We start from the raw sequence: 143644 nt of genomic DNA, 5'->3' as shown, positions 1-143644 counted from the left end.
TCACTGATGGGGACAGCAGGAAATGAATGGGAAGGTTACATCGGCATTGATTGCAAAACTCATGGGTTCCTAATCTGGGCAACCCTAGAGGCCAGAGCTAAACCCCAGGGAGGAAGTTACAAGGAATCAGGTTCCAGCAGCCCCCCACTAGGCTGTGCAACATGAGCTAAGGATGGGGAATTCTCAACACAGGCAAGGCCCCAAGGGATTCTTACCTGTCCACTCTTGGTTCCACAGATTCCAGACCAAAAAGGGCAGGCAGGTCTGCGCCAACCCCAGTGAGCCCTGGGTCCAGGAGTACATGGATGACCTCGAACTGAACTGAGCTGCTCCGAGCCCCAGGGCAGGTGTTCCGCAGGAAAGGTCACCTGAACCCGATGCTTCCCAGCGAGATGCACCCTCTCCATGCTCACGACTCCCCTCAGCAGACCCTGTTCCTTCTCTTAATTTAAGTTTACAATTCTGTGCTGTGTTATTACTGTATTCGGTACTGTTCCCCGTTATTTATGTTTGTTTTACCAAAGGACACTTGTCCCCCATGGGGATGGCCCGCCATCACTGTTCCTCTGCTATTGTGAATACATGGGTAATGCAACGGATTTCAAGCGTTTTTGTAATAAAACTTTTTAAAAAATGTAGACCGTTTCTTTGTGCTTTGATTTGTAATAAAGGGAATTGCCTGGTATTATGAGTAGGGACAAACTGCAATTTCCAAACACAATAAGAATGAACAATGACTGAGGATGGAATATGGGGTAAAAATGTCTAAAGACACAAACCTCACTTAATACTTTTAGCAAGGAGGATTTTAATACCCTTATGAAGTAGGGACTATTACTCTCAATTTTACCGATGACGGCATAGAGGCTCAAAGGTGCGGTGACTTGTTGAGGCTTGCATGTCTGCTTGGGGAGCACGGTGAAAGGATGACTCAAAAAGATATCTGTGCTGCTGCAGGACGTCTTGCGGGAAAGTCATAAATAGGAAGACGAAGTCGTTCAGAGTCAGAAAAATGGGCCTCCACTCCTCACTAGGGTTAAGAAAGTTATTTTGTTGAAGCAGAAACTGCTAGACAGTACAGGACTCTGAGACCTCGGTTCCTTTTATCTTTTAATTTCAATTTTTTTTCTTCTCAAGTAAACATCTCACTTCTTTAACATAAAGCTAAACTCTTTGTACCAGTTTCTAGGCATTCAGAGGAAGGCCTCCCTGGTCTGGAGGGTTATAAAACATTCAGACCCAGGACAAGACAATCATTAACTGCTTATCCAGTTTATCAAGGAAAAAAACCTCCAGGTGGACCATTAACTCTTAAATATACTTCTGGTCCCTAAATAATGGTCTAGGGTCTTGGAAAAGGGTCGAGGGATAGCAATGTGTGGGAAGACTGGGACGCCAAAGAAAGCTGTAAAAATGACAAACTGGACATTCCAACTTTCAAACTGATTGGTCAGAAATTACATATGTCTGGCCCCAAGCCAACCAAAAATGAATAGATCAATTCTAATAAAGACATAAACGGCTGTTTTTCCCACTTTTGGGGGGCTCTTCACACCCTCCTCTCAGTGTCTATGCTGAGAGTTTTGTATTTCTATCCTCTAAAATAAACTTTGCCTGTGTGAGTGTTTGTGGATTTGTGAAGTTCAATTTTCAACTCCACGAATAAGAACTCAGTTTCCTGTTTCATTGTCTTATTGGACCTCAGTTTTCACACCTGTAAAATGGGAGTGATATTATTCACTTTGAAGGGCTGTTATGAAGTGATGTGCAAAGTGCTCATTAGGCAGCCTGGTACCTAGAAGATTCTCTTTCCCTCTCTGAATCTCAGATTTTTCACTTAAAAAGGGCCATGATGTCTCTCCTTCCAGGGTCATCAGGCAGATTAAATTAGTGGACCTAGAGCCAAAGCAAATGCCAACTGTTGTCACGAGGACAAAAGAATAAATGTCAGATTTGTTTCTGGAGTGTGGTGGGAATAATCCAAGGCCATTTCTCCTTGACAGTCCTTCAATCAAGCATTCCTATGACATGAGTCAGAGAGATCATGGGCTGAAATAGAATTATATGCACAATTAAGTCTTGATCCATAAGCTGGGAGGAAACTCTCAGACCATCTGGTCCAGCCCTATCATATTATGGAAACTGAGGAATAGGAAATGAGAAGTGACCTGTCAAGGCCACCCAGAAAGTGTCAGGGCCAAGTCCCAGGTTAGTTCCCTTTTCTGAGCTCTGTGATATGCCCCTGTGGTCCCCAAAAGGACAACTCATTGTATAAGTAGGGTAAAGAGGGGGCTACCTCAAAATTGCTTGTGTTCTTTCTTACTGAACTATAGTTGACTCGTAGCATTGTGTTTCAGGTGTACAGCAAAGTGATTCAGATTATACATATATATACATATAGGTATATATATAATTTGTTATATATATATAATTCTATTTTCCATCATCAGTTATTACAAGATAATGAATATAATTTCTTATCTTATATAGTAAATCCTTGTTGTTTAGACATTTGATATATAGTAGTGTATATCTGTTAATTCCATACTCCTAATTTATCCCTCCTCTCTCTCCCCTAACCTTTTGGTAACCATAAGTTTGTTTTCTATGTCTGGTGAGTCTGTTTCTGTTTTATAAATAAGTTCATTTGTATTATTATTTTTTTTAGATTCCACATATACGTGATCACATGGAGTATTTGTCTTTCTCCATCTGACTTCACTTAGTGTGATAATTTCTAGGTCTATCCACGTTGTTGCAAATGGCAATATTTCATTCTTTTTATGGCTGAGTAGTATTCTATTGTATATATGCACCGCATCTTCTTTTTCCATTCAACTGTTGATGGACATTTAGGTTGCGCCCACGTCTTGGCTATTGTAAATAGCCATGGTAGGCTGAATAATGTCCCCCAAGATGTTCTTATCCTCTTCTGCAGAACCTGTAAATAGTGTTGCTGTGAACCCTGGGATGCATGTATCTTTTCAAATTAAGCTTTTCATCTTTCCCAGACACACACCCAGGAGTGGGATTGCTAGGTCATACAGCAATTCTATCTTTAGCTTTTTGAGAAACCTCCGTACTGTACTCCATAGTGTCTGTACTGATTTACATCCCCACTAACAGTGTAAGAGGGTCTGCTTTTCTCCACATCCTCTCCAGCATTTATTTGTAGACTTCAGGATGATGGTCATTCTGACCAGTGTAAGGGGATACCTCATTGTGGTTTTGATTTGCATTTCTTGTTTGAGTGTTCTTAGTGTGATGGAAAAGCAGAACTGAGACTGTGTATCTCTCTGGGGCCAACAGACACGATTCTCTGCCTTGCCTGCCCTTAGTCACTCCCATCATCCCAGAGTTCCTGTAGAAACCTCCTTCGGATTCTGCAGGGACTGAGAGAAGGATGTTGGGGGCTGAATTGATCTGGTCTTGCCTTCTACTTTTGATCTTCCTACATCTGAGCTGTCTGATATGTAACCACGAGCTGCAAGTGACTATTTAAATGTCAATTAAATGTAATTTCAATTAAAAGAAAACTAAAGTTCTGGACTTTCCTATGGTAGAGTGGATGGGAGTATGCCTGCCAATGCAGAAGGCATGGTTTGAGCGCTGGTCCAGGAGGATTCCCCGTGCCACGGAGCAGCTAGGCCAGAGAGCCACAGCTATGGAAGGCTGCGTGCACAGAGCCCATGCTCTGCCACAGGAGAAGCCACTGCAATGAGAAGCCTGCACACCACAACTAGAGAGTAGCCCCCGCTCGTTGCAACTAGAGAAAGCCCGCGCTCGGCAATGACAACCCAGCACAACCAAAAATTCAAATAGTGAATAAAGTTCGGTGCCTCAGTTACAGTTGTCACATTTTTAAACATGAATTACTTAATTTCGTTTTCGGCTGTTCTGGGTCTTCCTTGCTGGTGTAGATGTTCTCTAGTTGTGGTGAGTAGGGGTTACTCTGCGGTGGTGGTATGCGGGCTTCTCATTGTGGCGGCTTCTCTTGCTGTGGGCCTTGGGTTCTAAGGAGTGCAGCCTCAGCAGTTGTGGCTCATGAGCCCAGCTGCTGCACAGCATGTGAAATCCTCTTGGACTAGGAGTCGAACCCGTGTCCCCTGCACTGACAGGTGAATTCTTAACCACTGGACCACCAGGGAAGTCTGCACTAGTCACCTCTCAAGGGCTCGCCAACACTTGAGCTGTGTGCCTTATGGCTGCCATGTCGCATGGTACAGATATAGAGCGTTCCCTTCATCATAGAAATTTCCACTGGACAGATATTCTCAGGGCCTAAAGGGAATGAAAAGAGAAGTTGGGGTGGCCTGGAAGGAAAGGACGTGGTCTTTGGCAAAAGATACCCAACACTAGTCTGAGGGAAGGGGTCGGGAGAGAGAATCCATGATCCCCAAGCCCAAGACAAGGTCTAGATCACCATGGTAGGCTGAATGATGGTCCCCAAGATGTTCACTTCCTAATCCCAGAACCTGTGAATACTGCCTCACATGGCAAAAAGGACTTTGTAGATGTGAACAAGTTAAAAATCTTGAAATGAGGAGGTTATCCTGGGTCATTTGTCTGGACTTTAAATCTAGTCTTATGTGTCCTTATAGAAGGGACAGAAGATCTGACTACAGAAGAGAAGGAATATGAAAACAAAAGCAAGAAACCATGCCGCTGACTTTGAAGAAGGAGGGAGAGACCATGAGCCAAAGACTACAAAAAGAATACAATTCTAGAAGGGGGAAAAGGGAGGAAAAAGGTTTTTCTCCTAAAACTCCCCAAAGGAGCACAGCCCCCTTGGTTTCAGCTCAGTGAATCAGATTGTGGACTTCTGACTTCCAGAAGCTTAAGAGAATAACTGTGTGTTGTTTTAGAACACTGAGTGTATATGGTTTGTTACAGCAGCAGTAGGAAGCTAATACAATCACCAATATCCGAGTCATTCACAATGACCCCCCCACCCCCGCCCCAGCTCAGTGTGGAAGGAAATGGAACATTTATATAACATTTATATAATTTAATTAATTTATATAATTAAACATTCTTTATAGAATTATAAAGAAGCAATGGTTTTCCCAGTAGTCATGTACGGATGTGAGAATTGGACCATAAAGAAGACAGAACGCCAAAGAATTGATGCTTTTGAACTGTGGTGCTGGAGAAGACTCTTGAGAGTCCCTTGGACTGCAAGGAGATCAAATCAGTCTATCCTAAAGGAGATCAACCCTGAATATTCAATGGAATGACTGATGCTGAAGTTGAAGCTCCAATACTTTGGTCACCTGATGTGAAGAGCCATCTCACTGGAAAAGACCCTGATACGGGGAACGATTGAGGGCAAGAGGAGAAGGGGGCAGCAGAGGATGAGATGGTAAGATGGCATCATTGACTCAATGGACATGAGTCTGAGCAAACTCTGGGAGATAGTGAGGACAGGGAAGCCTGGTGTGCTGCAGCCCATGGGGTCGCAAAGAGTCAGACACAACAGAGCGACTGAACAACAAGCTTCAAGTTTGTTTGAAGTTTGAAGACTGAAAGTGAGTCAGACTTCCCCACAGGAGAAACCCAGGGTAAAGTGGACACATTCCAGGGTGAAGAGCTATAATGAGGTGAGGCATCTAAAAAAAAAAGTGCTGCTTCAGCAGCTGAGTATGAGTGCCAAAGCTTCACCAATGACTCCACACCCATCACATTAAGAGAAGTTTTTATTCTTCTTCAGACTCCGGGGGGGCCTCTGGGTGTCTTGCATTCCTAACTGGGAGGAATCCACCCTCTCTGTCTACTGAAGCCCAGAGCAGAGCCATGGCTCATCACGGTTTCATTATTAGACAGAAGGCAGGGTTAGGGCCAGGATACGGATTTCCTCCCTCCCTTTGGAGCCCTTTCCCCACACCTCCCTGGCCCTGAGCAAGGTGGAAGGGAGGAGACTCCACTCCACTGACGCCGGATCAGCAGGGAAGATGGCAGAAAGCCTGAACACCCTCGTGAAGAAATGCTTTACCAGGGAATTATAGATGAGAGCACGGACTCCTTGTGCTGGGGCAACGTGGGACTTCACCTGTTGTGCAATATCAGACTTGGATTTTCCCCCCTCTTTTTGTACAACTTCCTTTTCTCATCCAGAGGCCAGGGAGCTTGTATCAGCTTTCAAGACTGTCTGGTGGAGGTTTCTCTGGGTTTCTGGGTAGGGGCCAGAACAGATGAGGCAGGATGGGGGTGGGGAGCCACTGCCTGCCTCGCCTGTGCCTTCTGCTTTCCTGCAGTGACTGCCCCCTCTCACCCCTGTCTCCCTCTCTAGACGGCAGGAAGGCTGTTATCTCCTGTTCTTATTTAGGCAAATTTTGTGTCCCCTCACTACCTCACCCCAGTCCCCAGAATCTCCTATAATCTTCTATGTTCTCATGACACAGGCATTTTCCTCCTAGGAGGCCAGGAGCTGAGCTCGCAGGAGCCAAGGATGTGACTTGAACTGCGGAGGGTGAAAGAAACCACAGCTCTTCCCAGTGACAGGGCCAGCAGCCACAGGGCTGTCCTGAATTTGCACAGTTATCTTTTGCATATTCACCCTTCACAGACCCAGGAGTCTGGGTCCGGTCCGGGACTCTGCCCCATTTGACACTAAAAAGCCTCTTGATGAAAGTGAAAGAGGAGAGTAGAAAAGTTGGCTTAAAGCTCAACATTCAGAAAATGAAGATCATGGCATCTGGTCCCATCACCCCATGGGAAATAGATGGGGAAACAGTGGAAATGGTGTCAGTCTTTATTTTTCTGGGCTCCAAAATCACTGCAGATGGTGACTGCAGCCATGAAAATAAAAGATGCTTACTCCTTGGAAGAAAAGTTATGACCAACCTAGATAGTATATTCAAAAGCAGAGACATAACTTTGCCAACTAAGGTCCATCTAGTCAAGGCTATGGTTTTTCCAGTGGTCATGCATGGATGTGAGAGTTGGACTGTGAAGAAGGCTGAGCGCCAAAGAATTGATGCTTTTGAACTGTGGTGTTGGAGAAGACTCTTGAGAGTCCCTTGGACTGCAAGGAGATCCAACCAGTCCATTCTGAAGGAGATCAGCCCTGGGATTTCTTTGGAAGGAATGATGCTAAAGCTGAAACTCCAATACTTAGGCCACCTCATGCGAAGAGTTGACTCATTGGAAAAGACCCTGATGCTGGGAGGGATTGCGGGCAGGAGGAGAAGGGGATGACAGAGGATGAGATGGCTTGATGGCATCACTGACTCGATGGACGTGAGTCTGAGCGAACTCCGGGAGTTGGTGATGGACAGGGAGGCCTGGCGTGCTGCGATTCGTGGGGTCGCAAAGAGTCAGACATGACTGAGCGACTGAACTGCACTGAACTGAAGCTCCTCTGAGCCCAGCAGGCTTCTTGGAAATGCTGGCAGCCTTCCTGGGTTGTTCCTTCGCCCTGCCAGGTCTGTCTATAGTCCACCCTCTTTCCACGCAGGGATGAGACCTATTAAGGCTATTCTCAGATGTCTCATTTTTCAGCTCACATCTTTCCTTTATCCTCTCACTAGTGTACATCTTATTTTTCTCTCCCAATATGTGGGAGGAAAGCTAGCTCTGAAATCATGAATTTTAAAAACACATCTATCATTTATGCTATCAACCCTATGTCTGGTTTCTTTCAGGGCTTGGCGTTATTCCCATTCTCCTACCTCCATCCAAATCCTATTCTCCCACCAGAGCCCAGATCTTGAAATAGGAAACCTGTGCTTTCAGAACTAGTGAGTCCAGTCTGAAGGAAAATCCCCTGAGGAATTCAGCTGACTTGCTTCTCTGAGCTGTGTCCACCCTCCCCCCAAGGCCAGGGAGTCTAGCTTATAATTGACTGCTTGCAACACAGGGAAATGGGTATGAGAATAAGGAAGTAGGGAGGGAGGGAAGGCACCTTGCAAATTCCTCCAAATATGATCTGCTCCACACTTAAAGTTATGCAGAAAGGCAGCAGGCCCACAGGTGTTGAGAAAATGTCTTTGGTCAGATCTGTGCCATCTGACTTTAAATTTCATCATCTCTGACTTAACAAGGTCTCACGCTCTGTTACACAATGCCTTGGTGTTCATTCTCGGCTCTTCATGAAACAGGATAAAGATGACAAAGATATAACATGAAGAAGATCTGGGGCTGGGGGGCTGAGTGTGCAGTTGGGTGTTTAAAGGATTTGGCAGCATTGGGAAATGACTCTCTGGAATATGTAATTGCAGGAAAAAATAGAATTCCAGGAAATTCAGGAAGACTGAACAGAGAAGCTGCTGCAGTCTCAAGGTCTCTCATGTCATCCTGAAAAAAAAAGAAAAATGAAATATGACTTTGATAGCTGCAAGTACAACAGGTGGATTTGTTGCTGGAAGGGCAGACTGATTTCAGGGCCTGACATTGGGCTCTTGTCTAACACTCAGAAATGCACTATCTAAGGAGACACCTACTGACAAAGTGAGAGATTTTGAGGGGCAGAGAGCAGCAGGGTAAGGGACCCAGGAGAATTTCTCTGCCACATGGCTCGAAGTCTCAAGGTTTTATGGTAATTGCATTAGTTTCTGCGTTGTCGCGGGCCAATCACTCTGACTCAAGGTCTGTAGTGGCATGCATGTCATTCAGCCAAGATGGATTCCAGTGAGAAGGATTCTGGGAAGTTGGCAGGACATTTAGACTGACATCTCCTCCCTTCCTTTACTGTTCTTAAATGTTTCTGTTTGGTGGTAACTTGTTAGTTCCACATTCCTCATCAAGATCTCCTGTTTAAGATAACTCACACAGCATGGTTACAAGTATATGACTGACTGAGTCCCCTTGCTGTTCACCTGAAACTATCACAGCGTTGTTAATCGGCTATAGCCCAGTACAAAATAAAAAGTTCAAAAAAATAAAAATAAAATCACTTATGTAAGTGGTTACTGTGGTGCCTGGCCAGGGCAGTGGTTTCAGTCAGTGGTTCCCCAAACATGTTTTACAGACTGAGAGTAAGTGAACCAAAACTTGGGTGGCTCCTTTGCATGTAGTAAAGCCAATCTACAGACACCAGGTTAGGGGAAGGAAAGTGCAGTGTTCAATGTGAGGCACCATACAAGGACGGGACAACAAGTGCTCAAAAAGTCTGAACTCCCTGATGGATGTCAGCAAAGCCTTTTAAAAGGAGGGGAGTCCCAGGAGTGGGGTTGTGATCAGCTCGTGCACAATTCATTGGTTAATGTGAGGGTGTTACAGAGGTTAATATTATCAACCCTGAGGCTCCCATAGGCCTGGGGACTATGTGCTCATGGTCATTAAGTAGCTAATTTATTCCCATTGGTAGTGATTTTAGCATGTGTACAGCAACTCAGCAAATGTGCGTCAGATACTATATCTGTGTACTTTGAAGAGGAGATGGGGCTTCCCAGGTGGCGCAGCAGTAAAGAATCTGCCTGCCAATGAAGGAGACACAGGTCTGATCCCTGAGTTGGGGAGATCCCCAGGAGAAGGAAATGGCAACCTTACTCCAGTATTCTTGCCTGGGAAATCCCATGGACAGAGGAGCCTGGTGGGCTACAGTCCATGGGGTCGCAAAGAGTCGGACATGACTAAGCACTCACTCACTTGGAGACGAGCTAAAGCAGAGGATATGGGGGAAGGGTTTGTCTTGGGAAGCCCCCATGGGGTCCTGGCTCAGGCACAGGAGGACACCTAGGAATTCCCAAGGTTTCCACTCAGTCTTCTCCTTTAATTGTTCATTTGTGTCTTACGAAGGCTGCAGACACCTGGTCTTTTCAAATGACAATATGTCATGAGAACTTAGCAAATCCCCAAATTTGTGACTGTCACTTGAGTACTAGAAATCCACTTTTTACAGGAACATCATTTTGTTTTGTTTTTCACAAAGAAATCAAGATTTTAATCGGGTAGGTAAAGTGCTCCTCATTTTCAGGCTCATGAACAGCATCTGGAGTTTTCTGGACCCCACCCTCGGAGATTCCACAGCAGTGAGTCTGGGGAGGATTTGAAGTGTTCACAAGGCATCATTTCTTCAAGTCTCATTTCTTCACCTGGGACATGGAGATATCAGTGGAAGCAACCCCACAGGCGTGTGAGCCTTCATGGCGATTATGGGTATAAAGTATAAGCTCAGGACCTGCCAGACAGTCATGTGCTTAATAAAGGTCAAGTATTGTTATAATTCTCAGAGAAAGTCCCTCCTTCACAACATTGCAACATCTGTTATTACAATGAGTAGTCAACAAGTCATTATAGACCATGATTATCCTTTGCTTCATACTGGGAACTTGACGTGCTAGAGTGGCAGGCAAATTATGTTGTGTTATATAATTTCTGCCAATTAAGTTCTTTTACCGTAGTGAGGATTCTTGGCCTCATATTCCCAATTTGGATATATCCCAAGAGGAGTATAGGACTACACAGCTTGAGATAGTCCATTAAAAATTTAAGGGAGGAGGGGTAAATTAGGACTTTGATAATTACTACTATATAGAAAATAGATAAATAACAAAGACCTACTGTATAGCACAGGGAACTATATTCCATATCTTGTAATAACCTATCATGGAAAAGCATTTGAAAAGAACAGATATGTATGTATATGTATAACGGCTTGCCTGATGGCTTAGCAGGCACGGGTTCAATCCCTGGGTCAGAAAGACCCCTGGAGGAAGAAATGGCAACCCACTCCTGTAGTCTTTCTTGGGAAATCCCAAGGACAGAGAAGCACGGCAGGCTACAATCCATGGGGTCACAAAGAGTTGGACAGTACCTGGGGACTAAAACAACAGCAATGTATAACTAAATCACTTTGCTGTGATTCAGCAAAGTAATGCAACATTATAAATCACCTGTACTTAAGCCTTCCCTGATGGCTCAGTTGGTCAAGAATCCACCTGCAATGCAGGAGACCCCAGTTCGATTCCTGGGTTGGGAAGATCCTCTGGAGAAGGGATAGGCTACCCACTCAGTATTCTTGGGCTTTCCCCCTGGCTCAGCTGGTAAAGAATCCACCTGCAATGCAGGAGACCTGGGTTCGATTCCTGGGTTGGGAAGATCCCCTGGAGAAGGGAAAGGTTACCCACTCCCGTATTCTGATCTGGAGAATTCCATGGACTGTATAGTTCATGGGGTCGCAAAGAGTCAGACACGACTGAACGACTTTCAGCTTCACATACTTAAGAAAAGCATAAACAGGACTTCCCTGGTGGCTCAGTGGTAAAGAATCCATGAGACGTGGGTTCAAAACCTGATCTGGGAGGATCCCACGTGCCACAGAGCAGCTATCCATGGGCCACAACTATGGAGCCTGAGCTTAGAGCCCATGGGCTGCAGCTCCTGAAGTCCATCGCCTGGAGCCCAAGCTCTGCGACAAGAGAGTAGCCCCCACTTGCTGCAACTAGAGAAAAGCCTGAGTAGAAACGCAGACCTGGAAGAACCAAAAATAAATAGTAAGTTGCAAGTAGGTAAATGAAATCTGAAAAACTTCAACTCGGAGAAGAAAGACGACGAATGTCCTGGGTCAGTGTGTGAGAAATCCACGTCTCCTTCGCTGTAGGAGAAAGTGTAAATGGTACGGTCTTTTTTTTTTTTCCCCTTTCAGTTATATTAAGATATAATTGACATACAGCACTGTATACATTTAAAGTGTAAAACAATGATTTAACTTACATCCGTTGTGAGACAATTATCACCAGAAGGCTAGTGGACATCCATCATCTCCAGAGATACAATAGTAAAGGAGTAGAAAGAAATATTTTCCCTTCTGATAAGAACTCTTAAGATCCACTCTCTTATCCTTTGTGTGTAAAGTGTAGCTCTGTTAATTATTTTTATCATGTTGTTTGGTCACTAAGTCATGCTCCACTCTTTGTGACTCCATGGACTGCAATACCCCAGGCCTCCCTGTCCCTCACCATCTCCTGGAATTCACCCACATTCACGCCCATTGAATTGGTGATGCCAACAAACCATCTCATCCTCTGCTGCCCTCTTCTCCTTTTGCCTTCAATCTTGCCCAGCATCACGTTGTATATTATTATATATCTCTAATAGTTACTTAAAACTGAAAATTTGTACCTTTTGACTACCCTTATCTAATACTCCCAACGCCTTGCCTCTGGTAGCTACAAATCTGAATACTTTTTCAATGAATTTGTTTGTTTTTGAAGTATAATTGGCCTACAATACTATGTTAGTTCCTGAGACAAGACAGTGATTCAATATTTCTATATGCTTCAAAATGACATCAGGAAAAGTCTAGTTGTCACCTGTCACCATACAAAAAAAATTACATAATTATTGACTATATTCTCCACTCTGTATATTTCATATCTGCAAAGAAACTTAGGTGCCCATCAATAGTGGAATAAAGTGTGAGATACACATATATGTGCATTACTGAACCATAAATTGTGTGGTCTTTTTGGAGGACAATTTGGCAAATATCTTGTATCTTTTCAGTAGATGGCTCCTTTGCATCCTTTGTATTTTCATGTTTAGGCATCTATTCTGGAGAAATACTGATATATAATTGTGTATATAATTATACATATATGTGTGTGATATATAATTGTATATATATATATATATATATATATATATGCATTGCAAAGTGTATGATACATATCCACAAGAAATTGTTTGATGACAAAAAACCCCAAACCTGCTAAATGTCTTAGCAATTAAAGTTTGGCCAAATAAATTATAAACTATTCATAAAATGGAATTTTAGATAGTAGCTATTATTATTTTTTTTAAAGAGAAGATACTCACCTGGAAAGCTCTTCAAGATATCACATTAACTGCATAAAGCAAAATAATACATATAACTTAATTTCTACAAAAAAAGTATGTGTTTATATACACACATTAATATATGCAAAAGCATAGGAAAAGAGCTTTGAAGAATACAAAGCAAACTGGTAATATTGATTACTTCCTGAAAGGTTACTCGGGATATATCTGTATTGTTGGCATTATTTACCACAATCATGTGTTTGTTGTGTGAAAATGAACTTTGACAGATTATGTTAACTCAGGGATAGTCATTGTATCTCGGTCACTTTTGGGGAGATATTCTCGGCAAGTCCTCTCCTTGCCAACAGTGCTGCTCCAGAGAATACTCCTGCAAGCTCTTTGGAGCTGTCCAGCCCGGGCCCCACGATCAAGGCCACAATACATAGCAGCCTGGGGTCCAGCCAGCCGTCATGGGTTTGGATCTGGGCTTGCCCTTTGCTATGATCTGTGCTGCGTGGCACCATTGACCTCCAACCTGGACTTAGCTTTCTCTCTAGGGACCCTGGTCCCTCCTTCAGACTAAGGAGTCATTCCTGGGTGCTTGTGCCCTTTGAGCCTACAGAGATTCTGAGATGCTAATGTGAGCTCACTGCCTGAGATGGACAGGCTGAGCCCCCTCTTGGCTGACTTAGTCTTTCTCTGCCCAGGCCTCCCCACAGGAGGTCTTAAGGTGCTTGTCTGACCTCTGACCACCAAGGACAAAGCAGACTTTCTCTTCACTCTCACTGTCATTGTGGGTGTATCTGCACACACCTTTCTCAGAGATTTTGTAATTGAGATGGGAAAGTGGGCTAGGCTCCTTGCACAAGCCCCTGAGGACCCTTTCGTGTCTTTCTGCTGTAGTTCTGTTCATGTAGGGCAACCACACAACCTTCTCTCCAGAAACTTCTTGGTATGGAGCAGGGTAGCCTCAGAGACCACCAGACACCAAGATCGACCGTGCCTCTCAGCTCTCAAGGGCCCTGCCCAGCTCGTGGTCTTGAATATCCATCCCCTTAGATGAGTGACTTTTTCACTCTCACTGTGGTTCCACCCTCAGCCATGGGGGCAGCTCCAAGGCACACATTCACCTTCCTTGTGTAACTGGAGCTGCAAGAGATCCCAGAAGGGCCCTGACAAACAGCACCTAGCTTAAGCTCTTACTCTGATAATATAATTTACGCGGAGAAAATTCTTTTATTTGGCTATGGTTCCTAGAGACACTGGGGAAATCAGGGCTAAGAAGTAATGGAGTAATAACTGAAGAGCTAAAACGTGTTCCTGAGCTTTCCAGTTTACTATTTGCCTCTCTTAGAACCCATTACCCAGTCTGAGAAACCAGTTGTGAAATAGAACAAGGGAATTAGAACAAGGACACTCCCTTGAGAGCTTACATTTTAATACTCCTCCTGCTCTGCTGCCTCCCACCCCACCCTCCTTTCTGGTGACACCAAGAGTATAAATTATAGCTGCGCTCTGCCCCTGCACCACACCAGAGGCCAACATGAAGACAGGCACCGTCTTTGTTCTGCTGGCTTTCATCATCATGGGGCTGGAGGTGACCTGGGCTCAGAAGTCTCCTGCCAAAGGTGAGGGTGCTGAGGGGACCCTAGCCAACAGCAGAGAAGGCTCAGAGCCCAGTGCTAAATGTGGGAATGGTTTGGCCTGGAAGCAACTGCATCCCCTCACGCATTTCCTTTGATCTAAATGAGAGTTCACCCTGCGTTTCCCATGGTTGGGTCTGATTGGAAGTCATGGGCCAAGTGTGGCATTCTCTCTATTAGGACCCTTGCCCAGATGTGGGACTCCACACAGGGCTATGGGACAAACTCATACGGACTCACACAATTGAGCGGGGAGCTGGAGACCTCTGTGAGCAGAGACTTCTCTAAGATCTGCTTATGAGGCAGGAAAAAGAGGGTTATGACTGGGAAGGTATCTTGTCCTCTGAGACCATGCAGACTTTGGAGCAGGGAGAACTTTCTGCTGAGGCCAGACCGTGGGCTGAAGAGTAAGAGTGGAGAAGTCAAGGCTGAGGGAGGAGTCTTGCCAGCGATGAGGGCTTCAGGGCTCCAGCAGCCGTTCTCAAGCCTGTCTTGGTGACTATTCCAGACTGCACAAAACCACCCTGTGTTTCAGGATGACAGAGACCTGGATTCTGCCCAGAGGTGCCCAAAGGTACTCTGGGAGCTTGTGCTGAAATGTGCTCAGGAGATGAGTCCTGTCCCAGGGGAATGAAATGCTGCAACAATGGGTGTGGTCACGTCTGCAAAACTGCTGTCTTCAGAGTGAGTACAAATCAACCATGCACTGGCCAAGGACTCCCCAGGGCACTTTGCTGGTGCAGAGGGCTGCTCACATGTTTGCTGCATGTGAGAGTCTGGAAGATTCTGGGAGAAAGGGGCTAGAAATATGGCAAAAGGACAGCTGGTTGCACTATCTGAGGTCTTCTCTTAGAAGAGGAGCCCTATCCCAAGACAGCCCTGATGGGTTCAGTTGAGAAAAGTATCCGTGAGCCTAGATGCACAGGTCACTCTTTACCAGGAGTTTCTCACTTTCCTTCTCCTCCCTCACCAAAGCGGCTTAACGCGTCCTGGAAAATAGGTCATCCTGGGAGGAGGAAGACGAAAGGGAAAAGGAAGCCCAGGTATCTCCTGTGTCGGATACACATTGTGCTGGAATTGAAGTAAAAAGACAGGAACAACATGGGTCAGGAGAGAGATCTCGATAAATAATTGCAACCTAGTGTGAGGAGTGCCCCAAAGAGAGTTCGCCTGAGATCTGCGGGATCAAAGAGAGGAGTTATTGGCTTTGCTTGGGAGGAGAGAGATTGGGAAAGTTGTCAGAGAGCAGAGAACCTCAAGGGAGAGCATAAAGGATGCATGAAGTCAGCAGGAGGAAGGCGGGGCAGCTGAGAGAGTGGGAGGAGTGTCGACCTGCCCCAGGGGAGAAGAGAAAGCCACGGTGGTAGGAAGGGATTGTAATATCTCAGAGGGTGGGGGAGGGAAATCCATACCAGAGCCCTGAGAGGAGTGAGCTTCCTGCTGAAGAGTTTGGTAAACTGCTGGATGCTTCTAATGAATGTCATGATCAAATTTGTATTTTAGAAGGGTGGCTCTGGTGGCCACGGGAAAGTTGGACAGAAGGTTTATTGAGCATGCCTGGAGACCAGCCTCAGAAGATTTCTCATGAATCCATGAATTCGAAGCTTGTCATAACTACAAGACTTTCACATCCATTCCCGACTCTTTTCCATGCCTGGAATTGTAGCCCTGGAAGATGAAGATCTAAAATGGTGGGACGACTGCTCTCTAAAGAGCCTGTGTGGAAAATAAACTAAATCTGTGGCATAGTTTGGGCTGTGTCCTTCTTTCCATGCAGGCATTCTGGTGGCCCGTCCGTGGCTTAACAGGACCACATGCGTATTCTGCAGTGAGCCCATGAATACAGGACACTCAGGATACAAATGGACCAGAGGCAAGTCCCCGCCCCCCACTCCCCGCCTAATTTCAGTCCCCTCCCACTTAGCTTCATTCCTCCAGAGGAGCCTGGTGAGCCACAGTCCACAGGGTTGCGATGAGTTAGACATGACTGAGCACCAAACACTTTCACTTTTATCTCTATGTACCTAGACAGGGTAGAAGGTTTGAGAATACTTTTTCAAGTGTTCTGTGAAAATGATTTTGGTCAAGCATAAAAAATAAATAACTATGACTATGTAGCAGGCCTGTTAGAGCAGACTTTATTAGGGCAAGACTTGGAAGGAACAGTGCAGGGGATACCCTATTCTAAGGCAAGGCACCAACATCTATCGGGACTTGATGCCTAATTCTAGGAGAGTAAGCCTGATCTTTGGCCTGTGGAACGTGGGCTGACATGAGTTGGGAAATGCCCGCTCTTGTCTTGGAGTGATATGAGGTCAGGATACAGTTATGAGAAAGGCTTTGTGGATGGGGCTTTGGATTCAGACTTTTCCTGAGGAAAGGGATAAAACTTGGTCTCCCACAGATTCTGGCAAAAATGATAGTCTGGACTGCCTGCTTGCAAGCTTTCTCTCTTCCAGCTTTCTGTTCCCTTATTCCCACTGAGATCCCCCTACTTTGCGCACCGAGTCTGCTCTTCCATATCTGTATGTCCCTGTCACCAACTCTGCTCCTGCTTCTCATATAGCACATCTTAGAACCCCAATGCCCCATGGCCTCACCAGTCTGTGCATTGGAATGAGGGCATAATAGCCCTGAAATCATCTTTCAGTGGCTGGCCATTCCCATTTCAAAGGATTCCATGCTCGTGTCTCCCTTGGTCATTCATGGGGGTTCATGACCATACCACTAAAATGTTCTCAAACATTTATCTGCCATACTGACTGACCTTCCCCTGCAAAGATATTTGAGGATGGTGTCCTATAACTTCCACTTAGGTTTCTCCCTTTCAGGTAGTCCAGATGTGCCTAGAAAGTTTTTTGTTTTTAGTAAACTTCTCATTTTTCTCACCTGCATTTACTTTTTCCTTTTCGGCAGGGGCTGGGGGTGTGTGCCCTGCAGCATGTGAGATTTTAGTTCCCCTACTATGGGTTGACTTGCTCCCCCTGCACTGCAGGCATGAAGACTTAACCATGGGACCACCAGAAAAGTCCCTCACCTGCATTTAAACTGCCTTAATATTTAAGAGAAACTGTGTTTCTCCCTCTGGAGATTGACAAGGCCCAGATACTTCCTTCCTACTCCCTGACAAATGGGGCTTGGAATTATATTGCTTCTCTCTAATGATGTGGATCTATAGGGAATGGCACTGTGACTTAGGGATCAGTTCAGTTCAGTTCAGTCGCTCAGTTGTGTCCGACTCATTGCAACCCCATGAATCACAGCACGCCAGGCCTCCCTGTCCATCACCAACTCCCGGAGTTCACTCACTCTCATGCCCATTGAGTCAGTGATGCCATCCAGCCATCTCATCCTCTGTCGTCCCCTTCTCCTCCAGCCCCCAATCTCTCCCAGCATCAGACTCTTTTTCAACGAGTCAACTCTTTGCATGAGGTGGCCAAAGTATTGGAGTTTCAGCTTCAGCATCAGTCCTTCCAAAGAACACCCAGGACGGATCTCCTTTAGAATGGACTTGTTGGATCTCCTTGCAGTCCAAGGGACTCTCAAGAGTCTTCTCCAACAACACAGTTCAAAAGTATCAGTTCTTTGGCACTCAGCTTTCTTCACAGTCCAACTCTCACATCCATGCATGACCACTGGAAAAACCATAGCCTTGACTAGACAGACCTTTGTTGGCAAAGTAATGCCTCTGCTTTGAATATGCTATCTAGGTTGGTTATAACTTTCCTTCTAAGGAGTAAGCGACTTTTAATTTCATGGCTGCAGTCACCATCCGCAGTGATTTTGGAGCCCAGAAAAATAAAATCTGACACTGTTTCCACTGTTTCCCCATCTACTTCCCATGAAGTGATGGGACCGGATGCCATGATCTTCATTTTCTGAATGTTGAGCTTTAAGCCAAATTTTTCACTCTCCTCTTTCACTTTCATCAAGAGGCTTTTTAGTTCCTCTTTACTTTCTGCCATAAGGGTGGTGTCATCTGCATATCTGAGGTTATTGATATTTCTCCTGGCCATCTTGATTCCAGCTTGTGCTTCTTGCAGCCCAGCGTTTCTCATGATGTACTCTGCATATAAGTTAAATAAGCAAGGTGACAATATACAGATTTGACATACTCGTTTTCCTATTTGGAACCAGTCTGTTGTTCCATGTCCAGTTCTAACTGTTGCTTCCTGAACTGCATATAGGTTTCTCAAGAGGCAGGTCAGGTGGTCTGGTATTCCCATCTCTTTCAGAATTTTCCACAGTGTATTGTGATCCACATGGTCAAAGGCTTTTGGCGTAGTCAATAAAGCAGAAATAGATGTTTTTCTGGAACTCTCTTGCTTTTTCCATGATCCAGCGGATGCTGGCAATTTGATCTCTGGTTCCTCTGCCTTTTCAAAAACCAGCTTAAACATCTGGAAGTTCACGGTTCACGTATTGCTGAAGCCTGGCTTGGAGAATTTTGAGCATTACTTTACTAGCACATGAAATTAGTGCAATTGTGCAGTAGTTTGAACATTCTTTGGCATTGCCCTTCTTTGGGATTGGAATGAAAACTGACCTTTTCCAGTCCTGTGGCCACTGCTGAGTTTTCCAAATTTGCTGGCATATTGAGTGCAACACTTTCACAGCATCATCTTTCAGGATTTGAAAGAGCTCAACTGGAATTCCATCACCTCCACTAGCTTTGTTCGTAGTGATGCTTTCTAAGGCCCACTTGACTTCACATTCCAGGATGTCTGGCTCTAGGAGAGTGATCACACCATTGTGATTATCTTGGTTGTGAAGATCTTTTTTGTACAGTTCTTCTGTGTTGACTTTTTAAGCATTATTAATGTTTGCACCTTTTCCAGAACAAGGGCATTCATTACCTTAGCTTGCCCTCATTTCTCTGTGTGCTTGTACCCACAACCCCATCCTACTCAATAGCCACGTAGATAACATATAGAATTTTAGTTCTGGATTTTATGCTTGTACTTATAAAAAATTTCCATTTATTAGTAAGCTTTAAACTCATTGCAGATGGTGATTGCAGCCATGAAATTAAAAGACACTTACTCCTGGAAGGAAAGTTATGACCAACCTAGATAGCATATTCAAAGCAGAGGCATTACTTTGCCAACAAAGGTCCATCTAGTCAAGGCTATGGTTTTTCCAGTGGTCATGCATGGATGTGAGAGTTGGACTGTGAAGAAGGCTGAGTGCCAAAGAATTGATGCTTTTGAACTGTGCTGTTGAAGAAGACTCTTGAGAGTCCCTTGGACTGCAAGGAGATCCAACCAGTCCATTCTGAAGGAGATCAGCCCTGGGATTTCTTTGGAAGGAATGATGCTAAAGCTGAAACTCCAGTACTTTGGCCACCTCATGCGAAGAGTTGACTCATTGGAAAAGACTCTGATGCTGGGAGGGATTGGGGGCAGGAGGAGAAGGGGACGACAGAGGATGAGATGGCTGGATGGCATCACTGACTCGATGGACGTGAATCTGAGTGAACTCCGGGAGTTGGTGACGGACAGGGAAGCCTGGCGTGTTGCGATTCATGGAGTCACAGAGTCAGACACAACTGAGCAACTGAACTGAAACTCACCCTTACTCCCCATAAATCTGATTCATCCTTCCGACTTTTTCTCCTTTCCTTGTTGAAATATTTACTGCCAGAGTGTTTTCAAAAAAGGACTTTTTGGCCTCAGATGCCTGAAGATGACCATAAATTTGTTCTCACATTTAAGTGATCACTTAACTGGATATAATATTCTATCCATAAATATTTTCTTTATGCTTTGAGAATATATTTTCATTATCTTGATGGTTAGAATTGCTGCTGAGAATTCTGAACTTCATCTGATTGTTTCATAGGCAGTCGTGGTTTTCTCTCTGAAACTTTTAAAACTTACTGTTTTTTTTTTTTATCATTGTTGTATTTCTCTATGTGTGTCCATGTGTGACTATTTATTTTTCATTAATTTATTCTATTGACACTTTATGGACCACCGATCTAAGAAAGATGTACAACTTGAGAGTTGTGAGTTAGGTTTTATTTGGGACAAAATGAGGACTGCAGCCTGGGAGACAGCACCTCAGACAGCTCTGAGAAACTGCTGCAGGGAAGTAGAGGGGGAAGCTCAATATATATGATTTTGGCGAAGGGGCGTTCATGCAATCAAGCACTTACTTTACATAAAGCTTTCTGCTAGTCATCAGGGGCTGATGTCACCATAAAGGGTGAGGAGATGCAAGGATTGAAATCATAAAATTCGGTTCCTGAAAATATCTAATTATCTAAAGAGCTGTTCCACCAGTTTTCCTGGAGTCCAAAGTGCCTCATTCCTGTGCTCCACCCTAAACTCCCTTCAGGGCATGTCGAAGATCAACAGCTGCAGCAGCGTGGGATTCATTCCTGCAAGAGGCAGATGGCAAATGCCCTTGAGCGTGTGCATATGTGTGCTCAGTCATGCCCAGCTGTTTGCCACCCCAAGGACCGTAGCCTGCCAGGTTCTTCTGTCTGTGGAGTTTTCTAGGCAAGAATATTGGAGTGGGTTGCTATTTTCTACTCTAGGGGATCTTCCAGACCTAAGGATCAAACCCGTGTCTCTTGAGTCTCCTGCATTGGCAGGCAGACACTTTACCACCTGCGCTGGTTTGTAGTTGACAGGACCTTCAAACTATCTTTGGGGGCTCGGCATTATTCCCATCCCCTCACCTCCACCCAAATCCTTTTCTACCCCAAATCCAAGACCTTAAAATGGAAAACCTGTGCGTTCGGAACTAGTATGCAGACTCACAAGGAAATCCTGCTGAGGAACTCAGTTGATTTGCTTCTCTAAGCTGAGTCCACCCTCCCTCAAGGCCAGTGAGTCTTGGTTCATAATTGATTGCTTGAGTGAGTGAGTGAAAGCTCACTCAGTCCTGTCTGACTCTTTGTGACCCCACAGACTAGTCTGTCCATGGAATTCTCCAGGCCAGAATACTGGAGCGGGTAGCTGTTCCCTTCTCCAGGGGATCTTTCCAACCCAGGGATCGAATCCAGGTCTCCCGCATTGCAGGTGGATTCTACACCAGCTGAGTTACCAGGGAAGCCCAACTGATTGCCAGTTACAAACTGGCACTTGCCTAGAGCATTGCCAGTGACTGAACAACAGCAACAAGGGCATTTGCCATCTGCCTCTGCCTCTGAGGAGGTGGAACCCTGCGCTGCTGCAGCTGCTGACCCTCCATAGCCACTGAGGGAGTTCAGGGTGGAGTGAGGCACTCTGTGCTCCAGGGAATCTGGTGGAACAAGTCTTTAGGTAGAGTTAGATATTTTCAGGAACTGATTTCATGATCCCAACATTTGCATCTTTTCATATCTAAGTTGCCGGGAGCCAGCACGAGCAGTCTCCCCCGTGGCAAAGGTCATGATGTTAAGGGATCAGACAGGCAAAGGCAAGTCGGGCCTTAAGGGAGCCTCGCTGAATTTTCTTGAGCATCTACCCAAAAAAACCAGAGTCTGCCTGCCTTACTGCATTATGCTTTCCACCTACTCTTCTGACATTACAGAGGTGGGGGTGGGGCTATCCCCCGAGCACCTTTCTCTGGAGAAACTTAACTTAGAGCTCCAGTTAACAGTCTCCTGCATATAAAAGGAGTGTTTCAGCTCAAACCCCTCTGATGGCTCTCTAACTTGCCTTACCGGACTTTTACAACTACGCGTGTGATTGTTTACAGCCCCCCAACTGTGAGAGGCAGGGGAAGCCTAAAACATAGAGCCTTTCAAAGAGTTAAAAAGTTAGAGCAGTGCTGGTGTAAGATTTCACTGTTGAGCCAATGCTTGTTGCTAAGTTCCCATATCTCTTATCCACTGTGCACCTGGGAGTGCGTTAGTTAACATAGTTAGAATGTAAGAAAAATAAGTGTAGCCTTGAAACTAACCTCATCAGACTTTTGAGCTATACCCAGCAAACAACAGGGGACACAGAAAAGACTTGTACTCTGGACCCTCAAAGAGTTCTTCTCAGTTTCAGTTCAGAGTACTGGGAGGAGATGGCTCTGGCCACCTTCTGCTAAAATGGGGCAGAGTTCTTCCCCAATTTGGAGAATTGACACTGAATTGGAAATATTGCTGAGTTTCAAATCTGGAATGTGAATCTTGTATTATCTGGGCCTTATCAATTTCTATAGGGAGAAATAGAGTTTTCCCTTAGATATAAAGGCAGTTTATATCTAAGGTGAGAAAAAGGAGAAGTTTACTAAAAAGCACAAACAACTTTCTAGGGATATCTGCACTACCTGAGGGGAGAAACATAAGTGGAAGTTGTAGGAGGCCATCCTCCAGTATCTTTGCCAGGGAAGGTCATACTTTGGCAATCAGAAATAGCAGGTAAATGGTGAAATTGATTGGAAACTTTTTAGAGGTATGCTCATGAACCCCCATAAATGACCAAAGGGAAGGGTTTGGGATGAGGATGACCAGACAGTGACAGAAGATTTCAGTGCTAATATGCTTTCGTTCCTCTGCAGAGACAGGTGAGGACACATGACATAACGCTTATGAGATGTACAAGAGCAGTGTTGATGACAGGGAGACACAGACACAGAAGACCACATTTCACACTCATCAGGCTAACTGGAGGAATCTTGATGGAAAGAAGTGAACAGAGAACTCGATTCTCGGGAGAGATAAAGTCAGTCCCGTCCATCATTTTTGTCAGAATCTTTGGGAGAGTAAGATTTAGCTTACGTCTCAGGGAAGTCTGAATGGAAGGTTACATCCTCAGAGTTTATCTCCTAACCGTATCCTAACTTCAAATCACTTTAAGATAGCAGCTGGTACTTTCCAATTCATGTCACCCACATCCCAGGGAACAGGATGACTCTCCCGGAGTTAGGCATCCTGCTAGATGTCGGTGTGCTGCCTTAGAATGGGGTATCCCCACCCTTGCTTCCGCTCCTATTCCTCTGGAGTCTTGCCCTAATACAAGCTGCTGCAATCGGCCTACTAGGTGCTACATACTCATTCATTTTGTTGTTTGACAAAATCATCTTCACAGGACGCTTGAGAAAATATTCTCGAGCCTTCTGCCCTGTCTAGAGACAGAGATGTGGAAGGAGGAAAGGAGCTAGCTGGGAGGAACTTGAGTCTGGTTTATTGGTTTTCTGAGTGCCTTATATTCATGGGCCCACTGCAGAGCACACACATGGTCCTTCTAGCCAAAGAAGATCCACCAGAATGCCTAAATGGAAAGACAGACATAGCCCAAACTATGCCACAGATTTAGTTTATTTTGAACACAAGTTTTTTAAGAAAGCAGCCCCTGCACCATTTTAGATCTTTATCCCCCAGGGCTACAATTCCAGGCAAAGGAAAGAGCAAGCAATGGATATGGAAGTCTTGTTATGCCAAGCATCGAATTCATGGATTCATAAGAAATCTTCAGGTGCTGTTGTTCAGGCATGCTCAATAACTGTCCAGTCCAGCTTTCCCACGGCCACCAGAGCCAACCTTCTAAAAATACAGATTTGATCATGACATTAATGGTGCTTAGAAACATCCAGCAGTTTACCAAACCCTTCAGCGGGAAGCTGTCTCTCCTCACTGGACTCTGGCATGGATGACCCTCCACCATCCCCCTGAGATGCTGCAACCCCTTCCTACTACCACCACTTCCCCGTCTCCAATGGAAGACCCATACTCCTCCCACCCTCTCAACTGCCCTGCCTTCCTCCTGCTAACTTTCTGCACCCTGTATTCGCTCGCTCAATGTTCTCTACTGTCTGACAACCTTCCCAATCTCTCTCCCTCTAGGCAAAGCCCATAACCCTTCTCTTTCTCCCACAGATTGTACAAGAAATCTGTGCAAAGCACTGGTCACCCTACATTTAGATTGTTTATCTATGTCTGTCTCATTTATCCAGTTGTATCTGTCTTTTTGTTTCAATTTCTGCACAATGCATGCCTGACACAGGAGATACTCAATCCCTAGGGATTCCCTTTCCCTTCCTTCCTCCTCCCCGGTTGTTCCATTTTCCAGGAAGAGTTAAATCCCTTTGGTGAGGAAGGAGAAATAAAGTGAGAAAACCTTGGTTAAGAATGACCTGTGAATGTGTATCATGGATACTTGTCTCAACTGAACCCGTCAGCGTTGTCCTGGGAGAGGGCTCCTCTTTTAGGACGAGGCCTCAGGTAGTGTGGCCAGCCGTCCTTCTGCCGTGTTTCGAGCCCCTTTCTCTGGGAGTTTTCCAGACTCTCCTGTGCGGTGGACATGTGAGCAAAGCCCACTGGAGAGTTGTGTGCACCCCTTGGCCAGCTCTTGCCCGCCTTGTACTCACTCTGAAGACAGCAGTTTTGCAGACGTGACCACACCCATTGCTGCAGCATTTCGCTCCCTCAGGACAGGAATCATCTCCTGAGCACAGTTCAGCACAAATTCCCACAGTACCTTTGGGCACCTCTGGGCAGAATCCAGGTCTCTGTCGTCCTGAAACACAGGAGGGTGTTTGGCGTGTGGCGCAGTCGCTGAGACAGGCCTGAGGTCGGACGCCGGAGGCCTGAAGCCTCCATCACAGGCAGGACTGCTGCCTCTTCCCTTGCTTCCTTTGTGCTCTGGACTCCTCCCCGAGCCTCCACTGCTCCTCTCTCATGAAGCCCACAGTCTGGGCCTTAGGAGAATGCTCTCCTTTCTCTGAAGGCTGCAGGGTCTCAGAAGATAAGAAACCTGCACAGTCACAACTCTCTTTTTCCCACCTTAATAGAAGATTCTAGAAAAAGCCTCTGCTTACAGAGATCACCATCCCCTGCCTCACACATTCCGTTTGTCCCCCAACTTCCTCTGGGGTCCCATACACAAGGCACAGGTCCTAACTAGAGAGAAAACTTACCCTTTACCCCTGGTTTCTAATCAGACCCAACCCAGTCTGATAGGGAGAATGGGACACACAGGATGAGTGCCCATTTAGATCAAAGAAAATGCATCTAATCAATGCCAACTCCCCACTCTGTGAGGGGACCTGGTTGCTTCCAGGCAAAACCACCCTCAGGTCTAACACGGGGCTCTGAGCCTTCTCTGCTGTCAGTTAGGGTCCCCTCAGCACCCTCACCTTTGGCAAGAGATCCCTGAGCCCAGGCGACCTCCAGCCCCATGACGACGAAAGCCAGCAGAACAAAGACGGTGCCTGTCTTCATGTTGGCCTCTGGTGTGGTGCAGGGGCAGAGCCCAGCTATAATTTATACTCTTGGTGTCACCAGAAAGGAGGGTGAGGTGAGAGGCAATAGAACAAGAAGAGTATTAAAATGTAAGCTTTCAAGGGAGTGTCCCAGGATATTCTAGTTTCCTTGTTCTATTTCACAACTGTTTTCTCAGACTAGGGAATGGTTTCTTGGATATGCAAATACCAAACCGGAGAGTTGGGGAACATTTTTTAGCCTTTCTTTCATTGCTCCATCACAACTTGGCTCTGGTTTCCCTGGTGCCTTTAGGAGCCACGGTCAAAGAAAATAATTTTCTCCATGTAACTTAGAATTTCACAGTGAGAGCTGAAATTTTGAAGCTAGGCATTTTCAGGGCCCATCTGGGGTCTCCAGCAGGTCCAGTTACACAGGATGGTAAATGTGTGCTTTGGAGCCCCTGCTAGGCATGAGGGTGGAATCATAATGGTAGTGAAATCAGTCATCTAAGGGGATGGATGTTGTGAGATCACAAGCTGGCTGGAGCCCTTGAGAGTTGAGAGACATGGTCTATCTTGATGACTGGTGGTCTCTGAGGCTACCCTGGTCCATACCAAGAAGTTCCTGGAGAGAAGGCTGTGTGGGTGACCTACATGAGCAGAACTACAGGAGAAAGACACAAAAGCCTCCTCAGGGGCCTGTGGAAGGAGCCCGCTTATTTTCCCATCCCAATTACAAAATCTTTGAGAGAGGTATATGCAGGTAAAAGCTGAATGACGGTGGGAATGAAGAGAAAGCAACTTAATCCTTGGTGGTCAGAGCTCAGATAAGCACCTTAGGACCTCCTGTGGGGAAGCCTGCTACCCAAGAGCAGAGAAAGGCTAAGCCAGCCAAGAAAGGAGGACTCAGCCTGTCCGTTCCAGGCAGAGAGCTCACATTAGCATCTGGGAATCTCAGCACGTTCAAAAGGTACAAGCCCCCAGGAATGACTCCTGGGTCTGAAGGAGGGACTAGGATTCCCAGGGACGGAGCTCAGTCTGGGGTGGAGATCGATGGCCCCATGCAGCACAGCAAAGGGGAAGCCCTGATCCAAACCCAAGATGGCTGGCTGGACCCCAGGATGCTGTATTCTGTAGCCGTGACTGTGGGGCCAGGGCTGGACAGCTCCAAACAGCTTGCAGGAGAGTTTGGAGCCGCACTGTTGGCAAGAGAGGGCTCTCGAATCCCTCTCAAAAAGTGAGCTGGACTTGATCACTACCGCCGAGTTAACATAATCTGTCAAATTTCATTTTCACACAACAAACACCTGATTGTGGTCAATAATTCTAACAATACAGATATAGCCCAAGTAATCTTCCAGGAAGTAACAATATTACCAATTTGCTATGTATTTTTCCATGTCCTTTTCCTATGCTTTTATGTACACATATATGTATATATATAAATATACTTATTTTGCAGAAATATTTATATGCATTGTTTTCCTTTCTTCATGTAATGTTATGTCTTGGAGCATTTTCTAGGATAGTAACCTCTTTTTCTTTTAAAAAATAACCGCTATCTAAAATTCTGTTATATGAATGGTTTATAATTTATTTAACCAAACTTCAATTTTTGACATTTAGCAGATTTGGGGATTTCTTTGTTATCAAATAATTTGCTGTGAATGTGTATCATATACATTGTAATGCTTCTATATATAATATACAATATGTAAAGATAACTAAGACCACTACATGTAAACAGTGAAAGTGGTTAAGACAGACAATCTTAAGAGTTCTCATCACAAGCAGAAACATTTTCTTATATTTCTTCACTGTTATATCTCTATGAGAGGATAGATGTCCACTCAACTTATCATGATGATCATTTCACAATGGATGTAAGTCACATTACTAAGTTTTATACCTTTAACATGTACAGTGCTGTATGTCAATTATATATCAATAAAGCTGAAAGGAAGAAAAAAGAGACCATACACTCTACACTTCCTTCCACAGCAAAGGAGACATGGATTTCTCACATACTGATCAAGTACATTTGTAGCCTTGCTTCCCAAGTTAAATTTTCTAAGAATTTTATTTATTTATGTTTTTCTTGAAGTATAGTTGATTTACAATGCTGCATTAGTTTTAGGTGTACAGCAAAGTGATTCAGTTATTCATGTATACAAATGTCTATTCTCTTTCAGTTTCTTTTCCTTTATAGATGTTGCCTCAAATGGTAAAGAATCCACCCACAATGCAGGAGACCAGGGTTTGATCCCTGGGTCAGGAAGGTTCCCTGGAGAAGGGATTAGCCACCCACTTCAGTATTCTTGCCTGGAGAGTTCCATGGGCAGAGGAGCCTGGTAGGCTACAGTCCATGGGGTTGCAAAGAGTTGGACATGACTAAGTGACTAATACAGGTGTTGCAAGGCATGGAATAGAGTTCCCTGTGCTATACAGTAGGTCTTTGCTGTTTATCTGTTTTATATACAGTAGTGTGCATCTGTTAATTTTAACCTCCTAATGTATCCCTCCCCTCTTAAGTTTTTAATGGACTAGTTGTAGCTTCTAGTCCCATCCTCCCCTTGGGATGTATCTCAGTTGGGAATATGAGGCAGTGAATACTCAGCACAGAAAAGGAATTTAACTAGAGAAATTGTATAACACAATACAATTGGCTTGTTATTGTAGTACTTTGAGTTTCCAATATGAAGCAAAGCATAATTAAGGCCTGTAATGTCTTGCTGAATAGGCATTGCAAGAACAGATGCTGCAAGATTATTAAAGAGAGACTCTGTACAATAATAATGGCAATACTTGACCTTTATTAAGCGTGAAATTGTCTGGCAGGTCCTGTGCTTGTACTTTATATGAATCATCTCACTGAAGGCTCACAAGCCTGTGGAGCTGCTTCCATGGGCATCCCCATGTCACAGAGGAAGAAACTGAAATTCAAAGAATGTCATTCCTTGTAAACACTCCAAACCCACAATGGAGCACTGATGTGGAATTTCCAATGGCAGTGTTAGAGGACTTGGCCGACTTGGCCAGGCAAAACAGTAGTCCCTTGCATGAGTTATCTTACAACAGGAGGTACTGGTAAGGAACTCAGAACTACAAGCTACCACTAACTGGAAGAATTCAGGAAAGTTCAAAAGGAGAGATGACATGCCAGTCCAAATGTCCTGCTAACCTCCCAGAACCCTTTTCACTGGAATCCATCCTGGCTGTGCGAGGCACACACCACCAGGAAGGACTCTGAGTCAGAATGATTAGCCAGAGACAACCCAGAAACTAACCCCATTACCATAAAATCCGAGATTGGGAGCCAGTTCCCTGGGTTCTCTTGCCCTTTGGCTCTGTATCTGGGTGTCCGTTTCCAGTAAAGACTCTTGCTTTGTCAGCATTTGTGCCTCCTCAGATAATTTGTTTCTGAATGTTAAATAAGAGCCCACTCTCAGACCCTGGAAGAGATTTCCCTTCCTGCAACAAACGGCGACTCTGGTGGGATCTCTTCTTCACTACAGCTGACGTCCTGACCACTTGGGGCACTTGTAGACCAGCTCACCCACTGGTGGACCAGACCCAGGGGCCACAGCTGGGGCCATTTTGTCCCTGGTCTCCTCCTGATGTGGATGACTGGCCAGGGTGCCTTGACCAGGGAAGGGACAGGAGATTTTATTGACCTCTTTCCCCTTCCCTCTCTCTTCCTCATTTCATTCCCTCCTATCCTCCTATTTTTCATTCTGTCCTGGTCCTGGACACAGGAGTCTGGTTGAAGGGCCTCCGCCTGATCTGAGGGTTGACACCTGATCACCTCTGGTGGGCAGAGAACTCTGACTCTGGTTCAGGTCTGGTATCTGGCCTCTAGTTTCTGGTAGGGTTGGGTTCCCATCCTCCCTTCCTGGAAGCCCAGGGGAAAGTCTCATAACACCTGGGCACCTGCAAGTGACCAACAGGTGTCTGTAAGGGCACCCCCTTAGTTCCTCCACCACCCCCCTCTTCTTTCAACGTGGCCTCCTCTCCTCCCTTTGAAATCTTGAAGACCTGAGATATTTCCATATACTCTGTTCATACTTGGATCTGAAGTTCTTGTCTCTGAAGGAGGTTTCCTGAGAGACTGCAATCTCTCATTTTAGGAAATGTTTGATGAGGACAGCCGGATCTGTGTGTATTTTATACTTTGAGTTCTGTGTTGTGATTTGTGATGGCCATTCTGCCTTGTGACATGGGGTAACATTGTGTGGTCACCAATTTTGTTTTGACATAAGATAAAGTTAGTTTAGATAAAACTCTTAAAAACTGGTTTCAAAACTAGTTTTTCTGCATATACAGGTAGTAAAAGCAAGCTTGATCAAACGACTTTCTGACCCTGAGGGAACAAGTTCTAGTAGATTGAGGAATGAAAAAGTACTAAAAAGAGTTGTGTATGTTCAGGATTTTCTAAGATTGGATTGAATTTAGCTGGGTAAATGGATTTTGTTAGGAATGGGCTAGAACAAGACTGGATTTGGTTTCTCCCTCCAAAGTGTTCTAGAAATACTGCTTTTGACAACAGATAATGTGTTTATTTGCCTCTAAATGATTTGCTTTGCTTTTGCAATCTCTTATTACTTTCAATAAGGAATAAGTATTGTCTCACAGTGACTAAAGATCTTATTTGACCATGTGCTTTGAAAACTTTTTGACAAGTGTCCCAAATACCAAATTTCAATTAAAGTTCTTTTGATTTCCAAGTAAATTTGGGATAATTTAGAAGGCCTCTGAAGTATCTTGCATACTGGGCTGGATGTATCACAAGCAGGAACCAGTATTGCCAGGAAAAATCACTCTAAAGGCAGAAAGTGAAGAGGAACTAAAGGACCTCTTGATGAGAATCAAAGAGGAGAGTGAAAAAGCTCGCTTGAAACACAATATTAAAAAAAAATAAGATCATGGCATCCAGTTTCATTCAGTTCAGTTCAGTCGCTCAGTCGTGTCCGACTCTTTGTGACCCCATGAGTCACAGCACGCCAGGCCTCCTGTCCATCACAACTCCCAGAGTTCACTCAAACTCATGTCCATAGAGTCGGTGATGCCATCCAGCCATCTCATCCTTGGTCGTCCCCTTCTCCTCCTGCCCCCAATCTCTCCCAGCATCAGAGTCTTTTCCAATGAGTCAACTCTTCTCATGAGGTGGCCAAAGTACTGGAGTTTCAGCTTCAGCATCAGTCCTTCCAATGAACACCCAGGACTGATCTCCTTCAGAATGGACTGGTTGGATCTCCTTGCAGTCCAAGGGACTCTCAAGAGTCTTCTCCAACACCACAGCTCAAAAGCATCAATTTTTCGGTCCTCAGCTTTCTTCACAGTCCAACTCTCACATCCATGCATGACCACTGGAAAAACCATAGCCTTGACTAGACAGACCTTTGTTGGCAAAGTGATATCTCTGCTTTTGAATATGCTATCTAGGTTGCTCATAACTTTCCTTCCAAGGAGCAAAAGTCTTTTAATTTCATGGCTGCAATCATCATCTGCAGTGATTTTGGAGCCCCCCAAAATAAAGCCTGACACTGTTTCCACTGTTTCCCATCTATTTCCCATGAAGTGATGGGATCAGATGCCATGATCTTCGTTTTCTGAATGTTGAGCTTTAAGCCAACTTTTTTACTCTCCTCTTTCACTTTCATCAAGAGGCTTTTTAGTTCCTCTTCACTTTCTGCCATAAGGGTGGTATCATCTGCATATCTGAGGTTATTGATCTTTTTCCCGGCTATCTCATGGCAAATAGAAGGGGAAGAAATGGAAGCAGTGACAAATTTTATTTTCTTGGGCTCCACAATCACTGCAGACAGTGACTGCAGCCATGAATTTAAAAGACACTTGTTCCTTGGAAGAAAAGCTATGACAAACCTAGACAGCATATTAAAAAGCAGAGACATCACTTTACTGACAAAGGCTAGGAATGGTCTTGGGGATGGAGTGGTAGCACCCAGAGGCAGGTACACAAAAATTTTGTGAGTTACACTTTAAAATTCATTTTCCCTTTTAGATCTTGAATTTTCGTGAACTGATCAATGATACCAAGTATAGAACTAATCATAGTCTAAACTATGATTTTTTTCAGTAGTCAAGTACAGATGTGAGAGTTGGACCATAAAGAAGGCTCAGCACTGAAGAATTAATGCTTTCAAGTTGTGGTGCTGGAGAAGGCTCCTGAGAGTACCTTGGACAGCAAGGAAATCAAACCAGCCAATCCTAAAGGAAATAAATCCTGAATATTCATCGGAAGGACTGATGCTGATGCTGATGCAAAGGGCCAACACATTGGAGAAGACCCTGATGGTGGGAAAGGTTGAGGGCATGAGGAGAAAGGGTGACAGAGGATGAGATGATTGGGTGACATCACTGACTCAACGGACATGAGTTTGAGCAAACTCCGGGAGGTAGTGAAGGAGAAGGAAGCCTGGTGTGCTGTGGTCCATGGGATCACAGAGTCAGACACAGCTTAGCAGCTGAAAAACAACAACAAGTTGTAAAGAGGAGTATTTAACTAGGATTATTTGGTTCTTGTGCTTGTGGTTGCTTGAGCTCAGTTGTGTCTGACTCTTTGCGACCCCATGAACTGTAGCCTGTCAGGCTCCTCTGACCATGGGATTTCCCAGGCAAGAATACTGGAGTGGGTTTCCATTTCCTACTCTAGGGATTTTCTGGACCCAGGGATTGAACCCACATCTCTTGTGTCTCCCCATTGTGCCAATAGGTTAAGTTAAATATAATCATTCATAATTCTGGTTACTATAACCAAGTTTCTTTATTGATTACACTGTAATCAGATGTTTAACCATGCCTTTTAAGTCTTTTATCCTGTATAGACACTTTTGTGGGCTTCCCTGGTGGCTCAGATGGTAAAGAATCTGCCTGCAATGCGGGAGACTCAGGTTTGATCCCTGCGTTGGAAAGATCCCCTGGAGAAGGGAATGGCAACCCACTCCAGTGTTCTTGCCTGGAGAATTCCATGGATGGAGGAGCCTGGTGGGCTCAAGTCCATGGACTCGCAAAGAGTTGGACACGACTGAGCAACTAACACATTCACATTCACATTCATACTCTGATGCTGTTTCAAAAAGCACTTCTTCATTAAGAGATTCATAGAAAGGTTATGGAAGCACTTCCAACAGTTCCACATCAAGATGATGGCTACATGAAAACTCCAGCCCATACAGATTAAAACAAGCAGCTGTCCTACCCCTGGGGCCCCTAGATCAGGCACCCAGATTTCACTCCTTCACAGGCAGTGTTGATGCCCTTCTGCTTCCCGTGAGAGTACGGGAGTAAAGTTTCTGAGGGGGGAATGAAACAGGAGAGAAGGGGGCAGGGCACAATGTTTAAAAGGACATCCACAGGATATGATGATACTGGTAGAACCAACTAGGGCCAAGATGGCAGAGTTGACTTCCACTAGACCTTGAGCCTCTGGAGAAAGGGATGGCACCCTACTCCAGTACTCTAGCCTGGAAAATCCCATGGACGGAGGAGCCTGGTAGGCTGCAGTCCATTGGGTTGCGAAGAGTCAGATACGACTGAGTGACTTCACTTTCAATTTTCACTTTCCTGCATTAGAGAAGGAAATGGCAACCCACTCCAGTGTTCTTGCCTGGAGAATCCCAGGGACGGGGGAGCCTGTTGGGCTGCCGTCTAAGGGGTGGCACAGAGTTGGACACGACTGAAGCGACTTAGCAGCAGCAGCAGCAGCAGCAGCAGCAGCAGACCTTCAGCCTCAGTTTATGCTCACTGTAACATATCAGCAAGCTAACTTACATATCCACCAGCGCTGGCTAAGTGAATAACCACAGTTTCACAGTGGTTATGATTCTATCTGACAGTGTTCTAAACTCTTGGGATATTTTTAACAAAACTTCCTGAATCAAATTCTAATGAAGTCCTCTTGACTTCTAGATAACTTTGGGATGCTTTGACAGGCCCCTGAAGCATCCCAAAGAGATGTATTAAATTAATTAGGTTCATTTGGTATGTTAAGTTACATGGAAAGTATTACCAAATGAGTAATAAATAGCCTTAGGTTATATTGTATGGCAAATGTTACTAATATAAACATTCTAAAAATTATATGAAGTTCCAAAAATTCTGACATGTCCTGGTAAAATGTTATTGGTCATAATTCTAGTTATTATCTGCAAGTGTTGTCACAGAAGTAATCAATTTACTTTGCCAATTGCATTGTAATCAGATTTTAAAGATGCCTTCTTCAGTCTTTTGTCATTATAGACAGTTATGATTTTATTCTGATGCTTTTGAAAAAGTGCCTCTTTGTCAAGAAGATTTATAGAAAGGACTTCTGGATAAATACAACTTTCAGACCATAGTGCTAAACTGTATCAGATGCCCCACGACTTGCAACCAGGGAAGTATGCACACTGGAAAAGACATAATTTAAAGGACTACCTCCAACTTGGATGGAAGGACCCTTATCTGTCTCTAAGGCACTCTTATCTCATGCACAGTGAAACTGAAGGAAATTGACTCTTGAATTAATTTTCACTCACAATGGGCCCTTGCACTGGACTTGCCTATAGAAAGACTGATTTCAAAATTACTTTAAAGTGACTCTCAAACAGAGGAGAAACTCCACTCACACCAGGACGAGAAGAAGACACTCTCAGAAGTAGACAGCTCCCCCAAGATCCTCAGCCTGACTTGCATGATCATTTTTAAGGTTTTCTTGACTTCTGGACCTTTGTATATGAATCAAATGTTTTTCTATCATAGGCCTGATCCCATGCTAGTTTTAGACATCAATCCAACTGTTGGGTTTCTGCCCAATTACTTATGTCTAGTACTTCTGGGTTTCCTTGGTGAATTTCTCCACTCCAAGGCTTTAATTGGCTGGCCCTGATGAAATTTACCTGAAAAAATTATAGTCATGTTCAGATCACTTTGATATTACTAGATGGAATCATTTCACCTAGCCAATTAATAATGTCTGCTCTGACCCTGGCCATAAATATGAATTTTCTTCTGTCTGATTTCTCAAATTAAATCAGAGCAACAAGCAAAGTTTCAGCCAAGGAATAAAATCTCTCACAATTATGGGAAGGGTTTATGTAGATAACACCAGGTTATGTAATTTAAGTGTAAAGTCTCCTCTATGTTGGGAGGAATTAAATCATATTAAAGATAATCAGTGTAGAACACTAGAAAACTGGCTTGTGTGTCTTATGGACAATGCCAAAATACAATTTGCCTGAAAGGTAAGGATTGGTACAGAACAGACTAAGTCAAACGACCTGGGATACACTCAGTTCAATTCAGTTCAGTTCAGTCTCTCAGTGGTGTCCGACTCTTTGTGACCTCATGAATTGCAGCACGCCAGGCCTCCCTGTCCATCACCAACTCCCAGAGTTTACCCAAACTCATGTCCATAGAGTCGGTGATACCATCCAGCCATCTCATCCTCTGTCGTCCCCTTCTCCTCCTGCCCCCAATCTCTCCCAGCATCAAGGTCTTTTCCAATGAGTCAACTCTTCTCATGAGGTGGCCAAAGTATTGGAGTTTCAGCTTCAGCATCAGTCCTTCCAGTGAACACCCAGGACTGATCTCCTTTAGGATGGACTGGTTGGATCTCCTTGCAGTCCAAAGGACTCTCAAGAGTCTTCTCCAACACCACAGCTCAAAAGCATCAATTCTTTGGTGCTCAACCTTCTTCACAGTCCAACTCTCACATCCATGCATGACCACTGGAAAAACCATAGCCTTGATTAAACGGACCTTTGTTGACAAAGTAATGTCTCTGCTTTTTAATATGCTGTCTGGGTTGGTCATAACTTTCCTTCCAAGGAGTAACCATCTTTTACTTTCATGGCTGCAATCACCATCTGCAGTGATTTTGGAGCCCCCAAAATAAAGTCTGACTCTGTTTCCACTGTTTCCCCATCTATTTGCCATGAAGTGATGGGACCAGATGCCATGATCTTCGTTTTCTGAATGTTGAGCTTTAAGCCAACGTTTTCACTCTCCTCTTTCACTTTCATCAAGAGGCGTTTTAGTTCCTCTTCACTTTCTGCCATAAGGGTGGTGTCATCTGCATATCTGACGTTATTGATATTTCTTCCGGCAATCTTGATTCCAGCTTGTGATTTTCCAGCCCAGCATTTCTCATGATGTACTCTGCATAGAAGTTAAATAAGCAGGGTGACAGTATACAGCCTTGACGCACTCCTTTTCCTATTTGGAACCAGTCAGTTGTTCCATGTCCAGTTCTAACTGTTGCTTCAGGGACTACACCTAATGGAAGTTCTTGGCTTAATTCTTACTTATGACTTTAATAAAACTGCTAGCTATGTTATTTGTATTTTACCCATTTTACAAAATTGCTGCTTCTTACATTATCAAATGTGTGACAGAGCTTCTGATAAAATAATAAATAGTTTTGTAAAATCAGTAGTTATAATTGTGTATTAATAGATATGAGAAGAAGGAACAAGAGAGAATATTTTCCTGGATCATAAGAGGCTAATATAGACAGGTGGTCTAGAGAATTTAGGGTACTGTTTTATAGTAAAAGTGCATTGAGTGGCCTATCAGGGAAATCTTTGCCAGACCTGGGAATGAGCATTCTCAACACCATGGGAGAAAATAGTCACGAAAGGCACTCCCCCAAATTTATGATCATGAAGGGGTCCTGCCAGCTGGAAACTGGCACTTGCCATCTACCTCTGCAAAGATTAAATTATGATCATTGCAGCTTCTGACCTTCTACACCCCTGAAAGGAGTTCAGTGTGGAGATCAGGAATGAGGCCCTCTGTGCTCTGGGAAAAGCCAGCAGAATTGGCCTTCAGATAGTTAGACATTTTCAGGAGGCTATTTTTTGGGTCCTACTTCTTGCATCTTCTCATACCCAGAGAAACACCAACATTGTTAATAGTGACATCTGCTTTGGCTATTAAGGATAATATTACAATTGAAAGTCAAAATGGAGTAGCTATAGCTCAGACATCCAAGGAAATTTCTAGGTGACACTATGAGTGCAATTTCAGAAAAGTTCTTGTATTGCTAAGAACCTGAGTTTTCTAAGCTATGTCAGTCTTGGGTGCCACCAGACATTCTCAGAATGATGTCTGCTGGCAGCTAGCAACTTTACTTTTTAAAGTTTTCCTCTTGTAACTATTACATTTCTGCTGCTGCTAAGTTGCTTCAGTCATATCTGACTCTGTGTGACCCCACAGACAGCAGCCCACCAGGCTTCCCTGTCCCTGGGATTCTCCAGGCAAGAAATTACATTTCTATATAAAGGAAATTGCTTTAGATTGTACATTAAGGAAAACAAGAGACATATATGATGACCAAAAGCACCTGTTATCTATATGTTGATACCACGTTAAAAGTTGAAACCTACTTCGATAAAACTAGATAACTGGTTACTTGGCTACAAGTGCCCCCAAAGTGCCAGGTCCAGACTGGGTTTCAGGCTTAGTCTTCTGGAAAGGAAGGAGATTTATTTTGTCTATTAAAATTCTAGGTATTACTCCTCCAACTACTTCTGATTGGGTCTGTTACATCAAAATGGCAGACCAAGGGACTGAGATTTTAATTAAACAAGACTCAGATCTGGGACTTGGAACTCAGACATATTTTCAATTCAGTGTCTATTCTCCAAATTGAGGCAGAACTGTGCTCCATTTTGACAGGAAGTTATCAGAACTATAGTTGCTCAGTTCTCTGAATTAAAACTGAGCAGGACTCTGGGACTCTGGAGTACAAATCCTTTCTGTGTCCCATTTCTTGTTTGTAGGATATAAGCTTTATTCTGCCTCCTTGGCACCCCACTCCAGCACTCTTGCCTGGAAAATCCAATGGATAGAGGAGCCTGGTGGGCTGCAGTCCATGGGGTCGAGAGAGTCGGACATGACTGAGCGACTTCACTTTCACTTTCCACTTTCATGCATTGGAGAAGGAAATGGCAACCCACTCCAGTGTTCTTGCCTGGAGAATCCCAGGGACAGGGGAGCCTGGTGGGCTGCTGTCTATGGGATCGCATAGAGTCGGACACGACTGAAGCGACTTAGCAGCAGCACTAGCAGTGACCTTCTCTGAGTTCCAAAGGGCAGATTCAGACAATTACTAATCAGGGAAGGGAGGGAATGCAGAAACAGGAGGAGCAGTCAGGTGGTTCTTACTTGGGGGCAGGTCCTGGTTCCTACTCAAGGAATATGCATGACAATATCTTTGAGCTTTTCTGCTGAACTTGAGCCCCCACCCAGGTGGGGGATGGTAACTTTAGGCTGAATGCAAGATTCCTGGGGCACCAACCTGTTACCTCACCAGCAACCAATCAGAAGAAAGTCACACATCCTGCAGTCCTCACCCCAAATTTTGCCTTCTTTTTCTGGGCCCAGTGATGACTATCCTGTTAGCCCTCCTGTTTGGCCCCTGTTTCATCTCCGACAGTTTCAGGCTAAATTGCAATTACTATGAGGGTGAATGCTAGTTTTTAGGCAGGACTATACCCATTCTTCAGAGAAAGCAATGGCACCCCCCTCCAGTACTCTTGCCTGGAAAATCCCATGGGCGGAGGATCCTGGTAGGCTGCAGTCCATGGGGTCGCTAAGAGTCGGAAACGACTGAGTGACTTCAATTTCACTTTTCACTTTCATGCATTGGAGGAGGCAATGGCAACCCACTCCAGTGTTCTTGCCTGGAGAATCCCAGGGACAGACAGCAGCCTGGGCCGCCGTCTATGGGGTCGCACGGAGTCAGACACGACTGACGTGACTTAGCAGCAGCAGCAGCAACAGCAGCATACCCATTCTCAGCTGCAAGTAGTTACGGAAGAAAGAAACCTCCACCCCAATTCCTAAGAAGTATCTTGAGTATGAAGTCTCTCAGGGAAGAGTCATTAGGGAAATGTTGGCTGAAATCACCCACCCTAGCCATGCACTATAGTGACCATTTGCATGACTTGTTTTATGACAGGAGGTCCTGGTAAGGAACAGGGAACTAACACACCATCGCCAACAGGGCGAATTCGGGAAAAGACCCCGAGGCACCACAAGTCCTACCTGCCTCCCAGAATCCTCCTCACTGAAATTCATCTTGTGTCACCAGGAAGAAGCTAGAGTCAGAATGATTGGCCAGACCATCTGGAAACTCACCCCACCACCACAGATCCCAGGACTGTGAGTCAAGTGGCAGAGCAGAGATCCTGGGTTCCCTTACCCTCTTGCTCTACACCTGGGCATCACTTGCCCATAAAGTCTCTTGCTTTGCCAGCATGTGTGTCTCCTCAGACAATTCATTTTCAAGTATTAGACCAGAGTTCACTTTCGGACCCTGGAAGTGGTCCCCCTTCCTGCAACACTTGAACCACAGTTCCTCAAAGGCACCGGGGAAACCAGGGCCAAGTTGGGATGGAGTAATAAATGACGGGTTGAAAAGTATTCCCAAACTCTCCACTTTGGTATTTGCATATCCAAGAAACCATTCCCAAGTCTAAGAAACCAGTTGTGCAATAGAACAATGAATTAGAGCTTCTGAGGGCACTCTCTGGAGAGCTTCTGTTTGATTCTCTTCCTGCTTTACTGCCTCCTGCCCCACCCTCCTTTCTGATGACACTGAGAGTATAAACTGGGGCTGGGATCTGCCCCTATACCACACCAGAGGCCAACATGAAAACAGGCACCATTTTCGTTCTGGTGGCTTTCATCATCATGGGGCTGGAGGGGGCCTGTGCTCAGAGACCTCCTATCAAAGGTAAGGGTGCTGAAGTGAATCCTTCCTGGCAGCAGAGAAGGCTCCGAGCCCAGTGTTAGACTTGGAGATGGTTTGGCCTGGAAGCATCCGTGCCCCCACTGCAGAGGGGAGAGTCAACATTGATCAGACTCATTTCTTTTCATCTAAATGAGCATTTACCCTGTTTCCAATTCTCTTTATCAGATTGGGTTGGATTTGATTACCAACCCATCTGTTGGTAAAACAGATAAATAGATAGTCAATGGGAATTCGATCTATGACTCAGGGAATTCAAACCAGGCTCTGTTAGAATCTAGAGGGGTGGGGACAGGTAGGGAGGTTCAAGACGGAGCGGGCATAGGTATACCTATTGCTAACTCATGTTGATTTTTGGCAGAAACCAACATGATACTGTAAAGCAATTATCCTTCAATCAAAAATAAATAATTTAAATAAAAAAAAGTTGTGGGTAAAGTGTAAGGTTCTCTCTAGTTAGGACACATGCCTGGAAGTGGGACTCCATAGCAACCTGCAGAAAAACACAGGGTGTGTGAGTGGAGAGAGAAATCTCTGTAAGCAGGGACTTCTCTAAGATCTTCTTACGAAGCAAGAAAAAGAGGGCTATGACTGTACAGGTTTGTTGTCTTCTGAGTCTGTGTAGCTTTGGGAGCAGGAAGAACTCCCTCTGAAGGCACAGGCTCTGGCCTTACGAGTGAGAGAGGAGCAGTGGAGGCTGAAGGAGTCCAGAGCACAAAGGAAGCAACGGAAGAGGCGGGAGTCCTGCCAGTGACGACCTAACCCTCGTCAGGTTTCAGATTCTCAGCCCCAGTTCTCAAACATGTCTTAGTCTGCATTCCAGGCTCCACAAAAACCACCCTGTTTTTTGTTTCAGGACAGCAGAGACCTGGATTCTGCCCAGAGGTGCCCAAAGATTCTCCGGGGATTTGTCTTCATGGGTGCTCAGGAGATGATTCCTGTCCCAAGGGAATGAAATGCTGCAGCAATGGATGTGGCTACATCTGCAAAAAGCCTGTCTTCAAGGTGAGTACAGATCAGCCAAGAGCTGGCCAAGGCTGCCAACAGCACCCCAGCGGACTTTTCTGGAACAGAGGGCTGCTCACATGTCCACTGCACATGGGAATCTGGAAAACTCCAAGAGAAAGAGGCTGGAGACAGCTGGCTGCATCATCTAAGGCCTCCTCCTTGAAGAGGAGCCCTATCCCAGGAGAGCCCTGATGAGTTCAGATGAGATATGTATCCATGACCCTAGATGCACAGGTCATTTTAAAAATACATATTTATTTATTTATTTTGGCTGCATTGAGTCAATTACCACATGTAGGATTTTTGTTGCGGTGTTTGGGCTTCTCTCTTGTAGCATGCCAGCGTAGTTTCCCCCAGGCATGTGGGATCTTAGTTCCCCAACCAGAGATCAAACCTTGGTCCCCTCCATTGGAAGTTGGATTCTTAACCACTGAACCACCAGGGAAGTCTTTCACAAGTTACTCGTAACCAAGGGCATCCCACTTTCCTTCTCTCCCCACCTCCTGCAAAGGGGCTAAAGTTTTCCTGGAAATGGGTCATCCTTGGAGGAGGAAGGAAGGGAAGGGGAACCCCATGGGACAGAGTATCTCCTGTGTCAGGCAGGTGTGGTGCTAGAGTTGCAACAAAAAGACAAGAACAACAGGGTGAGAGAGATACAGCTAGATAAATAATTACAGCCTAGTGTGCAGAGTGCTTTAGGTACGGCTTGCCTAAGATCTGTGGGAGCAAAGAGAGAAGTCATTGGCTTTGCCTCAAAGAAGAGGATTGGGAAAGTTGTCGGAGAGTGGAGAACACTGAGGGAGCAAAAAGGATGCAGAAATTAGGTGGAGGAAGACAGGGCAGTTGAGAGGGTGGAAGGAGTGTGGGTCCTCCACTGGAGATGGGGAGGTGATGGTGGTAGAAAGAGGTTGTACATCTCAGGGGAATGGTGGAGGGCCATCCATGCCAGAGTCCAGTGAGGAGAGAGAGCTTCCTGCTCAAGGGTTTGGTAAACTTCTGGTTGTTTCTAAGCACAGTTAAGCGAACATGAAAGTCGCTCAGTCGTGTCTGACTCTTTGCGACCCCATGGAATAGTCTATGGAATTCTCCAGGCCAGAATAATAGAGGGGGTAGCGGTTCGCTTCTTCAGGGGATTTTCCCAACCCAGGTATCAAATCCAGGGATCCCACATTGCAGGCAGATTCTTTACCAGCTGAGCCACCAGGGAAGCCCAAGAATACTGGAGTGGGTAGCCTATCCCTTCTCCAGTGGCTCTTCCCAACCCAGGAATCAAACTGGGGTCTCCTCCATTGCAGGCAGATTCTTTACCAGCTGAGCTCCCAGGGAAGCCCATGCATAGTTAACATCATGATAAAATCTGTATTTTAGAAGGGTGACTCTGGCGGCCGTGGGAAAGCTGGACTGGAGGTTTACTGAGCATGCCTGGAGACCAGCGCCAGAAGATTTCTCATGAATCCATGGATTCGATGCTTGGCATGGTGACAGAATATTCCTGGATATTTCCTATTCCTGGAATTGGAGCCCTGGAAGATGAAGATCTAAAATGGTGGAATGATTGCTTTCTAAAGAGCTTGTGTCCAAAATAAACTGTCTCTATGGCATTATTCAGGCTGTGTCCTTCTTTCCATTTAGGCATTCTGGTGGCCCTTCTTGGGCTAGCAGGACCATATGTGTACGTTGCAGTGGGTCCATGAATACAGGACACTTAGGAAACCAACAGATCAGAGGCAAATTCCTCCCAGCCAGCTCCTTTCCTCCTTGCATGTCTCTGTGTCTAGACAGGGCAGAAGGCACAAGAATATTTTCTCAAGCATTCTGTGAATATGATTTTGGTCAAGCAAAAAAAAAAAAAAGAATGACTGTGTAGCACATAGGAGGCCTGTTGCAGTAGCCTTTATTAGGGCAAGGCTCCAAAGGAGCAGGAGCAAGGGTGGGGATACCCCATTCCAAGGCAGCACACAGACATCTAGCAGGACCGGATGTCTAACTCCGGGGGAGTGACCCTGATCCTTGGGGTGTGGGTGACATGAGTTGGGAAATGCCAACTGCTGTCCCGGAATGATGAGCAGTTAGTATACAGTTAGGAGACGGGCTCTGGGGCTGGAACCTTCGATTCAGACTTTGCCTGAGGAAGAGGATAAAACTTCGTCTCTCAAAGATTCTGGCAAAAATTATGACCTGGACTTGACTGCTGCGTGTTTTATCTCTTCTTTCCACCGAGACCCTTGCGCTTACTTGCTCAGTGTGGGCCTTAGTATCTGTGTGTCCTGCTCACCAGCACTGCTCTTGTGCATCTTATAGCCCCAGTGGCCTGTGGCCTCACTTGTCCATGCATCAGAATGAGGGCAAATCCGCATTGAAATCCTCTTTCACTGGCTGGTCATCCCCATCCCAGACCATTCCAGGCTCCTGTCTCCCTTGGTCATTTATGTGGGTTCATGAGAATATCAATCAGTTTCACCTGTTATCTGCCGTTCTGAACGCCAAGGTATGACCTACCCCTGCAAAGACACTTGAGGATGGCATCCTACAACTTCCACTTACATTTCTGCCCCCCAGACAGTCCAGATGTCCCTGGAAATTTGTTTGTACTTTTTAGGAAACACATTTTTCTCATCTGCATTTACTTTTTCTTTTTTTGTTTGTTTGTTTTTTGGCCGTACTGCTTGGCATGTGGGATCTTAGCTCCCCACCCAGGGATCAACCCTGTGCCTCCTGCCCTGGAAGTGTGGAGCACACGTGCACCACCAGGAAAGTCCCTCACCTGCACTTAAACTGCCTTTATATTTAAGGGAAAATTCTATTGCTCCCTATGGAAACTGATAAGACAGTTCTTATAAGAAATGCAAATGTATATTAATTTTTGACCTTATCTATTCTGTTTTGTTTTAAACTCTATTTTTATAGTAACAAAAAGTGAGATTTTTGATAGTCAGGGTCTTAGAAGAGTAATGACACAGTTTCTACTGTTGTTTAGTTAGTAAGTCATGCCCAGCTCTTTGCAGCCCCATTGACTGTAGCCCCTCAGGATCCTCTGTTCCTGGGATTTCCCAGGCAAGAATACTGGAGTGCACCTAGTGTATAATCTGTGCTTTAGGTAAATTAATTCTTGATATATATTCATGCATTCATGCATTGAAATCTATTTTTCTCCTAAATCATGCTTTCTTAAGAACTACGTATTGTTCTCTAAGTTCTAACAATTTCACTAAGACCTAAGTATCCCCATTTGAGAGAAGCAAAAATGTTAGCTCAGAGAGTTAAAACAACTCACTCACAGTCTTACAGCTAATAAATAGTATAACTAAAATGCAAGCTGATATCAGCATTCCTCCAAGCAGCCCAGAACCATTTGGCAGAGTTGTTTAAAATGGGCACAATTGAATTTCTTAGGATCTGGGAAATATAGATTTCCCCCCACTAATTCCCAAGTGATTTACATGAAACCAAAAGACCAAAAACCATGAAATCAGTCAATAAGGATTTACCACTCTTCTTAATACGATCCATGTGGCAATAAGCGTGATACCTGGATATCATTTTCCTATAATTCATGACTCAACAAAATCAGCAGCTAACATTAGAGAAGAAAATGATAATCAGCCAATACAAGCGATAAGACTGCTATGGTGAAGGACAAATGATCTATTAGATCAGTTATCTTGATCAGGGTTAGCAAACTACAGTCCTCAGAACAAATCCAGCACAATACTGTGACTTCTCTGGCGATCCAGTGGTTAAGACTCCAAGCTTTCACTGCAGGGGCCACCACTTTCATCCCTGGTTGGGGAACTAAGATCCCAATACATCACGTGGCACTGCCAAAAATTTTTTTTAAAATCCAACACAATTCCTGATTTTGTAAATAAAATTTCAGAGGAACACAGCCTTGCCCATTCCATTCCATATGGTATGTCTGTGACTGCTTTCCCATTACTATGACAGAGTTAAATACTTGCGGCTGAGTCTGTATGACGGCAAAGCCCCAAACATTTACTATCTGACCCTTTGTGGAAAACTTTCCTGAGTCCTGGCCTAGATTATGTTTTTAAGAATAAGAAAGTTAGACTAGATCAGAGTCGCTGTTGTAAAACTCAAGAGGGAGAAATTCTACATGCTTATGAGAAATGCAAGTGTGTATTAATTTTTCTTAAGCCATACTTACTTTGTTTTGTTTGAAACTCTATTTCCCAGGTGACATTAGTAGTAAAGAACCCATCTGCCAATGCAGGAGACATAAGAGATGAGGGTTTGATCCCTGGGTCAGGAAGGTCCCTGGAAGAGGGCATGGCAACCCACTCCAGTGTTCTTGCCTGGAAAATCCCATGGACAGAGGAGTCGTGTGGGCTACATTCCACAGGGTTGCAAAGAGTTGGGTAGGACTGAAGCTACTTAGCACTAGCACTCTATTTTTTTAGTATTTAAAAGCGGAATTTTGATGTTAAGCATTTTTGAAGCGTAGTGATAGTTTTTAGCAAATTTTAAAATGTACATACTCTTCAATCTACCTTATTTTGAGGAATTTATTTCAAGAAACACTATGTAAAGACATAAAGGTGTAGGCACACAGATGTTCTTTGCAGCCTAACTTGCGAAAACAATGAAAGAAAAATATATTCATCAAAAAGAGAGAGAGAGAAAGAGGGTAGTTTAAAACATCACAGCACATGCACTTCCCTGGTGGCACAGTGGATAAGAATCTGCTTACCAATGCAGGGGACAAGGGTTCGATCCCGGTCTGGGAGGAGCCCGCATGCCAAGGAGCAACTAAGCCTGCGGGCACAACTCCTGAGAGCCTGTGTGCTACACCTACTGGAGCCCATGAGCTTCACCCATAAGCCTAGAGCCCACGCTCTGCAACAGGAGAAGCCACTGCAATGAGGAGCCTGTGCACCGTGATGAGGAGAAGCCCCCGACGGCTCCAGCTAGAGAAAGCCTGCTCTCAGCAACAGCGCAGCCAAAATCAGACTCACAAAGAAACAGTGCACGAGCGTTCTAAATTTAAAAATATCATAGTACACCCACATAATAAATATGAAACCACTGAAAAGGAAGAAGCATTGATATGAATGTGCTGAGATGAAAAGATGTCAATGAGATTAATTTAAAACTCTGAATATCGAATATACCTTTCATATGGGCAGCTGTAAGTACCTGCATAGACTGCAAGTTCACGTTGGTCAGCAATTCCCTGGTGGCCCAGTGGTTGGGATTCAGTTCTTACTGCCAAGAATAAAGGTTCAATTCCCTGGTTGGGGAACTAAGATCCTGCTAGCTACCTGGTGTGGTCAAAAAAAAGTTCACCTTGGACTGCCCGCTTTCATTGGTAAACCTCTTGTTGACAATAACTGGCAGGGATATTAGTGCTCCCTAAATATTAGTAGCCCATATGTTTCCTTACATGGCAGATGGATTTTGTCTCTTGTGACTAATTCTGAATGGACTGCAAGCAGAGGTGATGTGTGTCACTTCTGGGCCAGGACAGTTAAAAACAGTATGACTTTTCTGTCTCCTTTCTCATTCCAGAATCGAGAGCCACAGGACGGAAGCAGCCTGGATTCCTGAGTCGGCACCTAGCAAGCTGCTCTGGGGTCAGTACTACTCGAAGTGTGGTTCATGGACCAGCACCATCAGCATCACCTGAAAGCCCAGAGCTGAGCCAGACCCCAGACACGCAGCATCAGAGTCTCTCGCGTGGGGCCCAGGACTCTGTGCTTAGACAGGCCCTCCAGGTGGCTCTGGTGCACACTCAGTTTTGAGAACCAGCAATCTGACCTATGTCAGATCTGGTGCCAGTGAGAAATTTTTATTTTGTTAATCCATTGAGGGGTTGTTTGTTACTCAGCTATAGCCTGTCCTATCCTGATGCTTCAGAAAATAAACATAAAATGCTGAACTCTTCCCCCACCACTGGTTTCACCTTAACAGCATTTTGGGCAGATCCACAACTTTCTGGTCACATTCAGTAATAAAAACTCTTTCAGTTCATAATTTCAGTCTCAAACTTGATCTCATCTCCACTTCTTGCCTCCTCCACAACCCCACTGCTGCAAATTAGGCTCAGGGGGTTTGCAGGAAGAGGAGGCTTTCGTCCTGGATGCCTTCTCTTCTTCTCTTTTAAAGGCCTACTTCTTCTGGGGTCCTGGGGAGAGGGTGGTCTATGTGGCATGATAATAGAGTAAAGAGAACTTTTCTTAACTGCACACAGATGTAGTCCCTGTTGCATTTGGCTTGTTAATGCTGCCTCTTTTTTTTAATACCAACAAGCCACTGATGCTCTCTTGGGCAGCACATGCATTTCTTTGCATGGAGGGGGTTCTGGGGGTCCTTTCTTTGCCTAGTTCCCTGATGTCGACACCCCACTTTTGCCTGCATCCTTCTCCTCTCCCTCCACCCACCCCACTGGTAGCACACCTGGGCCTTTGCTAGCCTGAGGACATTAAGAAAAGGCTCCTTCTTGGCGCACATCTGGCTCTGTGTTTGGAGTAAGACTGTAGAGGTGACATGCAGACTGGATTTCAGCATCCTTGGCCCACACAGTCAGGGACCTCTGTGTACATCAATCCTGAGACCATCTCACCAGCTCCTGCTGTTAGAGACCCTTGAAGCAGTAGACCTACTATGGATACAATGACCATTTTGAGAGTCCAAGAGGATACTATTATTAATAATATGCTGGCACACTGGCAAAAACTGGGTCTTCCCCAGACAAGGTAGGATATATAACTCCCCAATCTGTGCAGTGTCACTGAGAAGAAGGCTCAAGCTCCAGAACCTTCCACAGGGTGGTCTGGCCACGAGAAAACTCACTCCATGTGGTGAGAGCCCAGTTGCCCCCACACTCCTTTCTCTGCCCTGCCTCTTATCTTGATTTCTTCTCTGTTGCTCAGTCTGGCTCAGAAAGTCGACATCTACAGGAAGAAGAAAGAGTGGCCCACCTGGTGGGTTCCACCTTTGTGCGGAGAGGTCATTACTTTTTCTCCTGAAACCCCATGAAGGGGTCTCAAGGCGGGTGGGGACTGCAAGCAAGCTGACTCACTCTACAGTGGAAGTTCTAAGATGAAGCTTCCAAATTGAATGGAGATCAAAAATGTATATAGAAACATGGTTTATGGTGATACTTTATGGACCACAGGATCAAGCTTTGCCTGAAGGTAATCCATTTCTTGAAACTTCAATTATGTGAACTAACAAGCTCCCTTTATCGGTTAAGCCAGATTGAGCCAGCTTTTCTGATACAGCAACTCAAAATACCCTGAACTGACAGAGACTGCAGTGCTGCAGGCAGCAGACCCCAAAAGTGGCCTTGGCTGAGGGCAGTAGCTGAGGCCAAAGTCAGGGAGGACGTCTCTAACCAGCATGACAGCTGGTCATCCCCATGACTTCTTATATATTCTCACCAAGGCCATCTGCGTCACCAAGGTTACATCAACAAGGAAAATTCAGGGTGTTGAAGAATGGTTACTTCTTGCATAAATCAGCAAAGCCCTCTAAGAAAGAGATTAGCTCACCTTGAAATTGGCTCCTCCGATAGCAGAGAAGGAAGAAAAATATAGTTTGCTTAAGAGAAACCCTTTCTGCTTGCTGGTTGAGAATCAGTCATCTGGAAAAGCAGAATTCTCCCTTCCAAGTTAATGTTAGTATAAGCAGAAATGACAGGATGGGAGACTAGAAAGGACAAAAAATGGAATCCATAAACAGCCCGGTTCATCCTGTTCTCAGACTCCTCCTTTAAGAAATTCATCCTGTTCTCAGACTCCTCCTTTAAGAAATTCATCCTGTGAACAAAACCAACCCTCGTGTTCCCTGTGAGGAGGTGGGCTGGTGGGATGCGTTTGGAGGCAGGGAGCTGATCAGGGCAACCTCCCCGCCTGTGGCATCGTTTCATCAGCAGAGGGCAGTTACATGGGGGAGAGGCTGTGGTGGGGAAAGGGGAGGCCCAGAGCTCCCAGCACTGTGCTATGAGAGAGGAGGAGTCCTAAATCTCTGTTCTAAAAGTAACAGTAGCCGACAGATTTTCTGCTCATTAACCATCCAATGGACTTGACCAAAAACCAGATCAGAAGTCTTGAAAAACTGGAAGAGAGTTGTATCACCTCTGAAATCCCAAGACCAGCCAAAAACAGGCTAGGACTATACCCCAACGTCGCTTCTCAAACTAGCTGTGCGTTAGTAACATTTTAAAATTACTGATGCCCAGGTTTCACTTAGACGTCATTAGAGCCTTGACTTTGGAGGCGAGCTCCTGGGAATGAAGTTTTCAAAAAGCTCTCCCAAGTGATTCTGAGGCTTCCCTGGTGACTCAGCAGTAAAGAATCTGTCTGCCATGCAGGAGACGTGGGTTTGATCACTGGGAAGATCCCCTGGAGAAGGGCATGGCAACCCACTCCAGTATTCTTGCCTGGTGAATCCCATGGACAGAGGAGCCTGGCAGGCTACAGTCCATGGGGTTGAAACAGTCAGTCATGACTTAGCAACTAAACAACCACCACCAAGTGATTCTAATGTGAATTCAATGTTGAAAAGTACTTGCTTTCAAGCCAATCCTTAGGTACCCAACTTCAACAGGAAACAGGCAGCCTTAATGAGAGGTGTGCACCCCAAGTGGGGTCACCGGGTAGAATACAGTAATCCTAGTTAAAATTGAAATTCAGATACCCAACAAATAATTTTTGTATAAGTATGTCCCAACAATTGCATGGGACATCCTTCTGCTAAAGAATTCTTCATCCCATATTTTAAAACTTAACTCTGGCCACTCTAGCCCCCAAGTCTCAGCTCAGATATAGCCATGAAGAATATTCCCCCAAAAAGCAGAGTGCAGAACAATGGAGAAGGTGAGCAAGGCTCTCCATCAACTGGTGGGTAGGGTATTCTTGTTAGACTGCAGGCAGGGTTGGCTTACCTGTCACCAAGGCAAGCACTCAGCACAGCACTACTATAAGCACTGATTGTAACACCAAGCACTCGATAAGACCTCAACAAGTGTGAGCCACTATTTTGAGGAAATCATATACAAAAATGCAATTGTGTGCACAAATACACACCACCTTGGTTTTCATAAGTAGGTAAATTATGATTTGGTTATCAAATAACATGTCAGGACTTCCCTGGCAGTTCAGTGGTGAAGAATCCACCTTCCAATACAGGGAACACAGGTTCAATCCCCGGTCGGGGAACTAAGATCCCACATGGTATGGAACAAACAAGTCCTTGTGTTGTAACTACTGAGCCCACACACTGCAACTAAGACCCCGCACAACCAAAAATAAACAAACAAAGAAATATTTTTTAAAAATAAAAATAAAATTTAAAAATTAATGTGCCAGTTTTAACTTTCCTGGACAGTATCTCCAGAGGAATGTCTGGTGTTCTTTTTCTAGGATGTTTTTCCTTGCTCGTGGTCGGCCCCTTTTCGTATTTCCCTATTCCTCCCCCGTCACCCCGTATTAGTCTCTACCCATGATTCCAGCCGCTAGAAAAGCAAAATCAAGAGAGTCACCACAGGAAAAGGCTGGTTTACCTTTTATAGAAGAGCCTTTGATATTGTGAATCACAGTCCTGGGCAAAACCACTCAACCAGCATTTGTTGTTTGGCATGTATGATACGACTGCTGCCAGGAGAGCGCCAGTCACACTGATTGATCCACCTACTGAGAGTGAGGACAGTTACAGACGAAGGGGGAGGGGTGGGTGGGGAAGAGGGGGTCAGAGCAGATATTCACGGCATCACGCACTTCCATGGTGGAAATAAATGACAAACGTTAAATAGGAGACATTAAAGTGAAGGAGGGCCCCGGTGAGTGGCTGGGGATGGGGTGTGACCCACAGAAGAGGTGCCTTTCGGAGTCCCAGGATCATTGCCCTGCCTCCCCGACTGTCCATAGAGGGAACTTCTTCCCTGCAGCTCCCAGGCCACTCAGGGATTCAGCTCCAGGTCGGTGATGTATTCCTGGACCCAGTCCTCACTGGGGTCGGCACAGACCTGTCGGCCTTTTTTGGTCCAGAAGCTGTGGAGAACAGAAGGGTTACACACTGGTGAGTGCAATTGGGCGGGGGGGGGCGGGGGGATCCTGGGCCCCCAGGGACCCCTCCCTCCTTCTGCCCTGGACATCTCAGGGCCTGTCCACATTCTCAAATCATGTCCCCTTCACCCTGGGGTTCACAGACCTTCCTGGGTCTCCTATGGGGGTCCCCTCGGAAAGCCAGCATTGTTGTTTGCCAAATGAGAGAGAGGACAGCTTCCTGCTATCACCCCTTCCCTCTCCTCCCTCTGCCCAGGGGCAGACCCCTAGGACCCTCTGCAGGCCCCAAACCGGTGAGAAAACATGGCAGGGGCCCCCCTGGTGTCCTGAGCTCCAAGGAGGTGCCTAAGACCCCCAGGCTCCTTCTCCAGGGCGGGCAGGAAGGCTGGCCCTTACATGACTCCGGGCTTGGAGCACTGGCTGCTGGTCACATAATAGTCGTCCACGAATTTGCGCGGGATCTGCCGGGAGACGAAGGAGAAGCAGCAGTCGGCCGGGGTGATGGCACCAGCTGTGAGAGACGGGACAGACCGTGGTAAGTCCTTGTTTAGGGGAAAGGCAGCCAGCAGCCCCTCGAGGGTCAGGCAGACCTGCAGGAGGCAGCGCGGGGGGGTGGAGGTGGGGGCATTTCTTCTTTCCCGTTACATTTTTATTTCTGAGTCTCTCTTGTGGCATTTCACATGCTTTGTCTGTCTTGATTTGGTGTTTCTATGTCTCTCTGTGAAGAATTTAGTTTTCCGAACAAACGTTCTTTTTCTCTCTCTCTCCCTGGGTACCCCTCACTGGCTTCTTGAGGAGAACAAAGGCCACATCAGTGGGAGCCCACTGGACACAGATTCCACCTATGTAAGAATCCCACCTGGGCCTCATCTTCCCAGGAATCCATAAAATGGGCCTCCCCACCACTGTCTCTCAGAGCCAGAGAATAGAACTGCTAAAATCCCCCCTGGGAAGGAAAGTTCTGCTCAGGAAATAGTGTCTGCAGTCTCTCTGAAGCTCTCTGCTTAAGGGCTCAGGTGAGACTTCGGCACTGCGGCCCAAGCCCTGGCCAAGTGTTGGGGACAGGCCTAAAGGAGGGGAAGACGGACTCACGGCTGGCAGAGCAGGTGTGGGCAGAGAGGGCCGCGGTGAACAGCAGGACAGCCAGGGCGGCCCCGGGGACCTCCATGATGCCGGGCGGGTGCGAGAGTCAGGTGGGGCCAGTGGAGCTGGACTCGGAGACTTGAAGCTGCAGCCTCCTGCTGGGGTCTGAGCTGTGTCCTGTCTTTATAGGCAGCCTTGGGACACTAGAGGATGGAAACTTGTGGAGACTGGCGGGGCGGGGGTGGGGGGCGGTATTTTTTATCACAGTGTTGGTATCGTGTTGTGAGTGGCAGAAGCCAGCAAAGCTTTGGGTCACCACAAAGGCTCAGCGTATTTGCAGGAACGGTCGTGTTGCTTACTTGATGGGGAAATGGTTTCCCCAGTGAGAGGAGGTGAGAGGCTGGTGTGACCCTGTGACAAGCTTATGCGCTGCTTTCTCATAAGAGCAGGTCTGTACACCAAGCATCTCCCCACAGAACTGAACCTTCTGTCCCGACAACACAGCTCTGACCTAGATGATAAGACCACGGGGTCTTGAGAAGGCCTCCCCAAGCTAAAACCACACCCTGGGTGGGGACAGCAGATCTGGGGAATACTCAGCTGCAGAAGGGGCCGGAGTTGAGGCTGGCCTTTCAGACTTTGGCTCATTCCTCAAACATTCTACCTTAAGCTTTTGATTGTGAGGCATCCATTTCAAAGATATCCATCTTGAATAAGCACGTCCCCCGATACAGAACTAGATAATGGGCCAGGCTGCCCTACCCATGAAGTTCCCCTTTTAGAAAGTTCTGGATGACCATTTGAGTGGCTTCCCTTTTCCCTTCCACACTTTCTCTCTTATCTGCTAAACTCACCAATGAAGAGTGAACCTACAATACCCTGGGCACCCCACCCTCACCCCAGCAAAGGCAGAGCCCCAGGTCTGAACTCACTCTCTCTGAGACCTCACTGTGCAGCCACAGCCATGCTGTCTACCCTCTGGGACTCCAAGTAACACACCTTGTCTTTCAAAGTCCCCTGATGGTTGTTGAGGTTCATCTTACAATAATAATAAGAACCTTACTGGCTGGTCCAGCTTCAACACTGGCCCCAGTTGGCGAAATATCTGTGGGGCCCCCACAAAAAGTACAGTCCAGGTAAGTTCCTGCAGACATCACCATCAACAGGCTGATGGACACAAAATCACTAGTCCCTGGTTTGGAGAGAGGAACGGCAAACCACTTCAACATTCTTGCCTTGAGAACCCCAAGAACAGTATGAGAAGACATAAAGATATGACACTGAAAGGTGAACCCCTCAGGTTGGTAGGTGCCCAAAGTGCTGGAGAAGAGTAGAGAAATAACTCCAGAAGGAATGAAGAGGTTGAGCCAAAGTGGAAACGACACCCAATTGTGGATGTGTCTGATGGTGAAAGTCCAAAGCTGTAGAGAACAATATTGCATAGGAACCTGGAATGTTAGGTCCGTGAATCAAAGTAAATTAGAAGTGGTCAACAGTTAGAACTGGACATGGAAAAACAGACTGGTTCCAAATAGGAAAAGGAGTACATCAAGGCTGTATATTGTCACCTTGCTTATTTAACTTACATGCAGAGGACATCATGAGAAACGCTGGGGTGGAAGAAGCACAAGCTGGAATCAAGATTGCCGGGAGAAGTATCAATAACCTCAGATATGCAGATGACACCACCCTTATGGCAGAAAGTGAAGAGGAACTAAAGAGCCTCCTGATGAAAGTGAAAGAGGAGAGTGAAAAAGGTGGCTTAAAGCTCAACATTCAGAAAACTAAGATCATGGCATCTGGTCCCATGACTTCATGGGAAATAGATGGGGAAATAGTGGAAACAGTGTCAACAGTGTCAGACTTTATTTTGGGGGGCTTCAAAATCACTGCAGATGGTGATTGCAGCCATGAAATTAAAAGATGGTTACTCCTTGGAAGGAAAGTTATGACCAACCTAGATAGCATATTCAAAAGCAGAGACATTATTTTGTCAACAAAAGTCCGTCTAGTCAAGGCTATGGTTTTCCCAGTAGTCATGTATGGAGGTGAGAATTGGACTGTGAAGAAGGCTGAGCACCGAAGAATTGATGCTTTTGAACTGTGATGTTGGAGAAGACTCTTGAGAGTCCCTTGGACTGCAAGGATAACCAACCAGTCCATCCAAAAGGAGATCAGTCCTGGGTGCTCATTGGAAGGACTGATGCTGAAACTGAAACTCCCATACTTTGGCCACCTCATGCGAAGAGCTGCCTTATTGGAAAAGACTCTGATGCTGGGAGGGATTGGGGGCAGGAGGAGAAGGGGACAACAGAGGATGAGATGGCTGGATGGCATCACCGACTTGATGGATACGAGTTTGGGTGGACTCCGGGAGTTGGTGATGGACAGGGAGGCCTGGCATGCTGTGATTCATGGGGTCGCAAAGAGTTGGATACGACTGAGTGACTGAACTGAACTGAAAAAGGAGATGCCAAGAGTGAACATCTACATTTTAGGAATCAGTAAACTAAAATGGATGGGAATGGGCGAATTTAATTCAGATGATCATTACATCTACCACTGTGGGCAAGAATCCCTTAGAGGAAATGGAGTAGCCCTCATAGTCAACAAAAGAATCCAAAAGGCAGTACTTACATTTCAAAAATGACAGAGTGATCTCGGTTCATTTCCAAAGAAAACCATTCAATATCAGAGTAATCCAAGTCTATGCCCCAACCACTGATGCTGAAGAAGCTGAAGTTGAACAGTTCTATGAAGACCTACAAGACCTTCTAGCTGGGCTAACTGGGAGTTAATATGATGACCCTTAAACTGTTGCTACCCTTTAAACAGAAAAACTCTGCCAGAGATCTATCCTACGGATGCAAGCACAATGATGAGGTCACCTATATAACAGTATTTGTCACAGCTTATTTATAACAATTAAAAGATGACTTACAGCTAAATATGATAACAAATTCACCTCTTGTCGTAATAATTCGCCCTTAGAAACTGTGGAAGTAAATAAATTTTAGAGGAAGTCCTTGCTATTAAAGAATCCTAGAACATTTCCTGTTTCCTTATTGTAAAGTCAAGGCATTTCCAGGGTTTGTCTAGCACTTCAATGACATCATTAAGGACACTTCTGAGAATATCTCCCCTTCCCTCAACAGTTTGTTGGCATTTCTTCTTTGGGCTTGTCACCTCATGGTGGGGAAAGAGCTGCTGACTCAGGCATCACATCTTCTCAAAAAGTCTCAACCACTGCGTAAGAGGGAGTCTCACAGGAGTGGAGAGAGAGTAATGTTGCTAGTGTTTTAAACTCCAACTGGGCTTTTTAAAATCATAATTTGTAATGTTGACTATAGAATACTCTCAAAAGTAGTTAAAGCTGATTTAAATATATATAAAATGCAGAAAAGAATAGAGACTTGTTTCACTTCTCAAAGTTGGGTAGGCAGCATGGCAAATGAAAGTAAGGATGTGGAGCTGGGGTGGGCTGGGGGGGGGTTCGTCTACATTCTTCCTGTCTTATTGTGGCATAAATGAACTCGGGCACAATCTGAATAAAATGTCTTTCCCTAAAGGTAGGAAAGGTTCTATTATCCAAACCTAATGACTATTAATTTGGTTTATTTCTTTCAAGTGCGTTTTCCCCTAGGCTTATGATAGTTCCATTTACTTACTTGCTTTTTATCTCTTTTTACCGTGTATGTGGGAAAGGGAAGGGACATAATCGTAGCCATGATGTGAATGCAAATTTTTATTTTTCTTATTTACACTTAACAGTACAAGACTTTTCCAAATCATTCCAGTATTTTTAAGTATTTTTAATACTGCCTAATTTCCTCATCCATCAGCCTAATGTATTAATATTGTCATCCACTACTGTAGCACATTTGGGTTGTTTTCGATTTTTAATCGCTATAAATATGCTTCGCCAAATATCTCTGTGCATAAACCTTTTTCAACAAATGAGGTTTTTTTCCTCATAGGATATTTTCCTAACTGCAGACTTTCTGGGCCAAAAAATAAAGACATTTAGGGCTCCTGATTTATAGAGACATCCCATGTCTAATGTGCATTCATTTATATATCCAACTGTTAAATAAGATTTTAATGGCATGCTGTAGGGACTGGTGAATGTCTGATGAATGAAACAGTGATTTAAAAGCCGACTTTATCTATCACGTCAAGTCTGTCATGTCCCAGACTTCCCCAGTTCCACTCTGTCCATCTGAGTCCGGATCAAACACGGCTCAGGCTCCTGAAGACTCGATGGCATCAGTAGATATGCCACAGTCAAAACACCTGTGAAGAACATTAGAAATGTCTGCTCCGAGAAAGGCAGAAGGGAATGGTATGATCCATAAAGCTCTGTTCGTGGTAGAAGACCAGCTAAGATTGGTCCCTTAGTGACGGCAACTCCTGGCTCCCCCACCTCCTTGTTCGTGAATCATTTCCTCAGAAGCGGTCCGAGCAACATGATGTCATGGTCCTTTTCACGCAGGATGCGGTTTCCAGTGGGACTTGTGTGCTCGGGGTGCTGTGGCATCACCCGTAGGTGTCACCCTCTGTGATCGGAACAGCTGCAGCAAAGCATCAGATCTGCTCTGTGGGAGGAACTATTAATCTGTAGATCTTTCCATGTCCTTACAGCTCTGACACTAACATCATCTCACCTCCCGTCACTAGCCAAAATCTTTCCAGCCAATCAGCCCCAACAAATGAGCAACTGGGTTCTTCTTGGATGCTCTGAACCTCTGTGTGACCCCCAGGGACCCCAACATGTGCAACTCATAACAAGACACCATGCAGCAACTTCCCCTCTGATCATGCCCAGCCTCCAGCTGCTCATGCTCTAGAGTTGCCTATAAAGGGACAAGGATACAGGATGGACTCCCGAAGGATGGAGGCAGCAGCACTTGCCCCATTCTATCTTGGCTTTGCCCTCTTCCTGCCCATCATCAATGATTTCCCCACGCTGCTCTGGTCAACCATCTCATCACTACATCCATCAGCTCATGAGTCTTGTCTGTATCACAAGACTCTCATCCTTCCTTTCTTTTAGAATTGTTTCTCAACGCTCTGGACGGATGTCTAAACCACATCACTTAAACTCTATGGTTGAGATTTCTCACACGAAAGCAAAGAATTTCACAGAAGGTTTTCAAACATGCTGTTTCCCAAACTTCTCAGGAAGTTTTAACTATCTTGTCTCTGGATCTGGTAGACCCATTGTTAGTGGGGACAATTGAGGTCTAATGCATTCATTAACAAGGTGCAAATGCCAGGTCTGATTGGTTTCTAGGATGACCCAAATGACAGAGCCCCTCGACTCTCCCAAGGAGCTCCACCCTTTGGGTGATGTACAGAAGGTGGCATCTTGCTAGCAAATGTCTCTATGGACCAGATGAAGTTCCCCTGAAAGAGACGAACAAGGGCTCCCTGCTCCAATAGCTGTATTCCCTGAAGAGGGAGCCAGAGACTGAGAACAAGACAGGCAGAGATTCAAAACAGTGATTCACGGTCAAGAAGAAATGCTTAATTTACTTGGTTCACTTTGTGCCCTACTCCACAGCCCTGAGCACTAACATCTCCACCAACTTCTGGCCGGCTGCCCTCCCAGGGGGGAAGAAACTGACCTGGCTTTTCTGGGGCTCTTGATTGCCACTTCCTCATGGTTAGGGCAGACACCTCAGTGCCTGCTGTTTCTCTCATTTCTCTCCAGATCTGTCAAAAATTTGTCGATGATCATGTGTTCTTATCCTGGTGTAATACCAGAATCTTTCCTCCTTCCTAGAGACAGGCCGGGCTTGTGGAGAAGAGACAGCCTGTGGGGCGTGGCGTGAGGAGTGGATCGGCATATAAAGCAGGTTTATTTCTCTCTGTTTTTCTCTTCTTCCCAGGGTTGCTTTTTTTGCATCATGCTTATTCATTTGCAATATTAAAAATCAAGTCTTTTCATGTCATTCTATTTGCTTAAGAGGCTGGCATTAGGCTCTTAAACATTAACCACTGTGTCTGTCAGTTTACCAGGCCAGCAAAGTAGACTATATGGTTGGCTATCAATTATATGATCATAGATAAACTACCACAAAAAAACCACTGTCCTTAAAATTTTCCCCATTTGTGAGTTAATTTCCATAAAATAGATTTTGAAAAACAAAATTTCTGGATCAAAGAATATGGCCATTTTTAAAGCTGCTGACCCACCTAAAGCATTAAATCCAGACTTGTAGGTTTACGGTGAGTATTCAACAAATAGACAAATTACTGGAAAGATAATCTTGAGTTTCACCATCCTTGTACCTACAGGCTTTCCAGTTCTGTTCTTTCCATCTAGGGTGTGGTTCAGTTCAGTCACTCAGTTGTGTCCGACTCTTTGCGACCCCATGAATCCCAGTACACCAGGCCTCCCTTTCCATCACTAACTCCCAGAGTTCACTCAGACTCACATCCATCAAGTCACTGATGCCATCCAGTCATCTCATCCTCTGTCATCCCCTTCTCCTCCTTCCCCCAATCCCTCCCAGCATCAGAGTCTTCCAATGAGTCAACTCTTCACATGAGGTGGCCAAAGTACTGGAGTTTCAGCTTCAGCATCATTCCCTCCAAAGAAATCAGCGTGGTTAAGCTTGGCTTATCCTTTTTGAGACCTAGTGGTGTTTTTGCCTGTCACATTTATACAGTTAGGACATTTGTGGGAGTCCATCAGGGCATCCTGCTCTATGGAAGAAGGCTGTGATCATTCACATCAGAGAGAAATCTGTCACATGGAAAGGAAACAGCTAAGCCTGAGCCCTGTTCTGTGTACTGTGCTTCATTGCTCAGTCGTGTCTGATTCTTTGTGACCCCACATACTGTAGCTTGCCAGGCTCCACTGTCCATGGGGATTCTCCTGGCAAGAATATTGGAGTGGGTTGCCATGCCCTCCTCCAGGAGATCTTCCCAATCCAGGGATCGAGCCCAGGTCTCCCACACTGCAGGCAAATTCTTTATCATCTGAACCACCAGGGAAGCCCAAGCTGATCCCTGGGTGATGCCAACTCCTGGCCCCACATCTAGAGAAACAATTTCCTCATAAGTCAGTTCAGTTCAGTCTCTCAGTCGTGTCCAACTCTTTGCGACCCCATGGACTGCAGCAAGCCAGGCATCCCTGTCCATCACCAACTCCTGGAGCTTGCTCAAACTCATGTCCATTGAGTTGGTGATGCCATCCAACCATTTCGTCCTCTGTCGTCCACTTCTCCTCCTGCCTTCAATCGTTCCCAGCATCAGGATCTTTTCCAAGGAGTCAGTTCTTCTCATCAGGTGGCCAAAGTATTGGATTTTCAGCTTCAACATCATTCCTTCCAATGAATGTTCAGGACTGATTTCCTTTAGGATGGACTGGTTGGATCTCCCTACAGTCCAAGAGACTCTCAAGAGTCTTGTCCAACACCACAGTTCAAAAGTATCAATTCTTTGGCGCTCAGCTTTTTTCTCAGTCCAACTCTCACATCCATACGTGAGCACTGGAAAAACCATAGCTTTGACTAGACAGACCTTTGTTGGCAAAGTAGTGTCTCTGCTTTGTAATATGCAGTCTAGGTTGATCATAGCTTTTCTTCCAAGGAGCAAGTGTCTTTTAATTTCATGGCTGCAATCACCATCTGCAGTGATTTTGCTGCCCAAGAAAATAAAGTCGGTCACTATTTCCATTGTTTTCCCATCTATTTGCCATGGAGTGATGGGACCAGATGCTGTGATCCTTGTTTTTTGAATGTTGAGTCTTAAGCCAACTTTTCCACTCTCCTCTTTCCTCATAAGGAACCAAGCAAATTGGCAATTGAACGATTCTTATGTGCACCTTAAACCTCTCTGGTAATTAAGGGATTTACATGCACGGTCTGTTCTTCAAAATCACTGTGTTGTGTGTACTCTGATTTTCTCCCTTTGACAAATGAGAAAACAGAGTTTCAGTGAGATTGTCCAAGGTCACACAATTGGTAACGTTGTGATCAAAACTGCAGACTAGAGCAAGCCCCACACTCTTAATTAAACACTAGGAATTTTTCCGTCAGCGTTCCACATGAAGCAGATTTACCAGGAATTTAGAATTCTCTGGCAAGAGACAGCCTACCTCAGCAAGTCAGAAGTAAGGAATTGTTGCTTAAAGACCCCAGAAAGGATGTTGTTGCTGTCAGTCACTAAGTTGTGTCCGAGTCTTTGCGACCTCATGGACTGCAGCACGCCAGGCTTCCTTGTCCTTCACTACTTCCCAGAGTTTGCTCAAACTCATGTCCTTCAAGCTGGTGATGCCATCCAACCTTCTCTTCCTCTGTCATCCCCTTTCCCTCTTGCCTTCAATCTTTTCCAGCACCAGGGTCTTTTCCAATGAGTCGGCTCTTCACATCAGGTGGCCAAAGTATTGGAGCTTTAGCTTCAGCATCAGTCCTTCCAATGAATATTCAGAACTGATTTCCTTTATGATTGACTGGTTTGATCTCCTTGCTGTCCAAGGGACTCTCAAGAGTCTTATCCAGCTCCACAGTTCAAAAGCATCAATCCTTTGGCCCTCAGCTTTCTTTATAGCCCAACTATCACATCCATACATGGCTACTGGAAAAACCGTAGTTTTGACTATATCGACCTTTGTTGGCAAAGTAATGTCCTGCTTTTTAATATGCTGTCTAGGTTTGTCATAGCTTTTCTTCCAAGGAGTAAGTGTCTTTTAATTTCAAGGCTGTAGTCACCATCTGCAGTGATTTGGGAACCCAAGCACTGTTTCTACTTTTTCTTCATCTATTTGCCATGAAGTGATGGGACTGGATGCCATGATCTTAGTATTTTGAATTTTGAGTTTTAAGTCAGCTTTTCCACTCTCCTCTTTCACCCTCATCAAGAGGCTCTCTCTATCCAGAGATGATAGAAATCCAGAAATTTGAGCCTGGAAGTGAAGTCTCTTCTAGATTAAGGATGTTTGCAATTCAGAAGAGGTGGCTGAGAAGATGAACTGAACCTTTCACAGCCTTGCTGGGCTGGAGGAAAACAAAGTCCAGTGCTGCCCAAGTGAAGGGACAGCAAGAAACCATCCTCTGTCTGGGCTGATAGGAGCAAAAGTAAATAAAAAGAAAACCATCCCTTGAACAAAGTGGAGGCCAGGCCCCCTCATCTGGGTAGTTTAGAAAATCTCAAACTCAAAAACATTTTTAAACATGATCCCAGACGCTGATGCCACAAATGCCTTGAGAAGAAGCTTGAGCTTTTTGGTGAGGAACTGGAAACTACCATGAGTATTGTTGCAAATTTGTAAAAGTAAAAATACAAATTTCGGATCTAAAAAATGCGAAAACTGAAATAAAACCTCCAAGTAGACTAAACTCAACTGAAGAAATATTGGTTAAGTTCAAACATACCAAAATGAACCGAGGGGAAACAGGAGAATGAAAAGTACAAAAGAGAGGATAAGAGCACATACAGAATAGAGCAGGGCATCTGCCATCTGGTTAATTAGAATCTCAAAATAAGAGGAAAGAGAGAATGAGACAGCAAACAGATCTGAAGAGATAACGGCCAACAGTTTTACAAAATGGTGAGAGATATAATTCTGAAGATTCAAGGATGGAGGGCATTATCCCCACTGCTATCAATGGGCCAAGTTTCGTATCAGCCACTCCTACCCTCAGTCCTAGCTGGAAAAGGAGAAATACCACTGATGCTGGTCCCTGTCTCACCAGCCAATCCTGATGGCTTTGATGAATAATGCATTTTCTGGGACTTTCCATAGGATATAATCTGGAGGACCTTTCAGCCTAACATGGTTTATCTACTCCATCATGCCCACTTCCATAGTCCTTTTTATCCCTTCTCCACCTGTCATGGCAATTCAAGTTTTTTGTTTTTTTTTTTTTCAATTCAAGTATTTTAACTTCACTCAGCATGAGCCATTGCCTTCTCCAGCATTCTGGAGATTTCCTGGCTGCAAAATTGCACCAACCTCTGTGATCCTTGCCAGGAAGTCATAGCTTGTATCCAGAAAGAGTGCCCCCAAGTCAATAAGTTCCCCCTAATCCATTCTTGTGTTCCAGCTTCCTTTATCAGCTTAGTTCAGTTCAGTTGCACAACCATGTCCAACTTTTTGCGATCCCATGGATTGCAGCATGCCAGGCGTCCCTGTCCATCACCAACTCCTGAAGCTTATTCAAACTCATGTCCATTGAGTCAGTGATTCCATCCAACCATTTTGTCCTCTGTTGTCCACTTCTCCTCCTGCCTTCAATCTTTCCTAGCATCAAGGTCTTTTCCAATGAGTCAGTTCTTTGCATCAGGTGGCCAAAGTATTGGAGCTTCAGCTTCAACATTAGTCCTTCCAATGAATGTTCAGGACTGATTTCCTTTAGGATTGACTGGTTGGATCTCCTTGCAGTCCAAGGGACTCTCAAGAGTCTACTCCAACACCACAGTTCAAAAGCATCAATTCTTTGGCACTCAGCTTTCTTTATGGTCCACCTCTCACATCCATATATGACTACTGGAAAAATCATAGCTTTGACTAGACAGACCTTTGTTGGCAAAGTAATATTTCTGCTTCTTAATATGCTGTCTAGGTCGGTCATAGATTTTCTTCTAAGGAGCAAGCGTCTTTTAATGTTATGGCTACAGTCACCATCTGCAGTGATTTTGGAGCCCAGGAAAATAAAATCAGTCACTGTTTCCATTGTTTCCCCATCTATTTGCCATGAAGTGATGGGCCCAGATGCTATGATATTTGCTTTTTGAATGTTGAGTTTTAAACCAGCTTTTTCACTCTGCTCTTTCACTTTCATCAAGGGGCTTTTTATTTCCTCTTTGCTTTCTGCCATAAGGGTGGTGTTATCTGCATATCTGAGGTTATGGATATTTATCCTGGTGATCTTGACTCCTGCTTGTGCTTCATCCTTGATCAAATTACCCTCAAAATCCAGATCCAAGTTACTCTCCCAGCTCAGGCTGGTACATGGTTGCTAAATTTTGTTGTTTCTTTGAAGTATAGTCCCTTTTACCCTTATCAGAAATATAATTTACTGACATGAGAAGACTATGTAACAAAAATATATGGAATATATGAGTGGTCTTATATCTATTAAGGAATTTTTTCTATTAAGTAATTTAAGTCCTCCTCCCTACCAAAATTCTCATAGCCTTCAAAAGCAAATTCTAGCAAACATTTATAGAAGGGATAATGGAGAAAGAATAAACTTTTTAAGAAATGGTACCAAAGTAAGTGGATATCTATAGACCAAAAACAAACAAAACCAAGAAAGCTTGACCTTAATTTCATACCTTACACACACACAAAAAAAAAACCTCAAAATGCATCATGAATCTAAATGTAAAACATAAAATGACAAAACTTTTTTGAAAAAAAAAAATAGGAGCAACATCTTCTAGACCTAAGACAAGGGAAAAAAGTTCTCAAATTTGATACCCAAAGCACAACCCATAAAAGGAAAAATTGATAAAACTGGAGCACATCAATTTTAAAGTTTTGCTCTTCAAAAGACTTATTTGACAAAGCTCTTGTATTTGGAATATATAAAGAACTCTCAAAATTCGACCTTAAACAAATGAATGAAAAATTCAATTAAAAAGTGGACCAAAGTCATGAACAGATATTTCAGGGAAGAGTACCTACAGATGGCCAATAAGCAATGGTACTGTGACTGTATTTTTTAATTCTTTTTTTTTTTTTTTAAGATATAGACTGAAGTAGTGCGGTAGGCAGAATAGTGACCCTTCTCTCAGAGGCCATGTCCTAATCACTGTAACCTGTGAATGTGTTACATTACACAGAAAAGAGGACTCAAGACAGACATCAACTGATTTTGAAATAGGGAGTTATACTGGATTATCTGCATGACTCAGTGTCATTATCAGGATTCTCATAAGGGTAGCAAGACTGTCAGTGTCTGAGTGATGCAATGTGAGAAAGATTTGACTGTCCATTGCTGGCTACAGATAAGGAATGTGGTACAACCTCTAGAAGTCAAAAAAGACAAGAAAATGGATCTTCCCTTGGAGCCTCCAAAAAAGGAAGGCAGCCTTGCAGATACCTTGATTTCAACCCAGTAGAGACCCATTTCAGACTTCTGACCCCCAGAAAGGTAAGAGAATACATCTGTGTTGTTTTAGGCCATGAAGATTGAGGTTCATTTGTTACAGCAGCAAAAGAAGCTAATACAACTGAAGCACTGTGCGGAACACCTGAAACTTAAATGATATTGTAAATCAACTATATTAAATTAAAATTTTTAAATAAATAAAAAATAAGGAGCTTATAGAAACATTTACAGATAAAATGATACTATAGTGATTTTAAAACATGGCCATGATTTCTTTGACACTCCTCCCAAGAAGAGGCAGGGATCCAGGTCCCCTCTCCTTGAATCTGATCAGGCTTGTGACTGCTTTGACCAATAGATTATGATGCAAGAGATACAATAGGACTTCCGTGACTAAGTCATAAAAAGCCAGGCAGCTTCTACCTTATTCACCTGGAACACTCATCTTTGACCCCTAAGACTGCCATCTAGAAGGGCCATACATACATAGCTCCATTGAAATTCCCAGCCCAGGCACCGCATGTGACCGAGGAGGCCGTCTTAGAAGTGGATCTGCCAGCCCAGATGGTGAGGGCTATCTCTGACTTGGACTGCTGGTGGCGTCATTGTTGATATCACATCTGTGTGGTCAGATCAGTTGTGAAAGAACATCAGCACCTTCTGCTCTGGGGGGGAGCAGCAGTTAGCACACACTTCACAGATCTATCTGTCCTTGAAGGAGGCCTGCTGCAATACCAGCTCCTGGCCACCCTCTAACTAGGAAATCATTTCTTCAGAAGGACCTCAAAGAACAAGTAATTTCACCAGAAGTGTTTCCAACCAATGGAGAAACTGAGATAGTCATGCCGATACTCTGCACACCCCTCTGTTAACCAAAGGGTGTTGACAGCCCTTGGTTGTGCAACTGACAGCGTGACGCTAACACTGATTAAAATATCCCCCTCCAGTCACCTCCAGTTTCCGTCTTCAATGCTTTTTTGACTTTCCAAAAAAGGAATAGTAAAGAAGATGGATTCCATGAACTTGAGAGGGGTCATCCACCTCTGTTAAGGGCAAGATTCTATGTCTATGCAATTCTTGGTAAGAAATCCTTTGTTGGCACTTTGAAAAGGAAGTGTTCACTGCAAGTCAGCATGGGTGAAGCTAGGGCAAGTGAGGCTAGACTAACTCCACTTCCATCTCTGGCGGCAATGGACATCTGAGGAAACGTGAGCTGGAAAAAGCTGTGAACAAAGGCTCTGATCTCTAGCATTTAACAAAAGTAACCCAGAACCAGCTGGAAAAACAGTAAAGTTCAGGAAACTAAAGTACAGTCTATTGTGGGCTGGCATATTATCCTTTGTGCTAGTGTAAAAACAAAAACAGCAACTTTACCCCCTACTTCAAATCTCTTGGTGCCTTAATCCTCCCCAAGACCCCTCTCTTACTCCAACCCTTCTTTTTTAAGTAGATAAGTAGGGTCAGTTATGCAAGAATAAATCTTGAGGATAAGGGTGCATGCTGCTTACAAAAGCACGGAAAGCTGATAACTGAGTGTTACCAGGAACTTAGATTCAAGAGTCCAGAAGTTGGCACAGGGATGCAAGCGATGATACGAATGAATCAGCTTCTCCCCTCCTCCTGCCCACGTGTGTCCCCCACTTCCCCCACATCTGATGCTCTGCTCACCAAGGGACAAAGGCCAGTGTCGGCCACCTGCTCCTTCCTGGTGCACACCCAGGAGCCCACAGTCAGCAGGGAGGACAAAGGCAGCCATCAGAGGCATCCACTACATGTGTCTCCATCTCTCCGAATGTAAAAAGAACCGGGAGAGGCCCTGCTCCCCGCTGGGCTCTGGTTTGCTGGGAGAAATCAGGCAGCTCAGACCCTCTCCATCCACCTACAGGGGGGAGACGGAAGTCTCAGGGGGAGGAATCCACAGTCTTCTCTTCCTGTTTTCCCTTAAAGCAACTGACAAGAGCTCTTGTTACATCCACCCATCTGTTTTCCAGGATACAGCTACATTCAGGGCCCACATGGATGAAATGGAAAGTAAACTGTCAAGTGACCAGACAGAAAGGACCTGGCCAATGGCCCTCACCTCCCTTCTCTTCAGTCCCCTACTCATCTGGCTATTCCTCAAATGTCCCAAACCTATTTCCACCTCTGGGTCTTGGCCTTGCTGTTCCCACTCCCAGGACACACCTCCCCTGATCTTTGCAAGCCCAGCTCCTCCTCAACAAGCCAGTCTCAGCTGAAACGACATCCCCCTTGAAGAGGTTCCCCTAACTGGCTTACTAAGTAACCTTCACTCAACCTTCAGGCTCCATCGCAACACCTTGGCTCATTCTCTTCCTACCTTGTACCTCCATCTCCCTCTCCGTTGTTTGTCTGATTCCCCTCTGAAATTTGAGCACCTGAAGGGCAAAAGCCTTGCTTTTCTTGTCTGCCTCTGTATCCTCAAGTTCTAGAAAGTGCCTAGAACACAGTAGCAGTTCAATAAACATAGGTTAAAAAATTAAATTAGAAAATGATTTTTAAAATTAAAAATAAAGTAAGATTAAAAACAAACAAACACCTACTGAATGAATGAACCTGAACCCTAAGGAAGGACACATAAGGAAAATTTCACTCACTTAGATTGTTAGGGTACATATGAAATGAGGCAGGACCTATGGTTCTTGTCACCCATGTCCTCTGTCTGCCATCTGTCTGTGGAAAAACTTTTGCCAAAGAATAAGTTTAGAGGAGTAAGAACATGCAGAAACAAAGGAAAACACTCACAGGAAACTATGTACTAATTGTGCATTCACTAAGCCACTAAGCATAGTCAAGGACCTTTAGCTCCTTCTCAAGGGCCATAGATAATATTATGATCCATATCCTGTGAGTTGTCTTTTATTAATAGATACTGAAACTCTCACCAGGTGGAAGAAGTGAGATACGTGATGACCAGACTGTAGCTGTGACATAAGCTGCCACAATTCTGAGAACCAGACTCAACCCTGGAACTGAAGATTAACAGTACGTAAAATAATCAAGATGACGCTGGTCAGACCACTGAGGACAATTTCAAGATGACTGTCGGAGCTGCCTGTGCTATTTCTGCATATATCTGCCTTCCTCTGTCTATAAAAGCTCTTGTTCACTGATTGTCAGTGGTGGGGAGGTGACCTTTGGACAGATGTCCATTCTTGCTGGTTGCTGGCATCCGAAACAAAGCAAATTTTACTTTCCACCAACCTGGCCTCTTCATTGGCTTTTGAGTGGTGAGCAGCTGAACCTCACTGTCGGTAACACCTACACCTTTCAGTAAGCATGGAAAGCTTTAAAAGCTTAACAAAATTACCCAAAAGTTCCCATAGCTTGTAAGTGGTGAACTCCTGGGCTTAAACAATGCCTTTGACTAGATCAAAAGTTCCTGCTCTTTCCATAAGAACAGAGGGTTAACTTTTTTCCTTTTAGTAGGGGACATTTTCTTTGCAAATAAAAACTGATAAAAATACAGATACTTAACACCATGAGATATCACCCCACACCATTAGTATGGCTACTGTCCAAGATTCAAAAAATAACAAATGTTAGTGAGGATGTGGAGGAATTGGAACTCTTGTACAATGTTGATTGGGATATAAAATGAGGCAATGGCTGTTGAACAGTGTGGTAGTTCCTGAAAAAATTTAAAATAGATTTACCATATGACCCAACAATCCAAGCTCTGGGTGTTTAGGCTAAAAAAATTGAAAACAGGGGGAAGAAGGAGAGGGTGGGATGTATGGAGACAGTAACATGGAAATTTACATTACCATATGTAAAATAGATAGCCAGTGAGAATTTGCTATATGACCCAGGGAACTTGAACCAGGGCTCTGTAACAACCTAGAGGGGTGGGATGGGGAGGAAGGTGGGAGAGAGGGTCAAGAGGGAGGGGTCATATGTTTACCTATGGCTGATTCATGTTGATGTTTGGCAGAAACCAACACAATTCTGTAAAGCAATTATCCTTCAATTAAAAAATGAATAAATTTAAAATTAAAAAAAATTGAAAACAGGATATTAAAGAGGTATTTGTATGGCCACATTCATAGCAACATTTGTTTACAATAGCTAAAACGTGGAAGCAGCCCATGTCCATGAACAGGTGGATGGACATGCAAAGCATGGTATATAGACAGTGCAATAATATTCAGGCTTAGAAAGGAAATTCTGACATATGCTCCAAAATGGATGACCTTGAAGACATTACACTAAGAGAAAAAAAGCCAGTCACCAAGAGACAAACTCTGTATGACTCATGTGTGAGATACCTAGAATAATCAAATTCATGGAAACAGAAAGTAGAATAGTGATTGCCAGTGGCTTGGGGAGGGAGAATGAGAAGTCACTGTTGAATGGAATAGAGTTTCTGTTTTGCAAGATGAAAAAAGTTTTGTGGATGAATGGGGGTAGGCTGCACAATGTATGAATGTACTTAACACCACTGAATGTACACCACTGAACTGTACACTTAGAAATGTTTATGATGGCAAATTCTACATTACATGTATTGTAATCACAATGAAAATAAAGGGGAAAAAACCACACAGGTGCCTGATCTGAATTTGGTGGGATTGGAGATGAGGACAGTCACCCCTGCCTGACCTAGTAGGATAACCAATCATCCCTGTGTCAGCACTGGAAGTCCCACATCCCAGGAACCTCCTTGGTCCCAGGCAAACCAGGGTGGTTGGCATCTTTCGTCTCAGTCACTAAACCATCCTGGCATCCTGAGCACAACCCCTGCAGCACACACTTAGGGTGACAAGACACAACTGTATTCTGTGGACAGCACTGCCCTGCCTCTGGCTCCCCCAGCTCAGTCCAGAAGAAATGGTCTGTCAGTCTTGTCCTGGAGGCCGGCCTGGTTGAGCAGAGAGCCTGGGCCCCTGCCTGGGTAGCTAAGGGTCTGATGAAGCTCCCTGGGCTGGGCAGGGGGGAGGGCCCTTCTGTTCCTCGTAGGCAAAAGTTTCCATTCCACCCTGGCTGGTGAGGCACAGCCATCCCAAGACCCCTCTGGACCCTGTCCCCCCCTCCAGCCCCCATCAGGCCTGGACCTTGTGCTCGGGGTGAACCCTGCCCTCACCCCCCACATCTGTCTCCGGCGTTGGGCTGGAGCTGCTGATCCTGAGACAGTCACCCAGCCTCTGAGCTCACGGTCCACACCTGAGGTCAGGCTCACCAAGGGGGCTTAAGCAGGCTCCCAGGGGAGACCAGGAGAGGGGGGCCATTTCTGACACAGTTCCTGGTCTCTGGGCCTCCCCCACCACCACCCTTAAGGGTCACTCTCTGCCTTCCTCTTTTCTTTGTCTAAATTGATTGAGTTCTCATATTTTAGGTATGTCATTGGTCACAGGGATTCCCAGGTGGCATGGTTGGTAAATAATTTGCCTGTTTTCTTTCTTTTACAAGTAGTTGACCAGTTTTCTCAGCACCAAAAGAGATTGTTAAAGAGACTGTCTTTTCTCCATTGTATAATCTTGCCTCCTTTGTCAAAGATAAGGTGTCCATAGGTGTGTGGACTTATCTCTGGGCTTTCTATTTTGTTCCATTGATCTATATTTCTGTCTTTGTGCCAGTACCATACTGTCTTGATGACTGTAGCTTTGTATTAGAGCCTGAAGTCAGGCAGATTGATTCCTCCAGTTTCATTCTTCTTTCTCAAGATTGCTTTGGCCATTCGAGGTTTTTTGTATTTCCATACAAATTGTGAAATTATTTGTTCTAGTTTTGTGAAAAATACCATTGGTGGCTTGATAGGGATTGCATTGAATCTATAGTTTGCTTTGGGTAGTATATTCATTTTCACTATATTGATTCTTCCAATCAGTGAACATGGTATATTTCTCCATCTGTTTGTGTCCTCTTTGATTTTTTCATCAGTGTTTTATAGTTTTCTATACATAGGTCTTTTGTTTCTTTAGGTAGATATATTCCTAAGTATTTTATTCTTTTTGTTGCAATGGTGAATGGGATTGTTTCCTTAATTTCTCTTTCTGTTTTCTCATTGTTGGTATTCATGTCACTGTATGGCAAAACCACTACAATATTGTAAAGTAATTAGCCTCCAATTAAATAAATGTAAAAAGAAAAAAGGAAAAAATCCGCCTGCCAGTTCAGGAGACATAAGAGACGCTGGTTCAATCCCTGGATCAGGAAGATCCCCTAGTTGAGGAAATGGCAACCCACTCCAGTACTCTTGCCTGGAAGATTCCATGGACAGAGGAGCCTGACGGGCTGCAGTCCACGGGGTCACAGAGCACATGCACTGCACAACAGCATTGATTACAACTCCAAGGAATCAAAACTGCCATGCGATCTCAAATTTTTGTATGGCTTGACTTCCTGAGCAGCAACTTTTTATAATGGAGGCTCAGAGCCCAGATTTCAAGGAGCCAGAGAACCCAGGAGTCCTCAGCCCAGCCCTGTTCCTGTTGCTGGTCAGCATCCAGAACGATGAGGGTCAGCCTGGCCGCCCTGGCCTTCCTCCTTACTCTTGCCATCCTGCACTCGGAGGCCAATGAAGGTGAGCCTGCTACTCTCCCTGCTCTCAACAAAGAGAACGCAGGGGCTGGAGACTGAAGGTGGGGGCGGGCAGGGGGCGGGGCTGCCCTGAGGAGCTGTGGGTGATCTGGAAAACGTGGTCTGGGGTTCCTGCAAAATTGTCTTTCCCGAGGGTGTCTCCCTATTTCTGGTTGAGGCTCACTTCTGCCTCCCCTGGGGTGGGGAAAACCTGCCTCTGAAAACAGCCTTCCTGGCCTTTGGTCCCCAGCCTCAAGAAGCTGACCCAGAGCCCTCCAGGTGTCTGCTCAGTTGCCTCCAGGCAGGAGCAGAATCTGGGCGACAGGAACCCACAAAGGATCACGCTCTCTTCATGGCTTAGACGGGGTTTGACCATATTTGGATGGTTGCCAACATTGAAAAACTGGAAACCTTGAAAAATCCCTATTGCCCATTTCTTTCACAAATATGGAAGACCAAGCAGACATGAGCCCGAGTTTCCACAAGCTCACTTCCAACTGGGCCTGAAGTGGAGGTGCTGTCCCCTTAGACAGGGGGCGCTGCCCAGGCCTCAGGGTCCCCACTGCTTGCCACACCCAGCTGCGGTCCACATGGTCTCGAGGGAAATTGAGCCTGAGACACCCGGATCAGCTTCCCTCCTCTCCCTGCAAGACCTGTCCAGTGTGTACATGACACAGAGCTCTCAGTAAATACCTGTGCTACAGGAAGAAGAGGCAGCAGGTGACTGTGAAAGAGGCAGGGCTAAACCCCAGTGTCCTGACCCCCAGCTCACTGCCCTCAACAGGTCTGCTTGCCTCTCTGCAGGGGGCTGGAACCAGGGGTGAAGGCGGCACAGAGGGATCTGGGAGGAGGCTTCCCAGGAAGCAACTCTCCTGAGCTGAATGTCAACCAAAATCGGAGACTGAACAACACTGCACACTAGGACTATCATTTGACACCCTGCTATGTCAAATGGCATATTTGACAGCTATTTTCCAGGAATTTTGACTGCGAAAGAGCTTTTCACTGCTTTCCAATAATTTCAGTTATTATTGTTATATGACTTCTCATCTGCAAACAGGATCAGTGATAACTTCTCAAAGGGTGGTTGTGAGGAAGGGAGATGAGCCACATTAGGAAATAAGCCAGGCACCAGGCCTGTAGTAGAGTCTCAGGGCACATCTTCCTCAACTCACGAGGGGATTACCAGAAATGGAAAATACAGGAAGTTGAAAATGCATGTAGTGCACCTAACCTTCCAGACACCATAGCTTAGCCTCGCCCATCAGAACTCTCCTTAGCCAATACTAGGGGAACATCATCCAACCAGGCCTATTTTATGATGGAACGCTGTCTAATGCAGGTCATGGTTTTGAACACTGTCCTGAAAATGACCCACAGCATGGTTGTCTGGGTCCAGACTGGTGGTAAGTGCGTCAGTGTTGACCCTGGTGACCCCATGCCCGACCCGGAGCTGCAGCTGCTCTGCCCAGCATCTCAAGAGAGAATCTATCCCGTGTGTACATAAAAAGCCGACTCTGTGCCACTCGCTCGGGCAACACGCTGGAACGCACTGAGGGCAGAAGCAGATCCTCTCTCCCCGGGAGCCTGGGTCTGGAAGCTCTGCTCTGGCCAGCCTGTGACCTTCTGTGTCTTGTTTAGTTTTCCTGACCCACAGCTTCCTCATCTGTTCCATGGGGATAATAAGGCCTTTATTGCACAAAACAATCATTGGTATAAATATCAGTTTGCACAGTAATTGCCCTAAGGCTACTATTTGCCATTTTAAAGACAAAGGTTCAAAAAGGGTAGGTGTCCTGCCCGGAGTGACACAGCTTTCAGCAGAAGAAACAAGGACTAATGAAGCTTTCTTGCCTCCTAGCCAAGGCCCTGATCCTCTGAGCTGAGCAAACCTCCCACTTTTAACAGTCCCCGCCACTGCCAGACATGTGAGGGAGGGTCCTCTCAGATGCAGGGGAACAGTCCCGCCCTGCTCTGGCCCACCCTAGGCACCCACTAGCATCTTCATGTGGGAAATTATATTTCTCAGGAAATTATATGCTTTTTTCTAAATTACAAGTCACCCCCAAAATTCAGTAGAACAATTGGGAAAATGGGAAAAAATATTCTAATTCTCTGATAGAATACCACATGACAATCAACAGAGAGACATTACTGACTTAAAGGAATTTGCTGACATCAAGAACAAAAGTGGTAAACACTTGGCACGTGGAGTTCAAGGTTAAAATCAGCATGTGGAGCGACTGGGAGCAGTTAGGGGAGAGGTTATCCCCATCCGGTAGCTTGAGACCATTGCACTGATAAAAGTGTGAGTTCACAGCTAAGAAATGCTAATGAGTTTGTAAAACTCATATACTTTCACAATCATATAAGTGGCGTTTCAAGAAAGAACAAGTTGGGGGAAGCAAATTATGTCCTTAAATGGGCAACTCCAACTGTGATTCTTGCTCAGAGATGTGGATATTATATCATTTGAATAATAATGTTCACTGACATTGCCCATAACGTTCAATTGCCCAGGGTTTGAATAATTGCTGAAGGTGACAGTTCTTTATAAATGCTTTGACAGAAGAAATACATAGAGTCAATGTGTAAATGTCACGGAATACTAGGACATGACAGCAGAAACACTGGCTAACTTTTCTGTAAAATTTAAATTTGCCAAAGCAACACCAATTTGGAAGGAGAAACTAAATTCAGGACAAGCAGACAAGACATGTCCATCGTTAAAATAGGAAATGAGATTATATGAAGCATTTAGTATTCAAACTCCAACTTGAAAATGCATTTAGACATACTTTCAACAATTTGGCTAACCCAATATGGAAAAACTGTTCTACGTCTGAAATATTTGAGGCTAAACAAAGGTAAGTAAAGACTACAAATAGCTTGCAACTAATGCTTCCTGTGTTTTATTTTGTTTGTTTAGGGTTTTTTTGTTTGTTTTATTTATTTGGCTGCAGTAGGTCTTCATTTCAGCATGTGGGATCTAGCTCCTTGACTAGGGATTGAACCTGGGCCCCATTGGGAGTGTGGCATCTTAACAACTGAATCACCAGAGAAGTCTCAATGCTTCCTAAGTTTAAAATTTTTACTTTTGAATGATAAACTTGAAATATTTTAAATATCAAATAGTTAGAGCATTTTTTTCAATTTTTAAATGATTTTCATTAACCCTTTACTTTGTGTTAATGGACCCTCTCCTCATGTTTTCTTTTATCAACTATCTCCATCTGCTACAGAACATTCAATGTGTTCCCGAGTCCATCACCTTGTCACTATACATAGAAACATCATTTATTATTACCTTGGATTTATTTATTTTTACAGAAAACCTCTGAAACTTAAAAAAAAAAAAACCCATCACCAAAACATGATTCATGTTTACTATGTAGTTACATTATTTTTAAAAAGTGAGAATAAAGTGCTGCAAAAAATATACAAACTAACACATTATAAAGAAACTATACTTCAAAATAATATAAAATTTAAATAAAGTAATTTCAAATAAAATGAAAAAATTTTAAATTTAAACATACAGTATACCTAAAATGAATACAATGTTATACATCCATTTATTTCTCAATTTTTAAAAAAGACAAATATGAAATAATTTATGATTTGGGATTTTCTAGGAATCCTGATTTCTTATTTCTGAATCCTGAGGACAATCAGAAATTTGACACACTAGGACCACAGAGTCCCATCCCAGTCCTGCAGAGGGTCTGGGAGGTGAGGCTGGGAGGGGCTGGCAGTGGGAGGGAGGAGATGTCTCAGAGGAGGACAGTTTAAGGGCTGGGAGGGGGCTTCCCTGGTGGGCCAGTGGTTAAGAGTCTGTCCTGCCAGAGCCACTGGTTCCACCCTGGCTGTGGAACTAAGATCCCACATGCCTGGGAGCGCAGCCAAAAGATTTTTTTAAAGGGGGTGGGGTGGGGAGGAGGAAGATCAGAACATTTCCTGCCACATGCTCCTGTCTTAGGTCTTCTGTCGCCGCAGGGGCTGTGGGGGTGCAGATAGAGGTCTAAGCGTTCTCATGGAGAAGTTTCCAGCATCTTACAGCCCTAGGTGTGGCAGAACCAGCTGATAACCTGCTGTTTCTCCCACATGTCAATGGCAATCCCACTCTCTCGTGTGGAAAATTATCGAAGGACCAGTGCCCTCAGCCAGAGGTCATGTAAGTACAGCCCCCCAACAGTGGAAAGGGTGTAACCTCAAGAACCAGTAGGGCTGGGAGAGGGAAGGGGGGCAGGAGTCTCTAGGAACGGCGACAAGAGTGGGGTGGGGCGGGGGTGACACAGGAGGCAGCTGCTGGTGGGGGTCGGGGGAGAGGCTGGGGTGGTGGGTCGGACTCCTCTTCGCCTGTTGACTCAACATTTCTCATCTTCTCCTTCTTGCTCCTCAGCTTCCAGACCAGAAATGGGCGATCGATCTGTGCCGACCCAGGCCAGGCCTGGGTACAGAAGTACATCAAATACCTGGACCAAAAGTCCAAGGGAGCTGGGAACAGTGGGACCTTCACAGTCGAGGGAAAATGAGAAGAAGCCACAGAGCCACCTCCCCTCCCCAAACAGCTCCCTCACCCCAGATGCGCCCTGGGCGAGTCCTGGCCCGAATGAAAGCCTGCGCTTGCGTTTCTGGGCTCCCGCTCTGATGGTCTGCGCTCTCCTGAAGCTTCCCCGTGAAGCCCCGCCTTCTGGGGCCAGAGGAGACTGCGGCCCCCGGACCGCATCTGTCGTCCCCTTGCAGGAGCCCAGGTCTTGAAATAAATCCGTGCTGCAGAAGGGGACTGTTGGCTTGAATTGGTTCTCTCACAGACAGCCTGGTCATTTCTTTAATTTTACAGACACTTCTATGTATTTACTGCATATGTGGGGCCTTGTAAACATTTCAATAGGAGTAGATGTAAATAGTGAAATGATGGAGGCCTAGTTAGGATCAGGAGGAGGACGAACAGTGACCCCACTTCAGAGTCCTTAGACAAGGCGAACAGTGTGAATACAGACGACCGTGGGGAGACCCTCTGTTTGCCTGTACAGAGCTGAGGTGCACAGCAAACACACCTCGTCACTCCCTCATCCAAGTGGGCAGAGCGGCTCATCCTTCCTAGAAAGCTCTTCTCCAGGTCTCTGCCACTCAAAACATTTACTTCTCTGTGCCCGCCTCGACCGCCTGTAAATAGCGCCCCCTTGTGCTCGCTCGTCAAATCTGCGCTCTCCCCCAAAACCCACGCTCCGTCCCTAATACATGCACCCCAACACTGAAGTCCTACAGTCTCTTTAGATGCTGCCTGACCCTTATTCTTGACACCTGGGGTAAAACTGACCCTGGAAATGTGGCCATCCTCCCCACAACCTCCTCAACTAAAGACAGAGGCAGGTACAGGGCAGTGCTCTGTGGGCGTGAGGAGGAAAGGGAGGCAGGCAGGAGGCGGAGGCTGATGCCAGTCTGACCATGTGTCACTGGACACAGTTTGCAGAAGGGCCTCAGGGACACCAGTGTGGCCCAGCGCACACCCTTCAACTCAGTCCTTGGGGAAACTCCCATGGAGGAAGGATGCTTTTCGACCCCAGAGATCAGAGGTCTCTGTCCATCCGTGAGTTTAGTGTCCATCTGTGAGTTTATTGGTGGGGAGTGGACGACCACCTACTGTCAGGGGCAAAGTCAGGAAATGAGCACAGTCTGTCCTCGGAGCCCACAGCTGCCCTGGCCAAGGCCATTTCCTCACTGGACGGTCCCCTCCTCTTCCAAACTCCACTCCTTAGCACCCCTGTGCTCTTGAGTGCACACAAATCCCATCGGAAACCAGTTCTCTGCACCTCCATCCACACTAAAATGGGATGGAAGCTCAAATCTCAAAGCCAAAGGGACTAGAGTGAGTGAGGAGGTGAGGAGACCTGGGGTCTCTGGGAGGACGAGCACCAGGAGTGCAGGGGTGAAGGGCAGGGAGAAGGTGGGCACAGCAGGGGCCACTGACGACCTCTGCAGAACAGGCTCCGCAAGTGGCAAACCGTGGCCGTTTACCCCCCGCTGCCAGGCAGGTCGGCTCTCCTCCTGAGTTACTGGGGTGCTCGGGCCTGCGGGGAGCTGGGTGGATACCGAGCGTCCCCTGAATGGGGAGCTATAACTACCGCGGCTGCGCTCCTTCTCCGAGCCCCCCTCCTCAGGAATGGAACCTCTGTCCTCCAAGCTGCTCAAGATGAAAACAGAAAGTCACCCTTGAAACCCCTCTCCCTGATCCATCCATCCAATCCATCAACAAATCCTTTCTATCAACAAATCCTGTCAACTGTCTCAAAACCTCTCAATTCCAGGGACTTTGGCTTCTCCACCACCACCCTCCTCAAAGCTCTCATTTGCATGACCTCAGGATGTGCCTCAAGCAGATGAGGGCTTGGCCAGTATGCAGAATCCAACCAGGCACCTGGAGTCAAGGCTGAACATCAAGAAGATGCTCACAGGCATTCAGAATTGAATTATGTGGTAAGAACTTGCTGCAGGGCATCAGCTATAACCTTAGAAGGAGATGAAAGATTCCATCCACACAGATCAGAGAATTACAGAAGGATCTAAAGGATGGATGGATTGGTTTCAAGTGTCTTTCGTGCCAGAGGGGAGGGTAATAAATGTCCTGAAAGAGCTAAAGACATGAAAAAAGTCTAGCATAGCCATGAGGAATGTTTGCTACACCCCCAGGGAAGACTTCTGTCTACACAAGTCACACAGAAGAAACACTCGAGGGTCTAATCAGAACTTAGAAGACACCAACCCTATTTAAAAGATCTGAATTCCAAGCTTCCTGTTGCCATTTTGAGTATTAGAGTTCCGTGTACCCAGTCATGGTGGAGAGAATCACACTTGAAGTGCACAAACCCAGGTCAGAAGTCCGTTTTGGCCAATAAGCATCCTCTAGTGCTGGGATGATGATCTGGTGGGGATCATATAAAATTGGCCCAGTAATCTCAATTTGCGTAAGATAGTAACACAGCACCTTAGTGGGTAAGCCTCACAAAGGTGGTAATTAAACATAGAAAGATGTGGGGACTTCCCTGATGGTACAGTGGTTAAGAATCCACCTTGTAATGCAGGGAACGTGGGTTCAATCCCTGGACGGGGAGCTAAGATTCTGCATGCCTTGGAGAAACTAAGCTCGCACGACCCAACTAGAGTCTGTGCATTGAAGGAAAGATCCTGCATGATGCAAGGAAGATCCTGCAGACCATCTAAGACTCAACTCAGCCAAATAAGTTAATAAACACTTCATTAATTAATTTAAAAAATATAAATCAGGTCCAAAATATTAATATTTATATGCAGAGATAAATTAAAAGGTTTTGGTTTTTATGGCAGCTCTATGCTGGTTGCTGGATCTTAGTTCCCCAACCAGGGATTGAACCTGGGCTCTCTGCAATGAAAGCACTGAGTCCTAACCACTGAACCACCAGGGAATTCCCATAAATTTGTAATCACTGGAATCACGTATATAATTTTGAACTTAGAGCACCTACATTTTTTAATGGCCTCTTATGATCAACCTAGATAGCATATTCAAAAGCAGAGACATTACTTTGCAAACAAATGTCCATCTAGTCAAGGCTATGGTTTTTCCAGTGGTCTTGTATGAATGTGAGAGTTGGACTGTGAAGAAAGCTGAGGGCCGAAAAATTGATGCTTTTGAACTGTGGTGTTGGAGAAGACTCTTGAGAATCCCTTGGACTGCAAGGAGATCCAACCAGTCCATTCTAAAGGAGATCAGCCCTGGGTGTTCTTTGGAAGGAATGATGCTAAAGCTGAAACTCCAGTACTTTGGCCACCTCACGCGAAGAGTTCTCATTGGAAAAGACTCTGATGCTGGGAGGGATTGGGGGCAGGAGGAGAAGGGGACGACAGAGGATGAGATGGCTGGATGGCATCACCGACTCGATGGAGGTAAGTTTGAGTGAACTCCGGGAGTTGGTGATGGACAGGGAGGCCTGGCGTGCTGCATGGGGGTCGCAGCACGAGTTCGCAAAGAGTCGGACACGACTGAGCAACTGAACTGAACTGAACTAGGGTATATAACAGATTATCCTTGTAATTCTAATACAAAATGTGTAATTAATTTATTTTGTGCTTGTGATTTTTGAGTTGAGAGATGTAAGAACTTGGCTAAGTTAACAGAGAACATTGACATGTTTAACACAACTTGATTTTTCTATAGTCATAAGTTTAATTTGTTATATTTACAGGAGTGCATTACTTTGGAAGGTTCTGAGTGTTAGATTGGGTGTGGAAAGTACTTTTTAAAATTCTATAAATTAATTAAAGCAACTTAAATTTTTTGTCAAAATTTAATCCACGAAAATTTAAATGGGACTGATTGTTTAAGACTGATCTGTTCTACTTGATTAAGCACTCATTAAGGACTTCTTAAATTTTGCTATAAGTAGGCTAAGATGGGTGAAACATGGGAAGCTATATTTTTTCTTCCTTTTAAAAAACTTTTTATTTTATATTGAAGTATAGCCCATTAATAAGGTTGTGATAGTTTTAGGAGGTCAGCAAAGGGACTCAGCCGTACATATACAAACACGTTTCCATTCTCCTCCAAACTCTCCTCCCTCCCATCCAGCTTGCCACATACACTGACACAGTTCCCTGTGCTAAACCGTAGGTCCTTGTTGGTTACCCTTTTAAAATATAGCAGTATGTACCTATTCATCCCAAACTCCCTAACTATCCCTTTTCCCCTTTCACCCAGAAGCTGTAAGTTCATTCTCTCAGTCTGTGAGGCAGTTTCTGTTTTGTAAATAAGATCATTTGCATCATGTCTTTTTAGATCTCACATCTAAGGGATGCCATATGATGTTTCTGATTCTCTGTCTGACTTACTTCACTCAGTATGACAGACTTTGGGTCCATCTATGTTGGTGCAAATGGTATCATTTCATTCTTTTCTATAACTGAGTAATATTCCATTGTACCCACTCCAGTACTCTTGCCTGGAGAATCCCATGGACAGAGGAGCCTGGTGGGCTGCAGTCCATGGGGTCTCAGGGAGTCAGACACGACTGAGCGACTTCACTTTCACTTTTCACTTTCATGCATTGGAGAAGGAAATGGCAACCCACTCCAGTACTCTTGCCTGCAGAATCCCAGGGATGGCGGAGTCTGGTGGGCTGCTGTCCATGGGGTTGCACAGAGTCGGACACAACTGAAGTGACTTAGCAGCAGCAATATTCCATTGTATATACGTACCACATCTTCTTTATCCACTGGTAAGCTATATTTTTAATTTGTTGCTTTACTGAATATTCATTTAAAAATCGAAGTAACTGCAATAGATTCCTACACACAAACTTTACGTGCAGACATGAAAAAACTCATGCCAATAGAAATCATCCTTATCTCCTGCCCTGATAACTACAATATGGTCCACAAGGTCTCTCCACTTCCATTCTTCCTGCATCCCTTCCATTCTCCACTGCAGCCACCTGAAAACCCTCCAAAGCTTCCCATTATACCCAGAATAAAATTCAAATCCTTGTAGCATGTCTTGTCAAATGCCCCATAATTGGGTCCCTGACTGTCTGCTGAGGCTCAGCCTGCTCCCTTGTTTTGAAGCTCCAGCCACACCAATCTTCTTTTCTCATCTCAAATGTATGATCCTCATTTTTGCCTCAGGACCTTTGGATATGCTTTTCTCTTTCCTAGGGCTTCTATTCCACCCATTCTTAGCTCGCCAACTCCCATCCAGTTCTTCTTCTCTTGCTTTCTCTCTTTTTAAAAAATCTTCTTTCCTTCCTTCCATTCTTTTTTTCTTTCTGGCTCCATCTGTTGGTAATTGCAGCATGTGGGATCTTCATTGTGGTGCAAAGGCCTTACCCCCAGAATATATATGTGGAAGGATATGAACATACACATAACTATGTTTATCTCCCAGTAATACAATTATAGGCACATCTTGCCATCAATTTGTCCCGTACTTCCTGACTTTTCTGTAATAAGTAAACATTCCTTGTGCAAAATTAAATGAGATTTTTTTTTCAGCATTCCCAGACTTCACAATGTAGGGAGAAAGGGTGCAGTGACCAGCTTTTTGCTCAAAGGGCAAGAACAGAGAGACACCTCAGGCATTCCAGTGTTTCTCTGGGTGACCACACAGTTGTGCAACTTTAGATAACCCCAAGCTCCTAACTCTCGCAGGACAGACAGTGGTGGAGAAAGTCAGGACTCACCTGCTGTAGCTAGAGGCAGGCAGACACGCTGGCAGCCAACCTGGAGGCACTCTTTTTCTATCCCGCAGTCCCTGTCTTCTTTGCACTCATTCACACAGATGCCTGACAAAAGGAAAGATGCGGTTAAAAGCGTTGAAGTCTTGACTTCAAAAATAAAGAACTTAAATGCCTTTACAATAACATTCAAAAAATAAATCTAACCAATTGTGTGCAGAAAAATATGTGATACTCCTAAGAAAAAAAATTAGCTATCTTATAAATGGAGAGAGATGCCATGTTTATGGATGAAAAGATTGTGTCATAAACATATCATTTCCCCCACCCTAATAAAGTTAGTACTATCCCAGTCAAAATCATAGAAGAATTTTTCACAAAAATGGATAAGCTTATTCTAAAAGTTTATATGGTTTCCCCCAAACCAACAGTAATCAAGAAAATAAGATAATTTTAAGCAAAGCTGCCAAACTGAAACGCAATTGGGTCAACTGGATTGTTCATATATATATATATATATATATATATTTTTTTTTTTTTTTTTAAAGGAATCTTCATTGCAGCACTGTTTATAATAGCCAGGACATGGAAGCAACCTAGATGTCCATCAGCAGATGAATGGATAAGAGAGCTGTGGTACATATACACAATGGCGTATTACTCAGCCATTAAAAAGAATACATTTGAATCAGTTCTAATGAGGTGGATGAAACTGGAGCCTATTATACAGATTGAAGTAAGCCAGAAAGAAAAACATCAATACAGTATACTAACGCATATATATGGAATTTAGAAAGATGGTAACAATAACCCTGTATGCGAGACAGCAAGAGACACAGATGTATAGAACAGTCTTTTGGACTCTGTGGGAGAGGGTGAGGGTAGGATGATTTGGGAGAATGGCATTGAAACATGTATAATATCATATATGAAACCAATTGCCAGTCCAGGTTCGATGTGTGATACTGGATGCTTGGGGCTGGTGCACTGAGATGACCCAGAGGGATGGTATGGGGAGGGAGGTGGGAGGGGGGTTCAGGATAAGGAGCACGTGTATACCTGTGGCAGATTCATGTTGATGTATGGCAAAACCAATACAATATTGTAAAGTAATTAACCTCCAATTAAAATAAATAAATTTATATTTTTTTAAAAAAGCAAAAAAAAAAAAAAAAGCCCCACCAAGTAAAAAAGGAATCTTGTCTCTTTCCTCATACCACACAACAAAGTCTGTTCCAAATTGGAACAGCAAAATTTAAAACACATAGACAACAAAACTGCAGAATAAGGTATCCCCTCAAACTCCAAAATATGAGTGGATGAAAGACACAACACGGAACTCCGCCAGAGCAGTGAGGTGTCTGCGTCTGTGCAGAAATCTGTGGGAAGCAATGCAGTGACTGATGGAGAAGCCTAGGGACATCGTTTCCATGGGAACTTTCTGAGGAATCTACTAAGAATGGATTGTCAGCTAACCCAAGTACTGGAGAGGGGGAAATGGGGACTAGTAAGTCATGGCAACCCTCTCCAGTATTCTTGCCCGGAGAATCCCACGGACAGAGGAGCCTGGCAGGTTACAGTGCATAGGATCGCACAGAGTGGGACACGACTGAAGAGGCTTAGCACGCAGGGTAGTGGGTAGTAAGTACTCAAAGAACTTAGTATAAGGTAACTGTTTGAACTATTCGGGTGTGTGTATGTTAAGCAGTTGGAAGGTTGGGCGGGACCAAGCATTCTCCTGTGGAGCTGAGGAATTCGGGCAGGGCGCTCTGCCTCACTTGCTTGCGGGCTGGTGAGCACACGCGGCCGCAGCCATCGCTGACGCACTTCTCTCCTGCCGCGCAGTCCGGGTCTTCTCGGCACTGCTCCTCACAGACACCTTCACGGTCAGAAAAGACTGGGCTGAGACACTTAAATACCATGAATATTTATGTTGTGAATGACCATGTCCTAATAACATCAGGATACACTTTGATCTGGGACTTCACTGTGTAAACATGAGCTCCAATTGAACCTCATCTGACCCTTCCAGTAAATAAGATCTGGGTTATTCGGATTTGAATTCAGGGTTGTTTACCATTAAGACACATGTCCCTTGTGTTATGCAACTCAGTGAAATTAACCTTGAATACAGAGTTGAGCTCCCAGAGGTCAAGAAACTATTTTTTTTAATATTTATTTTTAATGGAAGGTTAATTGCTTTACAATATGGTGTTTCTGCCATACATCAACAAAGAAATTATTTCTGATGGAAACGCTTAATTGGATTCTAGTCTTGATACTCATAGAGATGGAGTTTAAAGATGGAGGCAGACCCTCAAAGCTGCTTCAAAGTCTTGGGCAAAAGAGCATCTCAACCAACAAGCACATCACCACCTACAAGAGGATTCTCACTGTGGGTCCTGCCAGTGGTTGACCTGCTTTGCCACCACTATGAATCTCATTCAGTTTCCCTGTTATCGTCTGTAAATGGGGGTTGTCTGGTGTGTGGCTTGAGCAAGTAAAGAGAGGTCGGACTAGATGAGTGACTCTCAAATGTGGCTGATGATCAGAATCATCTGGGAGCTTTCAACTGAACTACAGAAAGTAGGACTTGGTCCAGACTTGATTACTCAGGTTCTCCAGGGTTGAGCCTATATGTACATATTTTAATGAGGGCTCCAGATGACGCTGATGCTGAGCTGGACTAGAGATTCTCCCAGAGACAGAATGTCTCTGACAGTTCAGGATTTCATAAGCTGTTGCCAATTTGTGGAGGAAGGTTGGGGGTCATAACCCTTTGTTAACATTCAGCCATTCATTCATTCGTTCATGGTTTATTTACTCATTCATTCCCTTGTTTCTAATTCATCAACTTATTCTTTTAAAAATACCTACCATATGTAAAGAACAGGGACTAGATATTTGAGGAAATAGAGGTATGAGTCAGGTTTCACATCAGCAAGGCAGAAATAATCAGGATGGGAAATCAAAGTTTGCTTTCAACAGACTGTAATTCACAATGTTAAACATGTTTGATAGAAAGTGACATGAAAGAGGTACTGAAAAGAGTGGAGAGAAGTGGTTTAACCATTACTGTGCTAGAGAATTGGCTGGGATTTAAACACACACACACACACACACACACACTGACAAAGACCATTCAATGGGGAAAGAATGGGATTTTTTTTTTCAACAAATGATGCTGGGACAAATGGACATCCACATGCAAAAAAATAAATTTGGATTACTATCTCAAATCATAAATGCATACATACATAGTATATACCTACATACAGAAAAATTCACTCAAAATGGATCAAAAACCTGACTATAAGAGCTAAAACTACAAAACTCTTAGAAGGAACCATCGGTGTGAATCTTTGTGACCTTGAATTGGGCAATGATTTCTTAAAAATGACACCCAAAACACAAGCAACAAAAGAGGTAAAGAAATTACACTTCATAAAATTAATGGCTCTCTCCCTCTGTCTCTTTTTCAGGCTGATCCCCTGGAGCGCAGAGGCTCTCTGAGTCCACTTTCCTGCCTGGGCTTCTAAGACCCTCTCGAGAAGGTGCCCTGCACCTTCACCCCAGCGAGAGGGTGCCTGAGGCCTCCGAGAACAGAACAAGCCCCATGCAGGGGCTTTATTGGCTTTCTGCGTAAACCAAGGAATGTCAGCCTCTTTCTCTCTCCTTTACTTTCTTATCAGTCAACTCCAGACCACCAGGTTCCAGTCCATTAAAGGACCTCATCAGGAGCCTGGTACACTTGGCAGATCGGAGGGAGTGACCTCAAGGGCCTATTGAGGCCGGTGGTCAATGGACAAAGAGAGGACCAATCATTTCAACTAATGACTCTCCATATATGCCTTCTCTGAAGGAGCCCTCACTCCCTGGGGAGGAAAGAAAACTAATTAACATTTCTTTAGGCTATGAAGTCCTTTCCTTGTACATGGGCCCAGCAAAATTGTGCATAAACGTCAGCCAACAAACTTGGGCTTTCATCCTGCCTCCAAAAGAAGACTTTCAGACATTGCTTGGATTATTTACTGCCCTTTCTTTGTCTGTAAATCATGTTTATACTACTGAGACTTTCGGGAAAGAGTTAGGGAGTGAGGGAAAGAACAAAGAACATTATGCAAAGGGTTTACTTATAAAAACTTTACTTATATTCCCATTCCTTGGGACAAATGTCAAACCAAATCAAGAAAATCAATGTTTGTGGCTAATCATACAATTGTTGATTGGGGACCCCATGGTACGTGGTTATCTGACTGCTCAGAGGATATTAACAACACTGTATGATATGGAAGGTCACTGACACTACGATGGAACATTACTATGACAAAGGACTTCTTGAGTGGCTTGACCGTGGATTAGCTCCACCTCGTCCTAGGATCGTCCTTGATAAACAGAGTGGGCCTGAACAATGAGACATTTGGAAACTTGCTGCAAGTACCAGAGCACGGAAGAACTTGGGACTTGGACTGGACATTTCATAGGGACCAGTCATGGTCATAGTAACTATTTCTTTCGCTATAATCAGTCATATTTTATACAGGCCTGTGTCCCACTTCCTTTTGTTATAGCCATAGAAAATTTAAAATTTAATAAGACTTTTATGTTCTGTAACTTGTATTAATTGCAAACTATATACTTGTCTTAACTCCTCTATTTCTTTAAGCTACTCAATTTTGTGTTATTCCTGTTCAATTCAATCATAGTGCCTACAACTGGGAACAAATCAAATTTCATTTACAAAATATACATGATAATGCCTCTCTGAATGTACAATTACTGTAAAAGAAAATCTTTAAAACTTTTTCTAAAAATCTACCCTCTTCCCCTAATTTGGAAACTTTAGCTGAACAAATTACCTGGGCTAGACCCACGAGGATGGTTTCAAAGTATTACCCACACTATCAGGTCTGGAACTGTAACTTTGGTGATTGTCTTGATAATTATATTTGTTGTTTACCATCACCTTTCTATAAGGTTGGTTAATACTAACCAAACTCATTTGGTCAAGACCTTTTTTTACAAATATAATAAAATAGGGGGAATTGTCAGGAAGCATTTAACAGGAGGCTTCCTGTGTGCTGTGTGGATCTGTCAGGAATTCTCTGCTCCTTATTAATTCCTGAATACTCAGGAGTTAAGAGGAGAGACAAGCCTCTCCCGGGGGCTGAAGAATCCAGGCATTTCCTTCATTAGTGTTTCTATATGGTGATAAGTACCCTCCTCCTTCTTGTGAACCATAGGGTAAACGTGATTGTTTACAACTCTCTCTCTCTTTAATATGGATCACCTATGTTTTGTAAGTCTGGAATTTTAATCTTTATCTTTGCTGAGAATAACTACCTTGTAAGACAGTATATATGCCCACACCATGTTGATTAAAACACCTGTGCTTCAAAAAAATTAATAAATAAATAAAATAAAATTAGATTAATGACTTTTGTCCGTTAAAGAACACTATTGAATAAATGAAAGGACAAATCATAGAATAGGAGAAAATATTTGCAAATCATATATCTAATAACAGTCTAATATCCAGAATATATCATGAATTCCTACAACTCAGCAAGAAAAGGACAAACACTTTTATCTTGCAAAAGGAGGAGCTGAACAGCTATTTCTTGAATACATCATATGCAAATTATCATTAAGCATATGAAAAAGTGTCCAACATCATTAGTCACTGGGGAAATGTGAATTGAAACCACAATGGGATACCACTTCACAATCACTATGATGGCTGTAATCAAACGTCAGGTGTCAACAAGTGTTGGCAAGGATATGGGAGCAATCGGAACTCTCGCTGGTTGATCGCGGTTAAATTGGTGCAGGCTTTGTGAAAAACAGCTTGGCAGCTCCTCAAAAAAATTAAACATAGACTTGCTATGTGACTATGTCCACTCCTAGCAATTTTTTGTCCTCTCCTAGCAATTTTACCCTAGAGAATTGAAAATATGTTCACACAAAAATTTGCACGCAAACACTCATAGCAGCATTAACTTCATACTAGCCAGAAAGTAGAAATAACCCAAGTGTCCATCAAGTGATGAATGTATAAATCATATCTGGCAGATCCACACAATCCAGCCATGAAAAAGAGTGGAGTACTGATAGATGCTACAACTTAAATGAACCTTGAAAATAGTGAAAGAAGCCAGACACAAAAGATCACATTATCAAATGACTTCCTTTACATGAAATATCTAGAATAGAAAAATGCTTAGAGATGGAAAGTAGATTGGAGGTTGTCAGGGGTGGGGGAAGTTCAGAACAGGGAGTTGGATAATGGTATGGGATCTCTTTTGGGGGTGATGAAAATGAGCTACAGCTAGATGATCGTGATGGCTGCCCAACAATGTGAATATACCAAAACCACTGAGTGGTACACCTTAAAATGGTAAATTTTATCTCAGTAAGCACACACACCCCACACAGAGAACGCTAGAGACCTCAAAGAGCCTGAGCAGAGGATGTTGGCATTGGTCTCTTTTAACAAGGTTTTTTGGGTGATTCAAAAGTGCTAGCAGAGTCTCTTCTTAAAATGTGGTCTGTTGGCCAGGGTTATTAGCATCACCATGAAGCTTGTTAAGAATTCGTAATCTTGGGCCCCACTCCAGACCTGAATCACAATCTGCAATTTAACAGGCTCCTTGGATGATTCCTGTCATATTAAAGCTTGAGAACTACTGCCCTAATCTAGAAGGAATGAGTATGTTCATTATGTTTATGGTGGAAATAGCCAGTACAGTGGGGCTTTCAAGGATTAAGGAGATTTCCACAGGCAGGAGTTGGGGAGGTCATCACATAAGAGCACACATTTGCATTTTGAGGAAATCAGCCACCTGATTAGAGGTGCACTTTGGGAAGAACAATCACATTCATGCATGGAGTTGGCTGGAATTCAACATACAATACATGTTTTGGATGAGAGAGAGTTCCAAGAGTATTGCAAGGGTCCAGGTATGTAACTAGGGTGGTACAGGTCAGTTTGGAAAGGCTGTACAAGAAGTTGTGAAAGAAGATTTCACAAAGACTGGTCATTGATTGCATCAGAGTGGGAGGAGCAGGCTTCTCAGATGGCGCAGTAGTGAAGAATCCACCTGCCGATGCAGGAGACATGGGTTTGATTCCTGGGTTGGGAAGATCCACTGGAGGGGGAAATGGCACCCCACTCCAGTATTCTTGCCTGGAAAATCCCATGGACAGAGGAGTGTGGTGGGCTACAGTCCATGGAGTCTCAAAGAGTGGGATTGGAACTCTCGCTGGTTGACTTAGTGACTGAGCTCAAGGCAGGAGAAAGGCAACCAGAGAAATCATGTTCGACTGCAAGTCTATAAGATTGGGGGTGGGGGGGGGGCGGTGTTGGTAGAAAGAAAAGAAAGCCAAAGGCACAGGAAAGGAAGAGCAAAGAGAGACGCCATCAGAGAGCAAAGAGAGAGTTTCGGACTGAAAAGATCCTGAACAATGTCAGTTCTGCAGAGATACCAAGGAGACTGACAACTGAGAAAAATTATAGATTGTCAACCAACAAGGTATTGGTGCCTTTGGAGAGTAGAGTGTGGGGTGGGGGTGGGGGGGTTGGTATCAGTGGTGACTGTAATGGTGGTGGTTGAAGATATATTGGACGGGCTCAGGGGTCAGTGGTTGGGGAGAAAGATAAGACAGAAGAAGGTTCAGAAAAATGTTGTCTCAACAATACAGGAGTTTATATGCCTGTAGGTAGAATCAAATGGAGAGAAGAGGGTTAGAAACACTGGGGAGAGACCCAGAAGCTGATGAAGCAGAGACAGAGGGGGAGGTGAGGGCAGTGCGAATGGAGAAGTTGGCCTCTGGAGAAAGGGAGAGAGGAGGTCGGCAGACACAGAGGGATGCTGGCATGGGGACTTGTGGGGAAAATTAAAGTGTGCCTCAGGGTCTCCTCATGCGGACTGTTCTCCATGTTCACCCGTCCCCGCTCCACCCCCTCTTTAGACTGCGCAGGATAGTCCTACATGTCCCAGTTCCGGACTCTCTTGTTCTGAGACATGGGACGAGACTTACCCATTGCCTGGAGCCTTGTTTTGAAGGTGAGGAGACTGGCCAGGAGGAAGAGGCCACCCAACTTCATGTTGCTAGTTGAGGCCTTTCTGTGCTGATAATGGAGCAAGACCCAAGCAGCTGAGATTTATACCCTCCTAAACAGAGGGCTGGGCCAGAGTTCATGGCCACCGTCAACACTTAGGTAACTGGAATCCTGGACTTTGTGAAGCAGTGAACTTTTCTGGGAAAAAATAAACTCACCAACTTTGTGGTGCTGGTCAATGTTTGTTTTCCAAACCAGCTTTTGAGACAAGGGGACTATATCTCCTTAGTAATAAATAAATATATCAGATGAGAGAGAGAAAGTAAGAGAGGGAGAAAGGGAAAGACAATGAGAGAAGAGAAGATAGATAGATGATATATAGAAGAGGTAACTCAACAACATCTGTGTGCAAAATGCTTTCCTCTTTAAGCATCACTACTGAGGTGTGACAAGATTAAATAGCTGGCTTGAGGTTGTTCAGTCACTAAGCTGTGTCCAATTCTTTGTGACCCCATGGACTGCAGCACACCAGGTTTCCCTGTCCTTCACTGTCTCCTGGAGTATGCTCAGATTCGTGTCCATCGAGTCAGTGATGCCATCCAACCATCTCATCATCTGTCCCCTCTATCTCTTCCTGTCCTCAGTCTTTCCCAGCATCAGGGTGTTTTCCAGTGAGTCTGCTTATTGTGTCAACTGGCCAAAATATTGGAGCTTCAGCTTCAGCATCAGTCCTTCCAATGAATATTCAGGGTTGATTTCCTTTAGGATTGACTGGTTTGATCTCCTTGCAATCCAATGGACTCTCAAGAGTCTTCTCCAGTGTCACGATTCCAAAGCATCAATTCTTTGGTGCTGAATCTTCTTTATGGTCCAACTCTCACATCTGTACATGACTACTGGAAAAACCATAGTTATGATTAGATGAACTTTGTTGGCAAAGTGACGTCTTGCTTTTTAATATGCTGTCTAGGTTGGTCATAGCTTTTCTTCCAAGGAGCTAGTATCTTTTAATTTCACGGCTGCAGTCACCATCCACAGTGATTTTGGAGCCCAAGAAAATAAAACCTGTCACTGATTCCATTTTTTCCCCATGTATTTGCCATGAAGTCATGGGACTGGTTGCCAACCAAACTCAACTGGTTACATGTTGAGTTTTAAGCCAAGTTTTTCACTCTCCTCTTTCACCCTCATCAAGAAGCTCTCTAGTTTCTCTTCACTTTTTGCCATTAGAGGGGTATCAGCTGCATATCTGAAGTTGTTGATATTTCTCCCAGCAATCTTGATTCCAGTTTGTGACTCATTTAGCCCAGCATTTCTCATGATGTACTCCTCATATAAGTTAAATAAGTAGGGTGATAATATACAGCCTTAGCATACTCTTTTCCCAATTTTGAATAAGTCAGTTGTTCCATGTCTGGTTCTGACTGTTGCTTCTTGAGCCCCATACAGGTTTCTCAGGAGACAGGTAAGGTGGTCTGGTATCCCCAACTCTTTTGTTTGAGGTTACAAAGCTACTAAATGGGATTCAAACTCAGATATTATTGGCTTCATGTTTCATGACTCCTTTCCTGTAACGTTCTGTTTATGTATCAGCACAGGGGTCTAAATATTGTATTGCATCGTATGATACTGTTAGGGGCCACATTTGTTCTCTCTCTTTCCTAAGGTGGTGCTAAATATTTGTACATCTATACGCATGTAGCAGAAAAATTCTGAAACAATAACCTCTCAAGTAGTAACTCCACTTACTACCTCTTAGGAATAACTGAGTGAGTTGGGGGCTTTAGGTAATCAAGAGGTCTTTAATGTCAACTGAAATAAGACTAAGATAAGGAAGAGACATTCATATATCACTTGTGCTATTAACAATTAATAATAAAAGAGAGAAAAACTCCCTAAAATATGGAGACTAGGTTGAAGAGTTGCACAACTAGGGTCAGGAAGTGCAGTTCAGTTCAGTTCCCGGAGTTCACTCAAACTCACGTCCATCGAGTTGGTGATGCCATCCAGCCATCTCATCTTCTGTCGTCCCCTTCTCCTCCTGCCCCCAGTCCCTCTCAGCATCAGGGTCATTTCCAATGAGTCAACTCTTCGCATGAGGTGGCTAAAGTATTGGAGTTTCAGCTTTAGCATCAGTCCTTCCAAAGAACACCCAGGACTGATCTCTTTTAGAATGGACTGGTTGGATCTCCTTGCAGTCCAAGGGACTCTCAAGAGTCTTCTCCAACACCACAGTTCAAAAGCACAGTTCTTCAGCGCTCAGCTTAGGAGGGCTTATTAAACATATCATATTGCAACATAGAGAAACATATCTACCCAATCTGTCTCTCATACTCCTGACTTGCCCTAAACTCTCTGATACTGTGTTTACCCTACAGGACTTATGAATCCATCAACTGGTGCTCCTTTCGTTGCTGGGAGAGAGATGAACAAACCTGTCCCTGAATGGCAGCCCTCTTTCTGCAGTCTGGGTGCCACTGGAAGGCATTTACTCACTCTTCCCAGCTTCATTGGAATTCCTCTTGTGCAATCAGTCAAAAAAATATCTGAGCCAGCTCTCATGTGTAAACAAGTTTTGGCTTTCCTTCCCTGCCCCAGCTGTCCTGCACAGAATGTACCACGGTGGGGTTAGAATGCCCAAACTTTCACTTTCTCTGGGAAGACAAGGCTCTGGGGTGATGAATTAAAACTCAGATGTTCATTCTAATAAATCATGTGGTTGAAATCAATGTAAACTCTTCTCTGCTTTCTATTTCTCTTTCTAATGTCTTTACCTTGAAGTACCCTAACTCTGGCCTCTGTCAGTAGCACCTACTGGAAAAACCCCACTGTTGGAGACCCCTAACTATGGACTTTACGATTCCCTGCACCAAAGTGCCACGCAGCAGGGATGGATTCCACCATAAATTCATGATCAACAGCTTCATATAAGACTTCAACTTTGCCCTGCAATTTTAGTACAATTTCAACACAAACTCTCACTCTTGCAAATGACTATTGAAAATCTTGTCTGTGTTTCTCAAACATCAATCTCTTTCAGTCCTTCACACTTGGCAGATGTCCTTGCCTCCCCCTTTACAGAAAAAAACAACAACAACAACATTTTAGCTACTGGTACAATTTTTTAAGAAATATAGGGCTATCAGGTTATTTAGTTCTTCTTGAGTTAGCTTTGGTAGGGTGCCAATCTGGATTCAACCAGGAGAAAGGGACCATTCAGTCACTTGAATAGAGTAACTTTAATATAAAGAAGGAGATCAACCGTGGGATTTCTTTGGAGGGAATGATGCTGAAGCTGAAACTCCAGTACTTTGGCCACCTCATGCGAAGAGTTGACTCGTTGGAAAAGACTCTGATGCTGGGAGGGATTGGGGGCAGTAGGAGAAAGGGACGACTGAGGATGAGATGGCTGGATGGCATCACGGACTCGATGGACATGAGTCTGAGTCAACCCCGGGAGATGGTGATGGACAGGGAGGCCTGGCGTGCTGTGATTCATGGGGTCGCAAAGTCGGACACGACTGAGCGACTGAACTGAACTGAAATGAAATGAACTGCAAGAGGGATTAGAGTAACAAAGGATTTACTTTGTTGTTGTTCAGATGCCAAGTTGTGTCCAACTCTTTGTGACCCCATGGACTGCAACATGCCAGGCTTTTCTGTCCTCCACTTTCTCCCTCCAAGAGTTTGCTCAAATTCATGTCCATTGAGTCAGTGATGCTATCTAATCCTCTCCCCCTTTGCTGCCCACTTCTCTTTCTACCCTCAATCTTTCCCAGCATCAGGATCTTTTCCAATGAGTCAGCTCTTCCCCTCAGGTGGCCAAAGTATTGGAGCTTCAGCTTCAGCATCAGCCCTTCCAATGAGTATTCAGGGTTGATACGTTTTAGTATTGACTAGTTTGATCTCCTTGAAGTCCAAAGGACTCTCAAGAGTCTTCTCTAATGCCACATTTTGAAAGCATCAATTCTTTGGTGCTTAGCGTTCTCTATAGTCCAACTCTCACATTCATACATGACTACTGGAAAAACCATAGTTCATCCTAAAGGAAATCAGTCCTGAATATTCATTGGAAGGACTGATGCTGAAGCTGAAACTCCAATACTTTGGCCACCTCAGGCAAAGAACTGACTCATTTGAAAAGACCCTGGTGCTGGGAAAGATTGAGGGGAGAAGGAGGAGGGGACAACAGAGGATGAGATGGATGCATCGGCATCACCAACTCGATGGACATGAGTTTGAGTAAACTCTGGGAGTTGGTGATGGACAGGGAAGCCTGGCATGCTGCAGTCCATGGGGTCACAGAGTCAGACACAACTGAGCAACTGAACTGAATTTGACTATATGAACCTTTCTGGGCAGTGATATGTCTGCTTTTTGGTATGCTGTCTAGGTTCATCATAGCCTTCCTTCCAAGGAGCAAGCATCTTTTAATTTCCTGGCTGCAGTTACCATACACAGTGATTTTGGAGCCCAGGAAAATAACACATGTCACTGTTTCCACTTTTCCCCCTTCTATTTGCCATGAAGTGGTGGAACTAAATGCCGTGATTTTAGTTTTCTTTTTAATATTGAATTTCAAGCCAGCTTTTTCACTCTCCTATTTTACCCTTGTCAAGAGGCTTTTTAGTTCCTCTTCACTTTCTGCCATTAGAGTGGTATCAACTGCATATCAGAGGTTGTTGATATTTCTCCCAGCAATCTTGTTTCTAACTTGTGATTCATCCAGCCCAGCATTTTGCATGCTGTACTCTTCATATAAGTTAAATAAGCAGGGTGACAATATACAGTCTTGATGTACACCTTTCCCAATTTTGAGCCAGTCATTTAGTTGTTCCATGTCTCGTTCTGACTGTTGCTTCTTGAGCCCCATACAAGTTTCTCATGAGACAGGTAAAGTGGTCTGATACTTTCATCTCTTTAAAGAATTTTCCAGTTTGTTGTGATCCACACAGTCAAAGGATCTAGTGTAGTAAATGAAGCAGAAGTAGATGTTTTTTGGGAATTTCCTTGCTTTCTCCATGGTCCAATAAATTTCGACAATTTGATCTCTGGTCCCTCTACACTTTCTAAACCCACCTTGTACTTATGAAAGCTCTCAGTTCATGTCCTGCTAAAGCCTAGCTAGAAGGATTTTGAGCATAACCTTGTTAGCATTGAAATGAGAAAAATTGTATGGTAGTTTGAATAGTCTTTGACATTGCCTTTATTTGGAATTGGAATGAAAACTGAACTTTTCCAGTTGTGGCCACTGCTGAGTTTTCCAAATTTGCTGACATATTGAGTACAGCACATTAGCAGCAGCATCTTTTAGAATTTTAAATAGCTCAGCTGGAATTCCATCACCTCCACTAGCTCTGTTTGTAGTAGCAATTCCAAAGGCCCACTTGACTTCACACTGTAGGATGTTTAGTTCTAGGTGAGTGACCACACCATTGAGTTTATCTGGGTCATTAAGACCTTTCTTGTATAGTTGTTCTGAATATTTTGCCACCACTTCTTAATCTCTTCTGCTTCTATTAGGTCCTTACCTTTTCTGCCCTTTATTGTAGCCACCCTTATATGAAATGTTCCCTTGATATCTCCAATTTCTTGAAGAGATCTCTGGTCTTCCCCATTCTATTTTTTTCCCTCTATTTCTTTGCATTATTCACTTAAAAAGGCTTTCTTATCTCTCCTTGCTATTCTCTGGATCTTCACATTTAGTTGGGTATGTCTTTCCCTTCTTTCCTTGCCTTTCACTTCTCTTCTTTCTTCAACTATTTGTAAAGCCTACTCAGACAACCACTCCACTTTCTTGTACATCTTTTTCTTTGAGATAGTTTTGGTCACTGCCTCCTGTATAATGTTATGAACCTTGGTCCATAATTCTTCAGACACTCTGTCTATCAGATCTAATCTTTTGAATCTATTCATCACCTCTACTGCATATCATAAGGGATTTAATTTAGATCACACCTGAATGGCCTAGTGGTTTTCCCTACTTTCTTCAAGTTAAGCCTGAATTTTGCAATAAGGAAATGATGATCTGAGCCACAGTTAGCTCCAGGTCTTGTACTTATTGATTGTGTGGAGTTTCTCCATCTTTGACTACAAAGAAGATAGTCAATCTGATTTTCATGTTGACCAGCTATCTGGTGAGGTCCATACATAGAGTCATCTCTTGTGTTGTTGGAAAATTGTGTTTGATATGATCATCATGGTCTCTTGACAAAACTGTTGGCCCTTGCCCTGCTTCATTTTGTACTCCAAGGCCAAACTTGCCTGTTATTCCAGGTATCTCTTGACTTCCTACTTTTGCATTCCAATCTCCTGTGATGAAAAGGACATTTTTTTGTGTGTGTGTGTGTTAGTTCTAGAAGGTGTTGTAGGTCTTCATAGAACTGGTCAACGTCAGCTTCTTTGGCATCAGTAGTTGAGGCATTGACTTAGATTACTCTGATGTTGAATGGTTTGCCTTGGAAACAAACTGAGATCATTGGTTTTGAGACTGCACCCAAGTACTGCATTTTGGACTCTCTTGTTGACTGAGGGATTGACTAGCAGGAGTAAAGAGAATTCTAAAGAGTATGAGGGTGGCAGATGCAAGGAACAGCCACTAACTCTAGGACTCAGAGTGCCCAAGGCATCCTTACCCCCAGGGATGAGATGTGGACCTTCTTGGAGAAGGCAAGATCAAAGTCATGGGATCATGATCAGTTTGGCGCTGCACCCACAGAACCTGCAGAAATCCACCCTGTAGGGGTGGGAAAATTGTTCACCAAAAGGTATCTTAACAGAGGCACTTTGCTACTAAGTGTCCTGTATCTCTTAAAGAAATTGATTTAGTAGAGGAGGAGTCAAGGTCAACTTCTGAGTATGAAGGACTGGAAGAGACTGAGGTTTGAGAAGCATGGACAAGATTTTCAATAATCCTGATAAAGTATGGGCTTCTCTTGTGGCTCAGCTGGTAAACAATTCACCTGCAATGCAGGAGACCTGGGTTCGATCCCTGGGTTGGGAAGATCCCCTGGAGAAGGGAAAGGCTACCCTCTCCAGTATTCTGGTCTGGAGAATTCCATGGACTATATAGTCCATGGGGTCACAAAGAGTTGGACACGACTGAGTGACTTTTACTTCACTTCACTTTATGAAGAGTGGGAGCTTGTGTTGAAATTGTACTAAAATTGCAGGGCATCGTTGAAGCTGTTGATCATGAATTTATGGTGGAACCCATCCCTGCTGGGTGGTTCTTTGGTGCAGGGAAGCATAAAGTCCATAAGTGTCTCCAACAGTGCAGGTTTTGCCAATAGATGCTATTGACAGAGATCAGAGTGAGGGTACTTCAAGGTATTAAAGGGGTTAGAAAGAGAAATTGAAAGCGGAGAGGAGTTTGCACTGATTTACAACCACGTGATTTACTAGAATGAACATCTGGGTTTTCATCTCCCCTGTGTCTCATCTTCCCAGATACGGAAAGCAAAAGCTGAGGAGTTCTGACCCCACCGTGGTACTTTCTGTGCAGGACAGCTGGGGCAAGAGGGGAGAGCCAAAACTTGTTTATGCATGAGACTTGGCTCAGCTATTTTTTCCACTGATTGCACAAGAAGGATTCCAATTTTATTTCTTCTGAATTTTTGAAGGTGAGAAGAGAGAGTAAATGCCTTTCAGTGGCACCGAGACTGCAGAAAGAGGGCTTGGCATCCAGGGACAGGTCTGCTCGTCTCTCTCCCAGCATCACGAGGAGCACTAATTGGTGGATTCTTAAGTCCTGTAGGGTAAACACAGTATCAAAGAGTTTAGGGAAAGTCAGGGGTATGGAAGACAGATTGGATAGATATGTTTCTCTATATTGCAATATGATATATTTAATAAACTCTCCTAACAGCACTTCAAGGCTATGGTTTTTCCAGTGGTCATGTATGGATGTGAGAGTTGGACTGTGAAGAAGGCTGAGCGCCAAAGAATTGATGCTTTTGAACTGTGGTGTTGGAGAAGACTCTTGAGAGTCTTCTCAAGAGTTGGATCTGCAAGGAGATCCAACCAGTCCGTTCTGAAGGAGATCAGCCTTGGGTGTTTTTTGGAAGGACTGATGCTAAAGCTGAAACTCCAGTACTTTGGCCACCTCATGCGAAGAGTTGACTCATAGGAAAAGACTCTGATGCTGGGAGGGATTGGGGGCAGGAGGAGAAGGGGACGACAGAGGATGAGATGGCTGGATGGCATCACCACCTCGATGGAAGTGAGTTTGAGTGAACTCCGGGAGTTGGTGATGGACAGGGAGGCCTGGCGTGCTGCGATTCACGAGGTCGCAAAGAGACGGACACGACTGAGCGACTGAACTGAACTGAACAGCACTTCCTGACACTAGTCCTGCAACTCTCCAATCTAGTCTCCGTATTTTAGGGAGTTTTTCTTTCTTCCATCATTCATTGTTAATTGTACAAGTAATATGTCAATGTATTCTCCTTACCTTAGTCTTATTTCAGCTGACACTAAAGACCTCTTGAGTACCTAAATCCCCCAACTCACTCTGTTATTCCTAACAGGAAGGGAGTGCTGGTGCTACCTGAGAGGTTATTGTTCCAGAAGCTTTCTGCACTCTCATGCATCTATCAATCCACATCCACATACATCTACAAGCATACAGATGCACAAATATTCAGCACCACCTTTAGGGAAGAAGGAGAAAGATGGGTCCCTTAACAGTATCATACGATGCAATACAATATTTAGACCCAGGTGCTGATGTAGAGACAGAGAGTTATAGGAAAGGAGCCATGAAATATGAAGCGAATAATATCTGAGTCTGAGCCCCATTTAGCAGCTCTGTAACCTCAAGCAAGCTATTTAACCTTGTGGTACCTCAGTTGTGATGCTTAATGAGGAAAGCACTTTGCACACAGAGGTTGTTGAGTTACCTCTTCTATCTATGAGCTTCCATGGTGGCTCATATGCTAAAGAATCTGCCTGCAGTGCATGAGACTCTGGTTCCATCCCTGCATTGGGAAGATCTCCTGGAGGAGAAAATGGCAATCCACTCCAGTATTCTCACCTGGAGAATCCCATGGACAGAGGAGCCTGGTGGGCTACAGTCCATGGGGCAGCAAAGAGTTGCTCACAACTGAAGCCACTTGGCATGGCATGGCTTCTATATATCTGTCTATCTATATTCATCTATCTTCTATCACTGTCTTCTTCACCCACCCTCCATCTCTTGTTTTCTCATCTGATAGATTTTTTTTTTAATTACAGTAAGAACCATGTCTCAAAGAACTTGCTTGGAAAACAAACATTGCCCAACACCACATAGAGTTTGTGAGGTGTTTTTTTTTTTTTTTTTTTTTGGTTGTTTTTTTTCCAGAAAAGTCAGCTGCTTGGCAGAGGTCCAAGTTTCAAGTTTCCTAAATGGTGATGGTGGCCTTGAATGCAGGCCAGGATCTCTGTCCAGCAGCGTATAAATCTCAGCTGCCTGGGCCTTGCTGCATCGTCTGCACACGATGTCCTCAACTAGCAACATGAAGCTGGGCAGCCTCTTCCTCCTGGCCATTCTCCTCACCTTCAACACAAGACTCCAGGCAATTGGTAAGTCTCATCCCGCCTCTCAGAACAAGAAAGTCAGAAAGGGGAAAATCTAGCACTCCTGTGGAGTCTAAAGAGGGGGTGGAGAGGGGATGGGTAAACATGGAGAACCGTCCACATGAGGAGACACCGAGGCACACTTTGATTTTCCCCACGAGTCCCCATGCCAGCATCCCTCTGTCTGCTGACCTCCTCTGTCCCTTTCTCCAGAGGCCAATCTCTCCATTTGCACTGCCCTCACCTCCCCCTCTGTCTCTGCTCCATCAGCTTCTGGGTATGTTCCCAGTATCTCTACCCTCTTCTCTCCATTTGCTTCTACCTACAAACAAATACATTTCTGCATTGTTGAGAAACATGCTTCTGAACCCACTTCTGTTTTCTGTCTTTCTTGACAGTTACCAATCACACCTGAGCCCTTCTAATATCGCTTCAACCACCACCACCACTACAATCACCACCAATATCCCCCCTCCACCAATTATCCCCTGACTTCACTCTCCCAAAGCATCAATATCTTCCTGGTTGACAATCTAATAATTTTTTTCCATAGTCAACCTCCTTGGTATTTCTGCAGAATCTGACATTGTTCACGATTTTTCAATCTGAATCTGTCTTCCGTGGCTTCTGTCTTTGCTCTTCCTTTTCTGTGCTTTTGGCTTTCTTTTCCTACGCTTCCACAGCCAAAGATGATTTCTCTGGCTGTCTTGCTCCCCCCATATAAGCAATGACCAGACTTTGTCAAAGCTTCTTTCACAGTTTCTCTTATAGGCTTTGCAATCTGATTGCCACCACCCTAGTTACATACCTGGACCCTTGCAATACTCTTGGAACTCTTTCTCCTCTAAAACACATGTGTGTTGAATTCCAGCCAACTCTACACTGGAATGTGAGATTGTTCTTCCCAAAGTGCAGCTCTAATCAGGCGATTGATTTCCTCAAAATGTAAATATATTCTCTTATGTGACAACCTCCTCAACCCCAGACTGTGGAAATCTCCTTAATCCTTGAAATCCACAGTGTACTATTTCCATCATAAAAATAATGGGCACACTCAGTTCTTCTAGACTAGGGCAGTAGTTCTCAAACTTTAATATGACAGGAATTACCCAAGGATCCGGTTAAACTGCAGACTGTGATTCAGGTCTGGGATGGGGTCCAAAATTCTGCATTCTTAACAAGCTTCTAAGTGATGCTGATGACGCTGGCCTACAGACCACATTTTGGGTAGGAAGAGGCTCTGCCAATACTTTAGAATCACCCCAGAAGTGTATTAAAAAGCCAAGACCCTCGACTGGACCAATTAAATCAGGCTCTCTGAGGTCTCAAGCTCTGTGTTTGCTTGTGTGTTTACTGAGATAAAATTTACCATTTTAAGCTGTACCACTCAGTGGTTTTTAATATATTCACAATGTTGTACAGCCATCACCATCTAATTGCAAACCATTCATCACCCCCTAAAGAAAGCCCATACCCATTGTCAAACTCCCTGTTCTTTCCTCCCCACCCCCACACCCTTCTAATCCACTTTCCATCTGCGAAGCATTTTTCTATTCTAGATATTTCATGTAAAGGAAATTATATAACAATGTGGGCTTTTGTGTCTGGCTTCTTCAACATTTTCAAAATTTATCTAAATTTAGCATATATCAGTACTCCATTCCTTTTTATGGCTGGATCGTATAGCTCTACCAGGTGTGATTTATACATTCATCAGTTGATGGACATTTGTGTTATTTCTACTTTGTGGCTAGTAAGCAAGTTATGCTGCCTTGAGCATTTGTGTATAAATTTTTGTGTGAACATGCTTTCAGTTCCCTTGGGTGGATTTGCAAGGAGTAGAATTGCTGAGTCATGTGGCAAGTCTATGATTAATTTCTTGAGGAACTGCCAAGCTCTCTTTTCCACAGAGCCTGTACCAGTTTACCCAACATCAATCTGTGAGAGTTCTCAACCCTCCCACATCCTTTCCAACACTTGTTGACACCTGACTATTAATTATAGCCATCATAGTGATTGTGGGATATCTTACTGTGATACCTCATTGTGGTTTCAATTTGTATTTTGCTAGTGATTAATGTGATTAATGATACTGGGTGCTTTTTCATATGCTTAATGTTCGTTTGTATGTAATCTGTTCAAGAAATGTCTAATCAAGCCCTCCCTTTGCAAGATGGGAGGGTTTGTCCTTTTCTTGCTGAATTGTAGGAATTCATTATATATTCTGGATTGTTGTCACTGTTTAGTTGCTAAGATGTGTCTGACCCTTTTGCAACCTCATGGACTATAGCCCACCAGGCTCCGCTGTTCATGGGATTTCCCAGGCAAGAATACTAGGGTGGATTGCCATTTCCTTCTCCAGGGGATCTTCCTAACCCAGGGAACCAACCCATGTCTCCTGCGCTGTAGTCAAATCATTCACCACTGAGACACCTTAGAAGCATGCTTTAGACATTTGACCCTTATCAGACATATGATTTGCAAATATTTTCTCCCGCTCTGCGGATTTTCTTTCCATTTTCTTGACAGTGTTCTTTAATGCACAAGAGACTTTAATTTTTTGAGGGCCAACTTATATGCCTCTTTTTTGCTTTTGTTTTGGGTGTCATATTTAAGAAACCATTGCCCAATCCAAGGTCATAAAGATTTATACGTGTGTTTCCTCCTATGAGCTTTATGGTTTTAACTTTTACATTTAGGTCTTTGATCCATTTTGAGTGAATTTTTGTACATGTGTGTGTATACTGTACGGGTGTGTATTACTCACTCAGTCGTGTCTAACTCTTTGCGACCCCATGGACTATAGTCCAACAGGCTCCTCTGTCCATGGAATTCTCCAGGCAAGAATACTGGAATGGGTAGCCATTCCCTTCTCCAGGAGATCTTCCTGACCCGGGGATTGAGTCCAGGTCTCTCAAATTGCAGGTAGATTCTTTACTGTCTGAGCCACCAGGGAAGCGCATACTATAGGTATGTATGTATGTATACATATGATTTGAGGCAGTAATCCCAATATATTCTTTTGCATGTGGATGTCCATTTTCTCAGCACCATTTATTAAAAAGGCCATTCTTTCCCCATTGGATGGTCTTTGTCAATGTGTGTGACTGTATTTGTGAGTTCAAATCCCAGCTAATTCTCTAGCACAGTAATCACTAAACCACTCCTATCTAGTCTTTGCAGTCCCTTTCTCGTGTCACTTATTATTAAAGATGCATAGTGTTGTGAACTGTGGCTATTTCAGAGCAAACTTGATTTCCCATCCTAGTTTTAATCTGCCCTGTTGATATGAAAACTAAACATCCCAATTTCCTGAAACATCTAGTCCTGTTCCTTACACAGAGTTGATATTTTTCTTAGAATAAGTTAATGAATTAGAAACAAGGGAATGAATGAATGAGTAAATGAACCATGAGCAAATGAATGAATGGTTGGATATTGACGAAGAGTTGTGGTCCCCAGTTTTCCTCCACAAATTGGTAAAAGCTGATTAAATCCTAAAATGTCAGACATACTGGCTCTGGAAGAATCTCTAGTCCATCTCAGCATCAGCATCAGCTGGAGCCCTCATTAAAATATACAAGTATAGGCTCAACCCTGGGGAAGCTGTGTAATTAGGCCTGAAGAGGTCCTACTATCCGTAGTTCATTTTAAAGATGCTTGTTATCATCGGCCACATTTGGGAGTCACTCATCTACCAGCCTCTCTTCACTTGCTCAAACCACAACACCAGACAACCTCCACTTACAGAGTATAAAAGTGAGATTGAAAGAGATTCATAATGTGGATGGCAGAGGCAGGTCAACCCTGTGGCAGGAACCACAGTGAGAATTCTCTTGGTGGTGGTGATATACTCGTGGTAGAGGTGTTATTCTTTTGCCCAAGTCTTTGATCAGCTTCCAGGGCTGCCTCTGTCTTTAAACTCTGTCTCCAGGAGTATCAAAGAGCCACACTGAGACTTTTTGAGGGATCTGAATCCAATAAATTCTCATCTGAAGTAATTTCTTGACCTTTAAGGGCTCTACTCTGTATTCAAGGTTAATTTCACTGAATTGTATAGCAAAAGGGACATGTGCTTTAAAAGGAAATGTCTCTGAATTCAAATCCAAATATTCCTGCAAATCCTTCAGATATTATTTGATGGAACGGTCAGATGAGTTTCTCTGTGAGTTCATGTTTAAACAATGAAGACCTAGATCAAAGTGTATTCTGATGTTATTAGGTCATGGTCATTTACAACATAAATATTCATGGTATTTAAGTGTCTCAACCCAGTCTTTTCTGACCGTGAAGGTGTCTGTGAGGAGCAGTGCCGAGAAGACCGGGACTGCGCGGCAGGAGAGAAGTGCGTCGGCAATGGCTGTGGCCACGTGTGCTCACCAGCCCCGCAAGCAAGTAAGGTTGAGCGCCCTGCCCGATGTCCTGGGCTTGAAAGGACTATGCACTTGGTCCTTCCCAACCTTTCAACAAATGTTCAATAGTAATTTATCTTGAGTACGGTTTTGAATGTTTTCAACATAAAACATTCAAAGGATGGGGTGTTCTTTGAACTCCTTCATCATGGTACCATGCATTCAGTCCTTCTCAATTTTTTCCAGCACAGTCATTTTCAACTCAGTTCATTTGCCCAGTCATGTCTGACTCTTTGTGACCTGGTGAATAGCAGCATGCTAGGCCTCCCTGTCCATCACCAACTCCCAGAGTTTACACAAACTCATGTCCATCGAGTCAGCGATGCCATCCAACTATCTCATTCTCTGTCGTCCCCTTCTCCTCCTGCCCCCAACCCCCCCAGCATCAAGGTCTTTTCCTATGAGTCAACTCTTCACATGTGGTGGCCAAAGTGTTGGAGTTACAGCTTCAGCATCAGTCCTTCCAAAGAACACCCAGGACTGATCTCCTTTAGGATGGACTGGTTGGATCTCCTTGCAGTCCAAGGGACTCTCAAGAGTCTTGTCCAACACCACAGTTCAAAAGCATCAGTCGCTTTACCACCCCCCAAATATATATCTAGGTTGGAAAGCAAGACTCCACAACCAAAGCTATAGAAACCACCATTACCCAGAGAAACATCACTGCTGGTCGTTCCACACTTACTCTGTCCGTGTGTATGGATGTGTTAGTGATTGCACATTTTTAATTCATTAAGATATTTAGCCTTCCCTCAGCACATTTTAGTTTTAACTTTTTATTATGGGCAATCTATGTGAAAAGCAGACAGATTGGTATAATGATACACCATGTACCCATCACCCAACCATTGTCAATGTGTGGTCTTTCTTCCTTCTTATCTAATTCCACTCACTTCCCCCATCCCTGTTATTTTCAGATTTCAGGCGTTATTTTATCACATTCTACATGTATTCTACATGTATCTCTAAAAGAGAGGATAAGGTTTATCTTACCTGTTTGGTTGTTATTTTATTTACTGTTGTAGATGTATTTACTGGACACATAGTTTTTCATTATATAACCTATTTTATTTCTGCAACCTGTCTATCTTTTTCCCTCTCTCTTAAGTTTTGCATTTAGAAAGCTTTATGTTTTTTGTTCTAATAGGTACCTTATATCAAGACCTTAGTGTACTAACCATGATCCCCACCCTTTATTTATTATTGCCTATAGATTTCCTACTATGACTAATAGTAAATAATACTATGCGAAGTCGATTCAGTCGTGTCCGACTCTGTGCAACCCCATAGACAGCAGCCCACCAGGCTCCCCAGTCCCTGGGATTTTCCAGGCAAGAACACCGGAGTGGGTTGCCATTTCCTTCTCCAATGCATGAAAGTGAAAAATGAAAGTGAAGTTGCTCAGTCGTGTCTGACTCTTCCCGACCCCGTGGACTGCAGCCTACCAGGCTCCTTTGTCCATGGGATTTTCCAGGCAAGAGTACTGGAGTAGGGTGCCATTGCCTTCTCCGAAATAATACTATAGCGAGAGCAAATAATAAAAATAATTCATTTCTTTCTTTATTCCTCCCCACTTTCCTATCCCCAGCAGTTAAGTTTAAGCAACATCCTTGCATTTGCACTGAATCTTGTTAAGGTACTTATCAAGCTTACTCTGCTTTTCGTATGTTCTTTCCTTGTCCTTCCTGATATTTAATAGATATATTGTCACAGCCCAGAGAGGGTTCATAGACTCTCTTCATGAACATTATTGAGTCTTAATTCTTCTGTAAGTATGTATTTAATGACCTTACTAGTCCCAATTTTCCTATCTCTCCACTACTTTGGTTGGCTGACAGTCAACCTCTAGTGGGTTCCTTAGGGAGCTCTCGTAGGAATGATGTCCCCAGGCTTCTCTACCAGTCACCTCATTGCTTTCCTCAGATTTCTGCACAGATGCAGACACCTCATTGGTCTGGTGGAAGGTGGTGTTTAGTCTCCTTCCACCCACTCATATTCTGGAGTCTGAGGGGATATCTTGTTCTACAGATCTGTTGTCTGTATGTTTTGAACTGTGCTATTTTGATTGCTCTGTTTTTCTGGGGAGATTCTAGAAGGTTCAAAAACTATGCCAATCTGCAAAATTAAAACCAAGTTCCCAGAATCTGACATTATTTTTGTCTCACAACTTCCAATTATCTCCTTTATGAAGTGTCTACTCAATTCTTTTCCCCAATTTACTCTTTGGTTATGAATTGTTACTATTGACTTGTAAGGAATTCTGGATCCAAATTGTTTGTTGTATACTTGTATTATAAACATTTTCTCTCAATGAGGCTTTTTTTTCCTCTGTCTTAATGTTGTCATTCAATGAAGAAAAGTTCATAATTTTAATGAGATTCCATCTATTTTAATGGCCAGTAACATTTCTGTAAAATTTAAGAAATATTTGCCTATCTTAAGGTCCTAAAGCTATCTTTTATAGCATTTTCTAGAAGCTTTATTGCTATACCTTTCTCTTATATCTGTTAACTCACTTGAACAGATTTGTTGTGTGCCGTGAGGTAGGAGACAAGGTTTCTTTTATTTCATACGGAGACCCCCGTTCATCCAACCACAATTTCAGTCCTACAAGTTTGCTGAACTTATCTCGATTCTTATCTTGATAATTGTTGGTTTTGGTGAACTTTCGTATAAAATTTCAGAGTCAGCTTATGCATTTTTGTGACAAATCCTTTTACAATTTTGACTGGCACTGTATTAAATTTCAGTTTTGGAAAGAAAATGATATCTTTAAAACACCGTATCTTTTCATCCAAGAACATGGCATCTCTCTGCATTTATGAGATAGTTAATTTTTTTTTCTTTGTTGTATCGTATAGGCTTTTGCACATAACTAGATAGATGTAGTTCTAGGGAGTTGATGGTTTTTGAATGATATTGTAAAGGCATTTGAAGTATTTATTCTGAGATTGTAAGAGAAGAGCTTTTAACCACATATTTCCGGTCATCAGCCATCTGTAGCATCGAGTGCAGTGAAGACAGGGATTGTGGGAGAGGAAAAGAGTGCATCCAGGACGGCTGTAGGCGAATCTGCTCCCCGCTGATGAGTGTAGGTGAGTCCTGACTCTCTCCACCCTGCTCTGTCCTGGAAAAGTTAAGTGCATCATGTGATCTGATTTGGCACAATTGTGTGGTCATCCAGAGAAACAAACCAGAATGTCCGAGGTGTTTATGATGATCACTGTATCTGGAGTCACTTGTCTAGTGCAGCCTCTCTTCACTTGCCCAGGCCATACATCACTCACCCAGGTACAGATGATAAAAGAGAGCCAGAAAGAGATGAATCGTGAGGAGGGCCGAAGCAGGTCAGCCCTGCGGCAGGACCCACAGTGAGAATTCTCTTGGTGGTGGTGATGTGATTGTTGGTTCAGATGTTGTTCTTTTGCCAAAGGTTTTGATGCAGCTTCCAGGGTTGACTCCATCTTTAAATTCTGTCTCTATGAGGATCAAAAAGTCACATTGAGACCTTTAGGGATTAGAATCCAGTAAATCCTCTACTTGCATCAGAAATATTTCTGGACCTTTAGGGGCTCAACTCTATATTCAAGGTTAATTTTACTGAATTGTGTAGAAAAAGGGACATGTGCTTTAAAGGCAAAGGACCCAGAATTTAAGTCCCAACTCTGCCATGGACCAGACAATCTCTCAAAAGCCTCATTTATAAACTACAAAAAATAAAACCTACTGGTTAAAGATCATTGGGGTTGCCATTAACCTGCTTTCCTTGCATCTTTCTTTCCTACAAAAACTTCAGTCCTAAGGAATTACTCCAAATACCCCTGCAAATACCTCAGCTATTATTTGCTGTTAGGGTCTGATGAGGTTCTATGTGAGGTCATATTTAAACAGCGAAGTCCTAGATCAAAGTATATGCTGCTGTTGTTACGTCATGGTCATTTATAAGTATTTATTTAGTTTAAGAGTCTCAGCCAGTCTTTTCTGACCGTGAAGGTGTCTGTGAGGAGCAGTGCCGAGAAGACCGGGACTGCGCCGCGGGAGAGAAGTGCATCGGCAATGGCTGTGGCCACGTGTGCTCACCAGCCCCGCAAGCAAGTAAGGCTGAGTGCCCTGCCCGATGTCCTGGGCTTAAAAGGACTATGCACTTGGTCCTTCCCAACCTTTCAGCTAATGTTCAATACTAATTTATCTGGAGTATGGTTTTGAATGTTTTCAACATAAAACATTCAAAGGATGGGGTGTTCTTTGAACTCCTTCATCACGGTACCATGCATTTAGTCCTCAATTGTTTCCAGCACAGTCACTTTACCACCCCCTGAATATATATCTATGGCTGGAAAGCAAGACTCTACAACCAAAGCTATAGAAACAAATAAATGGAACCCACACTCCCTTTGCCCAGAGAAACATCACTGTTGGTCATTCCATACGTACTCTGTCCGTGTGTATGGACATGTTAGTGATTGCACATTTTTAACTCTAAGATATTTAGCCTTCCCTCAGCACATTTCAGTTTTAACTTTTTATTACAGGCAATCTATGTACAAAGCAGACAGATTGGTAGAATGATACACCATGTACCCATCACCCAACCATTGTCAACGTTTGGTCTTTCTTCATTCACGTCTAATCCCACCCACTTCCCCCATCCCTGTTATTTTCAGATTCCAGGCATTATTTTATCGCATATTAATTCTACATATATCTTTAAAAGAGATATATAAGATTTATCTTAGCTGTTTGGTTGTTATTTTATTTACTGTTGTAGATACATTTATTCAACACATAGTCTTTCATTATATAACCTATTTCATTTCTGCAACCTGTCTATCCCTTTCCCTCTCTCTTATTATATGTTCTGCATTTAGAAAGCTTTATGCTTTTTGTTCTTATACATATCTTATATCAAGACCTTACAGTACTAACTGTGGTCCCCACCCTTTATTTATTATTCCCTATAGATTTCTTAGCATGAGTAATAGTCATAATAAAATTAGCTCATTTCCTTCTCTCCTTCCTCCCCACTTCTCTATCCCCAGCAGTTAAGTTTAAGCAATATCCTTGCATTTGCACTGAATCATGTTAAGGTACTTATCAAGTTTACTCTGCTTTTCGTATGTTCATTCCTTTGTCCTTCCTGATATTTAATATGTATATTGTCACAGCCCAGAGAGGGTTCATAGAGTCTCTTCATAATATTGAGTCTTAATTCTTCTGTAAGTATGTATTTAATGACCTTACTAGCCCCAGTCTTCCTATCTCTCCACTCCTTTCGTTGGCTGACAGTCAACCTCTAGTGGGTTCCTTAGGAAGCTCTCGTAGGAATGATGTCCCCAGGCTTCTCCACCAGTCACCTCATCTCTTTCCTCGGATTTCTGCTCAGATGCAGACACCTCATTGGTCTGCTGGAAGGTGGTGTTTAGTCTCCTTCCACCCACTCATATTCTGGAGTTTGAGGGGATATCTTGTTCTGCAGATCTGTTGTTTATGTGTTTTGAATTGTGCTATTTTGATTGCTCTGTTTTTCTGGGGAGATTCTAGAAGGTTAAAAACTATGCCAACTGGCACAATAAAAACCACCTTCCCAGAATCTGACATTACTTTTGTCTCACAACTTCCAATTATCTCCTTTATGGGGTGTCTGCTGAATCCTTTTCCCCATTTTTCTCTCAGTTTATGAATTGTTACTGTTGACTTGTAAGGAACTCTGGATCCAAATTGTTGTATATCTGTATTACAAACTTTTTCTCTCAATGAGGCTTGTCTTTTCTCTGTCTTAATGTTGTCATTCAATGAAGAAAAGTTCATAATTTTAATGAGATTCCATCTACCTATCTATTTTCATGGTCAATAATATTTCTGAAAAATTTAAGAAATATTTGCCTACCCCAAGGTCCTGAAGCTATCTTTTATAGCATTTTCTAGAAGCTTTATTGCTTTACCTTTCCCTTAGACCTATAACTCACTTGCACAGATTTGTTGTGTGATGTGAGATAGGAGACAAGGTTTCTTTTTTTTCATACAGAGAGCCCAGGTCATCCAAGCACATTTCGGTCCTGCAAGTTTGCTAAACTTATCTCGATTCCTATCTTGATAATTGTTGAATTTGGTGAACTTTTGTATAAAATTTCAGAGTCAGCTTGTCTATTTTTGTGACAAATCATTCTACAGTTTTGACTGGGACTGTATGAAATTTCAATTTGGGAAAGAAACGGATATCTTTAAAACACTGTATCTTTTTATCCATGAACATGACATCTGTCTGCATTTATAAGAGTTAATTTTTTTTCTTTTTTCATATTGTGTAGTTTTCTGCACATAATTGGATAGATATATTTCCAGGGAATTGCTGGTTTTTGAATGATATTGTAAAGGCATTTGAAGTATTTATTCTGAGATTGTAAGAGAAGAGCTTTTAACCACATATTTCTGCTCATCAGCCATCTGTAGCATCGAGTGCAGTGAAGACAGGGATTGTGGGAGAGGAAAAGAGTGCATCCAGGATGGCTGTCGGCGAATCTGCTCCCCGCTGATGAGTGTAGGTGAGTCCTGACTCTCTCCACCCTGCTCTGTCCTGGAAAAGTTAAGTGCATGACATGATCTGATCTGGCACAATTGTGTGGTCATCCAGAGAAACAAACCAGAATGCTGAGGTGTTCATGATAATCACTGTATCTGAAGACACTTGTCTAGTGCAGCCTCTCTTCACTTGCCCAGGCCATACATCACTCACCCAGGTACAGACGATAAAAGCGAGCCAGAAAGAGATGAATCGTGAGGAGGGCCGAAGCAGGTCAGCCCTGCAGCAGGACCCACAGTGAGAATTCTCTTGGCGGTGGTGATGTGATTGTTGGTTGAGATGTTGTTCTTTTGCCAAGGTTTTGATGCAGCTTCCAGGGCTGCCTCCATCTTTAAATTCTGTCTCTATGAGTACCAAAAAGTCACATCGAGACCTTCTTTAGGGATTAGAACCCAGTAAATAATTGCATAAAAAAATAATTCCTGGACCTTTCGGGGCTCCACTCTATATTCAAAGTTAATTTCACTGAATTGTATAGAAAAAGGCACATGTGCTTTAAAGGCAAAGAACCGGACTTGAAGTCTGGTTGAATTTGAACCAGACTTGAAGTCTCAACTCTGCCATGGACCAGACAATCTCTTAATGGCCTCATCTATAAGATACCAAAAATAAAACCTACTGGTTAAAGATCATTGGGGTTACCATTAAACCGCTTTCCTTGCATCTTTCTTTCCTACAAAGACTTCAGTCCTAAGGAATTACTCCAAATACCCCTGCAAATACCTCAGCTATTATTTGCTGTTAGGGTCAGATGAGGTTCTATGTGAGATCATATTTAAACAGCGAAGTCCTAGATCAAAGTATGTGCTGCTATTGTTATGCCATGGTCATTTATAAGTATTTATTTAGTTTAAGAGTCTCAGCCAGTCTTTTCTGACCGTGAAGGTGTCTGTGAGGAGCAGTGCCGAGAAGACCGGGACTGCGCGGCAGGAGAGAAGTGCGTCGGCAATGGCTGTGGCCACGTGTGCTCACCAGCCCCGCAAGCAAGTAAGGCTGAGCGCCCTGCCCGATGTCCTGGGCTTAAAAGGACTATGCACTTGGTCCTTCCCAACCTTTCAGCTAATATCAGTAGTAATTTATCTTGAGTATGGTTTTGAATGTTTTCAACATAAAACACTCAAAGGATGGGGTGTTCTTTGAACTCCTTCATCACGGTACCATTGCATTCAGTCCTTCTCAATTGTTTCCAGCACACTCACTTTCAGTTCAGTTCAGTGCAGTCGCTCACTTGTGTCCGACTCTTTGCGACCCCATGAATTGCAGCACGCCAGGCCTCCCTGTCCATCACCAACTCCCTGAGTCCACTCAGACTCACGTGCATCAAGTCAGTGATGCCATCCAGCCATCTCATCCTCGGTCGTCCCCTTCTCCTCCTGCCCGCAGTCCCTCCCAGCATCAGACTCTTTTCCAATGAGTCAACTCTTCGCATGAGGTGGCCAAAGTAGTGGAGCTTCCGCTTTAGCATCATTCTTTCAAAGAAATCCCAGGGCTGATCTCCTTCAGAATGGACTGGTTGGATCTCCTTGCAGTCCAAGGGACTCTCAAGAGTCTTCTCCAACACCACAGTTCAAAAGCATCAGTTCTTCGGCACTCAGCCTTCTTCATAGTCCAACTCTCACATCCATACATGACCACAGGAAAAACCACAGCCTTGACTAAATGGACCTTAGTCGGCAAAGGTCTCTGCTTTTGAATATGCTATCTAGGTTGGTCATAACTTTTCTTCCAAGGAGTAAGCGTCTTTTAATTTCATGGCTGCAATCACCATCTGCACTGATTTTGGAGCCCCCAAAAATAAAGTCTGACACTGTTTCCACTGTTTCCCCATCTATTTGCCATGAAGTGATGGGACCGGATGCCATGATCTTCATTTTCAGAATATTGAGCTTTAGGCCAACTTTTTCACTCTCCTCTTTCACTTTCATCAAGAGGCTTTTTAGTTCTTCTTCACTTTCTGCCATAAGGGTGGTGTCATCTGCCACTCCCCAAATATATATCTATGGCTGGAAAGCAAGACTCTACAACCAAAGCTATAGAAATAAATAAATGCAATCCACACTCCCTTTGCCCAAAGAAACATCACTGTTGGTCATTCCATACGTACTCTGTTGTGTGTATGGACATGTTAGTGAATGCACATTTTTAACTCATTAAGATATTTAGCCTTCCCTCAGAGCATTTCAGTTTTAACTTTTTATTATAGGCAATCTATGTACAAAGCAGACAGATTGGTAGAATGATACACCATGTACCCATCACCCAACCATTGTCAACGTGTGGTCTTTCTTCCTTCACGTCTAATCCCACCCACTTCCCCCATCCCTGTTATTTTCAGATTCTAGGCATTATTTTATCACATATTAATTCTACATATATCTTTAAAAGAGATGTATAAGCTTTATCTTAGCTGTTTGGTTGTTATTTTATTTACTGTTGTAGATGTATTTGTTAGACACATAGTCTTTCATTAAATAACCTATTTTATTTCTGCAAAGGGATAGATTTATATCTATCACTTTCCCTTTCTCTTATTATATGTTCTGCATTTAGAAAGCTTTATGCTTTTTGTTCTTATATTTATCTTATATCAAGACCTTAGAGTATTAACCATAGTCCCCACCCTTTTTTATTATTGCCTATAGATTTCCTACTATAAGTAATAGTCATAATAAAATTAGCTCATTTCCTTCTTTCCTTCCTCCCCACATCCCTATCCCCAGCAGTTAAGTTTAAGCGATATCCTTGCATTTGCACTGAATCTTGTTAAGGTACTTATCAAGCTACTCTGCTTTTTGTATGTTTTTCCTTTGTCCTTCCTGATATTTAATAGGTATATAGTCACAGCCTAGAGAGGGTTCATAGACTCTCTTCATGAACATTATTGAGTCTTAATTCTTCTGTAAGTATGTATTTAATGACTTTACTAGCCCCGGTTTTCCTATCTCTCCACTCCTTTGGTTGGTTGGCAGTCAACCTCTAGTGGGTTCCTTAGGAAGCTCTCGTAGGAATGATGTCCCCAGGCTTCTCCACCAGTCACCTCATTGCTTTCCTCGGATTTCTGCACAGATGCAGACACCTCATTGGTCTGCTGGAAGGTGGTGTTTTGTCTCCTTCCACCCACTCATATTTTGGAGTTTGAGGGGATATCTTGTTCTACAGATTTGTTGTCTATGTATTTTGAATTGTGCTATTTTGATTGCTCTGTTTTTCTGGGGAGATTCTAGAAGGTTCAAAAACTATCCCAATCTGCACAATTAAAACAGAGGTCCCAGAATCTGACATTATTTTTGTCTCACAACTTCCAATTATCTCCTTTATGGAGTGTCTGCTGAATCCTTTTCCCCATTTTTCTCCTAGTTTATGAATTGTTACTATTGACTTGTAAGGAACTCCGGATCCAAATTGTTTGTTGTATATATGTATTATAAACTTTTTCTCTCAATGAGGCTTGTCTTTTCTCTGTCTTAATGTTGTCATTCAATGAAGGAAAGTTCATAATTTAAATGAGATTCCATCTACCTATCTATTTTCATGGTCAGTAATATTTCTGAAAAATTTAAGAAATATTTGCCTATCCCAAGGTCTTGAAGCTATCTTTTATAGCATTTTCTAGAAGCTTTATTGCTTTACCTTTCCCTTAGATCTATAACTCACTGGAACAGATTTGTTGTGTGGTGTGAGGTAGGAAACAAGGTTTCTTTTTTTCATACAGAGAGCCCAGGTCATCCAACCACATTTCAGTCCTACAAGTTTACTAAACTTATCTCCATTCCTATCTTGATAATTATTGGTTTTGGTGAACTTTTGTATAAAATTTCAGGGTCAGCTTGTCTATTTTTGTGACAAATCCTTCTGCAATTTTGAGTGGGACTGTATTAAATTTCAATTTGGGAAAGAAACTGATATCTTTAAAACACTGTATCTTTTTATCCATGAACATGGTATCTGCCTGCATTTATAAGATTCTTAAATTTTTTTCTTTGTTGTTTCATATAGTTTTCTGCACATAACTGGATAGATGTACTTCTAGGGAATTGATGGTTTTTGAATGACATTGTAAAGGCATTTGAAGTATTTATTCTGAGATTGTAAGAGAAGAGCTTTTAACCACATATTTCTGCTCATCAGCCATCTGTAGCATCGAGTGCAGTGAAGACAGGGATTGTGGGAGAGGAAAAGAGTGCATCCAGGATGGCTGTCGGCGAATCTGCTCCCCGCTGATGACTGTAGGTGAGTCCTGACTCTCTCCACCCTGCTCTGTCCTGGAAGAGTTAAACGCATCATGTGATCTGATCTGGCACAATTGTGTGGTCATCCAGAGAAACAAACCAGAATGCTGAGGTGTTTATGATGATCACTGTATCTGAAGACACTTGTCTAGTGCAGCCTCTCTTCACTCGCCCAGGCCATACATCAGTCACCCAGGTACAGATATAAAAGCGAGCTGAAGGGAGATGAATCGTGAGGAGGGCCGAAGCAGGTCAGCCCTGCCGCAGGACCCACAGTGAGAATTCTGTTGGTGGTGGTGATGTGATTGTTGGTTGAGATGTTGTTCTTTTGCCAAAGGTTTTGATGCAGCTTCCAGGGCTGCCTCCGTGTTTTAATTCTGTCTCTATGAGTATCAAAAAGTCACATCGAGACCTTCTTTAGGGATTAGAATCCAGTAGGTCCTCTACTTGCATCGGAAATAATTTCTGGATTTAGGGGCTCCACTCTATATTCAAAGTTAATTTCACTGAATTTTATAGAAAAGGCATATGTGCTTTAAGGCAAAGAACCGGACTTGAAGTCTGGTTGAACTTGAACCGGACTTCAAGTCCCAACTTTGCCATGGACCGGACAATCTCTCAACGGCCTCATCTATAAAACACCGAAAATAAAACCTACTGGTTAAAGATCATTGGGGTTACCATTAACCTGCTTTCCTTGCAGCTTTCTTTCCTAAGACTTCAGTCCTAAGGCATTTCTCCAAACACCCCTGCAAATACCTGAGTTATTATTTGCTGTTAGGGTCAGATGAGGTTCTATGTGAGGTCATATCTAAACAGCGAAGTCCAGCTCTAAGTATGCGTAGCTCTTGTTATGCCATGGTCATTTAAACATTTATTTAGCTTAAGAGTCTCAGCCCAGTCTTTTCTGACCGTGAAGGTGTCTGTGAGGAGCAGTGCCGAGAGGACCAGGACTGCGCGGCAGGAGAGAAGTGCGTCGGCAATGGCTGTGGCCGCATGTGCTCCCCAGCCCCGCAAGCAAGTGAGGCTGAGCGCCCTGCTCGATGTCCTCGTCCCAGCAGGCATATATGCTTTGTTCTGCCCACCTTTTCAACAATTGTTCAATAGCAATTAACTCTTTTTTTTTTTTTTTTTTTTTTTTATTTTATTTTATTTATTTATTTATTTATTTTTGACTTTTTTTTTTATTAAATTTTAAAATCTTTAATTCTTACATGTGTTCCCAAACATGAAACCCCCTCCCACCTCCCTCCCCATAACATCTCTGTGGGTGATCCCCATGCACCAGCCCCAAGCATGCTGTATCCTGCGTCAGACATAGACTGGCGATTCAATTCTTACATGATAGTATACATGATAGAATGCCATTCTCCCAAATCATCCCGCCCTCTCCCTCTCTCTCTGAGTCCAAAAGTCCGTTATACACAGCTGTGTCTTTTTTCCTGTCTTGCATACAGGGTCGTCATTGCCATCTTTCTAAATTCCATATATATGTGTTAGTATACTGTATTGGTGTTTTTCTTTCTGGCTTACTTCACTCTGTATAATTGGCTCCAGTTTCATCCATCTCATCAGAACTGATTCAAATGAATTCTTTTTAACGGCTGAGTAATACTCCATTGTGTACATGTACCACAGCTTTCTTATCCATTCATCTGCTGATGGACATCTAGGTTGTTTCCATGTCCTGGCTATTATAAACAGTGCTGCGATGAACATTGGGGTACATGTGTCTCTTTCAATTCTGGTTTCCTCGGTGTGTATACCCAGCAGTGGGATTGCTGGGTCATAAGGTAGTTCTATTTGCAATTTTTTAAGGAATCTCCACACTGTTCTCCATAGTGGCTGTACTAGTTTGCATTCCCACCAACAGTGTAGGAGGGTTCCCTTTTCTCCACACCCTCTCCAGCATTTATTGCCTGCAGATTTTTGGATCGCAGCCATTCTGACTGGTGTGAAGTGGTACCTCATTGTGGTTTTGATTTGCATTTCTCTGATAATGAGTGATGTTGAGCATCTTTTCATGTGTTTGTTAGCCATCCGTATGTCTTCTTTGGAGAAATGTCTATTTAGTTCTTTGGCCCATTTTTTGATTGGGTCGTTTATTTTTCTGGAATTGAGCTGCATAAGTTGCTTGTATATTTTTGAGATTAGTTGTTTGTCAGTTGCTTCATTTGCTATTATTTTCTCCCATTCAGAAGGCTGTCTTTTCACCTTGCATATATTTTCCTTTGTTGTGCAGAAGCTTTTAATTTTAATTAGATCCCATTTGTTTATTTTTGCTTTTATTTCCAGAATTCTGGGAGGTGGATCATAGAGGATCCTGCTGTGATTTATGTCTGAGAGTGTTTTGCCTATATTCTCAACAAAATTCTAGCAATCAGAATCCAACAACATATTAAAAAGATCATACACCATGACCAAGTGGGCTTTATCCCAGGGATGCAAGGATTCTTCAATATCCGCAAATCAATCAATGTAATTCACCACATTAACAAATTGAAAAATAAAAACCATATGATTATCTCAATAGATGCAGAGAAGGCCTTTGACAAAATTCAACATCCATTTATGATAAAAACTCTCCAGAAAGCAGGAATAGAAGGAACATACCTCAACATAATAAAAGCTATATATGACAAACCCACAGCAAACATTATCCTTAATGGTGAAAAATTGAAAGCATTTCCCCTAAAGTCAGGAACAAGACAAGGGTGTCCACTTTCACCGCTACTATTCAACATAGTTCTGGAAGTTTTGGCCACAACAATCAGAGCAGAAAAAGAAATAAAAGGAATCCAAATTGGAAAAGAAGAAGTAAAACTCTCACTGTTTGCAGATGACATGATCCTCTACATGGAAAACCCTAAAGACTCCACCAGAAAATTACTAGAGCTCATCAATGAATATAGTAAAGTTGCAGGATATAAAATCAACACACAGAAATCCCTTGCATTCCTATACACTAATAATGAGAAAGTAGAAAAAGAAATTAAGGAAACAATTCCATTCACCATTGCAACAAAAAGAATAAAATACTTAGGAATATATCTACCCAAAGAAACTAAAGACCTATATATAGAAAACTATAAAACACTGATGAAAGAAATCAAAGAGGACACTAATAGATGGAGAAATATATCATGTTCATGGATTGGAAGAATCAATATAGTGAAAATGAGTATACTACCCAAAGCAATTTACAAATTCAATGCAATCCCTATCAAGCTACCAGCCATATTTTTCACAGAACTAGAACAAATACTTTCAAGATTTGTATGGAAATACAAAAAACCTCGAATAGCCAAAGCAATCTTGAGAAAGAAGAATGGAACTGGAGGAATCAACTTGCCTGACTTCAGGCTCTACTACAAAGCCACAGTCATCAAAACAGTATGGTACTGGCACAAAGACAGACATATAGATCAATGGAACAAAATAGAAAGCCCAGAGATAAATCCACACACATATGGACACCTTATCTTTGACAAAGGAGGCAAGAATATACAATGGAGTAAAGACAATCTCTTTAACAAGTGGTGCTGGGAAAACTGGTCAACCACTTGTAAAAGAATGAAACTAGATCACTTTCTAACACCGCACACAAAAATAAACTCAAAATGGATTAAAGATCTAAATGTAAGACCAGAAACTATAAAACTCCTAGAGGAGAATATAGGCAATTAACTCTTGAGTATGGTTTTGAACAGTTTCATCATAAAATATTTTTAAAAAGGAGATCTTTGGGACTCTTCCATCACAATCTCATTGCATTCCGTAAGTCAACTTTTTTTCAGCTGGACCCTTCTTTTTAAGAACAAGTCTTCTCTTTATCCTCTTCCCCCCAAATGTATATTTATGGTTGCAAAACAAGACTCTACATCTAAAACTATGTAACCATATAAATGACACCCACAATATCATCACCCAGAGAAACATCATTGTTAATCTTTCTACACTTACTCTCTCTGTGTATGAACATGTTAGTGATTGCACATTTTTTTACTCATTAAGGTATTTTGAACGTCCCTAAGCAGATTTCAGTGTCACTTTTCATTTCGGGAAATTCTTCACACAAAGCAGACACATTGTGAGATGATAGACCATGTACCCATCACCCAGCTTCAACCATTATCAACATGTGGTCATCCTTCTTTCAGATCTAATCCCACCCACCTCCCCTCATCCCCTGATATTTTTAAGCAAATTCCAGATGTCATTTTATTACATATTATTTCTATATACATCTCTGAGAGAGATACATGAGGTTTATCTTACCTTTTTTGGTTGCCATTTTATTTACTGTTGTGAATGTATTTATCAGATGTATAGTCATTGATCATATAGCCTATTTTATTTCTGTCATCTGTCTCTCCTTTTCCCTGTCTCTTACTGAGTGCTTTGCATTTAGAAAGCTTTGTGGGTTTTGTTCTGATAGTTACCTTATACCAAGACCATAGAGTACTACCCTTTGCTATTGTTCAGTTGCTGAGTTGTGTCCAGCTCTTTGCAACCCCATGGACTGCAACACGCCAGGCTTCCCTGTTCTTCACTATCTCCCAGAGTTTCCTCAAACTCATGTCCATTGAGTCGGTGATGCCATCCAACCATCTCATCCTCTGTCACCCCCTTCTCCTCTTGCCCTCAATCTTGCCCAGGCTCAGGGTCTTTTCTAATGAGTTAACTCTTCACACCGGGTACCCAAAGTGTTGGCGCTTCAGCTTCAGCGTCAATCCTTCCAATGAATATTCAGGGTTGATTTCCTTTAGGATTGACTGGTTTGATCTCCTTGCAGTCCAAGGGACTCTCAAGAGTCTTCTCTTCTGTCCCCCTCTTTTTTTAATTATCATCTATAGGTTTCCTACTATGAGTTACAGACATAACAAAATTAGCTAATTTCCTCCTTTCCTTCCTCTCCACTCCTCTGCCCCCAGCAGCTGAATTTAAGCAATATCCTTTCATTTCCCCTGAATCAAGTTAAGTTACTTACCAAGCTTACTCTGCTTTTTGTCTGTTCTTTCCTTTGTCCTCCCTGATTTTTAACAGGTGGATTGTCAAAGCATATAGCAATTTCATAGACTCTCTCCATAGACCACTACTGAATCTTAATTTTTCACGTGAAATACATACTTACTGCAGAAAAGGCAGAAACTGCAGAACAAATTGTGCTTCCCAGGTGGTGCTAGCAGTAAAGAACCCCCGCCCCCACCCCCCAGCCAATGCAGGAGACATGAGAGACATAGGTTCGATCCCTGGATTGGGAAGATACCCCGGAGGTGGTATTCTTGCCTGGAGAATCCCACAGACAGAGGAACCAGGCAGGCACGGTCCATAGGGTCGCAAAGAGTAGGACAGGACTGAAGCAACTTAGCATGCCTGCGCAGAACAAATTGATGAAAGATGTGCCTATATTCTTATTGCCTGGAGATAAACAGAGTTACATGTACATTCATATTCTTCCACATATATACTCAGGGGGTATGGTGCCAAATAATCATGGCATCATCCTCCACAAATATATTTTTTAAATTTCCTTTATCTTTTAACATTCAATAATATGTAGTGAGTAGTTTGCCGCAAGCATGGACATGTGTTATACAACTTTTTTTTTAAGACTTCAAAGCATTTTTATTGTAAATATACCACATTTTGTTTACTAATCCTTAATCAATGGGCTTTTCAACTTCTCTAATACTTTTCTATCAAAGGATCCCCTTGGAACTAAATCTTTACTTGTATAACTTGATTCTTTCCTTAGGAAACATTCCTAGAAGTGATATTGCTGACTCAAACAGCATGTATGTTCACTTGATTTCTTTTAAATTCAAACATACTTGGCTAATTTTCTTTTCTAAGGATGTATTGTCTCGGTCAAAAAGTTTCATGAACTTTAAAATGCTGCATATAGTTTAAGTTTTCACTGTTTGACAATGATAATAATTTCATATGAGTTTATTGTTTTAAACTACATGCAATTATAAAACATGAGTGATGTTTATGAAATACAGTTCTTAGGGATTATTTCAGTGATCCTTTGCAATGAGTTGGCATCCCAAAGAATAGGAAAAGAGGGAAAAACCCATATTTGACAACCCCTCTGTGTCAGGTCGTTTCAAAGTTCATTCTTGTGTTTATTTATTTTTTCTTTTTAATTAATTTTTTTTATTTAATTTTAAAATCTTTGATTCTTACATGTGTTCCCAAACATGAACCTCCCTCCCACCTCCCTCCCCATAACATCTCTGTGGGTCATCCCCATGCACCAGCCCCAAGCATGCTGTATCCTGCGTCAGACATAGACTGGCGATTCAATTCTTACATGATAGTATACATGATAGAATGCCATTCTCCCAAATCATCCCACCCTCTCCCTCTCCCTCTGAGCCCAAAAGTCTGTTATACACAGCTGTGTCTTTTTTCCTGTCTTGCATACAGGGTCGTCATTGCTATCTTTCTAAACTCCATATATATGTGTTAGTATACTGTATTGGTGTTTTTCTTTCTGGCTTACTTCACTCTGTATATTCTTGTGTTTAATCTTGAGAACTTTAGGTATGAAAGACGTAGGTATTCGTCTCACCTCCATTTTCCAGATGAAGAAACTTAAAAATGAACCAAATATATTTTGTTCCTCTTTCTCGTTTTACCGTGATTTGTGCCCACCCTCTTCTTTAAGTCACTTGGCTCACACTGCGGACAGTGACACCAAGGGGTGCCTTAACAGCGCTCCCAGCTGTTGTCCCACCTTCAGGAAGGGCGATGCCGGGGCGCCTGGCTCCGGAGCTAGGTCTGTAGTGTGAGCTACTGTGGCGCCATCTGCTGGCTGTCACTGACCATTGCATGACCTCCCCAATCATAACATCAGCTGAGTTCAGTCGCTCAGCCGTGTCCGACTCTTTGCGACCCCATGAATCGCAGCAAGCCAGGCCTCCCTGTCCATCACCAACTCCCGGAGTTCACTCAAACTCACGTCCATCGAGGCGGTGATGCCATCCAGCCATCTCATCCTCTGTCGTACCCTTCTCCTCCTGCCCCCAATCCCTCCCAGCATCAGACTCTTTTCCAATGAGTCAACTCTTCGCATGAAGTGGCCAAAGTACTGGAACTTCAGCTTTAGCATCATTCCTTCCAAAGAAATCCCAGGGCTGATCTCCTTCAGAATGGACTGGTTGGATCTCCTTGCAGTCCAAGGGACTCTCAAGAGTCTTCAACACCACAGTTCAAAAGCATCAATTCTTCGGCGCTCAGTTTTCTTCACAGTCCAACTCTCACATTCATACATGACCACTGGAAAAACCATAGCCTTGACTAAATGGACTTTTGTTGGCAAAGTAATGTCTCTGCTTTTGAATATGCTATCTACGTTGGTCATAACTTTCCTTCCAAGGAGTAAGGGTCTTTTAATTTCGTGGCTGCAATCACCATCTGCACTGATTTTGGAGCCCAAAAAAATAAAGTCTGATACTGTTTCCACTGTTTCCCCATCTATTCCCCATGAATGACGGGATCAAATGCCGTGATCTTCATTTTCTGAATGTCGAGCTTTAAGCCAACTTTTTCACTCTCCACTTTCACTTTCATCAAGAGGCTTTTTAGTTCCTCTTCACTTTCTGCCATAAGGGTGGTGTCATCTGCATATCTGAGGTTATTGATATTTCTCCCGGCAATCTTGATTCCAGCTTGTGCTTCTTCCAGCCCAGCATTCCTCATGATGTACTCTGCATATAAGTTAAATAAGCAGGGTGACAATATACAGCCTTGACGGACTCCTTTTCCTATTTGGAACCAGTCTGTTGTTCCATGTCCAGTTCTAACTGTTGCTTCCTGAACTGCATATAGGTTTCTCAAGAGGCAGGTCAGGTGGTCTGGTATTCCCATCTCTTGAAGATTTTCCACAGTTTCTTGTGATCCACACACTGTCAATAAAGCAGAAATAGATGTTTTTCTGGAACTCTCTTGCTTTTTCCATGATCCAGCAGATGTTGGCAAATAGATCTCTGGTTCCTCTGCCTTTTCTAAAACCAGCTGGAACATCTGGAAGTTCACACTTCACCTATTGCTGAAGCTTGGCTTGGAGAATTTTGAGCATTACTTTACTAGTGCGTGAGATGAGTGCAATTGTGTGGTAGTTTGAGCATTCTTTGGCATTGCCTTTCTTTGGGATTGGAATGAAAACTGACCTTTTCCAGTCCTGTGGCCACTGCTGAGTTTTCCAAATTTGCTGGCATATTGAGTGCAGCACTTTCACAGCATCATCTTTCAGGATTTGAAATAGCTCAACTGGAATTCCATCACCTCCACTAGCTTTGTTCATAGTGATGCTTTCTAAGGCCCACTTGACTTCACATTCCAGGATGTCTGGCTCTAGGTGAGTGATCGCACCATCGTGATTATCTGGGTCATGAAGATCTTTTTTGTATAGTTCTTCTGTGTATTCTTGCCACCTCTTCTTAATATCTTCAACTTCTGTTAGGTCCATACCATTTCTGTCCTCGAGCCCATCTTTGCATGAAATATTCCCTTGATATCTCTAGTTTTCTTGAAGAGATCTCCAGTCTTTCCCATTCTGTTGTTTTCCTCTATTTCTTTGCATTGATAACTGAAGAATGCTTTCTTATTTCTTCTTGCTATTCCTTGGAACTCTGCATTCAGATGCTTATATCTTTCCTTTTCTCCTTTGCTTTTCACTTCTCTCCTTTTCACAGCTATTTGTAAGGCATCCTCAGCCATTTTGCTTTTTTGCATTTCTTTTTCTTGGGGATGGTCTTGATCCCTGTCTCCTGTACAATGTCATGAACCTCCATCCAGAGTTCATCAGGCACTCTATCAGATCTAGTCCCTTAAATCTATCTCTCACTTCCACTGTATAATCATAAGGCATTGGATTTAGGTCATACCTGAATGGTTTACTGGTTTTCCCCACTTTCTTCATTTAAGTTTGAATTTGGCAGCAAGGAGTTCATGATCTGAGCCACAGTCTGCTCCCGGTCTTGTTTTTGCTGACTGTATAGAGCTTCTCCATCATTGGCTGCAAAGGATAGAATCAATCTGATTTCGGTGTTGACCATCTGGTGATGTCCGTGTGTAGAGTCTTCTCTTGTGCTGTTGGAAGAGGGTGTTTGCTATGACCAGTGAGTTCTCTTGGCAAAACTCTTAGCCTTTGCCCTGCTTCATTCTATATTCCAAGGCCAAATTTGCCTGTTACTCTGGTTCTATGAAGACCTACAAGACCTTTTAGAACTAACACCCCCCCAAAAAATTCATAACATAGTGCTGGCTAAAGCGGATAAGGTAGAAATGTCTGTAGACCTCACCTTTGCATTTTATCTTCATTACACCTTCAAGAAGCAAATCTTATTACCCACATTTCAAGTGCTTGGAAACTGGGCCTCAGGGAGATTATGTGCTCCTCCTATATCAGGCAGTTAATAAAAGGCAGCGGCGGTCTCTTCATATCCAATGCCAGAGTACTTCCCAGATCACGCTGCCTCCCAAAGAAGTAACAATGAAGGGACATTATCCACGTGGCCTGTATTTTCCTCTACATTCAAACTATAAGGAAAAAACCCACTCTGCATCTTTGCATGAAGTGGCCACAAGTGTGTGTCCCTGGCGTGGCAGCTGCTGTCCACACTCTGGCTCATTCTCACAGCCACGCTGCCTGCTTAGGACATCTCCTTCCTGCTCAGATCTTCTTGTCCTGTTCTCTGCAAGGCCAACTGGAGCAGCTGCCTCTGTCCCAGGGCGGGTGTTTCGCCACATCTGGCTGGCTGATGGAGTTTCCCCTGGGACTCCCATCCTGACCCACACAGCCCCAGTCTGTGGAGCTAGGACAGGAGGCCCTGGGGCTTCTGATGCGGAAGGCTAGTCCTGGGGCTGACATCATTGTCCCGGCTCACATGAGAACACGGCTGCTAGCTCCAGAGAGCCTTCAGAGCAATAGAGGGTAACGAGGAGGCTTGCAGTCACACAGACTGCATGCAAACCCTGGCCCCTCCTTTTCCCAGCTCTGAGATGGCTGCAAGTTACTCATCCTAAAACAAGGATAATAGTCCCTATCTAAGGATAATAGTCCCTATCTAGTCATTCTAAGGATTAAGTGAGATTCTGCTAAATATGTAGCCAGGTGCCTGGCACTTAGTCAGTGCTCAATAAATGGTAGCCCAGAAACAAGTGAAGGGTGAGTGTCAGATGTGGGCCTTCCCCGAGGATCCCTTGGTCAGGAGGGAGCATTTGCACGGACAGACATCCGCTTGGCTTTTGGCTGGGCCACTAAGGATGGATGGAAATCACCACAAGCTCAAATGTCACCGTTGGGAGAATGAGAAAAAGACCTCTTGCGGTGGACAGAGTCCAGTGGGTGCTCAGTTTGGCGACCAACTACATTTATCCCTATGGAAAAATTGCCCTTCTCTCTGGGTGGAGGCAGTGCCCAGGTGGAAGGCTTCAGGATGAAGATGGGAGGGATTACAGTCCTGCTCAGCCTGTCACCAGACATCATTGTAAAATTATGCACAACCTGTAAAGCCATACCTGGCAGCTCTGGGTGGAGTGGATGAGGGGGAAGTGTGAGTGCCTTGATTCCTCATAACATCTTTTTAAGTTGTCGTGTCACACTCATTTCCTAGACATAGAAATTTGAGGTCAGAAAAGTTATGTGACTTGTTAATACATGGCAAAGCTGGTGTCCTCAATTTGAAAAACCCTGAACAATTTTCTACAACCTCCCTGCGGAGGAGTGTCTCTTTCTTCATTTCCTCAAGGCACAGAACACAGAATAGAAAGGACCCGCATCTGTCAAATGGTGGGTTCTGTTCTTTTTTCTGAAAGTCCCAACTGCAGCAAGCGAGCCCTGTCCCAGTGGGATTTCCACACGTCTTGCTGGCTGCCCGCCTTCCTCCACAGCTCCCCTCCCCTCCCTTAGTCAGGATCCACAGCACCGTCCTGAGAAGGTCTTCTGATAGAAGCAGCTTTCTGGGGCTGTCCTCCCGTCCTGGTTCATGAGCGAACACAGATGTTAGTGCTACAGAGAGGCGGCAGCAGTAACGAGGAAGCTTCTTTTCAAATCTTCCTTTTGAAAGATTTGTGTGTCTCAGATTCTGTGTCTGCTTTTTTCTAGCTCGGGGGTCTTGTGGACGTTACTCAAGCTCCCAGCGTCTCAGTTTCTGTACATTGAGATTAAGAAGGCCCATCTCCTAGTGATCTTGTGACAAATAAATGAGATCACAGATGTGAATCACTTGCCTAGAACTGGCACAATAACAAGGGCTCAGTAAATGGTAGGAAAAGACCCTGGCAGCATGGGAGCCAGACATGTGCCTTTCAGAAGATGCCCTTCATTGAAAGGGAGCATCACTCTCATGTGATTGTGAAAAACCAGGATATCCGGAGCCCAAAAATCTCCGGTGAAATCCCAGCCTTGCCATGGGCCCTCCCCTGTTTTCACCTTGGTCTCTGTTTGGAGGACAATGAACAAGCCTTCAGTACAACCTAGAGATCTGAACACTTTAAAGTGTTTCGATTCAAATGTTCAAAATTGCCCCATGAAGACACTGTAATTATTTAAAAAGTGTCAGGCAGTCCACATGATGGTTGATTATCCAGTTTACTCAGTGATGCTATTAAACTGTTTAGTAATTTATTGAGGACAATAGTTTCCACGTGGGTTTGAAAACTTGCAGCGTCTACTATTTGAGGATACTTGGTGTCTGGAAGGATTTACGAACCTCCTGCATTTACTGATTCCTTGACAGATACATAGTCACTGTGGGAAGAAACATCAAATTCTGAGTTCCTGTTATTTTCCAGGCATGTTCTGAGATTGTTGCTTTTCAATCTCAGAAGTAGTAGCAGATATTGTTGTACAGATGAGGGAACCAAGGCTTACAGTAGTGAAAAGACTTACCTGTAGCCACATAGACAATGAGAGAGAGCCTGGGTCTGTCTGTGAACCATATTGAAACTAGAATAAGCCCTCTATTGTGGCCTCCAGGTGCACAAATTAGCGTATATCCTATTCTCTTGTATAAAGTATCCTATCATGCATGACGTATGTGTTGTGCTATGCTTAGTCGCTCAGTCGTGTCTGATTCTTCACAACTGTAGCCTGCCAGGCTCCTCTGTCCATGGGGATTCTCCACGCAAGAATACTGGAGTGTGTTGCCCTGCCCTCCTCCAGGGAATCTTCCCAGCCCAGGGATAGAACCCACATTGCAGGCAGATTCTTTACCATCTGAGCCACCAAGGAATCCCTGCATGAACATATGTCTTTTACAATTTAACATGAGTTGTGGACATTTTCCCATGTCCACACAGACAGATTTCATAATTTTAGGATTATATGATGACTAGTGAATACATTTACTTTAATTCATTTAGCCAGTTCCCATTTGATGGTCGTTTTATTTGCTTGACATTTTTTTGCTGTTGCCCAGGATGGTATAATGAAAATGATTTTATACTTTTGTCCATCAGTGGAAATACTTCCTGTAGAATATATTTCTTAGGAGTGAAACAAAAAGGTCAAGTTTATGAATGTTTGTTTCCATAAACATTCTCTCCCTTTCTCCTTCTCCTTCTCCCTCCCTCTCTCTGCCTCCCCACTCTCTCCTTCCTGTCTGATACCCCCTTCCTTACTCTCTCTTCCTCATTGACCAGAAGGACTTTCCTATTTTCTATGGGATGAGAACTCACATAATCTCCAGCGTCTTCTCTCTGCTCAGATTTCTAAGCCTTGTATAAGCAAAGAGGCGCTTCTGAAATTTAGAAAATCTTTTCTCTCTCAGCAGAGCCTGTTGTCTAATTCAACAAAGCCTAATTCAAAACTCACTGCCAGGCCCTGGCCTTTTTATTTCAGGCTGGTGTGCCTTCCCCACAAAGCAGGGGTTGCCATTGACTCCATGAGGTGGTGGTTGTGGGTGGGGATTGGAAAGCCAGAAACTAGGAAGAATCAGGAACAAAAAGATACATGGGATTAGCATCTCTGAATAATATCGTCTCTGTTATGTCATGTACATTGTAAAAGCAGTCTTTAAGCTGTAAAGTTCTATATAGATTGTGAACTTTTTTGCAATAGTAGACATTTTATAAATTACATAATTTGTTAAAGTGATAAAATGCAGATGGTGCCTCTTAAGAAGGGTTCCATTTATTCTCTTCTGCAGCCCCTTCCTAGTACCTGCTTCTGAGACTTAAGTTTTTGATGCATCTTCTCTCGCAGGCATCTGTGAGTCCCAGTGCTTCAGAGATCGGGACTGTGGAGCTGGAAGACGGTGCATCAGTGAAGGCTGTAATCGGGTCTGCTCCCCTGCACCAGAAGCATCAATAGGTAAGACGAAGAGCCCTGCCTGGTTCCCTAACCAGGTGTGCCAGAGCTAACCTTGCCTGGCCTTTTCAAATCTGTGCTGCTGATCAGAAATGAGACAGAAACCCATCAAGTTTCTTGGAGTCCCTTCCTCCACTCTTGCCCTTCTAGGGGGAAAACAGGTCAGAGGGCCAGGTGCCCAGCATCTAATCAATAAAGATCCCTTAAAAAGACCCTTAATCATTTCCTTTTTTTTTAAGTCATACTCATTATATAAAAATCAGAAACTAATGATGAGCCTATATATGTGTGTGTGCATATATATACACACCATGATTATGATATAATTGTTTTACATATATATATATATATATATATATATATATATATATATATATATATGTTATGCTTTTATGACTTCCCTGGTGGCTCAGTGGTAAAGAGTCTGCCTCCCAATGCAGAATACACAGGTTTGATCCCGGGTCTGGGAGAAACCCCTGGAGAAGGAAATGGCAACCCACTCCACTATTCTTACCTGGGAAATCCCAGGACAGAGGAGCCTGGCGGGCTACAGTCCATGGAGTCAAAAAGAGTTGGACATGACTTAGTGACGGAACAATTGATAGCTTATGGTGAACAGTGTCGGATTTGTGGTGTCCACAGGAGAGAATTTCAATCCAGTGCCAGAGACAAGGCTTGACCACTCAGCTTTTGTGTAGCAGAGCTTTATTACAGTGAAAAAGTGGTAGGCAAAGCTTCTGACATAGACATTAGAAGCGGGTGGAGAGTGTCCTGCTTACTAGTTTGGGTGGGGCTTTATATACTTTTTTGCATTGGTTACTAACAATAGAAAGGTCTTACCAGACTCACTTCCACAACAGGCATCTTAAGAGAACAGGATCAGTCAGAAGGTTTTTGTTAAGAAGGAGAAAACTGTCCTCAAGCAAGATACATTATTTTATATAATCATAAGTACAGAGCTTAAGAAAAAACATCCTTTGAGCAAGATGTGCTATTGTGTAACCATTCAGTTCAGTCGCTCAGTTGTGTCTGACTCTTTGCGACCCCATGAATCGCAGCACGCCAGGCCTCCCTGTCCAGCACCAACTCCCGGAGTTTACTCTAACTCATGTCCATCGAGTCGGTGATGCCATCCAACCATCTCATCCTCTGTTGTCCCCTGCTCCTCCTGCCCTCAGTCTTTCCCAGCATCAGGGTCTTTTCCAATGAGTCAGCTCTTCGCATGAGGTGGCCAGAGTACTGGAGTTTCAGATTCAACATCAGTCCTTCCAATGAACACTTAGGACTGATCTCCATTAGGATGGATGGGTTGGATCTCTTTGCAGTCCAAGAGACTCTCAAGAGTCTTCTCCAACAATATAGTTCAAAAGCATCAATTCTTTGGCACTCAGCTTTCTTTATGGTCCAACTCTCACATCCATACATAACTACTGGAAAAACTATAGCTTTGAGACCTTTGTTGGCAAAGTAATGTCTCTGCTTTTTAATAGGCTATCTAGGTTGGTCATAACTTTTCTTCCAAGGAACAAGCCTCTTTTAATTTCATGGCTGCAGTCACCATCTGCAGTGATTTTGGACCCCCCCCAAAAAAACATTAGCTCTGGGCTTAGTGAAAGTTAGTCTTAGGAGAAATAACATCTTAGAGGTTAAGAAAAAACATCTTATGTGACTAAGACACAGAAATGTAAAAAAAAGTTTGTCCTTTTCTCCTCCTGGAGAGCCCTGAACTTCTTATCAATCTACCTAAGAATAAGCTCTCTCACAATGCTTATATAATCATAATATTTTGACTGCCTAGAAAATAATGAACATTTCTATAGCATTATACTTATTATTTGCATTTATTAATTATTAATAATATTTTCCAAATTCAATAAATTTATTTAACTAAATTTCCTCTATCCCACCATACAGAATATACTACATCACCTCAGTAACTTACCTTCTAGTGGACATTTCAGGTGGGATTTTGTTTACAGTTGCTACTCTAAGCAATACTTCAGTGCTGGTTCTTCTCACTAGATTTTACATACCTCCTTATTATACTGGATGAAGAAACTGAAGTTTCTTGGGTCTAAGTGACCGTGAATTGCTCATGGTTATAAAGCCAGTGAGTGGCTGAGCCAGGATTGACCCCAGGTCTGTTTTTGGCATTGAAGGAGGTGGAGGGCAAGGCTCCAGAAACTTCAGATTCTGCCTCTGCAGCTCACCAACGTGGGGTTCAGGGCAAGTTGCTTAACTTCGAGTTCCTCTGCGGTTATATGGGTCAACACCTATGTCAGAGGATATGCTGATGGCTCAATGAGCTCATGTAGATCTGTATTTGGTCCTAACCATAGCACATACTTTCTAAAAAAAAAAAAATTTAACAATAGGGGAAAGAATGGAGTAACAGGAAACACTGTCAGTAAGAGGCAACACCTCATGCAATTAGGAATTTATTTCAAAATGTTGTTCTGGGGACACTGGGGAAAGGTATGTAATTTTTCAATTTTTTAAATTAATTAATTTATTTTATTTCTGACTGCGCTGGGTCTTCCTTGCTTTGCATGGGCTTCCTCCAGCTGTGGTGTGCAGGCCTCTCGTTGTCGTGGCTGCTCTTGTGGCAGAGCAGGGGCTCTCGGTGCTCAGGCCTCAGCAGTTGCAGCACGCCGGTGCATTAGTGGTGGCTCCTGGGCTCTAGAACACAGACCCAGCAGCTGTGGTGCGTGGGATTAGTTTTCCATGGCATGTGGGATCTTCCCCAACCGGGGATAAGAACCCATATCTCATGCATTGACAGGCAGACGCCCATCCAGTGCACCACCAGAGAAGCCCGTATGTAATATTTTATTACCCTCAGTTCCACATCAAGGAAACCCAGAAAATGATATCTCTGTTACTGCATCGTGTGAAGACTAAATGAAATATATGAATTTATATAGCATTGTCAGCCTTGTACAAGAAAATGGTAAGCAATTCAGCCAGCAAAATCAGGTTTTTTTGAGAATAGCAGAGGACTTAGAATTGAAGACAAGAAAAATGTGGTGAACGAGGGGCAAGTCAGGGGAGCGAAGGACAGCAGCATTTTTATAGACGACAGGAGAAAGTTGGGAAGGGTTGTTTTGAACAGAAGTTCATTGGAGGAAAGTGAGAGTCTGAAGTGGTGGTGGCTTCTCATTGGCTGCAGGCAAGGGCGGCTCTCAGTTGCCAGCCAACAGGAAATCTTCCTCTTTCTTGCTGGAGAATACAAGCTGCCTTGAGTGGTACCTGTGTGCGAGCCCTCCCGTCGTGGTTTCCTCACTCTATTTGTTTTCTGAATTTTTTTACTTTATATTAGAGTATAGCTGATTGGAATCCCAGGTGGCTCAAACAGTAAAGAATCTGCCTGCCATGCGGGAGACCTGGGTTCGATCCCTTGGTTGGGAAGATCTCCTGGAGGAGGGCATGGCAACCCACCCCAGTATTCTTGCCTGGAGAATCCCATGGACAGAGGAGCCTGGAGGACTATAGTCCGTGGAGTTGCAAAGAGTCAGACAGGACAGAGCAACCGACACAACGCTATAGCTGATTAGCAATGTTACGGTAGACAGCAGAGGGGCTCAGCCACACGTGTACATGAATTCATTCTCCCCCAAACTCTCCTCCCATCCCCACTCTGATTTTGAGTTAGGTTTCCTTAACACATTTTCACAGTATAAACTTCTGGCAAAGCATATGTGCTCAGATAACCAGTGACTCCTTGCATGGGGCCACCCTGTGCCGGAACTCATGGGAGCTGGGACAAGCAAAAAGAATCTTAGTGTCCACTCCGCCTATACCGTTTATCCCTCTAAGCCTGGCTAATTTAATTCAGGTCACCCAGAAGAGGGAAATGGAATAAAAACTGGAAAGGAACAGATGAGACTCAGCTTTGACACATAGTCTGTTGGATACGGATCAGCCTCTACTCTCAGATGACTTTCTTTGTGCAAGAAACTCCACATCTCAGACGACAAATCTATCCTGGAGAAGAAATAGATGCTACAGGAAGCTGGTGTGAGCACACAGGCTCAGCTTGCAGAGCTTTCGCAGGAATTACTTGTTCTTCTCTTCCCTTAATGGCAAAGCTCTGGAAATCTTACAGGAGATAAGCTCATTCATGGAACAGTCCCACCAGACCAGAGAATTAAGGTGTGCAGGGTTAGACCATCCTCGAGACAGGAGCCAGGAGCTGGAAACCTGGGACCTGAACTCTCCTCCTGTTGGGCCTGGGGGCCTCTGACTAGAACCCCAAGCCAAGGTCTCCCAGCCAAACTCACTGGAGGTGAGCTGGTGCCCACATCAGCTTGGTTTCTCAAAGCTACAGGGGTGCCAACCTCACTATTGATCAGAGGTGTCCATTTCCCTGCAGGTTTCCGGGACTTGACATTTCCTCCTTCTTTGCCTTTGCCTCTTCTGGGACACACAGCAGGGTGGCCCCATTCCCTATACCCTGAAAAGGCTTTGGTTGCACATTCTCTTTAATTTGGCTCACTCTTTCAGGGCATCCTATCCTGCCCCCCACCGTCTCCCTAGCAACCATTCTGCTCAATTCTCTGCACAGCTGGATCAGAAGAAAATTTGAGAGGTCCCTTAACGAGTTACATCCCCAATTGTTCCCCTACTTTTCCCTCAGGCAAGATCCCTAGATCAAATCTTTGTTCCTCTGAGTGATTTTCTTTCTTTTTTAAATTATTTTTTAAAGATTTTTTTAAAATGTGGACCATTTTTACAGTCTTTATTGAATTTGTTATAACATTGCTTCTGTTTTCTGTTGGGTTTTTTTGACCAGAAGGTATGTGGGATCTTAGTTCCTTGACTGGGGATCAAACCTGTGTCTCTTGCATCTCCTGAACTGGCAGGAGGATTCTTTACCACTGAGCCACATGACTCTAGAAGCACAAGCAGCAAATTCAGTTAAGTCGCTTAAAGAGGAGACATTCCTTTGAACCCAAAGGCCACTGGTTACAGTGACCTCCATCCTGTTCTCCACAGTGACTGTACCAATTTACATTCCCACCAACTCGCTGATCCTTTTCTGATGTTAGGAATCTGTGTGCAACTCTGCCGAGGAAACTGGGACTGTGGGGCTGGAGAACGATGTATCAGGAAGGGATGCAGTCGTGTCTGCTCTCCAGTCCGCACAGCAGGTAAAAACACCCAGCCCTGCCCAGGTCCCCAGACCCCACACAACCCAGGGAGACTGTGTGCTTAGCTCTGCCCTGACTTCCCTCCTTAGATGGTTAATTCCCACGGTCTCCACATTCAGGCTTGTCCTTCCGGAGGGAAAAGCATGTCTCAGAGCTGTGTCCTAACTTTTTGAAACTCCTTCTTTTATTTTGTTATACAGCTTATAATGTTTGTTATAAAAAAAAAAACTCAGAAATACTACTAATTAGAAAGATACATGATCCATGATCCTGTTACTCAGATAACCATGTTAGCATTTACAATAAAAGCTTCCATATTTCATACACACACAGATATATTTTTTTCAGATTTCACAGGGAATAGATGTTGATTTTTGTGGTTACTGCATGCCTGGGACCGTGCTGAGTGCTGGGCGATAGCAAAGCAGAGATCTTCATCTTTAAAGATCTCATAGTAGCAAAGACAGACATACAAACAAACCAACAAAAATCCAGGATATATGATTTTTACAAATATGGTGTCATAGACCATCCCTAATCAAAAAACACAATTCTATCACACATTTTAAAAAGCTTCATTGTTTCCCAGTATGTGCCTTATTTCCATGCCCTATTCTACTGTTGAAGAATTAGATAATCTATCGCTTTGAGTTACTTTTTAATAACAAGTACAAGATAAATGTCCTTGAGTTAAATCACATTTCATAGGATAAATTCCTAAACATGAAAGGGCCAAATTACATTTGAAAGCTTTTGATATACATTGCTAAATTGCCTAATGAAGACATCTTTCAATACAAAAATACGTATAGTCTCACACCACATATTTGTAATTTAATAGACAAACATCTCCTTGTATTGTGTGTACATCTGTGCATTCTTGGTGTGTTTGCCTTTATATTTGTAAAAGCACAGAGAAGATTCCAGAAGGAGCTACAGGAAATAGGAGATATCTCCTGGGAAATGGGCTGAACGGGTTGGGGGAAAGAGAGACTTCCTTTTTACCTTATATAGTTGAGTACTTTTTGTTTTAAAACTTTTAAAATGTACTCCTTTCATGATCATGCAAAATATGTAGATAGCTTGCCTATATTTTTTTAATTGAATAAAAGTTTAAAACAAGCAAACCTTCTCACAGCCCTCCCCTGCTATCCTGCCAGGCTTAACAGTTTTCAGCTGAATTTTCTTTAGGGGTAGGTATCTGCTTGGACCAATGCCAAGGACACCGGGACTGCCCGGCAGGAAGCCGATGTATCAGCAATGGATGTGGCCGTGTCTGCTCACCCACCCAGGACCAGCGAGGTAAGAGCTGCAAGGCTTCCGCATCCCTGACCCACTGAATGCTCAGCCCTGCTAGGACAATGGCTATCAGACCCGCTGCACATAGAGAGAGGAGGCTGCTATAGTGGGGCCAAAAGAGCCTCTGACAGAGAAGGAAAAGATGCCCGGTCTCTCAAGTCCGGAAGACCATGATGACAGATGATTGATAATATCTTGCTCTAGAAGTATTTGAAAACTTGAAAAGGCTGGAAATACTCCTAACACAAAAATGAAATAACGTTCAGGTACCAAATTATTCTTCCACAAGGGCTGGAAAGAACACGGATACAAACAAGTTAGCCTATGTCTCACACCCAAACACGCTGGTGTGACACTCAGGTCCATTCATTCAGTCCACCAGTATGTACACCTGCCTAGGCTGATTCTCTCTTTTTTTTTTCTTTTTTAACATTTTTCTATATTTGCGTCATATCCTTATTTTAGATAGATAAACATTTCAAAGACACTTGAAACCACATGAACAAGTATCTTTTTCCCCATTTCATTCTTCCCTTCCCAGTGGTCATAATGAACTTTATTTGATTTTTAATCTCTTCTTGCTTGTTTTTATGTTTATACATATATGTGATTTCATGAGCATGATAGAGTTACACATACTGTCATATAAATATCATACCACATGTATTATTCTGCAACTTGTGATTTTTCTCAATGTGGCTATTTTAATATTTTTCTATTTTAACACATCTTGGTGACTAAAGCTCATCATAAACTACTCTGTGCACTGTCCCATTTACCTCATGATCCAGGCTGATACTTGCCAACAGTGGTGGGCAGGTGCGCTTTCCCCGCAGAACTTTCAATGCCCTTACTTTCCTGACTGAAGGCTAGGGTCGAGCACTGCTGCTGTAATTTTGGTGGGTGAATCAAAGTGGCCTGAGAGGGACTTCCCTGGTTGTCCAGTGGTTAAGACTCTGAGCTTCCAATGCAAGGGGGTGCAGGTTCAATCACTGGTCAGGGAACTAAGATCCCACATGCTATGCAGCGCAACCAACAAACAAGTAAACTGGCCTGGGAACTAGGGAGGCTGTAGGGTTAAGACTGCATGTATAATCCAAAGAACAGCTTGCTAACACACCTCTCCATCGTCTTGGGCTCAAGGACCACACTTAGATGTTTTTTAGGGGGTGTGTGTGTGATGGAGGAGTATGTAAGGGAATCCCACAGATCAAGGAGGTCTCTGCCCAACACGGAGTAGAGAATTGTCGACCCCCATTTCACCTGATGCACAAGAGTAATATCCAGCCTGCATTTTCCATGCCCCAAACTCAATAGGGTAGACTGTTTTGGGGAATGATATACAGCAGAGTTTCTCCAATATCTACTTGTGTAAGAATAACCTGAATCCAGATTGCTCTGCCCCAACCCTAGAGTTTCAGTAGGTGTGGGGTGGGGCCCAAGAATCGAATTTCTAACAAGCTTCTAGGGAATGCTGATCCTGCCGGGTCATGGGACCCAGTTTGAGTAGCACTGGATACTGGACTGGGGAATCTTAGTTCCCTGAGCAAGGACTGAAACCAGGCCATAGCAGTGATCGTTCCGAGTCCTAACCACTGGACTGCCAGGGAGCTCCCTCTTAAAAACTGGAAACCTGGTCTTTTGTCTTTTGTCTGCTATTTCTTTCCAAATCCAGTCATCAGAGCCCTGTTCTAGAATGATGCTGCTAATGGCCTGATAATTTTTCTCACTGTGGGACTCAGTGTTCGTTAGCACCTGGAGGCGTGTAGAATTGGTGGGAAGCTGGCGCTGTTTGTGATCTGGGATTTAATTATGTAGTTTCAACTGGAACAAAAAGAAGGGGGTTAGTGGCAAGGCTCTCTCCTCTTCTCCCAAGACGCTACAGCAGTTGGTCATCAGTGTGTTTTCCCATAGACAAAGCAGTCCTGTGTGCCTCCAAAGTTGAGAAAGGGGGGCGACTGGGGACATCAAGAAAGTCCCTCAGGAAGTGAGGTCTTAAGCTCTCTATCTCTCAGCACTGGGTCCCACTGCCTTCTATAGAGCCAGCCTGGGTTATGGAAAGTCTGTTTTGTCTTTTAGTGGAACAGAGACCTGGAACGTGTCCAAGGGTGCCAGAAGGAACTTTTGGAACTTGTGCTGAAAGGTGCACAGGAGATGGATCCTGTCCCCCGGGCCAAAAATGCTGCAGCAATGGCTGTGGAAAATCTTGCCAAGTCCCTGTGAGTATAGCGGAGCTACTTACGGGGAGGCTGAGTCCCTGCTGGCCTTTGCCAGCCCAGAAAGGACTCCAGCTGCCCCTCTGCTCGTGGGAGTCTGGGTGGCACATGGAGAAAGCTGATTGGTAGCAAAGAGCAGGAATTTCTGGAAAGTAACATAATTATCTTTGTGTTTTAGGATCTGGGCCTCACAATCCATTTGGATGATAAATGAACCTTGGCCTCCTTCAGTAATTGTTTCCAAATGTCATCTTTATTCTGAGATCTGTGCTTTCTTACTGTCTCTTCCGGAACCCCAGGATCACAGGATGTGGATCCAAAATAACTCAGTTTTAAGTGTTGAATTTGGGCAATTATTTGATGATTCATGGCATGACTGCTTCTAAAATTATCTTTTTTTCTGAATAAAATGACTTCTGTGGCATTATCCAACCTTAGTCATTCTTTCTATGTAAGATTTCTAGTTCACTTACATTAAGACCTCCACCGAAAAAGAGTATTTAACCCCACTCCACGGACCTTCTCTCTTTTTCATTATCCATCACAATTCATGGCCTGTTTCCTCCTCATCCTTTTCCCTGGGACCAGCCCAGGCACTCAATACTGCCTGGATATCTATCCACACTTCCCCCCGCCAGAAAATTCACTCTCTCAACCACCAAGATGACAATGTCACGCTTCTCTTTCTTCAAACACCCATGTCATCTACCTCTTACTCCAACCTCCACCATTCCCGTCTCACCATCTTTCTTGCCACATCTTTCATTAAGAAAAGAGCTGTGGGACTTTGTTGGTGATCTGGTGGTTAAGAATCTGCCTTCCAATGTGAGGGATATGGGTTCAATTCCTGGTCAGAGAACTAAGGTCCCGCATGCCACTCTGGAGCTTACATGATTCAACTAGAGAGACGCCCACCACTGCAACAAAGACCCAAGAGCCACGACGAAGGCCTGATGGAGCCAAAAATACACCAATATTTTTTAGAAAGAAAAAAGTGGCAAGTTTGCAACTTGTAATAGAAATTCCCTCCTTTTCTATCCCTGTATATTTGTACCCATTTACTCTGCTTTATGGGCTTTCCTGTTTTCCTGGTGGCTCAGTGGTAAAGAACCTGCCTGCCAAGCAGGAAATGGGGGTCTGATCCATGGATCAGAAAGATCCTCTGGAGAAGGAAGTGGCAACACACTCCAGTATTCTTGCCTGGAGGATCCCATGGACAGAGGAGCCTGGCGGCTATAGTCCACGATGTCACAAAGAGTCAATCACAACTAACGCTTAACTTGCCTCCTCCTACAGTCTGGATAACACCCCTTCTTAGGCATCAAAGACTTCTCTAATTGTTATCTCCAGTGGGTTTCTACCCACTTGCTACTTGGGTTTCTCCCTTGCTACTGAATCTCTCTACTTGTCATGTAACTATGCCTTGACTTCATATTTCCTTTTTTTTTTTTTTTTTTGAGATTTTTTTAAAAAGATTTTTTGATGTGGACCCTTTTTTAAAGTCTTTATTGAATTTGTTACAATATTATTTATGTTTTATGTTTTGGTTTTTTGGCCCCAAGGCATGCTGGATCTTAGTTCCCTGACCAGGGATCCACAGTGTACCACCTGCACTGGAAGGCAAAATCTTAATCCCTGGACCACCAGGGAAGTCCTGTGACTCCATATTTCAATCCAGCTACCATCACCCACAGATGACATCCCAGCTACCATTGTCTATCTATGTTGACTTCTTTACCTCCTCGCCACCGTCCCCACCCACTTTCTCTCCTCAAAGTGCATGCCTGCTTCCTTGGGATTGGCTCCAAGCCCCACCTCACCTCACTTTGGGACTCCAACCAAAGTTCCTGTGGTCACCACACACACTGAAACTTGGATGAGGCCAGTCCTGTAGTCTAAATAGCACTTCCCACGGGGACCCTCTGAGCAGGGCACACAAAATGGAAAGCTAGCGCACTCCAAAACAAATGATCTCTGGAGACAGTAGAGTAGTTGAGGGCCTTGTTGGACCCCTGGTCTGGAGGATGATGCCCAAAGCAGTGACTGACAACTAAATTCTTTTTCTTTTAATAGGTAAAATTAACGTTTAGCTCAACATTCACATGTTGTCAGTGCAAAAAAAATTAATGAGAGATTTTTCCTTCTTTTTTTCACACTAAATCTTTGAAGTCCAGGGTGTATTTTGCATTTACAGTGTATCTCAATCTGGGCTTTAAATTTTCATCAAAAATTCTTGAACTGTATTTAGATTTCATAAACTGTACAGTTGAAAAAGAAGATTCAAGTACCAAATTTGTTCCAAACATGCTTAAATATTTCCAGTGACTAAGCTGAATATCTGCTTCTAAAGGTAAACTTAAACGACAGCTGACTAAATAAAGGTAAAACTCTCCTGCTCCTTGGTTACACAAGCCACATTTCAAGTGCTCACTTGCCACAGGTGGCTAATGGCTGCCATATTGGATATCCAAGCCTAGATCCTCAGGGCAGCTCTCAAACCTGTGCCTCTTTTCATGGTAACAGATGCTCCAGAGAGGTAGTAAAGGATAGCCTCTTGCCTTTAGGAGTTTAAAATCCAACTGAGCGTAAGGTAACATTTAGAGGAGAAGGAAAATATTTTATTTGGTATATTATTCATGTCAGATACTTCCCCAATGTTATTTTGTTATCCTTACAACAACCCCATGAGTTGAGTATGCTCAGCATCTAACTCATGATGGAGAAACATGGAGAGATTGTCAGGGTCATATAGCCAGGATGTGGTAGAACCTGCATTTAAATCCAGATTTTAGTGGCTCCAAAACTCCTTCTTTTTCTTATACTATGTGCTGTGCTGTGCTTGCTTAGTCGCTCAGTCGTGTCCAACTCTTTGCAACCCCAGGCTCCTCTGTCCACAGGGATTCTCACTATACTACATTCAAAAATGCTGGATGCATGTGCGTGCTAAGTTACTTCAGTTCTGTCCGACTCTGTGTGACCCTATGGACTGCAGCCTGCCAGTCTGCCCTGTCAATCTGGAAATTTAATTCCAACCAACCACTTTGAAAGCTATTGTACTCACTACGCTCCTATAGCAGGAAGCACTCATAGTGTTTGAGGCCTTAGGAGTTGACACAGCAGAGTTTCATAACACTTGGTTACTGACTTGCTACAAGATCGGTGCTACCATTTGGGCCATCAAGAGCTTGAAACGTGAAAGTGAAAGTCGCTCAGTTGCGTGCTACTCTTTGCGACCCCAAGGACTATACAATCCATGGAATTCTCCAGGCCAAAATACTGGAGTGGGTAGCCGTTCCCTACTCCAGGGGATCTTCCCAACCCAGGGATCGAACCCAGCCTCCCGCATTGCAGGTGGATTCTTTCCCAGCTGAGCCACAGGGGAAGCCCAAGAATACTGGAGTGGGTAGCCTGTCCCTTTTCCAGGGGATCTACCCAACCCAGGGATCTAACCAAGGTCTCCTATGTTGCAGGTGGATTCTTTACCAACTGAGCTATCAGGAAAGGCATCAGAGCTTGAAAGATCTGGAGCAATTACATAGTCTCAGGGCAAAGATAACCAAACAGTCCCTAACAGAAAGGGTATGGGTACCGGGTTCTTCTGAAACTTTCAGAGATAAAGAGGGAACCTCTGGGACTTCCCTGGCAGTCCAGGGGTTAAGACTCCATGCTTCGAGTGCTTCCACTGTGGGGAGTGCTGGTCCATCCCTGGGCTGTGAACTAAGATCCCACATGCTACATGATGCGGGGAGGGGAGGGAGGGGGAACCTCTAACGCTGGGTTGTGAGAATAGCACCATCTCAGTTGACAGTGGATTGCAAAGTCCCTGGAGCCTAAAGCCTATGTGATGCTACCTGGAGAAGCAGCTGCTTGCTGGCTGGTACATTTGGATTTGTGCAATGGAAAGTCACTGGTAGCCCAGAAATCTATATTTATTTCCAGCTGTGCCAATTCCAAAATATTTGTCTACCTTACCCTTTTCTCCCCTTTGCTGAGCTTCACTTTCTCAATCTCAAGCTGAAATCCCAGGGCTCACAAATACTCCCTCTCCTAGGCCAATAAAATGCACAATGGGGTCACTCCGAAGTCCTTAGCCTCATAGCCTATAAGAAAGGAAAGAAATCACACCTGAATTATAGCACAGGCTGGCATGTCTTAAATGCAATAAGAATGCAGTATTCTGTAATGGCTGCACTGCCACGTTTATTCAGGAAAAAATAAGTGACTTCAAGAAACTGAAATTTCCACTCCCCCTCAAATATCTTTGGGAGTGGAGTGTGTGTGTATGTCGACTGTTGAGGGGAACTGTGGCGGGGAGGATGGGGCAAGAGATTAAATGGATTTGTCAAGAGTGATGTGATACAGGGGAGTTCCCCAGTGGCCTAGTGGTTATGGTTCAGCGCTTTCACTGCAGAGGCTGAGGTTTGATCCTTGTTCGGGGAACCATCCTGCATGTCATGTGATCAAAATACAAAAATTAAAAAAGAGTGATGTGACTAATTAGAGTTCACAGTGTATTAAATAGCTGTCAGAACAAATAAATCTGCAAATCTTACTGGCTTAACTCACTTATGTTTCTTCATCATCTATGTGAAATCAAAAATGGGTATTCTTGAGCAGCAGGCAGGTTTTCCTCCAAGTGGTATTTTAGGAACCAGCGGTTGCAGCACTCAGGCCCACTAGTTGTGGCTCTCAGGCTCTAGAGGGCAGACTCAGCAGTTGCAGCCCATGGGTGTAGTTGTTCCACAGCATGTGGGATCTTTCCAGAGCAGGGATTGAACCCATGTCTCATGCATTGGCAGGTGGAAAAACTAGGTCCACATTTCTGAGAACCTGTGGTAAAAGGGGGCATGAGGATTCTGTACAAGGTAGAAGGACGGAAAACAGCTATTATACTCAGATGGGGTTTTCCTTTCACCTGAGCATGGCATGAAACTTAATTTACCAAAGGGAATGTCTCCTTGTTAGCAGTTCAGGTTATGCGACTCAGGAAGGAATTCTAGAGTTCCATGGAGGTTGGGGGAAATGAGAGGGTGCCAGCGCCCACTCTTAGGTCAAGCCTTGAGCCCTGTAGAATGAATATTTGGGTCTAGAATCTAGTGAGTGGAAATATGTAAGGAAAAGGCAGAAACAGTGTCGGGTGGAGGAGAGAGCTTGGGATTTGAAGTCAGAAAGACTTGGGTAATTAAGAAGTTGTGTGAATCTGGAAGAGTGATTATCTCCCCATGTGTGAAATGGAGATAACCCTTGAAAGAGTATTTTTGATCTTGAAAAGGAGTGAAGATAATGTGTGTGTGTGTGTATATATAATTATATGTACATGTTCAGTTCAGTTCAGTTCAGTTGCTCAGTCGTGTCCAACTCTTTGTGACCCCATGAATCGCAGCAAGCCAGGCCTCCCTGTCCATCACCAACTCCCGGAGTTCACTCAGACTCACGTTTCATCGAGTCCGTGATGCCATCCAGCCATCTCATCCTCGGCCGTCCCCTTCTCCTCCTGCCCCCAATCCTTCCCAGCATCAGAGTCTTTTCCAATGAGTCAACTCTTCGCATGAGGTGGCCAAAGTACTGGACTTTCAGCTTTACCATCATTCCTTCCAAAGAAATCCCAGGGCTGATCTCCTTCAGAATGGACTGGTTGGACCTCCTTGCAGTCCAAGGGACTCTTAAGAGTCTTCTCCAACACCACAGTTCAAAAGCATCAATTCTTTGGCGCTCAGCCTTCTTCACAGTCCAACTCTCACATCCATACATGACCAAAGGAAAAACCATAGCCTTGACTAGACGGACCTTAGTCAGCAAGGTAATGTCTCTGCTTTTGAATATGCTATCTAGGTTGGTCATAACTTTCCTTCCAAGGAGTAAGCGTCTTTTAATTTCGTGGCTGCAGTCACCATATGTACATGTAATTGTATATATATTGGAGCTTCCCAGGTAGCGTGGTATTAAAGAATCTGCCTGCCAATGTAAGAGATGCAGGTTTTATCCCTGGACCAGGAAGATCCCCAGGCATAGGAAATGGCAACCAACTCCAGTATTCTTGCCTGGAAAATTCCATGGACGGAGGAGTCTGGCAGGCCCCAGTCAATGAGGTTGCAAAGAGTCAGACGTGACTGATCAGCTGAGCACATACACACAATTATATGCATTTAAAATACTGGAACGCATGTACACCCTTGGGGGATTCATGTCAATGTATGGCAAAACCAATATAATATTGTAAACTAATTAGCCTCCAAAAAAAAATAAAATAAAATAAATATATGTATCAATGTGCATCTGTTATAAAATCTGGCACATAGAAGTGCCTAGTGTATACCAGGTCCCTTTCTTCCCACCTCCTTTTCCTCTGTCACTCAAAGTGGGCTCCATTCTTGAGTGGTTTTGATCATTAGGCAGAACAAGCTATTTCTTTTGCCTCAGAGAGCTTATTTGAAAGAACAACATTACTCAATGCTAAACCCAGGTCTGATTAATCCAGAAAGGTCAGCTGCCTATCAGGGATTACACTTGCAGTTCCCTGTGTCCTGATCCAGGTTCCATGACTCAGAGCTCAGAGAGAATGAGTATAACTCACAGCCTCAAAGGAGAGTCCACTCAGCAGCAGGATGTGAATGCTGGGGTTCCAGCCTGTTATCCTCCCCACCATCAACACAGAGCTGTAGGGCCTGCCCTCAAAACACTCAAGGTGATTGGGGCGTCCTGGCGGTGAAACTGTTTACCTCAGATTGGGACTTGAACCCATACGCTGGGACTCGAACTCCGCCAAAATCCTGTTTGGCACGTGAACCCATGTGGCCAGTGTAGGGAATATGCTATGCACAGGCCTGTACTATAATTAACCGGACTTCTTTGAAAAATAAGAACGACTTTCTCATCACCTCCAGTCAAAGGGTTGGGAGCAGTAAAATGTACATCGTGGAAAGACATCTTGGCTTTTTTATTCCCGGCCGTTAGCCCTCGGAGGAGGCCTTCCGGCCGCAGCCATGGCGCCTAGCCAGAACGGCATGATCCTGAAGCCCCACTTCCACAAGGACTGGCAGCGGTGCGTGGCCACGTGATTCAACCAGCCAGCTCGCAAGATCCGTAGACGCAAGGCCCGGGAGGCCAAGGCGCGCCGCATTGCCCCGCGCCCCACGTCCGGTCCTCTCCGGCTGGTGGTGAGAGGCCCGACGGTCAGGTACCACCGGAAGGTTCGTGCCGGCAGGGGCTTCAGCCTGGAGGGGCTTAGGGTGGCCGGCATCCGCAAGAAGGTGGCCCGGACCATTGGGATCTCATTGGACCCAAGGCGGCGGAACAAGTGCACGGGGTCCAGGCAGGCCAACGTGCAGCGGCTCAAGGAGTACTGCTCCAAACTTATCCTGTTCCCCAGGAAGCCCTCGGCCCCAAAGAAGGGAGACAGCTCTGCTGAAGAGCTCAAACTGGCCACTCAGCTGACCGGACCTGTTATGCCCATACGGAACGTCTATAAGGAGAAAGCCAGAGTCATCACAGAGGAGGGGAAGAACTTTAAGGCATTTGCCAGTCTCCGCATGGCCCGTGCCAACACCCGGCTCTTCGGCATCTGGGCCAAAAGGGCCAAGGAAGCCGCAGAACAGGATGTTGAAAAGAAAAAATAAAGTGCTGTTGGCAACTTACAATAAACCTGCAGTGTCCATGTGACCTTCGTTGTGTAAGGAGCCAGGGCCTGGTGGAGGGGGGGGGGGGGCCCTCCTTGAGGGAGACCTGGGGTGTGTCTGACCTTTGTCGCAACAGAGCTGTGAGGGAAGCAGCTTTGGTACCTGGGAGGCTTGTGCTTAGTGTTCTTGTCTGGACCCTCCAGCCCAGGAGGTGCTGCGTGTTCCTGTTACTATTAAAATATTATTTTCACATCTAAACAAACAAAAAAAAGAAAGACATCTTGAAAACAAGATGTTGACATATTGATGTGACTGATGGAAAACCATTAGTAACTGTTCTCGTAACCAGAGCCTTGAGGGAGTTGCTGAGAAATGACATTGAGGACTGTGCATTGTATATCTTTATCTCTGATCTGAGATTGTAAACTGTAAGAAACGCCGCGGGTAGAAAGAGCCACCCCTATGGACCGTTGATCAGGGCCTTTATTGGGCGGTCGCTCTAGGGCAGAACTCCCGGGGGCGGGTAATCGAGGAAGCGAAGGGGGTCTGCGAAGCAAAGGGAGTCTGCGAGGTATGAGGGGTGGGGAAGGGTTTTATAGCCCAGGCCGGGCTCCCATATAAGGAAGAAAGCGCGGGCTCAGCGGTGATTGGTGTCCAAGGGCTCCGTGTCGGCACCTAATTGGATGGCTTTGGTTGTCGGCCCGCCTCCGGGGCTTGTCTGCGGCACTCTGCCGGGACATGTCCCGACATGCCCGGGCATGCCCAGGCATGCCTCAACACGCCCGACCTTGCCCGACCTTTCATAAACAACAGATATCTCTAGAGCACTAACAAGGAAGTAGATGTTAGCAATAAAAGACATGCAAGGATTAGGATCTGGGATTTACCTGTGAATGGCATCAGCCCCCTGATCCCCACTTTTATTTGAGTCTTATTTTTCCTTATTCTTCTGTGGCACCACTCCCTCAGGTCAGTTTGTTGTTGGGCTGGTCCCAACAGCCAGGACTTGAACCCGGCCAAAAT

At 43.9% G+C, this 143644-nt stretch overlaps 5 protein-coding genes, 1 non-coding gene and 2 pseudogenes across 8 annotated transcripts in view; 5 read left to right on the top strand and 3 right to left on the bottom strand.

The window, feature by feature from the left end:
* Positions 1 to 325, top strand: part of LOC138083736 (C-C motif chemokine 4) — a 1222-nt gene extending 897 nt beyond the window's left edge. Inside the window, exon 3 of the mRNA XM_068977571.1 lies at positions 238 to 325. Within this exon, the coding sequence (XP_068833672.1) occupies positions 238 to 325 (88 nt within the window). The remainder of the gene's footprint in view (positions 1 to 237) is intronic.
* A 23336-nt stretch (positions 326 to 23661) lies between these two features.
* On the bottom strand, positions 23662 to 25544 carry LOC138084679 (WAP four-disulfide core domain protein 18-like). The gene is made up of 3 exons (XM_068979045.1): positions 25425 to 25544; positions 24657 to 24805; positions 23662 to 23832 (listed from the first exon to the last, which is right to left on the bottom strand). Exons 1-3 carry the CDS (start codon positions 25507 to 25509, stop codon positions 23785 to 23787), a joined length of 282 nt encoding a protein of 93 aa, XP_068835146.1. The 5' UTR covers positions 25510 to 25544; the 3' UTR covers positions 23662 to 23784.
* Positions 25545 to 39146: 13602 nt separating this feature from the next.
* LOC138083577 (WAP four-disulfide core domain protein 18-like) lies at positions 39147 to 41670 on the top strand. Its single transcript, XM_068977414.1, has 3 exons — positions 39147 to 39231; positions 40103 to 40251; positions 41623 to 41670. Exons 1-3 carry the CDS (start codon positions 39147 to 39149, stop codon positions 41668 to 41670), a joined length of 282 nt encoding a protein of 93 aa, XP_068833515.1.
* Positions 41671 to 49777: 8107 nt separating this feature from the next.
* On the bottom strand, positions 49778 to 80283 carry LOC138084678 (C-C motif chemokine 3-like). The gene is made up of 4 exons (XM_068979044.1): positions 80182 to 80283; positions 51372 to 51565; positions 50676 to 50790; positions 49778 to 50264 (listed from the first exon to the last, which is right to left on the bottom strand). The coding sequence occupies exons 2-4, from the start codon at positions 51445 to 51447 to the stop codon at positions 50174 to 50176; spliced, it is 282 nt and encodes a 93-aa protein (XP_068835145.1). The 5' UTR covers positions 51448 to 51565; positions 80182 to 80283; the 3' UTR covers positions 49778 to 50173.
* Positions 69902 to 74740, top strand: LOC138084365 (regakine-1-like; annotated as a pseudogene).
* On the bottom strand, positions 77340 to 77412 carry TRNAE-UUC (transfer RNA glutamic acid (anticodon UUC)). Its single transcript has one exon. It is a non-coding gene; the product is annotated as a tRNA-Glu (tRNA).
* A 17444-nt stretch (positions 80284 to 97727) lies between the features above and the next one.
* On the top strand, positions 97728 to 135422 carry LOC138083960 (keratin-associated protein 5-1-like). 3 transcript variants are annotated; one of them, XM_068977981.1, is made up of 13 exons: positions 97728 to 97801; positions 102089 to 102190; positions 105201 to 105302; positions 106201 to 106302; positions 108648 to 108749; positions 109673 to 109774; positions 112916 to 113017; positions 113936 to 114037; positions 126236 to 126343; positions 131389 to 131490; positions 132682 to 132792; positions 134869 to 135008; positions 135184 to 135422. In XM_068977981.1, the coding sequence occupies exons 1-13, from the start codon at positions 97735 to 97737 to the stop codon at positions 135217 to 135219; spliced, it is 1278 nt and encodes a 425-aa protein (XP_068834082.1). In that variant the 5' UTR covers positions 97728 to 97734; the 3' UTR covers positions 135220 to 135422. The 3 variants fall into 3 exon arrangements, with proteins under 3 accessions (XP_068834082.1, XP_068834083.1, XP_068834084.1); XM_068977982.1 differs by lacking the exon at positions 113936 to 114037; XM_068977983.1 differs by lacking the exons at positions 102089 to 102190; positions 105201 to 105302.
* A 6566-nt stretch (positions 135423 to 141988) lies between these two features.
* On the top strand, positions 141989 to 142621 carry LOC138084387 (large ribosomal subunit protein eL13 pseudogene; annotated as a pseudogene).
* Positions 142622 to 143644: the final 1023 nt, after the last annotated feature.

This window comes from Capricornis sumatraensis, chromosome 8, assembly GCF_032405125.1.
Source record: "Capricornis sumatraensis isolate serow.1 chromosome 8, serow.2, whole genome shotgun sequence".
Taxonomy (NCBI): domain Eukaryota; kingdom Metazoa; phylum Chordata; class Mammalia; order Artiodactyla; family Bovidae; genus Capricornis; species Capricornis sumatraensis.
The sequence above is the reverse complement of the archived record's forward strand: the minus strand, read 5'-3'. Positions and strand labels throughout refer to the sequence as shown.

Coding starts and splice junctions, on each gene's coding strand:
- LOC138083960 (XM_068977981.1), top strand. CDS start 97,735: ATGAAGCTGGGCAGCCTCTTCCTCCTGGCCATTCTCCTCACCTTCAAC. Junction 113,018..113,935: donor CTCCCCGCTGATGACTGTAG/GTGAGTCCTGAC, acceptor CTGACCGTGAAG/GTGTCTGTGAGGAGCAGTGC. Junction 114,038..126,235: donor CTCCCCAGCCCCGCAAGCAA/GTGAGGCTGAGC, acceptor CTTCTCTCGCAG/GCATCTGTGAGTCCCAGTGC.
- LOC138084678 (XM_068979044.1), bottom strand. CDS start 51,447: ATGGAGGTCCCCGGGGCCGCCCTGGCTGTCCTGCTGTTCACCGCGGCC. Junction 50,791..51,371: donor CCACACCTGCTCTGCCAGCC/GTGAGTCCGTCT, acceptor CGTCTCTCACAG/CTGGTGCCATCACCCCGGCC. Junction 50,265..50,675: donor TGCTCCAAGCCCGGAGTCAT/GTAAGGGCCAGC, acceptor TGTTCTCCACAG/CTTCTGGACCAAAAAAGGCC.
- LOC138083577 (XM_068977414.1), top strand. CDS start 39,147: ATGAAAACAGGCACCATTTTCGTTCTGGTGGCTTTCATCATCATGGGG. Junction 39,232..40,102: donor TCAGAGACCTCCTATCAAAG/GTAAGGGTGCTG, acceptor TTTTTGTTTCAG/GACAGCAGAGACCTGGATTC. Junction 40,252..41,622: donor GCAAAAAGCCTGTCTTCAAG/GTGAGTACAGAT, acceptor TCTGTATTTTAG/AAGGGTGACTCTGGCGGCCG.
- LOC138084679 (XM_068979045.1), bottom strand. CDS start 25,509: ATGAAGACAGGCACCGTCTTTGTTCTGCTGGCTTTCGTCGTCATGGGG. Junction 24,806..25,424: donor TCAGGGATCTCTTGCCAAAG/GTGAGGGTGCTG, acceptor CCTGTGTTTCAG/GACGACAGAGACCTGGATTC. Junction 23,833..24,656: donor GCAAAACTGCTGTCTTCAGA/GTGAGTACAAGG, acceptor CTGTATTTTTAG/AAGGTTGGCTCTGGTGGCCG.